The sequence below is a fragment of the Esox lucius genome, chromosome 2 (genome assembly GCF_011004845.1).
Source record: "Esox lucius isolate fEsoLuc1 chromosome 2, fEsoLuc1.pri, whole genome shotgun sequence".
NCBI lineage: Eukaryota > Metazoa > Chordata > Actinopteri > Esociformes > Esocidae > Esox > Esox lucius.
Genome location: NC_047570.1, coordinates 5,780,586 through 5,924,764, shown reverse-complemented (window position 1 = coordinate 5,924,764; position 144,179 = coordinate 5,780,586). Strand labels below are relative to the sequence as shown.

Below are 144,179 nucleotides of genomic sequence, written 5' to 3'. Positions count from 1 at the left end.
ATTTGCACCAATATCCACTATACGATTCTTTCAACTAATAGATGTTGTTTAGACCGTGTCATTGTTATTTTCTGTTATTTGCATTAGTCAGTATTTGGGTCTGAAAGTGACAGTAGTTTGAGAAGAGGGTGTGAACTGATGCAGTCCCTGTCACGTGTTATTACAGACTCATAAAGAAAAGGAACCCGAAGGAAGCTGTGGGTGTCGTGGTATTTTTGTATTGTGTCCTGAGTCCACTGCATATATGTAATCTTAAAAACCGAGGCCCATCCAGACATTCCCAGGCCCACTTATTAATGACGTTCTGTATCCACCACTGTGGGACACAGGAAGGAAAGTTGCTTATAATGGGCCTCTGTAAGCCTATGTAGAAATTCCATTGGAAATCAGCTGTGTCCAGCTACATAAGACATTTAACACCTTAACAATGTCTACAGTACACCGTATTTCTGATCAATTTTATGTTATTTTAATGGACAAAAAAAATTATTTTGATTTCTATGTGACCAAGCTTTTGAATGGTGCATTTTAGCTAGTATTCATTGTGGAGTGAATTGATGCAAATATGTTGACAAATGTTATCTTATCCTGAGGAGTTTTACCCTTATGGAATAAATTAATAGGTAAACTACCCATAGGTTAATTATCCCATCAATTATGAACATGTTAATTAGGTGAATTAAAACAGGAGAAAAATCTTATTCGAAAATTCAAGTAACATGAAAGGTTTACTCTTACATAAATATCTGAAATATCTGAAACTAGTTACAGAGCCAATAACAAAAAATTTAGAGTCAACCATTCTGTCCAACAGTCAGAAAAGTAGAAACTGTCGATGCCTGGGCCTATTTGGGCTATTTCAGATTTTTTTAAGTATCATAGAAGACTGAATATTATTTTGTTGTGTAAACTTGAATAAATCGCCCGCTTGAGACACTCTCAGGCTTTACCTTCTGAGGTAGCATGACTACACTAGATCAAAGGAGCTCCCAAGGTTTTCCCTTGTGAAAATTCAGTTTAACAAGTGCTGCACTTGTCTGAAGCAAGACAATAAACTGATTCCAAAAATAGCTGCTTTAAGCAAGTGAAAATGATGTGAATGTTTTTTTCATAGCATACATTTTTTAAATAGAAGATCATAAGCAGCGTTGTTGATTTCTGAAGCCAAAAATTGGGGAAATTGATTTTTACAGCTACATATCTAGCTTAACTAAAGATTTAAGCTTGGGGATGCTAATGTTATGCAATGCAACGTTTTCTGGCCAAGAGCTTACATCCCACATCAAGCCTGTAGAAGAAGTCTGTGGAAACAAGACAGTTTTATAGGTGTGTTTTGTGCCAATTAATATAATATATCAAAATGTAGCATTAAAAATACAGCTTTTCACTCAAACAAATCTTAAATGCAACTGTGCTGGTATGTAAAGGATAGGCAATAAAGATTTGATGAGCTGAACGGCACACAAGCAAAACGGCACGCATATCTGCGGTGTGTACATAGTATTGCTGAATTCGTATCATGTATTTATTATTTGACTATGTCTGATGAAGGATGAATGGATAGACTACTTTGACTTGGCCTCGCAAAGTGGCCTTGTCTGTTTGCTGTTACAGTGAATTCCGACAATGTTCTCTATACTGTAGCTGATCCTTCAGATTCCAAGTTCCATGCTTATGGACACTCCTCTTCAGCTCATCCTACATGTTTTCTATGGGGATTAGGTCAGGTGAATCGGATGGCTATGGTATATCCTTGATTTTGTTGTCAGTGAACCATTTCTGTGTTGATTTTGAGGTGTTATTTGTATCATTATCCTGCTGGAAGATCCAACTACAGCCCAGGTTAATCTTCCTGAAAGAAGCAGTCAGGTTTTGATTTAATATCTCCTGGTGCTGGATGGAGTCCATGATAACTTTGGAATAAAAACAGCCACACAACATCAAATATCTCACAGTGGAGATGTGGTACTTTTCTGCATGGCTATCTTTCTGTTTATGCCAAATACAGTGCTGGTGTTTGTTTCCAAAAAGCCCTATTTTGGTCTCAACTGACCATAGAACCCGGTCCTTGTGAAAGTTCCAGTAACGTTTGGCAAACTGTAGGTACTTGAGTTTGTTGTTTGATGACAGCAAAGGTTTTTTCATGGCAACCCTCCCAAACAATGTGTGGTTTTGTAGGTGGTGTCTGATTGTTGTTTTGGTGAATTTCTGACCCCAAGACCCAAGTAACGTATGCAATTCTCAAGCTGTGATCCTTGAAGATTCTTTGGCCACTCAAACCATCTTCCTCACATTGGCCCTCATTTATCAAAAGTGCGTACACCAAATTTCCAGCGTGCACCTGGCGTACACCCAAAACCACGGTGACTTTGAGATTTATCAATATGGACGTTTATATGTATTCCTTCAGATGCGAGCCTGTCAGGGTTAGGCCCAGCAGTTGCGCACGGACTGGGTTCAGTAATAAAAGGCTTTTAATGACCAAAATATAATTCAGACTGACAAAATAATAAAAATGACATTCTTCTTCTTTTAAATAATAATAATAGAAATAATAATAATAACGACATTCTTCTTCTAAATAACAATAAACGTCATTAATAATAAAAATCATAAAATAATAAGACGAATATTACAAATTGTCATGCAATTATTAATGTGAATGAATGGTACTCCACATCACATCATCATCATCACTATTGAACACCCCAATACATGTGACGTGATACAAAATGAGATGCTAATTGTTTCAAACGCGTGCTGTAAAATGCATTGTGATAGGTCATTTGCTCATCCAAACAGCTTTATAAGAACAGCTTTATAACGCTCCTCGTTCGGTGTCAGCTGGAGACTTTTTAAATGGCTCCTGGCTCTTCTTTAGTGCCGAGACACGCCTCTTTGTGGCGATCTTTGATTCGGACCACTTTTTTTCCATCTACAATACACAAGAAAACTCATGCTTAACTTGTATTAAGCAATAAAACAGTCTTACCTCTGCTGGAGTGCCCTTCTCAACCCCCACACTATTAACAGCACTCGTAATTTGGGTCCATATTTTGTTTTTGTGGGCGCCTTTTATTCCACTTTTTAAACTGCCAAATAAAACAATTTTATTTATTTCTACCTCCCTGGTGATCGTCTCAATCTCCACGTCAGAGAAGTTTCTCTTTTTTGCCGTCTTCCGTGTGTCCATGGTGTAAAATGAGGGCGTGGGGGAAGCGGAGACTTGAATATATAAGGGCGTGTTATTCTAATGACGATCGTTTTCAGCCGCTGCATTTATCAAGGGCAGGTATTGCGTACGCCTGGATTTTAAAGGTACGCACAGCTTCATAAATCAGGCGGTGAGAGGAGTGTAAGCAAAATCTTACGCCAACATATTTTTCTCGCACATCATTACTGTATTCTCGGGTCTTTCCCATAGTGATGGATGACTATGGGAATTTGGCCCTTGTGTCACCTCATATTTATAAGGGGCATTACCCCAGTGAAACAGGAAGTCATGGCTTACCACTAAATTGTTCCTAAGCACTAAAGTAACTTAAAAACATAAAATATGAATTGAAATACAGGATTCTTTGGATTGGCATTTGTAAGCATGTACATGTTGGAGTTTCAGTCATTTTAATCTTGTCCATCATGTTGTCTACCATATTGTTGTAATGAATGCACTTGGAGAAACAAAGAGGTGGTTGGACCCAAGCGCAGAGCGCAGGATGTTTATTAGAAATCCAACAAAACCAGAGGAGCAGGCTGGCACGTATTCGATGGGCAGGCAGAAGGTCAGTACACGGGAGTCGGATAGACCAAAGCAGAAGTACCAGAAGGATTATCCAAAAAACAATGGTCAGAAACACTAGGAGGGTAGTTTCTATAACAAGGAAACCACAGGCTTGTTAATGATGCACTCAAGACAAACAATACCTCATAAAAGAAATGAAACCACAGACCTGAACTAAATAGGGAACACAGAACAGACACAGGTGATTAGAATTCAGGTAATTGTGACCTAAGGGGAGAGCTACATTCACGAGCACAGAGGTGGGGAGTAACAGATTACAAGTTACTACAAACAAGAAACCAGCCAAGCCTAGTTCAGGCAGCCCGCAATGGAAATTGTTATCTCGGGATTCGAACCCTGGTCACCCTCATGAAAGACTGTGTTATTAACCACTATACTATAGAACTGTACTGTACTCAGTATTGTCTATACTGAGACCAGGCATCTGCATATCCTGAACAAATCCTCTTTTGCCACTGGCCGTTTTAATAGTTAATTTGACATTTGTGAATGACATTGATACAATTAAACTGACTAACTGTTTCTTACTAAGTTTACCTCCACCACAAATAGCGTCTATGTAAATTCAACACTACTGTTGTTTGCTCCTTTGGGTTTAAGGCCAGGTGTTTTGTAAAAGCACTTTGTGACATCTGCTGATGTAAAAAGGGATTTATAAATACATTTGATTGATTGATTGATGTATGCCGTTTGCCACTAGACGTTTTAACAGCGTATTAGCCAGTAAAAAGCTTTACCGGTATCTACTGACTTACTGGAATAGTCATAAGAATTGAGCAACTGCTAGCGAGTCTGCCAAAGCTATTTCATGTCATAAAAACGTATTTCTTTCTTTCATGGCAAAACAACATACTTTTTTCTTTCATTCGTGAATGACATTTATACAGTAACTATCAATAAAGGCGACGATAACTACGTTTTTCCTCAAGTGAAAAGACGAGAGAATCTTGGAATCTACCAGAAATAAATAATAAATGTTGTTGCTCTCAATAGATTCGAAAGGGACTTCCACATGAGAGGGACTCTCTTTAACCACTACGCCACGGCATTACACATTTCAGCAGTCACTAGACTCCATTGAGGATTGTGTTAAACTGACTAACGTTTCTTATATGCGTCTATGAACTGTATTGCTTTTGCCACTGGCCGTTTTAACAGCTTATTAGCCAGTAATAGGCTTACTCGTATCTACTAATGTCCTAGGAATAATCATAAGAATTGAGCAATTGCTAGCGTGACTAAAGATGAACATTTCCATGCCAGAAACAGTTGCAATATAACCGTATACAGTTTCAGTTAAGGCATACTATTACATAACTACTGTATGTTAAGCCAGCAAATGTGTTTGTCTATCCTGACCCAAAACGCATGCATTGATGCTTACGCGGTCCGGCAAAAAACTAACTGTAATCCGTTACGTTACCAACTAAAATATGGTAATTGGATTACAGATACTTTTGAAAGAAATTGTGATTACTTCTTGGATTACTTCAACTCCCATACGGAAAATACATGTATTTTAAATATTTTTGAATACATTTGGAAAATATATTTCCCGAACATATCTGGAAAATATATTCCTGAATACATTTGGTTGTTTGAAATTGGCCGGTTAAATATATTAAGATTAGGCAACTATTTGTTAGATAGCTTTAACATGGCGCTGCCTTCAAGATAGAACATTATATGGAATTGATCACCACCCACAGGAGGGACCATAAGGGGTCGGTGCAGAGAGGATCGGGCGGCAGTCGAAGGCGGGGGCCTAGACAACCCGATCCCTGGACACGGAAACTAGCTCTAGGGACGTGGAACGTCACCTTGCTGGCGGGGAAGGAGCCTGAGATCCAGCGTGAGGTTGAGAGGTTCCGACTAGAGGTAGTCGGGATCACCTCTATGCACGGCTTGGGCTCTGGAACCACACTCCTTGAGAGAGGATGGACTCTTCACCACTCTGGAGTTGCCCATGGTGAGAGGCGGCGGGCTGGTGTGGGACTGGGGACTCTATCGTTCTACTGGGGGACTTCAACGCCCACGTGGGCAACGACAGTGACACCTGGAGGGGTGTGATTGGGAGGAACGGCCCCCCTGATCTGAACCCGAGCGGTGTTCAGTTATTGGACTTCTTTGCTAGTCACAGTTTGTCCATAACGAACACCATGTTCAAGCATAAGGGTGTCCATCAGTTCACATGGCACCAGGACACCCTAGGCCGCAGGTCAATGATTGACTTTGTTGTCGTTTCATCTGACCTGCAGCCGAATGTCTTGGACACTTGGGTGAAGAGAGGGGCGGAGCTGTCAACTGATCACCGGTGGAGAGTGCTTGCCTAAAGTGGAGGAGTATCTAGGGGTCTTGTTCACGAGTGAGGGAAGGATGGAACGGGAGATTGACAGCTTCTGCAGTAATGCGGTCGATGTATCGGTCTGTCGTGGTGAAGAAAGAGCTGAGCCTCAAGGCGAAGCTCTCGATTTACCGGTCAATCTACGTTCCTACTCTCACCTATGGTCATGAGCTTTGGGTCATGACCGAAAGGACAAGATCCCGGATACAGGTGGCCGAAATGAGCTTTCTCCGCAGGGTGGCTGGGCGATCCCTTAGAGATAGGGTGAGAAGCTCGGTCACCCGGGAGGAGCTTGGAGTAGAGCCGCTGCTCCTCCACATCGAGAGGGGTCAGCTGACGTGGCTTGGGCATCTGTTTCGGATGCCTCTGGAACGCCTTCCTGGGAAGGTGTTCCGGTCCCGTCCTACCGGGAGGAGACCCCGGGGAAGACCTAGGACACGCTGGAGGGACTATGTCTCCCGGCTGGCCTGGTAACGCCTCGGTGTCCCCCGGAAGAGCTGGAGGAAGTGTCTGGGGAGAGGGAAGTCTGGGCATCTCTGCTTAGACTGCTGCCCCCGCGAACCGGCCCCGGATGAAGCGGAAGAAGATGAATGAATGGATCACGATATATGAGGAGAAAAGGTGTTGGAAAGTAGTGATGGCCATTCAACGCTTCATTACCGTTCTTCTAGCAGCAGGATATTATGCTAGCAGTGCTAACTCATATTTTATTTTTCAAAAAGCCATAATTGAAATATATAAGGTAATATAGTTAACAATCTAGTCTGTACGTTTTATTTTTAATCTCTGTTCCAATTTTATTCTTGTCTGTTCTTTTTCACAGACTAGACTGTTTACTATATTGCCTTACATTTCAATGATGGGTTTTATTGTGATAAAGAAAATCTGAGTGCTGCCAGCATAATATTCTGCTGCTAAAATAATACTAATGAAGTGTCGAATGGCCATCACTATTGGAAAGCATTCTGCCAAAGGATGATGATTTGCATTTGATGCAGCCACCTCCGTCCATACAGGTAGGCAGAGGCGCCGCTAGGATCACTATACATTCGGGGCTTAGCCAATATTTGACAGACCTTTAGTGTTTAATGTAGAGATGTAGCCCAATCATATTAAAGTAAAAAAGATATGGTTCAGAAATCCTTTCCAAAGGCACTGTATATAACCCATAAGTTAAAACGCAAATTCCGTTTTTGGCAAGCTATGTAAACTCTTAACACTGACTGATCCTGCAAAGGGTGTTGAACTGGTTATAGGCTATTCCCATTTGTTTTCTAATGCCTCCCAATATGAAAGTAATCTAAAGGAAATTCAGTAATCAGATTATGTTACTGATTTTGAGTAATCTAAAAGTTACGTTACTGATTACAAATGTGGACAGGTAACTTGTAACTGTAACAGATTACATTTAAAAAGTAACCTACCCAACCCTGCACGGGCACCCTGGCATTGTCCATGTGATTGCGACCTGAGGGATTGAGTTGCATTCACCAGCATCATGGCGTTGTCTAGAGCCAGAATCGGAGAATGACCTCACAGTTGTTAATAACATTTATGGTAAAGTAAAGTCCTCTCTAGCCCGATCCAAATCGAGATCTATATCAATTTCAAACTAAGATAATGGGTAATTTAAGTAATTACCTATTTCACTTTGTCATCCAAAGCTTAAAAACAAATCACAACATTCAAAATTTGGGGAATTAAGAACTAAAGTATAAAATGATGATGTTATGGTAAGCCATCTTTTGGGGTTTTGTTTCACCTAAAAATATGGCAAGATAGGTTGTTTATGTCAATCAGGTTTGTCAGTGGTAAGTCCACATTTGAATCAGGTGTGTGAGTGCTAGGACAAACACAAAAACATGTGTTATTAAGCTTTTTGTAGTGACTTATAGTTTTTATAGGCTGCCTAATGTAGTTTTTTGTTTTGGATCTTTTTCTTTATGAGTCTGTAATAACACGTGACAGGGACTGCATCAGTTCACACCCTCTTCTCAAACTACTGTCACTTTCAGACCCAAATACTGACTAATGCATATAACAGAAAATAACAATGACACGGTCTAAATAACATCTATTAGTTGAAAGAATCGGATATTGGTGCTAATTTTTTAACAACGATTTCTGTAATATACAATATGTGACAGGGATTGCATCCCCTCTTCTCAGAAGGGATACACAAAATGAAACAACCATGCTCTGCCTCACATGTCTAATCCATTACAGTTAACCAAGGTGACTATATATATGCACACACACAACAGTATTAATACATCTTCCACATTTTATACAAATCCCACAGTAAAACTACATTTACCATAATGTATCAGTGCACAAAGCGCCTCCGAGATAGAGGCAGCACTTCAAAAAAACAGTTGACAACAGTACGATGCTAAACCTCACAATAGCATTTAAACATAATGGTACAGACTCCGACTTTACACATAACAACTGTCTTACATCGATCTTTCACAACATACTGTAGTCATGCTATGTGCATTAAACATTAGAACTATGTTTAGAAGAGGAACACTTCGTAAAATACTTATCTCTCTCAGATCCATATGACTGAGAGACACACCTGTCAGATGAATAATTCCACACATAAAATAAGAAATAGGCAAATAACATCTAACACTGCATAACTCTTGTTATAAGAGTAGAGCTAGACTCAAACTGAACATTATAATAAAAATAAATGTATTCATATTCAGAGCAACATTTCAGAAAAAACAATTCTTGCAGGCCAGCATGAAAAACACCTCTTCTTACCCGAGCTGCTACACAAGGCGGAGTCTCCTGGGCTTTGAGGTTGAACACGTTGATAATGTCATCATAATCCGAACTGTCAATAAGTTCTCTTTCAAAAGACAAAAGTGTCAAATTGTTCAGGCGTCCAGTCAGCATGGATGATCTCAAAACGTTTCCAGTTCCTGTAGCCATCCCTCACAAAAGTAAATTCTCTGTGCATCTCTGGAAAATGTGGTCAAGCCTTGCAAAACACTGCATCCCGTTCTTTACGGTATTCAATCCATTTGAATTTCTCATACCTGTTTCTGTTGAATGAGCAGGATTTTCCACTTATGAAGACAGTAGCTGGACACTTTTCTAGCTTTGGTTGAGTGGCGGGTTCCTCCATGGCCGATAGATCCAAAGGTGTCCCCGGTGTCTCTTTGGATACCGATGGCGGTCTGTGGCGGTGGAGTGCAGCCTGCATGCTAACGTTAGAGAGAGTGGATGAAGATGTGGCCGCTTCTCCCGCATTCCCAGAGCCACCAAACGTCTCACAATCATCCTGCTGCTGCGAACAGTGCAGAATTTCCCTAGGCACGGCCTGGTCCAAAAGTAGTTCATTGTCTATACGTGTTTTTTTTAAAGTGTGTCAAAGACAACTGTTTAGCCATAGCCAGTTCAGTTGGGCTGCTAGCTAATGGAGCAGCTAAATAATGGTGCAAAAGAACAATTAAAACCTTGTGGACTGTTATGTTCTGAATGTTCTCAAGGATAGACAATTGGACATTAAAAATAAATAATTTATTCATGGATTCATATTTTTTTTCATGAATCTGATTGGGAGGGCCATCTTTCAATCTGGATGGGCCTGTGCCCATCCAGGCCCATCTATAAATCCGCGCCTGGTGTGTGTGTGTGTGTATGTGTGTGTTTATTCTTTCTGTCACTCAGAAGTTACATTCGCCAGTCTAGGCACCTGTTGAACAGGATTTATACTTTGCTGCCCTTAAATTTAATTTAAAAGTAAATTGTTGTCCTACAAATCTATACATCCTGCTCCACATTAAACGATAAAGCAAATGTATAGAACTTTTGCCAAATACTCAAACAAAATAAAAATATGTTTTTTTTGTGTATCACTGAATTTCCCAGATGAATACATGGTTTATTCACATAAAAAAACTTTTGGCAAGCATTACAGATATAAATAATTTTGAATAAGATTTGGGAAACATACAAGGGTCAGACAATAATGGAAACACCACATAGAAAAGGACTGTTACTTTGAAGCAACTAAATCACAATCACAAACACAGCTGCAGAGATCACATTAGCCTGATTGCCAATTAGCAATACATATACACTGATGAGCCAAAATATTATGACCAGTCACAGGTGAAGCGATTCATGTTGATCATCTCCTAACGAGGACACGTCAAGGTCTGGGTATATTAGATCTTAAGCAAACAATCAGTTCTCATAGTCAGTTTTGCATGCAGAAATGTGGATGCATGATAAATGGGCAGGAGTAATGACCTGAGTGACATTGACCAGGGCCAAATTATGGCCAGACGATGGTTTAAAGTATCTCTGAAACGACAAGGCATGTTGGGTGCTCCCGGTCAGCAGTGGTGAGTACCTATCAACATTAGAGAGGAGGGACAAACCACAAACTGGTAACAGGGTGTTGGGCACCCACGGCTCATTGATGCACAAGGGTAACGAAGGCTATCCCGTCTGGTCCAAACCGACAGAAGATCTACTGTGGCACAAGTGACATGAAATTATAATGAAGGTTATGGGAGAAATGTGTCGCAACACACTGTTGCGTAAGGGTTCCCACAATGACCCCTGTCTACTGTCGAAAAAATATCTGTAACGAAAGTGTCCGAACTGGACCTTGGAGCAGTTGAAAATATCGCCTGGTCTGATGAGCTGTGTTTTCTTTTCAATCACGTGGACGGCCGTGTACATGTGCACCATTTAACTGGGGAAGTGATGGCACCAGCATGCACTGTGGGAAGATGACAAGCCAATGGAGGGACTGTGATGCTCTGGGCAATATTCTGCTGGGAAACTCTTGTTCCGGACATTCAACTAGACATCAATTTCACACATGCCATATACCTAAACATTGTTGCAGACCAGGTACACCCATATTTGTGCAACTGGTGCAGACCAGGTACACCCATAAACTCTGCTGGCAATACTCAGGCCCCATTTCAGGATGATTGTGGTTGTCACTTGACTCCCCAGCCTCAGCCCTAAGTTTTTACGCTGCTGTATTATTGTACTGGAGGAGTATGATCAGTTTTCCTTCTCCACTATAAATCCTTGTAAATCGAAGGAATGCACTCTCGAATTTTCCTTGTCTCCTCCTCCTCCTTTAAACTTAGGCGGTTACGAGGTCTTGGCCCAAACCTCCAGAGTACCAGGCTTGAACGACCCGTTGCTGTCCCTGTCCAAAGTCCTCTTGGTTGCGTTGCAGATCAAGATGATTCCTGATGATTCCAGCTGCCACTCTGCTGACCATTCCCCCCCCAGGGTTGTCCCTGGCCTTGTCCATCTGGTCATGCTTCTGACCTGGACACAGCCCCCATGCATTTATTAATTATTACATCTTGCACCCTTAAAATGTTTCCGGCACAGCCAGAAGAGGACTGGTCACCCCTCTGAGTCTGGTTTCTCTCTAGGTTTCTTCCTAAATTTCATAACCATTTAGGGAGTTTTTCCTAGCCACTGTGCTTCAACACTGTTGTTCCTTGCTCCTTGGGGTTCAGGCTAAGTGTTTTTCTAAAAGCACTTTGTGACATCTGCTAATGTGAAAAGGGCTTTATAAATACATTTGATTGATATTCCCTGATGGAAAGGACTTCATACAGCAGGAAAATGCGCCATGCCACATTGCACACATTGTTCGGGAATGGTTTGAGAAACATGATGAGGAGTTCAAGGTGTTACCCTGGCCTCTAAATTGCCCAGATCTCAATCTAATTGAGCATCTGTGGGATTTGCTGGACAAACAAGTCTAATCCACGGTGGATCCACCTCGCAACTCACAGGACAAATAGTCGGTTTGATGAATGGCAGATGCACCAGTCACAAAAACTGCAAAATGATTCAATTTGTCAAGGGGAACAATCTAAAAGATAATGACAGAATATGCCAGATATGGACATATTGTACTGGTGGTCACAAGTCGAAGCTAAACAACTGTGATGGTCTTCTAGAACGTTTCTTGAAGAAAAGTGAAATATCCCACCACACACAGTTCAGGACTTGTATGACAGGATTGGAGTTTGAAGGATTAGAGCTGTCCTGAATGCAAAGTGTGGATCTACTAAAACAAAAAAGTGTTTCAGTTATTTTCTTCATCCCTTTTGTATTTTTAGTTTTAGACAAAATGTTGAACCCAATTACACTAAAGCATCAATGTATTGGTTTGCTTGTTAACGTAAGTAAATCAAATATGACAAGCATGGGTAAAAATCAAAAGGAGAATCCACTTGTCTTCTAAAAAAGATTTCATAGTTTTATTTTTCAGCAAGACAGTTGCAGAATTGTAATGCCATGGATACATCAGAATGGCTTTCTAAGATGTGGTGAATGTTGATTGGTTAAGTGTCAGTCTGGAGTTTCTTTGAAAATGAGACAATGTTTATTGTTGTTTTTCAATGATTCCCAACCAACTGTACTGAGCTTGAGCAATTTCAAACATTTTTTTTATATCATGCCTTAAGTGTTGTAATAAAAAGTCTGCAGAATCATATTTGAAATGATTGACAGCTGTACTAGTTGCCAGAGGTGCTTCCATTAGGCAATAACTGAAGACATACAGTACACAATCAAGACATTATTTTTATGTAGTACAGGTGGTGTAGAGACTACTTGAGAAAGCATATCACATGGAATTTGGTCAGATCTCTAAACATAAAAAAAAGTTCTGCTTAGGTTAGCAGGCCAAAATTCCTCCACGGACGATTACTTTTTCACCCGGGGCATTGGGTGTTACATGCATTTATTTTGTACAGTTTCCCTGTGATCTAAAGCTTTGTTCACACTGCAGGTCTTAATGCTGAAATCTTTTTTTTTTTTTTAATGCTGTTTGGAATACTGATTTCTAATCAATTTCTTTATAGTAGTGCTACTAGCTGATAAGACTGACATGTAGCCATTAGTATGCACATATCCATCTAAAGAAAAAAAAATGCAGATTCAAATAAGAAAAAAACTGGATTCCAGTCACTTCAAATGGTTGGTGTAATCATAGCTTAAGAGCATACTGTCAGAAAGTGTTTGCAGAAACTTCCCCTACTCAGGAAGTCAGGAAGGAAAAAGCCTGCTCTCAAAAAATAATGTAAATACACAGCGGAAGTTTGCCATTCTACCTGTGGGTAAAGATCATGACTATTGGAACAATGTGCCAGACCAGTCAAAAGGGTATCATCAAAGGGAGAGTTTTTTTGCTTATAATACCAGACTTTTGAGAAGTGGAACCCCATATCAACTATTACAGGCTTAGTTCTTGTTCTTTGTATTTCACACAATCAGTGTGCTGATTGGAGACACTGCATTGGTCAGTATTTGTTCCATCTGTGCTCATCAACCTTGTTAGACAGAAAAAGGTTTCCCCTGTTCCGGCTCAGGAAAGATGCTGAAAAAGCAACACCTTTGTTTGTGTCTCATACTTATTGAGATTACATAAGCCTAAAACTTTTGACAATGCTTGTTTTGTGTGCTTTGCTTATAATTCTACTCTGTCCTTTAATTGTTGTTGATTATTATTTTACTTGGGCATTCTCCATGCTGGGCATCTTTTAGGAGACATTTGATAGTTGCGTAATCTTTCAGTGGACTTCCTTAGTGATGCCTTTTATTTTACACCCCACCTGTTTGTTTTTTGGACTTCTTGGTAAGCTCCCTCCTGTTTCAACAAATATATTAGGGGGAAAAATTACTAACAGTGAAGCATGGGGGTGTTAAGGCCTTTATTGTTTGGGGATGCCTCAGGGCTGGGCCAGCTTGACTATTGAGTCAGTCATAAATTCCACATTGTACCAGAGTACATGAGGTGAATGCGAGGCCATTTGTCAAAAATCTGAAATGAAAATTAATCTTGGAATAGGACAATGATTCTAAACACAGGAACAAACTACAATCGAAAGCTGAAAAATAATAATTGGAACATATAAGACTGGTAGAGTCAGTATATTGAGTACGTGTCACACTAGATAATAATCCTATGAAAATGCAATCCAGGGACTTAAAGTGGAAACACATACCTGAAGCCAAACTGCCTAAAGGAGGCAACACCAGCTAGTGACAAATCTCCCTAAAGGAGGCAACACCAGTTAGTGACAAATCTGCCTAAAGGAGGCAACACCAGCTAGTGACAAATCTCCCTAAAGGAGGCAACACCAGTTAGTGACAAATCTGCCTAAAAGAGGCAACACCAGCTAGTGACAAATCTCCCTAAAGGAGGCAACATCAGTTAGTGACAAATCTGCCTAAAGGAGGCAACACCAGCTAGTGACAATAAGGGTGTACTAAATTGTTTTCAGCCAAATAAAATTGCACTTCGTGTATTTTTGTTCAATGAATGATTGCAAAGTTTAATGTTCATGTCATTCATGAATTAAGGTGAACTGGTAAAGTCTAAATGTCGAAAAACACATGGGCTTTACTAGTTTTCTCACAGCCCTGAAAATTAGAGTTTCATAAAATGACATTTCCCCAAACAGAGTTTTTTTTGCGGTTGCTTGTATACACTATACTATACACGTACTGTACATGATACTATACACCATACATATGTGTATTGCCGCCTCAACCCAGACACAAATGACTGATTTTAACAACCACCACTATCACCAACATAACATATGCTATCTTTGTAGAACTTGATTAGCTCTAAATTCTAGGGATTTCTATCCCCAAAGAATGCCCATTATACATGACTACAGCAGAATTTGACAGCACATATCAAAGAATATCCCGAAGTACAGCATGCTAGTGACCATTTACGAATGCACCGACATTTGGAGACAGCAGATGAATAAGCACCGTAAAGTAATGTCAGATGCAAAACATTCCTTATTTTAATTAGACAGTGCTGCCGTTACTTATAACTGTAAATAAAAAGGCAGTGTGGCTTAAAAGGATTGAGACAGTCTTTTAAAAGGATGTGTCCTGTGCCTCGCAGCTTTAAATCCTCTCCTCCACCCCAAAAGCATCCACAAATAAGTTCACACAGGGGAGGGAATACATTCTCTCCTCTATGTAAGCATGTGGCTTAGAAATAATGGTATATGGCTGGTAATGATACATACATTGAAAACATTTGTTAAAAAAGCATTTATAAATGCTCAGCAATGTCTTGTTAGAACACATGTTTACAAAACCATATAACATGTTTGTATTTCAATACAAACATGTTCTGGCTTGGTCAGCCAAGATGTTTTGACAGCAGTTTATATGGTGAAACTTTTCATTAGTATTGACTAACGTATCAGAAATACTTTGGCATTGCAGGGCCCTAGGGTAGCCCAGTGGTCGCCCACCACTCTCTCATCCAAAACTCTTAAACATCTCTACAGACATTTTTAAATGAGGTTGATAAAATTGAGATTTATTTACAGAGTCAGGCACCCTAGTGTAAAGCCTGTCATATTTTAACTAAGGCCTTAATTCCACCAGAAAAGAGAACAATGGCTTGGTTGTTTACATTTGAGTCACTTAGCCAATGCTCTTATCGTTGGAGCAATTAGGGTTAAATGCTCTGCTCAAGGACATAAATGTTTAACCTTGTCGGCTCAGGGATTCAAACCACCAAACATTCAGTTATTGGCCATAAACACAAACCAGTAAGCTAAGTGCCACCAGCGTGTGGTGATTTCCTGCACTATAAATTAACAAATAGACAGCACATCATCCATATCTGATTATATTATGTGAGATGGAGCTAGTTAAGCAGCCTTGAGGACAGTACCTTTTGTCCATGCATTCTTCAACACAAATCCCGCCCTCCATGTTTCTAAGTCCATTTGCTTTCTCTCCGACCCCCTCCTCTCAGCCTCATCTGTCTGTGTAAACCTGCCCTACAGCGTTCCTGTCACAGGCTATGTGGGTGAGTGGTAGTCTGGGAGATACTCTACATCTCCCGGTGGAATTTAGTTTCATGTTTATATCCAGTTAGCCTGGAATCTGAATATTGTAACATCTCTGTTACGTTCACTAACAAAGGATGGGAAGTCCCATTTCAATGCATTTTACATGGATTTATCTTCTGTGCCTGGTCTTTTTCTCTGTTCACAACATTTTATTTTTTTATATTCCTTGATTTAAAAAGAGTGATGTCCCCCAACACTGTCCTTTGCCTGTTCTTTGTAAAATGTCACTAAGTCACTCAGGGAATACAGTGCATGGTTCGTTGTTTGCATATTTGGATCTGCAGATAATGAATAGCTTCAATAACTGGTGTTGCCCTGCTTTAGTCCAAGTAACTTCATTAGTAACCTAATTTTACATGTTATGTGTGACATATATCAGTCTCTTACATAATTTTTGACCATTCTTTCTTAAAGAATTGCTTCAACTGCACGGCCCACTCAGAATACTGTTCATCAGAATCTGTGTACATGTGATTACATGTAATTCAGATTCAAGCCCCCCCCCCCCCCCCCCCAAGCATTTCTCCAGAACTAAGAACTTGGCTTTGCCATTAGTTCCATTAACCTTAATCTCCCCCATTCTGTTCTGGATTTACAACAGTTTTGGATTCATTGTATTATTGCAGAATCCCTTTTTTATTCAACTTATTCTTTTTTGATAGCCGATGCTTCTTACCTCCTGGCCTACCGTGTAAGACACTTTCTGACAATATACTCATGCACTAAAACATCAATTGTGGCAAGAGCTACTGATAAATGCTTAAAAACCCTAAATTTGATTTGACAACCTATTCAACTTAGGTTGCCAATGGCAGAGATTGTCTTTATTTGGAGATTATCTGTCTAAACTGTGGAATGATTTAAAATGCTGGGAAATGACCCTTTAATCCTTCCTAGAATTATTATGTGGTATCACCAACACTTCTTCTCAGAGCCTAGGAGCTTTCTTTTCATCTGGACATAAAGTGTTACCACATAACCAATGCTTAAGACCAAACCAAAATTCAAATCTTTATGTAAGGCTACACATTTCAAGTTACTGTAATGCTTTTCAAACCCAATTAAAATGACTGCCCATTGATTGGATGATAAGCTAGGGGTTATAATAACAGTTTCTGCATTAAGAAAATTGTATTTCATTTGATTTCAAATGAATAAATGATGGTTGGGCACTTGGGCAATCAATAAATGATTGCCCAAGTGCCCAACTTTATCAAAAAGAGGGTATTGTAATCTTTATCAAACACACCTTCATGAGGGAACTCCCCATACTCTACTTCACATCAGTATGCAGCATACTGAACCCCTGTAATTGCTGCTAAGAACATTTATTACTTCAGCACAATATTGTCATATAGCTGAATATTGCAGTCTCATGATTTGTGCTTTGAGTCCTTTTATGTATCATCATTCATACTACAGTAAGATGTAACACGCTAAATCAGAATCACTCTTTGAGGTTCTAGGGAAGATTCACACTAATTTAATTAAGCAGATAAGCTTGAATGCACATGAGGAACAACGAGACGACGGCCCTTCCTCTCAATAGACCGTGAACAATAAATCACAGCAAAACCTGAGTCTTCTGTTCATGCATTGGGAAGATTATATTAATGATGTAGTGGATCATTATGAGATTGCCTGCTCTATTATGTTTTTGTAGCACATAGTCATGAGGACAATGAAAATTAATCAGGAACAGTCCCTGACTACTAGCTCAACCACTTCCCATTTAGTAATAGACTTGAACTACTGCAGCTTTTACAGCATTCATTCTTAGAATTAAGTAAAGTGTGAGTGTATCTGTGTTGGTTTCTAGGGACAACCCCCCCCCCCCCCCCCCATTTAAAAGGCCTAAAGCTATGTTCTGTCATCATATTTACTCTGATAAAAGAACATGCCCTAATTTAACCACAAGGGGAGATTTAGAAGCTGGGACAGGGCTGATGTTTTTTTTTTAAAATGTAGCAAACATTTATTCATATTTTGTATTTAATGAGTTGTTTTAATTGTAAGTGTTTAGGTTCATGGCAATAATGTTCAAAATTGCTACCAATTGACTTTATTTGTTAAGTACATCTACATATACCCCAAATTCTTCTTGATGTAAAGGGGCTGTTGGCGGTAGACCTCATATAGCTATAGAGTACTCGATAACAGATAATACAAAATCTACTTAGCATATTGAACAGAAATGAAGACTTAACTTGTTAGGGATTAGTGATTCATGTACATATTTAGATTTACAGTTCTATCTAGCTAACATCCATTTTGATGTAGGTAGACAGAAAGGGGTTTGGTAGTAGTGTAGCGCAGCTTTTTGGTTTTCAGTTAACAATAAGCTCTCTAGATGTGACTAGCACAGGCCTGTTATTCTTTGTTGGCCAGGTTACTTAGAGCCACTGCATGGGGGAAATAAATTGTTCAGGTCACAGTTTTTGGTCCGGATTGATCCTTACTGCCTGCTTTTCCAAATAGTTTTTTTAACTTTAGGTGACCGGAGTGGGCAGCGATCTTGCCTGCATGCTTTCTTGCCCCAGAATCAATTAGGGTCTTGATGGAAGACAGGTCGAAGGGCCATTACACTGCGTTTCTGTTTACAACTGCAACGGGCAGACACAGACCCAAAACAGTCCAGTATGTACACCAAAACAGCTTCTCTAGTAAGTATACCTGATTCCACATCCTAGGGTTTAACCGTTTTCTTGGGCCATCAAAAGGCATTAAATCAATATAAAATGTTTGACAAAACTGTCCTACTTTCAAGTGGATGTATTAAGGAGTTTCAGCTACCTTGGACTTTGAATGAAATTTGTATTGCGATTAGATGAAAAACCTACCTTAACTGATAGACCTGTGAAACAAACAAACGTCAGTAACTGAACGGCAGACATACGAAGGGGACGAGTTCACAGGGCCAAGCCAGGCCCACTTATGGAGTGGTGGATTGTGGGTGATGGCTTCCTTTTTCCATACCACCTTTGTGGCTGAACATCATCCACCCTGCTCCTCTTTCATGAAAGGGAGGTGCTCTCCTAGAACTACCTCTTACCAAATTGGATTAATTAAAAAGTACTGCTTTGAAGTGACAGGACCTCTAACACTGAAGTGTTAGGCTCTTATGCACCAGAGACTGGGCAAAGGGGGGAGGGGGGCTGGGCATGCAGAACTTCTAATAGGAGTGGAGAGACCATTGGTACAGAGAGAGGATAGAGAGCATATGTTAGAGCGAGTAAGGGAGTGCAAGAACTGGAAGAAACAGCATCAGACAAAGGTGGTCAAAAAATAAGAGATGAGTGTGTATGTGTGTGTGTGTGCGGGGTGTTGGTCTTCTACAAGCCTTACTTTGCGGCAGTACTTCCCCAGGGTATCTGGCACACAATTAAAGACCTCGTCTCTCCGACTGAAGCCTTTCCTCATCAAGCATACGAGGAGCCATTGCAGATGGACCACAGAGTCAAACTCCTGGGAGAAAGTTTTGGGTCTGGATGATGGCGAGTGAAACAAGAGTGGTATGACTTGAGCTCTAGCATCCAATTAGTTCCGCCACCTATCTGACTCCATATTCTGATTGCGCTGGAGAGGATAGTCTGCGTAGGTGCTTAAGAGGGAATATCAATTCACAGAGGAGTGTACTGTAGTTACGTAACTTCTGTTGTTTTGTACATCCTCAACCTTAGCAACCTTTACAGGGGTGAAGGGAGGCTATTCTATGGGCAGTCAGAAGGGCCCTGTACTCAACCACTTGCCCAGCTATGCCAAATTTTATCCTCAGTCACTCCAAGCAGCTCTTTCCTGTGTCATTTAAAAAGTTAAAGTGGAAGTTCAACAATTGTTAAATATGGACTAACTTTACCTCTGTGATTGCAGCTTATCCTGAAAACCATTTAACATTTTGTTTCATTTGAGAAAATGACATTTTACTGACTTGTAATTACTACAATGCATTTGGAAAATGTATCGCTCCACAGTACTCCAAAACAACTCGACAAACCAATTGTGATCGTCTCCAAAACATTTTATCCAATGTGATTTACTGACCCCTACACTGCTGTTGTAGTACAGTGTTTGGAGTTTTTGATGTTTGTGTTTTGCATTGGTAAGTTAATGACTCATAGGTATGTACAGTATTTTCTCCAACAAAATATAAACTACAGCAATCTGATATAAAATATAATGATAAAAAAAAAATCAATCTGCAAGTAAAATTGGGTTACGTGCCCTTTAAGTGCAGTTCTATTTAAATGTAAATGTATTTACACAATTATGTAATATTCTCAGTGGATAGAGGAACTGCTTTGTTTATTTTTCTTCACATTTCCATCTGTCTAATTCTAAATTTCTAGTTTGAACACAGACACACCTTAGCAGTTCAGGTGGGCCAATACTCGATGAAGCTTGACCTCCATAAACCCAAAAGGAATCAATATGTTGGATTTTTGGGGGGTGGTTGTCAGATCGGTTACTGCAGAGCATTGTCTGAAAATAATCCAATGATAGTGATTTTATATCTCCCCTGAGTAGTTTCATCAATAGAATATGAATAATTCAGCAGATTACTAATAGTTATCCAAGTAAAAAAACAAGGATGAAGTGTTATGATGAAAAACTTGACTTCTCCAGTAGCGCATTAAAACCCCCAAGCAGTAACCAATCCTAATATTTTTTTATTTTGATTACTCTTGTTATTTTTGCTCAAGGGCTGGCTTTGCTGGCTAAAAGCACACTTTCTGTGGGAGTGGATATCGGTTGTTTACCAGAAACGCTTGCCATAAATAACCCAAAAGCTCCACAAAGACGTGAGAAAAATAAAGGAAGCAAATAGCCATAGAACGAGAATGATTTCTTTCCAATGTTACTCCAAGACCTTATGCACAATACTCCAAATTGTGAATGTGACTGCAGCCAATGACACTGGACTATTCAAATAATTTAAGAAAAAATGTGCACTGATTATAAACAGCAGGCAGGACTTTGCGGTTCTGTAATTAATTCATCCATTATTATACGATACATTCTCTTAATTCACATACTGTAAAATTGCATGGAAGAGAACTACAATGTTGCAGAACCATTCTCAGTAGAGTGGAAGGAAAACTGTGGGAGGGGGTTTATAAAGAGAATATATAGACTATTGCTTAATACATAACAAATTTTCCCCCTTAACTCCTTGGAGTTAGATTTTTCCCGCTTATCTCCCAATAACAATCCATTTTAAATGTAATTATATATTTTTATTTTTGATAAATGAACATTTCCAAGGATCTTTGGTGTTTATACAGCACTTAATGGCACATTGACTACTGTAATATACTAAATAAGACCTTTGAAAGTAGAAAAAAACCCTTCAAATCAGTATTTGAGAACAAAAAATTATACATTGAAGACTCGTCAAGTTCACATACACCGACCAGATCTTATACCGTTGAATGGGAGGGAGGAGATTGGACACAGTGGCAAGAGAAGACGATACACTTTAGAATCTTCCTGTAAATAATTGTATATGATCTATAACATATTTCAATATATATAGTTAAATAAACTCCTAGCCTAAACCATGAGATCCAAATTATTGATTTATGAAAATGTTTATTTCCGCTACTCAAACATGATTGTATGACTATTATCAGAGGCAAAAACCCATATTATAAGGCGATCAGTTCAATGCATGATAACTGTTGTAATTACATATTCCACTTAATAACTGCACAGAATTTTTTCCTCCTGGAAACCATCCTGGGGGTCCTCAATTATCAAAAGGGCATTCACACAAAAACACTGGTGGGTATTCATCACTGAACTTGACGGGATCATGTGCATATTCAATTTGTGCTGAAGGCCTTGCTTCATTGCAGAGTAAGGAGAGTTGAAAATCGAGACATTTGTCCTCCGGAGCAAATCTAGCCAAGATGTTCTGCTTGTTCAACCAGAAAGTATTTTTCAGCACCTACACGACTGGAGAACCACAATTCAGCTTAAAGGCACACAACCTAATACAAAGCAACCTAGTCCGTCACGAACCCCAGGAGGTGCTAAGCAAGTTTGTATCACTACATGCAACGCAGACAGGCCTGGAGAACTCTTAACCGCAATGACACAGCTGTAGTACTGCAAGGCAGTGACTTACTAAATATTTATTTTAAATTCCAAGGCTAGAGATAGAACAATGTATTGGTGATAATATTGAATGATAATTTGTCTTTAACATAGACAGCATTTACTTAAAAAGGGAGGGGGGGGGTTACAACATTCTGCCCACACCTCTACTGAAAAGTGATCAAACATGCCACAGCACCATCCTTTAGAAACTGTCATGGCCCAGCTCCAACATCATTTGGTGTTTTCTTTTCTTACCATAACGTTACCGAACAGTGGACTTCAACCCAGCTGGAATGAATATATTATGTTGTGCGCAACCTTTTGATAAATTTGTGTCATCCTTCCCCTGCAATGTTGATAAATGATGTACCTGGGAAAGTTACTGGCTGATAAACTGTAGAGAATTTCATGTAGAAGCAATGGAAAGCCAGAACAGTTGACATACAGTTGAAGTTGGAAGTTTACATACACCTTAGCCAAATACATTTTCTGACATTTAATCATAGTAAAAATTCCCAGCACGGCCTTTATATTGTTTGACTTGGGTCAAACGTTTCGAGCAGAATTCCACAAGCTTCCCACAATAAATAGTGTGCATTTTGGCCCGTTCCTCCTGACAGAACTGGTGTAACAGAGTCAGGTTTCTATGCATCCTTGCTTACACACATCTTTTCAGTCCTGCCCACAAAATGTTCAAAAGGATTGAGGTCAGCGCTTTGTGATAGCCACTCCAATGGCTTGACTTTGTTGTCCTTAAGCCATTTTGCCACAACTTTGGAAGTATACCGATTTGAGACCAAGCTTTAACTTCCGAACTGATGTCTTGAGATGTTGCTTCAATATATCCACATAGGTTTCCTTCCTCATGATGCCATCTATTTTGTGAAGTGCACCAGTCCCTCTTGCAACAAAGCACCCCCACAACGTGATGCTGCCACCACCGTGCTTCCGGTTAGGATTGTGTTCTTTGGCTTGCAAGCCTCCCCCTTTTTCTTCCAAACATAACGATGGTCATTATGGTCATCATTTTATTGGAAGTTTTGGAGCAGTGGCTTCTTCCTTACTGAGCGGCCTTTCAAGATATGTCGATACAGGACTCGGTTTACCGTTTACTTTACTTTGATACTTTTATACTGGTTTCCTCCAGCATCTTCACAAGGTCCTTTGTTGTTCTGGGATTGATTTGCACTTTTTTCAAAAAAAAAAAATTAATCTCTGGGAGACAGAATATGTCTCCTTCCTGAGCGGTATGACAGTTGCGTGGTCCCATGGTGTTTATGCTATTGTTTGTACAGATGAACGTGGTACCTTCAGGCATTTGATGAACCATATTTGTAGAGGTCTACAGTTTTTTTTCCTGAGGTCTTGGCTGATTTCTTTCGATTTTCACATGATGTCAAGCAAAGAGGCACTGAGTTTGAAAATAGGCCTTGAAAATCAGCCACAGGTACACCTCCAATTGACATAATTCTTGTCTATTAGCCTATCAGAAACTTCTAAGGCCTTGCAATTTGGGACATTTCCAAGCTGTTTAATGGCACAGTCAACTTAGTATGTAAACTTCTGACCCACTGGAATTGTGATATAGTGAATTATAGGTGAAATAATCTGTCTGTAAACAATTGTTGGTAAAATTACTTGTGTTATGCACAAAGTAGATTGCTAACATTAATCGTTTGTTATCGTTTGTTAACATTAAATCTGCGAGTGGTTGAAAAATGAGTTTGAATGACTTCAACCTAAGTGTATGTCTGACGCCAATTAGGTTTTTCACTCTACCTTAACATGGCAGTGAGTTTAATTTGACCGGTTCCTCACACACATTCAATGAGGATGGGCCTGCACAGGCAATGCCCTGATTCCTACTGCCTTTGCTGCAACAAGTGTCACTCGCTCAGCATTGTCTGTTTTCTGCTCGTCCACCATCACATCAGCATCCTCCTGCTTGACTCTGCTTTTGTTCTGGGTGGTGGTGTTGGTGGTGGGGGGGGGGTGGTAAACAGCATAGATAGCGGGAGAGCGGAAATAGATGAGCTTATCTAACAAAACGCTGTATGGGCACGAAGTTGGGTACCGTAAGTGGTGACTGCTGTTTTACTCACTGTTTTTCACCCACTTGAAACCCAGCAGGACTGCAGCCCACATGGCATCCATATTAAGCCTTACTGTTCCATTTTCCTTCACCCTCTCCATCTCACACAACAGTCATCATGGAGCCACTGTTAAGCGGCTGCCTTCTGTTTAAAACACATAATTTCCATTATTCTACCACTGAACAACAGGGCAACGGATTGCCTCTTCATATAAAGAAACTAACAGCAAATGGGTGAAAAGGGAACAGTCAATTCCAAAAGTTCAGAAAGCCAAAACAATGTGAGAATAAAGAGGGAAACAAAAGAAACTGCGTCAGCTGTCTGCTCCAGTTTTCCAAAGGGGAGGGGATGTTTTCAGGAGCAGTCTGACAGATCTGGGTTAGCCTGAACCATTTTGATGCCTGACGGATCTCTTAGTTTGTCTGTCTCAAACACAAACCAATCCCACCCCATTCTGCTCCCACCAAGTTCATACCCCAACTCAAGAACTAATACAGTACTGAGCCTCCTGTCTTGCTTTTCGAAGGGTCTCTGGGTAGAAGTTGCTGTAAAAATATGTAATTCATTGTTGTATAAAATTACAATTGCATTGTTTGGTACAGACCACACAAATTAAGGCTTATACAACTAGCATATATTCATACAAATACAATTTCCAGACCGGACGGATGATGTGATTTAACATTTAACATTTACCATAACCTTACAAAAGTCATTAAAATCCATAATGTCACTGGTTAATTGAAGACATGTGAATGATCAGTATTACAGTACAAGAAAACACTAGAAAGATAGACATTCCATAGGAGGATAAAATATTTACAATGATATTTTAAAATGAAAACATTTGAATAACCGAGAACAAGGGGCCATACCCGAAAACATTTTAATTCGAGGTTATGTATTATCAGTCATTTAACTGTCAACTTCCCAAACAGTCCTTTTACATACTGTATATTTGCTGGTTTAACATTGTGCTAACGACAGCAGGTGACTGATAATGATTTTGTAACAACCTTCATCCACTGCCTATCAAAGATTTTGTATTTTTCCCACCCAAACCAGCGTCATTATTTAATAGGTCAGGTTTGCCTTTATAAGCGTAGAATAAGACCTCGGGTTGTACCAGTACACGTTTGTAACCCCTACTTCTGGTTGGTTCGCCCACATACCTGTGGGACTTAATACATTTTCAAATACTTTTGAAAATAGCTAGCTATGCTGTGTTGAATGGCTCTTTATACATTTGATTGAGCTAGAAAAAATAATTACGCTATTCTGTTTAAAACTTTTAAAAACTTACTCAGGGAGGAATTTCAAGTTGAGCAGTATTGTGTGATATCAAAGCAGTAGAGACTTTGAAAAAACAATAACAATGTTGCCACTGACAAAAACAGTCTATGTAGCTCCACAAACCTGCAGCAGTGTTAGCACCGGGGGCAGTGTTAGCACCGGGGGGCACCGGGGGCAGTGTGGGCACCGGGGGCATTGTTAGCACCGGGGGTCACCGGGGGCAGTGTGAGCACCGGGGGCACCGGGGGCAGTGTGAGCACCGGGGGCAGTGTGAGCACCGGGGGGCACCGGGGGCAGTGTGAGCACCGGGGGGCACCGGGGGCAGGGTGAGCACCGGGGGCACCGGGGGCAGTGTGAGCACAGGGGGGCACCGGGGGCAGTGTGAGCACCGGGGGGCACCGGGGGCAGTGTGAGCACCGGGGGCACCGTGGGCAGTGTGAGCACCGGGGGCAGTGTGAGTACCGGGGGCAGTGTGAGTACCGGGGGCAGTGTGAGCACCGGGGGCAGTGTGAGTACCGCGGGCACCGGGGGCAGTGTGAGCACCGGGGGCAGCAGGACCACCTTAGGTCACTAAAAGACAAGGTTAAAATGAGTTTCATTTTACACATATTCACATTGACATAATTTAGCAGACACTCTTAAACAGAGTGAATATCAATAGTGAGTGCATGTCTCCTATATCCATGTGCTTTTAGAGAAATCATGTCTAGATAAGAGGTTCTCCAATTAGTTTGTGCTATATAAAATACATCTGTGTTTTTCTGAGAAAAAATCCACATAATATCAGTCACTTTCAATGCAACCAAAAGTCTCCAAGAATGACTGTGTGATTTTGTTGGAGGCAAAGCCAGACCAAGTGCATTGGAGTAGAAATAATTTTGACAGTAGCCTACGAGCAAGTGGTCTTTCCTACAGCAAGTGGATGCACTTTTCAGACAGAGCTCAGATCAGAGCACACAGCCCTGTGCGCACACATTTGTGGATATTCTCATCCAGTCAGCAAGTTATTAGACTAGTTATAAACGATGTATTGATTAGTAAATGGTACTGCTTTCAACAGAAGTAAAACAAAATGGGCCTTCATTTAAATCCACGTAAAAAGCTTAAAGGGGGGTTGTATTTTGAGTCAGGCTTGATTAGCCTACATTGTCTAATTCTTTAAATTATATTTACTTTGCTAGAGCCAAATCCAAATGCCGTTAACATACAGTATAAATATTGACATTTTGGGTAATCAATTCTCAATATTGAGAAAAAATGTATTTAACAAAACTGCAAATTCACAGTTTAAGACTGCCCAAACAGAAATAATTTATGGACTTCACAACTACTACTGCCAGGTGGTATACAGCATTAAGTAGCCATATACAGCGCCAGAAAATGTAACTCTTCTGTTCCTTACTCAAAACTTTCCTTATCAACTTTTTTGGAAAGGAAAGAAAAAGGTGCAGTGGTCTCTTCATTTTTTCCGGAGCTGTATTTCTGGGGTATAGAAATCTGACGAGGGACACTTAAATCCAAAATTGTACAGTGGTTTCTGAGACTCCTATCCCTGAGCATGTGTGCCAAATGTTATCAGTTAATCAAACCGACCCAGAGATTTCATTATGAGCCAGTTAAAATCTGGTTCCAACGTCTGGTGGATTTCAGTGTTCTTATGTTGAGTATTGACAGTGTTTGCAACACAGCAAGACAAATCAAGATTTCAAAATCAGGCAACTGGTATATAAAGATACAATGCGTGACATGGGTACGAATGAACAGATATAGATCCCCAATAACTGTAGTCCTCTCCCCAAAATGACAGATGAAGTGGATGATTTTAAATGCATGAGTGTAGGTTACAGAGCCTAATAAATGCATTGGCATATAATAATGTACATGACTAAACTTAGAACTTAAACATTTCTAATGTTCACAAGTATGACCCCAGTCCACCACATGACTAAGAGGAAGTATGTTTTTGTTCAACTTTTTTTTCAAAGTTTTGTTTTTACCAAGTTGGTATTTCATTTTCTATAACAATTAGCATTTTAAAATATAAATAAATTCAACAGATACACAACCACTGTATTCCTTTGAGACAGACTGTGTCAGGCAACTGGGCCAACTGTGAATTGTTGTCAATGTGGCTGAGAGATAAGTAAATCGGTTGGTAATAAAACAACTTAATTTTCATACCCAAAGATACCAAATAGCAACCGACAAAGCAAGGAGCTGCAATTTCAAATAAAACCCTTTCATTTCAATATCAAAAACCCCAACTTACTATGAACATGTAAAATGGAAATTACTGCTACAACAATTTTAAATAGGAGAGTCTTGACAAAGCTTTTCAAATCACACAAAGTCCATTGAAACCTAAAGAGCACGGCTCATGTGGTGACTCAGAATGCTGTTTGCATCACCCCTGTGCACCTCCAACTGCTTTTCTGTCACAACAACACAATCCCCCAAGGCATTGAAGCGGCTAGTTGGAGGCAAACTGGGCATTTTAAAGACAGCCTTCTGAATGTACAAAGCAACAGCTCTTTTTTAAATTCCATGTAACCTTAGATGACAAGGCTCATCAAACCAAAGTGGGTGTTGAAGGCATCGTACTGTTTAAAGATAATGACCACAAGTCATGGCATGACAACCTGACAGCGTAGAAGAGTAAAAATGCTTCACTTAAAATGCTTTTACAATTGGCACAAACATTTGAGTGTTTCCAAACAAGTTTGGAAGAGGCTGTGCATCTGGGACTTATAAGCTACATGCTGATTTAACATGTGTATTGAACCCTGCCATTACTAAATCAAGCATTTAAAGTATATTAGAAAATGGCTATGGTATTCTCTGGAAAACCTATTGTTGCAACATTTTGTATTTCCATTCTACTCCTCGTATTGCTACACTCACATGCAGTACAAGAGATTTTACATTTTCTTGGTTCCAAAACATTTGCAAACTATTCTAATCAATAATTACCATAACAGAAAATATTACAAGCCAAGGTCCTTTTGTTAATCAAATAGTTTTTCGGTTTGTTGGTAAAATGCAGAACTGTATGAAAAACTGTATGAAAAAGCTACCTACATGTTTCAGTGTTGTATGCACACTGTTGTAGTCCTGCCTGCCTGAATTCTCATAAGGCTTTGTTTTATAATTACAAAGGGTAAAATAGAACCTCTAAAACTGAATAAATTAAAATGCATATACACAAGATAAAACATATCAATATTCCACAATCCAATTTTACCAATGTTTATAAAATGTGCTTCAACTCAGTATAGCGTATCAGCTTCTTGTTGGTACTGAACTAAGGGGCATGGTTTGTAAACGTGCATCAATGAAAGTCGATTGTGGTCACAGGTGCCACTGAGCTTAACCTTGATTGTAAATGAGCAATTCAGGTCCATGCCTCCGACAGAATGGTCAAATGGTAGCATTGGACCTTGCACTCTAATGGGAAAATGACAAGTCCCAGATCAAGGTCAGAGTACAGAAAGGAACTCCACATCAAAGACCGAGACCAACCCTAACCGTAGGGAGAACACGAGGCTCATTCGGTCTACTGTAGAACAGAAAACAGCACAGGCAAGGGATGTGTGGTGTAAGCCTCATTTCATTAATGGGATTGAAGCCTCCAGCATAACCAGAAGCCTATGAAATAAGACTAGAACAAGGAGTCAACTTAGTAGAATCAGACTGATATGGAAAGCACATCTATGGACTGTATGGGTCACCATTATAACCGGCACTGTAGTTGCGGATAGGGGAGGTGACAGGGGAGAGCGTCGGAGAAGTGGAAGCGGAGGATGATGAAGGGGACGAGTGTAGCTCTAGATCTACCCCATCTCCATGTCCTGCACCCTCAAACACATTGTCTGTGTCCATTGGGGTCCCATCAGGCACCGCATCCACCCCTGTGGGCCCCTGAGGGCTGAGATCAGAGGAGATGGTGATGTACTGGGAGGGAAGTGGTGCTATGGTCCGGTCCTGGCCTTCAGAGGCGTCTAACAGGATGGCTGAGCTGCTATTCTCACCCAGCCGCACACTGTGGTTCGTCAGAATACGGGAGCCGGGCTCTGTGAAGGCCAGGCTGCCACGACGGGGAGAGAGGCACGTCCTACCACCAATACGGCTCTGGCCTGCCCCCTGGGTGCAGCTGCCCACGGCCTGAGCTTCTGCTCCTGTCTGGGAGCCGCGGTGGATGCGGTGTCTGACGATGATGTCGTTTCCAAAGCAGCCCATGGAGGCCAAGCTGGTGCTCCGCTCCCTCTGGACCACTGCAGTCATCCCGCCCTCGGTGATCAGTCTGCAAATCCGTGCCAGGGCATCCTCCCCGCTGCCTGGGCAAGAGTGGGACAAGACACAGAGAACGTAGTAGCACAGATTACTAGAACGGTTTTCAGTAGGTACTAGTTGCTGGAGAGATAAGAGCTCACTTAGTTAAGAGCTCAGTTCCTTTCCCATTTCCTCAAAGTATACAGCAAACACGTCGAATGTTAAACTTGCCGAACATTTGCCTGTGTTTAACTATGTACAATATAAGAAGAAAAAAAGCCTCCCTTTGAGAAGCATGTCCTCTGCTCAGCAGTTGAGAAGCTGCCTCCATTATTTTAAGAACACACCAGAAAAACAATTTGAGGTAAGGTTGAAGTGGCAGGTCTTAGAAATGCAACTGGCAAGCATGACATGCTTGGTTGGGCCTTTTTCACTGTGATTCGGCATGGCATGGTGAGATCTGCATTAGCTGTGGCGCTAGCGCTAATGAAGTCTGCATTACCTGACAGTGGGAGAATAGGAAGTCTAATGCCTTCGTGTCCAACTAGCCCTGATAACTCCACTCCCAAAACTGCATTACCAAAGTCTGCTCCACCATCCAGTCATTATTGTAATAACACTTACTTTTATCATATTAGGCAGGCAACTGCTGCTGTCCTGAGTAAAACTTAACCCAATCACCTGCTGAGGGGAAAGAAAAGGCCACAAGCTAGAAAAACACAAGGCCACATCTGGGACAAGGTGTAGCCAAAGAAATCTTTGAAACTCGACAGTCAAGTGTGTGTGCTGTGTGTACTGGAACAAGAGTGGAGAATGAACATAGAAAGACAGTGCCTCTGTGTTAATACCATCTGTTCCGTATTTTGTTTTATTTGGCTTTGTCAAAACATCCATGGCGGTTTATACAGAAATCTATTCTTGATATTCCTTGTCTAGAAAAGGCAACTGTATGAGGATTACAGAGCCAATGTCTGCAGCCTGAATTTGTCTGCAATCATACTTGACTAATGTGATGCAGAGAATGAAAGTGAGAGTCAGTAGGCAGCCTCACTCATGATGCACAGAGAAGCCAGACTGACAGATCCCAGGATTCTGAGTGTTATCTGTCAGTCAGGAACTCTTGTGACTTTAGAAACAAAGTCAGAATGTCATCTGTACTCAAAACAAAGCTACAGTGTGAAGCACACAGTGAACCACAACAAGAGCAATACAATACTGAGGCAACCCTGCAGGTTTAGCATCCAAACCTTCAGGCGTTCCAGATATGGCCTCGGTACAGCACAGTTTATTCTCCACTGCACTCTCCTTCTACAAAAAAACAGACACACCTGCACTGAGGTTAGGCTGGGTACTTCCAGTGTTGGAATACCAAAGGTTTCAATTTGGAAGAGGAAGCGCAGACTGTGTTTTAGTTCTTCATTTGAATTGGGCTCTGAGCAGCTTGTGTGGCTGGCAAATGTGATATCACACCGCCTTCAATATTATGAGATGAAGATGAAACATTCAAGGGAGTGTCCTATGAAATTTGTAATAAGTTAGCCTTCCCAGTTGTCAATGAGCACTGCCCTTCTTTGCAATGCTTTCCATTGCAAGCTCAATGTATACAGTCAACTGTATAAAAACACACTGGTCAAAACATCACATTTTTTCCCTGTTTTTATTGAAATCCACACAGTTTAAAGCCTTAATGTACTCTGAAATTAAAGCATAGAATATAAAATTTGAGACAAAGAAATCATGGAATCGTTTTGTTTAACAAAATGTAAAAGTTACTCCTTAAAGTAGCCACCTTTTGCAGACTTACAGTAACAGCCGAACACACACGTGGCATTCTTTCTACGATGTAAATCAAATATTTTCCGGAAAGTTCTTCCCAACACCTATGCAGAAGTTCCCATGAATGTTTTGCACTTGTTGCTTTGCTTTCACCCTTTTTCCCAGTTCATCCCAAATCAGTTTGATGGGTTTTTTTTTTTTTGACCAACTGATCGATTTACTAGCTGAGGCAAAATCTGCCAACATTTGTTATAAACAGTCCTAAAATTCTTCATTATTTTCTGTTTGCTGGTGACAGAGGAGATTGCATTGCACAAATCCACCCCACAGATTTCAACACCCAAATTACAAACAATAGTGGTCCATAGGATCTTGTGTAGCTCATTTTGTAATAGCATGGGGCATTCAAAGCCAGAGCTGTGGGTTTGATTTCCACAGAGGGCCAGAATGAAAATGTATGCATTTACTGTAAGTTGCTTTGGATAATTAATTCAATGTGAATGTATAGATCATATTCACCAGAGTGTAAAAAATATGCATGTGCATAAACTGGTAAAATGTGATAATCCCAGCTGTAATAAATGCTCTGCTGCACCTACATGGGAAAGGACATTTGTGGAACTAATGAATGGAGGAATATGAGGTAGGGGAGTAAGCATGCCTTCCCCTATTTCCTCCTTCCCAGAGCTGAGAAAATGGTGATAAGCTCCAAACTCATTTATCAAAGCCCAACAGACAACCAGCCTCTCAGACTGACTGGTCTTGCTAATGAAGTGCTGGCAGGATTTGTTTTTTTACCAATTCACCTGGAGCCATTTACGCTGGGATATCACAATGGCATGAGTGCTAGTTGTATTGGAGATACGATTCAACGTTGCGCATCGGACATGCTCGCAAGTCTTTGATGGGGTTACCAGGGTTAACTGCAGCCGGGCTGGCCTCGGCAGTGGCCTCGGTTGACTCTCCATCCTCTGGCAGGGCATGCACTGGCGTCTCAGGTAGGGTCTCTGTGCTGCTGCCTGGAGGAAGATCATGTGGGTGTCCACCAACTGGGTGAGGAGGAAAATAAACAGAGAACATGTTCAAATCTTAGGGGGAAAAGGCACATTTACTTACACTTTAGAAAACATGCATATCATAATGACAACAAAACAAGTTCATGTTTATCACGTAAAAAGAAAATTAAGTCATATCACACACTTTTAGCAAGGTAAACAGTTAAAAACAAAAGCTTTGCAATTACAAAAGGTCAACGAAGTGTACCTGAAATGTATACAAATAGTATACTGATCCTATATAATGTGCTTTGCAGAAATATAGATTAAGTCTGAATGAGTAAATAGAATTTATACAGGAATATGCTTTCTAAATTCAATAGTGCAGTATTTAGACGCTCCATCTGTGAGCTGGAGAGATGAAAGCCTGAATTGAACGGCTGCTGTCTACCACAAGTGTAAATAAAAAGTAACCTCTGCCATTTGTAAAACTGGAATAGGAACAGCTTCTCCTGTATGGGTTCTTTCATGCATCCAAAATGCTGGATATCTGATTGTGACATCAAAAGTGAGAATTGGATGAGTAACCATTTTCGCCCTTAAATCCAATCAAACCGGTGACTGACAAGACTAGGGGATTACTACAACGTGCGTGGCATCAGGAAACAGGATAAGACCTGTCACTGGGTGCCATTCTTCTTGCAGACCGTTTGACAGCACAAGGCCAGAGGCTGCATGAGTAGTACTCCCTGTGTCAGTCACCTGTTAACTGCTGTACCTTTTTAGAGTGGACATTTTCCCCACAGCATGAGAGGTACAAATCCATTTACAGTTTTCCTTGATAAAAGGATGTTTTCAGTGATGGATTACACAGATATGTCTTAGTGGCATGTCCTTGTTAATAAGATGACAGTTAAGAATTGGTTGGTTAGCTGCACAGAAATAAATAATGCACAGTACATTACCAAAACTGTTTGTGGGGATTATGTTGTGTGTTATACCAGAGAGCTACATGCGTAGTGAGAGGGATAATTCCCTCAAGAATCTGTCCACTTAAGCAGTTACTTAATTACTAAATAGGTGAGGAGTTTATGGGTTCAAGGAGAGTGGCAAATTTAGTCAAGATCAAAATTAATTGCTATGTGGCTTATTTGATCTTTGTGAAGTACTGTGATTGTTAGGGTTGGTATGAACGTACAGTCATAAAGCGGGATGCGGGTAACCCCAAATACTTCATATCGGGGTTGTCATTATTTAAATTTTAAACAGTCTGTGCATATGCATCAGGCTCAGTCCATTAAATACAGGGAATATTCATCAAATATATATGCAGTTCCAGTCAAATGTTTGGAAACACCTACCCATTCAAGGGTATTTCTTTTGTTTAACTATTTTCCACATTGTAGATTAATAATTAATACATAAAATATAAAATAACACATATGGAATCATCCAGTAAGCAAAAAAGTGTTAAAAAGATCAACATACATTTCAAATTGTAAATTCTTCTAAGTAGCCACACCTTGATGATAGCTTTGTACAGCATTTGCATTCTCTCAACCAGATTCATGAGGTATAGTTAGGAGGAATTGTCAGGAGGTAGAAACTTTTGACAGGTACTGTATATATATATATATAAAATTGATTCTAATAGTGAGCAGTATTCACCAATCTGAAGACAGGAATAGTCAGGAGGTACATTTTTTCCTCAATGAAGTCTGACATCTGATCTTGACAACCAATTTAGTTAATAACCCAGAACCATTATTTGTGAATATATAGAGAAGAAAGTCAAATAGATTCAGGAAGGAACGAAAAAATAAAGGAAGAACCCCAATACTGCCAAGTTCCAAGTGTGCATGGGGGTGTGCAACTGTTGTTGCTAGAATTCCCCCAGCTTACATATGGAGATTGCATTGTACACATTTCTCTATTTAGTTCACTTAACTAGGTCCTATGCAAGCATGATAAACATTTGCCACTGCACGTTCTGTCCATACAGCAATCATGCAACATTAAAGCTTGTAGGTCAGCTAATGTTTGGTGGTGTGTCATCCAATGTTTCCAGCTAGCTACTGGCTAACATTAGTTCAGCATCAGCTCAGTTGAGGGTTGCGGGAGTTTTGAGCAGAGGATCACATGGGATCAGGACTCCTGTGGTTCCTGTGCAGAAAAATTATGTATATTTCAGAGTAAAAAAGCCTTTTTTCAGGGAACAAGTAATGGGTTAACAATAGGAAGTAGTATAATGCCATCATGATGTTGAGAAAAAGGCAATTGAGGAAGACAGACCATTATAACCCTTAATAGTGTAGGTCTTTCCTTTAGAGAAATAGCAAAGACAGCCATCTAGGTGTCAGTGACTACAGTTTCCTGCACCATCAAAAGGCACTTTAAAACTGGGGGAAACTCTGGCAGGAAGAGGTCTGGCAGACCCAAAATCACAACAAAATCAGAAAACAAGTTTGAGAATCAACATCTTGTGTGATAGGCAGCTCATACAGTTAGTTCTGGAAATAATTGGACACTGACAAGTTTAGTTATTTTGGTTGTTCACCTAAATATATTCAAGTTACAGTTAAATAATGAATATGGGGTTAAACAGTCTCTCAGCTTTAATTTGAGGGTATTCACATCCAAATTGGAAGAAGGGTTTAAGAATTACAGCTCTTTAATATGCAGCCCTTTCATTTTCAAAAAGTAATTGGACAATTGACTCAAAAGCTGTTTCATGGACAGGTGCGGGCTATTCCTTCGTTATTTCTTCATCAATTAAGCAGGTAAAAGGTCTGGAGTTGATTCCAGATGTGGCATTCGCAAGTGGCCAAATCAACAGTTTTTATACATTCTGAGAAAAAAAGAACACACAGGTGAGCTCTGCAACACTAAAAGGCCTGGACGTCCATGGAAAACAACAGTGGTGGTTGATCGTAGGATCCTTTCCATGGTAAAGAAAAACCCCTTCACAACAACCAAGTGAAGAACAGTCTCCAGGAGGTGGGCATAACATTATCCAAGTCGACCATAGAGAAGAGTTCACAAGAGCTAACACAGAGGGTTCACCACAAGGTGCAAACCATTCATAAGCCTCAAGAATAGAAAGGCCAAATGAGATCTAAAAAAGTCAGCCCAGTTCTGGAACAGCATTCTTTGGACAGATGAAACTAAGATCAACCTGTACCAGAATGATTGGAAGAAAAAGGTATGGAGAAGGCTTGGAATGGCTTATGATCCAAAGCATGCCAAATCATCCGTAAAACACGTGGGGGCAGTGTGATGGCATGGGCATGCGTAGCTTCCAATGCCACTGGGTCAGTAGTGTTTATTGATGATGTGACAGAAGACAGAAGCAGCCAGATTAATTCTGAAGTGTATAGGGATATATTGTCTGCTCAGATTCAGCAAAGCCAATTCGGCGCTTCCCTATACAGATGGACAATGACCCAAAACATACTGCGAAAGCAACCTAGGAGTTTAACTGAGTCTACCACCTGATCAAGCATGCATTTGACTTGCTGAAGACAAAACTTAAGGCAGAAAGACCCACGAACAAACTACAACTGAAGACAGCTGCATTAAAGGCCTGGCAAAGCATCACATAGGAGGAAATCCAGCATTTGTAGATGTCCATGCGCTCCAGACTTCAAGCAGTCATTGCCTGCAAAGCATTCTCAACAAAGTATTAAAAATGTATAACATTTGATTTATGATTGTGCTAATTTGTCCAATTAAATTTGAGCCCCTAACATAAGGGGACTGTGTATGAAAAATGGTTGCAATATCTTTAACGTTTCATACAATATTTTTGTCCAACCGCTGAAAATCTGCAATTCAATTGCATTACGGTTGTTTCATTTCAAATCCATTGTGGTGGGGTACAGAGTCAAAATTATTCAAGTACAGCTTAACACTGGTCGGAGTAACCAGTTCTCAGTTTCCACTATAAAGACTTTGAGCTGCAGGTTTCACAAGTCGAGTGTCAGTTCAAAAGCCATTGCTAAGATGGCAAAAGAGAGGCTTGCCTGGGCCATGAACCATCGCCAGTGGACTACTGAAGACTCAAAGGTCTGACGGACTAATTTCTGGGAACTTCTGCAAGTGTTGGGAAGAACTTTCCAAACAATATGATTTCCATTGTAGAAAGTATGTAAGAGTGTGTTCAGGTGTAATGTCTGCAAAAAGTGGTTACTTTGATGAGTAAAAAATTTAGATTACATTTTGTTAAACAAAACAATTCCAGGATTTATTTTTTGTCTCAAATTGTCTATTTGTTCTACGCTTTAATTTCAGGAGTACAGTAAGACATTTAACTGTGTTCATTCAAATAAAAAAGTAAAAATGTAGCTGTTCTAAAATCTTGGACCTGTAAGGCATATTACATTTGTACAATAAATATATTTTGCCTGATAATAGTTTGTAAGATGGCGATCATCCCACTCAAGCATTTTATACTTTATTTTTAATGGAAAACGTGATTGGTAGATGCAAAGTGCCGAGTTGTAACAGCAGGGTCTTTTCAAAATCAACAGTAACAATATCGGTATTGACTGGTCAGGAACATAACCATCTGGATCGGTATCATACCACTGAAACTAAGATAATGGTTCACCCAAGAGAGTTTAAACAACCTTAAAGGACCTAAAAGTCACAGCATGTAAAAGTTTTGGATGCAGATATTTACCAAAATCTTCATTGATCAGGAAACCAAAAGTAGCTTGAATCAACAAGCAATAGAGCAAGCACTGTCACTTTGAAAGTCAGTTAAAACCTTATTTTTCACAGGTTGTTGCTGTAAATAATTGTGTTCGCTGTCAATAGTCAAATATGCAGGTTTTACGCTTCCTATTGTATGCATATAAATAAATAAATCCAGTATCTTTCCCCTAGGCATTTCAATTGTTTTGGTTGAGTTCCAATGATATCTTTTCTGCATCAATGGTCCTGGATATCCTCTATTGCTTTTGCAAAGTATAATATCTTGCCAATTCTCCATATCCCCATTGAATAGCGTGAGGCACTTTTTAAATCATTATCATGTGGAGTAATATGGTGTCTGCTTTATTGCTCTGCCATGCGTCATCTCCCAAGCGTGGCACATAAATACAGGTGTTGAGGAAAAGTTCAGTAGGCACTCATCTTCTATGGGCAAATCAGAGGACTAGAGCTAAATCTTCTCCATAGTCTCCCTGACTCACTCTCAAGGGAGAAATTATCATTTGGCTTAATAATGCGGCAATGGCACTCCAGCTTCATCACTGTCCAGCCAAATTGACGGGGACTGATTCACGTGACCCCAGTGGAACATTAAGGCTCTCAGAAGTGTCACTACCTTAATGACAGCAGGTGGGAAGTGTCACCTTGTGTTTAATACTCTCCTGTACACACAAAACACTGTGAGATTGGCTGGTTGGCAGGGACTCCATAAACTGGAGCTTGGCAAAAGCCATTTTGACAGCGGGGTTGGTGTAATGGTGCTTGTTTGCTTTTTTCAGGGGATCCTTCAATTTAGAGGGCTTTAAGGAACATGATGAATCAGAACTACTTGAACAAAAATTACACATTTACAGCATGAATCAGCAGTTCAAACATTAATGAAACCCTGTCCCAGTTTATGGAAAAAGGTAGGGATGTGGCAGGAGAAATAAGAACTATGGAATTCATAGACAGAACTAATAAAATGGCCTGAAACATGTTTTGAGGCAGTAGAGAAAAAAAAGCTGATATATTTGGGTCCTGACAATAACTTAAGAATGCCTCATGAGCATAGTCTAACTGTTGTAACCATGCTCATGAGGCATTTGTATGTTACTGCCTTCAAGACACAAAGAATAAATACCATAAATGCATACGTCCAAAAAACGTATGTAGCAACATAAGATTGCCCTTTTAAGCTGTAGAAAAGTGACAGTGAGTTACTTGGCAGGGGTCATGAAGTATTCTTTGAGCAAGGTGGTCCTTCATCCACAATGGCTGAACAGCCAATGCATGGATAGTGTACAGTAGACGTGCAATCATTCTATAATTGTAAAATGTATTCATCTTCTCACAACAGTGCTGCGAATCTGTTTCAAATGAACACATGTCGAGTAATGTTTGAATACAACTGGCTGAACAAGAGGATGGCCCGGGGATTGGAGGCGCGTTGCCAATGCCTTCACTCTCCATCGGCAACACTCCCATCAGCCATGCACTGGAGAGGGCGGCTGAAGAGTCACTTACGGCATCACAGCGGTCGAGAGGCTGATTAGTCAAACCAGCCTGCCCACAGTACGTGGCTAGATGACTCAGATCCAAATGATACGTAAATAGAACTTCCTGTTGAACCAGGCCCATTGCATAACAGTGCAAAGGCAGATCACAAACGCAACAGCAACGTTTTCTATACATTGGATCGTTAAGCAACTATTTGACCTGCAGTCAATTACCAGCCACACAAATAATGGTAAATGAATTAATGTTTTAATGATTAAAAACCTTTCGTATAATGTTTTTTTTTTAATAGTATTACTAGACATCCTGATATTGGTCCGAGGTCTGGTTAGTGACAGATTAAACAGCGATAATGTCATCTTATTGCCAAGTTGAAGTAAATGAAATCAGTCCATAAATTAGTAAAAACATATATACTACCGTTCAAAAGTTCGGGGTCACTTGTGTTTGTTCACTAATCCAAGTTCATCATTTTAAAAAGCTATGTAATCATTAGAAAACCCTTTGGCAATTATGTTAGGCTGAAAACAGTTGAAGAAATAGATTGAAGAAGCAATAAAACTGACCTTCTTTAGACAAGATGAGTATCTGGAGACACATCAGTTCAATTACAGACTCAAAATGGTCAGAAACAAAGAACTTTCTTCTGAAAGTCATCAGTCTATTCTGGTCTTGAGAAATGAAGGCTAGTCCATGCAAGAAATGGCCAAGAAACTGAAGATTGAGTAAGCTAAGAAAGAACTCAATGTGAGTAAGCTAAGCTAAAGCTATATCTCAGACTGGCCAATAAAAAGAAAAGATTATGATGGACAAAGAACACAGACAATGTACAGAGGAAGATAGGAAAACCAGAAAAGGAACCAGGCAAGCCTAGTTCAGCCAGCCTGCAATTAGAAAGGATGAATGTTGATGTCCCTGGCTGGTTTGGATCCGCGGTTTTCTATGTGGCAGACTGTGTCTTTAACAATTTTAACAGCGGGAATGCAACTTTTACATTAGCCATTATATTTTTGCTGAAATAGCGAGGACAACAGAACGTTTATTAACCGGGACTAGTGTACTCTTGAACAAAGATAACTGTAGATGGCTTCCTAATAGGAAAAAAATGACTCCAATCACTCCATGGCTGGTTCATTTCTTTAGAAAACTATAAAACAAAAAAAAATATATAAACGTGTCACGTAATACAATTACTCTTTTAAATATGAGATTCATGGCATTACAGAGCGTATGTATATTGTTCTGTTGTGTGATGGCTGAAAAGCACCAAGTGGATAAATATTTCTGGGAGACAAAAATTTAATGTGTTGAAAGGGAATCGAACCCAGGTCAAAATATTGAAGGGCAGGTAATGCCACAAGACCACAGAGGTTCTTGGTAGTCAGTCCACTGACATGGGTAACAGGCTGTTTATTAATGGAACTAAAGTGTACTTTTGTACAAAGATTACTGTAGATGGTTGTCCATACAATAACAGTTTAATAGCTAACCACTACACTAGGTGAACTACGAGGAAATCGAAAGCATTGGCTGAATCACAAATCGCATTCTACATACTATGTACTACAAGTACGTACTTTGTGGATGATGGTGAAGTACGTACTGGTTTGTATGTAGTGAGCTAGTATGCCAGTATTGGGACCTATTGGGACATACTACGAAAATTGCATCTTGACATTAGATCATTTTGTCACGCATTAATATCACACCAAGTTTGAATATTCAGCTAGACACCATTAAGCATTGTGTTAAACTGACTAACGTTCCTTATTACGTTTACTTCCACCACAAATAGCATCTATGAACTGTATGGCTTTTATTAGCCAGTAATAGGACTACTAGTACCTACTTACTACTAAGAATAGTCATAAGAATTGAGCAATTGCTAGTGAGACTGAAGATGAATGTCACGTCCTGGCTATGCCCCTAGCCATCTCTGCACTGGTCTGGGGCCATCGTCAGGACAGGACAGAGGGTGGTGCCTTTAGCCACCTCTAATCCTTTTGGTCTCCCAATTGGAGGCAGGTGTAGATCGTTGCCTCCAACTGGGGACCCTATTTATGTTGTGTGTGTGGCCACACCCGGTGTGGTTCATTTTGTGTGGATGCCCTACATCACTGGTTGCTGCTGCTGTTTTGTTTCTGTTTCATTAAAACCATGGATTGCTTTTACCATTTTGACTCCGCATCTGTGTCCTACCACAACCGTGACAGAATGAACCACCAACAAGAGACACCGCAGAGATGGACGGTAGGGAAACTTCTTGGTTGGCCAGACAGCGAAACTGGAGGAGGAGAACCCCTACCGTCCCCCGCTGCACACCTGGCCAGCCCAGCACCGACCCCGGAGGAGACGCCGATGGAGGCGATGGAACCAATCCACCGTGAGTCAGCCCCAATCACTTTTGGGGGGGTGCTATGGGGGCAGGCGGAGGATCCCGAGGATGACGAGCCCTTGCCGCTGCTGCTCACATAGGGGGTGTTAGAGGTGCCCCAGGTAGGCCCGGTGCCAGCTCCAAGATGTTGGGCAATGCCTCATGCAGGGCCTGAAAAGGCCCTCCTGGCCGTCGGAAGGTGCGAGGACTGGCCCTGTTTCCACGACCCACCGTACCAGTTCTCACCGAGAACTTGGGGAATAACATCTACCCAGGTCCCTGAGGCACCAGTGGCAGCCAGCACAGAGGCAAAGCAGCCAGCCAGCCTCCTCCTCGCCCTGTGCCAGCACCAAGGAGAATGCAGAGACAAAAGGTTTGCTTGTTATTGCCTAGCTCGCTTGCTTCTTGAGATAACACCACTCTGTCTTATATGATGGCCCCAGAACAGATCGGAATGTGTCCTTAATTGATAGCGGGTCTATTCTTTAGGACTAGTTTTGTTATCCTTAGGTCAGTAAACCAACCCCCATGCCTTTAGTTTTAGGATATAACCCAGAGCTGGGTTCAGGGAAGCGCTCCTGCATTTTCCTCTCTTCTGCTTGCATCTTTGCTCTCCAGAGAACTTTTATCTTTGATACTTTAATTGTAATACTCTTTATATATTAATTTCTCTTAATTTTAACACTTCTGTTCCTCACTTAAAACCTTCCTTTTTGACTTTTTTGGAAAGGAATGCAGTGGTCTCTTAATTTTTTCTGGAGCTATAGATGAAGATAACTATTTCGTCAAGTGAAAAGTCCTGGAAACCCGTCCTCTTTCACTGTGCAAGGGGTTGTGAACTATTGGCTATTACCCCAAAAAGCATCCACGGATGCGTATACCGAAAATCCACCAGAAATATTCAGTCATTTGGTAAGAAACATTTGCTCTTGGCCAGCTCTGCATACATGGTCCGGCAACAGTGTTATGGACAGACAAACCTACGTTTAAGGTATACCTTGTAAACAGTGCTTGATTGGGTCCAATTTCCTCAAATAAAAGGACAATAACCCACAGCTCCAAACTATATAAGAAGTCCCCATCAAGCCAATCCAACTTGTGGGAGGTTCTTCAGGAAGCATGGGGTGAAATATCTTCAGATTATCTCAACAAACTGACAAGTAGAATGTCAAAGATCTGTAAAGCTGTAATTGCTGCAAATGGAGAATTCTTTGATGAAAGCAAAGTTATTATTTCTAGCCTTGACTGTATTTCCTTCAAACTCATTTAATGTATGTTGCCATGGAAAACAAGGACATTTCTAAATGACCCCACATTTTTGAATAGTAGTGTCAATTTAACAAAACACAAATCAGGGTTTAAGTCAGTTATTTTGTGAACGGATATCAGCTTCTTTTATATTCAAACTAGTTGAACAAAAGGGAAGTTCAAACAAACGTACGCCCAACCCACTTTAGCGAGTTCTTGCTTGCAGTTGCAGCTTTTTAGCAGTGTGCTTTTTTCAGTCTTTTGTGTGCTCTGAGTATTGAGATATAAAAACGCTTTATAATTGTGCAACATTTCAAAATCCAGTTGCAGGAAAAACACTGTCTTGAAATCATCCACTGCAAATGCTGAAGATAGCATGTAGAAAACATTATTTTGGAAAGTGTTGTGAAGGATTGCTGACGATAACATCAACATGTGTTAGGACTGACATTTTTACATGAGTCATTTAGCAGACACTTTTATTCAGAGCGACTTACAGGAGCAATTAGGGTTGGCTGTGTTGCTTGAAGACAGACCAAAATATTTTTCACCTTCCTTGCTTAAAGATTCGATATAGAAACCATTTGTTTACTGATCAGATTGTCTGTTCTATAAGCACTCAGAAAACAAACCTGTATTAATATGCATTCACTAAACAATAGCTTAAATGTAGGCTAATGTGGATTGAGGGAGCAATGAGGTGATTGTCAGTCTTTCGCCCCCCAAGGAGCACATTGTACATTGTTTTGGTTGAGTTTGATTGATCTTGTTACTGTGTACTGATCTATGGATATAAAAAAGAATAATCTGGAAACCTATTTTCACAGTAGACAGTCATAACAACTGCCTAAATGTCAAACAAAATACTTGAAAGGACAGGACATAGTTGTCTCGGTAGTATAATTGTCTGTTAATGTTCTTTATTATGTTGTGTTGTATGTTTTGAGTGTCCTAAGACCTTGGGAAAGCAATGGATTTTAATGTTATATTTAAATGTAGTTTTCCCTTTGTACTGTACATGTTCTTCTGAGATTAAAACACCTTTGATGTTTTGTGCGGACCCAAGGAAAAGAAGCTGCTGATTTCATAGTTTATGGTAATAAATATTAATCCTAGTATGAGGTTTAGGCAACACATAAATGTACCCAAAACCATCCAGTTGTCATGTTATAGCTAGATTAAACAATGTATTAAATAATTCCATTTAATCATTCACACTCCACTGACTGTTCAATGTCAATAATTTGGCTACAAATTTTTTTTGCAACAATATTTTGGAGGGGCTGGTTCAATCTACTGAAACATGAGCTAGAGCCATTTACTGAAACATGGGGCAATGCCATTTGGTAAAAAATGGGCCGATGCAGTCTACTGAAACAGGGCTGGTGCCATCGGAGTTCAGAATAACTGCAGTATGTTGCAATTTGTGTCTAAAATATCACAGTTGACTGCAATTACAGCAGTTTTACAACAGTTCCAAAACTGTTCTATTTTGTAAGGGGTGATCAGTTACATTGCTCATGTAGATTTTTACTGACTACATGTTTTCAAATAACCCAGTCAACACCTGATTGGGGTTTGGTACCTCCAAACTTTTAGGGGAAACGTAACAAATACGGAATTTGCAAACATCAAATCCATGTCCCGCTGAGAAAATTGCTCGCATTAGATATAGATAATATCAAAACTGAACTACAGATATGAGTACGGTAATAGAGGTAAAATACTCAAGTGTTTTTTGTAGGGACAACAACCCCTACTTAGAAGAAAAATCGGCACGTTCAGCATTAAGTAGCAGTCAACTACTGAAGAGGCGGCGGTGAGTATGAGCAATCAGCATATCTGGGTGCCTGACTGCGGGACACCTGTCCGGAGAGTACTCTCCCAGCTCAACCTGGATAAGAACCACAGCAGACGGAAAATATGCAAGTGAGATAAGAACCACTTGGTTCCGTAGAGTTAGCACACATGCATACAGTGGCTTTGTATTCCCATGCTAGGCTATAATCATTATACCAGTCATCAGTGCACTAACCACAATAACAGCAGCAACAGAGCAGAAGCCCAGACAAACGTGGAGTCTCCCATACGATTGGAGGAGAGGTGAAAGGGCTTTGATTGCAAAGGCCTGGAATGAACAGCTTGTTTATTTGTATTCCTTTTTTTCACCGGGAGCTTATTGTTTCAATCATTCATTTGTGATGTGTATAATGGACGTGCGCTAATGGACTCCTGCACCCTGCGTGTGGTTATTGACTGTGGTGAAATGGAGTCGAAACCCCACGCAACTATAGTACTCCCATCCGTGGTGGTGGGGGGCACCACTGGTCAACATGGAAAAAATTATACCCTCTTATTGTATCAGTGCCCCATTAGATTGCCGTTTTTAATGAGTGTATGAGATACAATACCACAGAATCTGTTGCTGTGATTTGTTACATAGACAAAATATGCTAAAATCGGGGGGCACTCATAGATAACCCCTGGAGACTACACACAAATAATGATCCACCTGACCAAGGTCTGAGTTTCAACTAAACAAGTAATTGCTTCCTGTTGCCAAGTCCTGTAAGCCTTCAGGGGGTGCCTTCGGTCTTCTCTGTATGGAAATAGATCACGGATGTGAAGAACGATTGCAATTAGGTTAGGTCCTAATCGCCAACTTGGTCAAATGAAAAGGATTCAATAAAAAGCCAGTTAACGTTTCTAATTTCCCAGTTTTGAATTCCTGACAACAGTGAGCAGCAAATCCTCAGCTGTGACAGATGGGAAGTGAATCAGAACAGTGGGAATTGTCTTGTGAAGTAACTTAATCTCAATCTAGTCTTGAATACAGCCATGGAGTGACTTTAGGAACAAATCTTCGTTAGTAAAATCACCTCTGCAGTCACTGATTATTTGAGAGGGTCGCAGGTTGACATGATTAACAAGAGGATCAGAGGGATGCTACTTGCTCAACTAATGACCGTCGCTGAAAATGACTCATTTGAATAAGTGCTTACTAGACGCCCGAGGAGAGCCTAGGGCTCGCTGCGCTTCTGCGTTTAGCATATCAAACCAAACCGGGGAATACGTTTGACAGTAATTCAGCTAAACCTTAGAAGACATGACGTTAAATAGCACAGTAGAACAGGCTAAAAGGGTAAATGGCTGGAGGGATTGGGGAGAGAAGACCTGTACATATCAACATACACTGCTGGACATACCCTCAGTTGATTGGGTGCCCCGGGAGGTGCTGACAACCGGTGGGTCCCGGTTTGTTTGTGTCCCGGCATTCAACAGCTGTAGGACGGGGGTCTGAGTGCCTTGTGATGTCACCGAGGGGGCGGGGTGATGGAGCCGGAGACGAATGGGGTTCATGAGGCCAGTGTCCCTCTCTGACCTCAAGGGGGCGCTGCTGCTGCTGCAAAACACAGCAGTGTAGCCGATGATGATGGGGGCCGTACAGAGGCGCACCCAGAGACTCAACGCTGGGAAAAAGATGCTAGGTGTGTTCAGTGTCTGGATGTGTGTGTTGAAGTGTGTATCGTTGTTGCTCATGCCTGCAACTGTGTCTGGGGGAGTGTCGCGGTAGCGAGCCTGTGGCACGGTATGTTGGGAGATGATAAGGCTGGGTTAAGATTGAGTTCAAAGCTGACCAGCGTTTCTGTGTTAACATCACAACGCTGTTTGTGTGGATAACGCTGTTGTCGATATTGCATTTTGTTGAGTCCAATGTCAAAACAGAAGGAGCACTGCCTTGAATTTGAACTGAAATGTACACTTTAAAGGTACAAGGCGTTCGTATCATTGCTGGAGGAAAGAAATATGCCAACATGCACACTTTTCTGAAAAGCACACCTAGCTCACACAGCTAACTAGCTCTATAAGAAAATGTCCTCAAAGACTCGCCCCTGCCAATTCTCACCCTGGTTGCTCTATGTTGCGGTTCCCAGCGGTTCTGCCACCTCCACTGTTGTTGACAACAAATATAGGTTCACTGTGCTCAGATGGGATGTCTCCGTCTGACTGGGCATCTCTGGAGGGGTGTGACGAAGGAGTGACACAGAAAGGGAAAGAAAACAAAAAAAAGAACAAAGAGAGGGAGAGTGACTCATTACTGTTCTGTTGTCATTAATGTTGGATTATTTGGCCCTATTTCAATAATCACTAGATTTTCAGTGCCCATGTGCCCACAGACACGTTTGGCACTAAACAATAGAAAGGTCTAAATACCCTATGTAATTTTCTTGGGGTACTGTTACTTTTTTGTGGTGATAAATGGAGAATATTTTTTGCTGAATCAACAGTAGGTTTGATTTGAACCCACACTGCAAGTGTGCTCGACAGGTGGATTACCCAAGGCCATATCGTACACCAGTTTTAGCTCTGACACAGGACTTTTGACTAACCATGTAAACATTATACAGAATTGTGCACTAATGCTTTCAGTACTTTAATGTTTCCCACTTCCATCAATAAAAGGGTTAAGGGTTAGGGTGTGAATCCTGTGCAGTACATCCTCATGTAATATGTATAGAGGAAGGAGGTTGTACAATTCCAAAAGGCAGATCCTCACACTGGTCCCCAGCTTCAGATTTGTTTTTGCAGCACTGCTTTATTGAATCACAACTCAAGAAGACAGACTTTTCAGGGTTGCTAGTCAGACACGGATTCCTCCATGTTTGTGATTTCCTTTGATAAAGCTATTATGTGCATGTGCTTCAGCTGTATAAATATAAAAAATCTATAAAAAAGGAACCTTGCACTGAATGTGAAAATGTCTGTTCAATTGGTGTTTACTATAACCATAAAATGTCTTGAACCGCTAAATGAGAGAAAGAAATACAAATTCATATCAAAAACGTTCCTGTCCAGTAGGTACAAAATCAATTTGGAGTCAGGATTAGATTACATCTTGAAAGAGACAGAACGGCCATTTGAAATGGATTAAAATCACATCCAAATATTATTGTGGGCAGAGCACAGGGAGAATACAAGCTACTCAATGAAGCGTGTTTAAATGGGATAAGTGGAGCTGGGCTGAAGGGTTGGTTTCTGTGGAGATGGCACTATTAAGACTTGCCTATCGGTGACATCTTATTAGAAGGAAACGAGCAAAAGTTTCCACATTCCATTAATCCTTAGCATCAGTGGACAGGCAGACGACTCAGCGAATCAGCAGGCCGGGAAAAACACTGTGATAAACTGTGTACTTAACAACCCTACAGCGATACAGGAAAATGGTGGATAATGAAATATTTGATAAAAGACCCACTTTTTGGGGTAGTTAACGTGGATAAACTGCTGGCAGGCATTAAACGCGCGCAGATATCTTACCCACACATGGACTGGTTCTCACACAGGGGAGTGGTTCCCTGCTCACACGAGGGAGTGGATAAGATTGTGTATATATTTTGCAAAGACCACACTTGTGTAAGCCAGGCCTGTCAATGGACTGGTGTGCAGAAAGAAAAATGGATCAGTGAGTGAGAGAAGGGGGGAGAGGAGGGGGGATCCTTACTTCTCACTCCCCCTCAGGCAAAAAGAACATGTCTGAGAGACAAATTGAGTGTGTGACACTTAAATCGCTGGAACGGCTGCCCCTGACATTCCTCTGCTTTCTTATCCTGTCAGAGTGGTTGCTTTACCTTACCTACACACAGTAAGCAGACAAGGCAGGAGGAGGGACCAGTTTTAATCCCCCAAAACAAGACAAAGTCATCTCACATTTGCATGAACCTGACACTTCTGTGTGCCAGTTAAAAGCCAAGAACTGATAGCCCAGCTCCCACCTGGTGTTCTGTACCTAGGTACACTGCCAACAGCTTCAAAACATGTCGCATGTTGAAATGTCAGACATCCTATGAACCTGACGTGTTGCAAGTTCTGTAATGTAGGTAACAGAGATCTGCAAATATGTCCAACGTACAGTTCATTAGATGCATGCTAAAAAGACAAGCTTGGACAGAGCCAAGACAAACCTGCATCCAAGGTGGTTAATTGGGCACTGCTTGCTTATTCATGAATGAAATGTAGCCGTCGGATCAGGTTCATTAGCAAATACCATCACGTCCAGCTGAAGCGAGTGCAAGCGTCCGAAGTTTTACTGGAAACTCTAAACCATTCTGAATAGGAACCAAAACCATTTGGACAGTTGTGTTTGGGGTTACAACATGTGTGTTTGTGAGGACACAGTACCTGTATGACAACACTATGACATGCACAGTATCTGGATATCATGTCGGTGAATCTTTCTTCCATTTTCTGCTTCAAACTGTTTGAGAAAGGCCACTGTGTAAAGTGACAAGCTAAGGCGGGATAAGCTAAGGTAGGTGTACAACCATGGTTCTTGTTTTGGATAACCTTATAAAGTCTGCAGTAACTGATGAACTGTAGACCCTGTTCTAATTAGTGAAGAATTTCATCATGTACTATTATTAGCCCATAAAGAGCTTATAATTCAATAAAATAACATTCTATACCTGCGGCACACAAGCTGCAAAGTACAGCTAAAAGAACAGGAATATGGTCCAACTTTCAGATTGAAAGATAAAGAAATAATTTATAGAGGTTTAGGAACAAGACAGGAAATGTTATTTCATGAGACCATTTCCCAAAAAAGGACACTATCTCTCCGTACCCTGATCTAATTTCAGTTTCATCAGCAACAACACTTCTCTGCTGCAAGCAAAGCTGCTTAGAGCACAGCATATTTGATTAAAAAAGGTTACATTGCATTATTTTTCATGCCTTTTTTTATTTTCTTCAGATGGTAAAATGGGAAGGTTAGAAGAGCCAGGCATGGACAATCGAATCATGGGCCAGAAAAATCTGTCCCACATTAGAAAATGACCACTCCCACCTGTCAGAAAAACTGGGATTTATCTGAATTCTAACCAAATCCTTTTAAGTTAGGACAACGGAAGGTAATATATTTGGTTTGGGAGTGATGACCAATAAACTAAAAGATCTGACTGCCAGAGACATCTGTGTTAAAGCTGAGGTTGACAAACTGCAAGATGCAGAACATCTGTTAGATTAGGCTTTGCAGGTGGGTTGGCATCAACCTGAAAGGTCCAGCTGCCTTCTGTTGTAATAGAGTTCATTTTTACTAGACAATGACCCACAGAAATCTGCTGCTCCACTAAACTGTACTCCAATTGTGGGTCAAGCAACTGCTTTTTCAGTCAGTTGGCATGTGGTCAAGGTAAAAAAGGGGTCTAATAAATTTATTATCATGTGGCCCATGACAAACTCATGTGTAGTAATACTATTTATGCTACGTATTCCAGCCCATTGGATTCAATGGGTATGATGATAAAGGGAATTAATGACATTTCAAAAATATATTGAAGTTCATTAATGGCTTGAAGTAACTCTATGAATGTCTCCATACGCAGCCAACTCTCTCACTCAGGGAGAGCAGGGTCGAGCGAATGGGACTGCAGTGTCAGAGGGTTAACATTTCTCTCCCCCACTAAAGTGATTGGATAGAACACTGAAATACTGAACATCTACATGGAAAACAGGTTCTGCCACAAAAACGAATGGTCTGTCACAGCGAACACACAAAATTGGGGAACGCCAATCCTTTTTGGGATATACCGTATACATTTAATGTGAAAAATCAGTCAGGGGTTTTGAATTTGACATTTTCTAATGTCTCCTCCAAAGATGGCTCATTGGCTTGTGCAGTAATGATCTGTTGACTGTTGTTAGGGTTTTTCTTAGGGTTATTCTTTACAACTGAAAGTATGTTTTGGTCATCCTGGTCTTGGTCTTCGGAGTCTACCAGCTTGTTACAAATGCTTAATCTTCAATGGTGACTTCTTATTGATAGCTCTTGCGCATGCACTCACCATGCAAAAAGCTGCAAAAGCAATTTTCTATATTATTTTAGTATGCTAAAATAGATGAACATAACATGCTGTAATTTCAAAATCATACAATATAGATAAAAACACTTTCAAATTAAAGAGATTACTACTGTGTTTACCACCATAGTCAAGGATTACTACTGTGTTTAACACCATAGTCAAGGTTTACTACTGTGTTTAACGCCATAGTCAAGGAGTACTACTGCACTTTAACGGCATATTCAAGGATTACTACTGTGTTTAACACCATAGTCAAGGTTTACTACTGTGTTTAACACCACAGTCAAGGATTACTACTGTGTTTAACACCATAGTCAAGGATTACTACTGTGTTTAACGCCATAGTCAAGGAGTACTACTGCACTTTAACGGCATATTCAAGGATTACTACTGTGTTTAACAACATAGTCAAGGATTACTACTGTGTTTAACACCATAGTCAATGTTTACTACTGTGTTTAACGCCATAGTCAAGGATTACTACTGTGTTTAACAACATATTCAAGGATTACTACTGTGTTTAACGCCATAGTCGAGGTTTACTACTGTGTTTAACAACATAGTCAAGGATTACTACTGTGTTTAACACCAAAGTCAAGGTTAAATCCAAGTGCTGGTATACAGAGCTAAAAAGTGTCACAGTCCAAATAATTTTGGAGTTCACTGTAGTTACAAGATCGACTATGCATTCATATCATAGTTATAACAGAATAGATTGAAAAATCAATACCCTTATTACATTTTGAGCAACAGTTTATCACTGAAATGGCTGACTGTATGCTTTGAAGTCATACTGAATGCAGAGCGCCAACATTGAACAATCGAGTGATTTCGCTACAAGAAAACTCACAATATAAAGTGGATGTATTAAAAAAAGTCAAATGAGCAGCCTTAAAATCATTTTTCATCCAAGCAAAAAATTCAATCTCATGGGTGGTAGGAAAACAAAAATAATTGATTGAAGATGATTTCAGGGTTCCTGACAATACGTACAGCATGAGGCGACTGCCTCTTCATCTGAAAAACCTGCCGGTGGGCAAATCAGAAAACATTTTTCTCAAGCAAATTCACACTGCCAACACATGTGAGAGATGCCAGATGCAAACAAATGCAGCTTCCTCAGCCTCGGAGAATAAGACATCTCTGCTAGTTATTCTGGATAGGGCACATTTTTTCATACATTTTTATTTGAGCTTTATTTAACCAGGCAAGTCAATTAAAAACAAATTCTTGTTTACAATGACGGGCTGGCAAGTGTGAAAAGGTTTTCTGGTAGGACTTGCTAAGATTCAAAATAAAAATGTAGGACAAACAAACAGCACAGGCACATGGCAACACCACAATAAATACAAAAGCATAAGAAACACATCAGGAAAAGTCAGACACCACAAAACCACATGAAGACCTAACAACACAACATGGTAGCACCGCAGCATGAAAACAAAAAAGCATGGCAGCATCATGGTAGCAACATAGCATGACAAACCCTAAACACGGCAGGAACACAACATGGTAGCAACATAGTATGACAAACCCTAAACACGGCAGGAACACAACATGGTAGCAACATAGTATGACAAACCCTAAACACGGCAGGAACACAACATGGTAGCAACATAGTATGACAAACCCTAAACACGGCAGGAACACAACATGGTAGCAACATAGTATGACAAACCCTAAACACGGCAGGAACACAACATGGTAGCAACATAGTGTGACAAACCCTAAACACAGCAAGAACACAACATGGTAGCAACATTGTATAACAACCTCTGAACACGGCAAAAACAACATGGTAGCAACATTGTATAACAACCCCTGAACACAGCAAAAACAACATGGTAGCAACATAGTATGACAACCTCAGAACACGTCAGCAACAAAACATGGCAGGAACATTTCATTAACAACATTTTGTCAATATCTTGAGGACTGCTCACTAACAGCGAGCTAATCAAATCTGTGCAAAAACAATGAACAGAACTACGCCTTTTGTGTGTATAAAATAATTCAGGGATCTAGTATTGCAGTTCTGGAAGCACAGAACAAACACTTAACATGTTGAATTCATATTTTTGCTCAGTATAGCATGACATCAACACAACATGGCAGCAATAGAACACTGACCAACATAGTTCAGCACAAACAGTAGGAAGAACAAGACAGCAGAGGGAAAAGCACATCCCATGAAACTTGCAGTAAAATTCCTTCTCACTACAGAGTGAGTCTAGGGAGGTCTTGCTATAGCCATGCGATAAACCCCTCAGACATGTACGAACGTGTCATATCCACAACACAGACAATTAGTAGACCAGACAGAACACGAGAACATCCGGACTTGGGGTTCTGATCTTGATTAGACTCAATAATGAAAAAAAAACATATATAATAATTCCCAGCTCAACAGTGTAACAGGAGATAAGCCATTGACTGCAGCTGAACTGTGCCAACCATACAAAACACACAGGCGCACAGGGTTATAACAGGCTTCCCCCAATGGAGACGTGGGGCCGACGTTGCAATGGTTTACTGTTTACTGTGCGCCTGTGAGTGAGGCAGTGTCTCCATGGGGAGTACTGGGAATGCTCTTCATCTTGTGATGACTGTTAGGTTATTATGCACCTGTGGTGCTCTGCAAGCTTAGGAATGCCATCACGGTATGTTACAGACCGCTTCACGATCTAGATGGGGCGGAGGAATGGATTTATTGCATGGTATCACAGGTTTTGATGTGGTTTTAAGCCTCACGAGTGTACAGTCACATTCCCTGGGTTAGGGAAAATGGTGGTTGGATAGGAAAGTTATCGGTGTAGTAAATGAAAATAACATTGGGCTGCTAATGATTTGCATCATCTTTAGGAACACTTTAGATAATGCCTCCTCAAATTATGATTTTTTTTGGCTAGACAGCTAATTGCATTTGGCAAACTTTGGGTTTCTGAGAAGTCTCCACTTTGTACGTATAAACTTGATTGGTCATATAATGCCCATTTTACTGGTGGTGGATTAGATCCAACATATAAGCCAAGTTTTCCTTCATCAAAATAACAATGCAGGCCTGTGGGTCAGGAACAACTGCTAATCCTTCTCTAAACACACATTTATTTCAGAATCCTAAGGGCTTAGGGGAGAAATAAACATAACTGAGATTATATTTTTTTTTGATGTGACTGACCGAGTGAGAACAAGCTCTGGACTAGACTTAGTGGAAAACCACTGGCTAAATAAGTCAGTGGGCGCTCCATCGATCAACTCTGCCTGCCCTGCCGGCCTGCCTGCTTGCATGCTGTGGGTGGGAGCTGTAAACGCCTGCATCCCTTCCAGGATGCCAAAGGCTTTAAAGCCATGAGAACTGGGACTCTCTAAAGGGGTGTTACGTAACTATACAAATGAGGGGATTCTTGTCCTCAATAGCAACAAATGTATCTAAAGCGGGAAGAGAAGATACACAAATTGGCTATTATTTCTTCTGTTCCCGTACAGATGTAAAACATTGAGTCACGTAGAGAAAGGTGCTTGGGGTGGGAATCTAATCTAGTCCTGGTTTAAAACCACTGTGTTAGTTGTCGAAAATGTATTGAGAGCACAAACCTAGTTCTCTAACCCAGGGCAGACGGCACTGGGAGAGAGACTGCAACAAAGAGAAAAAGAAAAAAAGAATAAAGAATAGAAAGTGAAACCTTACACAGGTCTGCATATGACAAGGTCTCCCTTGTTGGTACCATAGGCAAGCCCCTGGCCAGGCTCCGGGAGCCATCGGGCTGAGTTGATGCTGACATGTCTCCGCTGGTCAGCGGCCATGGGATACACCACATCAAACATTCTCTGTAGGGAAAAGGGAAACAGGGAAAGAAAGTCAATACCAGCCTCAACAAACAGTATGACAAGATGACAAGCAAATGTATTAGTACCACTTTCCCACCACCTTCCCACATTAGCTTTGCCTGTTTTCATTTAATTTAGTGTTATGATAGTGGTTACGAAAAAACCTGCCTCAGAACCTGAGACAGTATCCATTACAAGTGTGGGAATAACAAGACAACAGCATTAGGACAAAATTCTGTTGATGAGCCGATTAGCGCTACTGCACCATGTTACAAAGTAGAGAGCTGTTCCCAGTTTTAACGGTTGGCTGTCTGCTTAATGAATGTAGTGAAGGGGAGACGTGTCGGGATGCTCATTTAAGTGCTGTCACCTGGGCTTGTCACACCACTTCTGAGTTTGACTAGACAACACGGCTGTGACAACCACATCAGGTGACGGACACAGGTTCTATACATCCGGGCTCTCCTTGTACGCTCGGTACCCCGAGAGGCGAAGATGAATGACCACATACCCGTCGTTCTCAGCTCAAATTCATTTTAAACGACTCTGCCAGAGAGATCCCCGCCCCCCAAAGAACAAAGGAGAGTGTGGTGAGAAACGGTTTCATTCATCTCCAAAAGTGGGAGCAAGACAGCAGAATTGGGGATCTGTGTGAGAGCTGTCAGCGCTGGCAGTTCAGAGAGCCTCTTCGGGCTGTGTATACACAGACATAACTTTGGCGGTTTGTCAGCTGTGCTAGCAAAAAATTCAACAAATTCGAAAAAAACATCTAAGACAATTTTCCTAGATATGATACATATTCTGAATTTCCATTTTAAAAGAAACAATAAGTCATCATTGTGAGACACATTATTGAGCAAGACACCTCTTCGACCTAATTGATGTAGGATTCACAGTATGTTGCCTACAAAAAAAATTCTGCAATGTTGTTTTTATCACCTTTCAAAAAGCAATATATTGTATTGCTTTGTTGGCAATTGCCTTTTTTCTGGCATATTAAAATTTGACCCTTCCATTTGTCTCGTTAACAGGATCTGGTGGCAAATCTACAAAATGGGGAAAAATATTTGTTATATATATATATATATATATATTTGCTGCTATACTGAGAAAAAAAGAAATCCTGACTTACCCACGCTTCCATATAGAGCCTGTGAAATGATCACCTTTGCATGGTATTCAGTGTGGAACTGTATAGGGGAAATATTTATCCCAGAGGTGTTCAACCCTCTCCACAGGCACCCCCAGCCATTCCATGTATTTGATGCATTCCAGAGCAAGCACACCTGATTACACTTGTCAGCTAATCATCAAGCCCTTACTTAGTGAATCAGACGTGCCAGATCAGGGCTACAAAAAAAAAGTGAAATGTGGGTCCCTGAGGAGAGGATTGAATACATCTGTTTTAACCATGTTGTCCAGCATACAATAGTCAGTTTGAACTTAATCACTACTTACATACAGTAAATGTAAGGGATATACAACAACGTTCTCTACAGTAACTTTGGAAATAACATCCAGAGCAATGGTACGATGTGTAGCAGCGTTTCTTTGCAACGTTTCTTTTTGCAATGTAATGTTCAGAACAGAGTGGTTCTCCCGCTTATGCCATGGTCGTTAAGTCTGTCTGTTGAAAGGATCTATATACAGTGCATATTCAGACTCCATGTTTTCCATATTTTGTTACATTACAGCCATATTCTAAAATGGACTCAAGAGATATTTTACATATAAAACGACACACAGTACCAAACAATGACCAAGCAAAAACAAGTTTTTAGAAATGCTTGCAAATTAATAAATAAACTCCCCTGAAATTATTAGAGATTATTAAATTGAACTAAGAATTCACTTGACACACTGTTGAAGTACCATTGGCAGCAATTACAGCCTTGGGTCTTCTTGAGTATGCCTTTGCAAGTTTGGCACAACTCTATTTAGGGGCTAAAGAGTTTGGTTTCACCAGACCAGAGAATCTTGTTTCTCAAGGTCAAAGAGTCCTTCAGCTGCCTTTTGTCAGACTCCATACAGGCTGTCATGCACCTTTTACTGAGTAGTGGTTTCCCTATAGCCACTCTACTATAAAGGCCTGAATGATGTCCTTCTGGATTGGTAGAGCACGTTTTCCCATCTCCACACAAGAACTCTGGATCTTGGTCAGAATGAACATTGGGTTCTTGTTCACCTCCCTGATCAAGGCCATTCTCCTCTGATTGCTGAATTTGTCCAGGCAGTCAGCTCTAGAAAGTGTTTTGGTGATTCCAAGCCTCTCAACATTTAAGAATGATGGATGCCACTGTGTTCTTGAAGACCTGGTGGTGCAGAAATATTCTGGTACCCGAACTATTTTGGTTTCAGAACTCTACGGGCAATTCCTTCAACCTCATGGCTTGGTTTTTGCTCAGACATGCAATGTCTACTGTGGGACCTTATATAGACAAGTCTGTGCCATTTGAAATAATGTCCAATCAAGTGAATTTGCCACTGGTGGACACCAATCAAGTTGTAGAAACATTTCAAGGATGAAACATGTTAACAGGATGCATTGGAGCTCAATGTCGAGAGTCAAAGCAAAGGGCCTGAATACTTAAGTAAATAAGATGCTGTTTTTTTTTAACATACATTTGCAAACATTTCTTTAAAAAATTATAATAATATTGGTCATTGTGGGGTACTTTCTGTAGATAGATGAGGATATTTTAAATCCATTTCAAAACTTGAATGGGTCTGAAGACTTTCTAATTACACTGTAAATATAGAATTATTAAAATAAACAACTGGGTAGAGTTTGTACCAAACTAAACCTAATAAACATGAATTCAATGATAAAAGATGTAAGTACACTTAATTCCTACTAGTGAATTATTGCTTCGGTGTGACAAGCCTAGCTTAATATTCTGTGCACAAACCACTGGCACTCACTCACATAGCTAACTTTAGTGGCACCATGAAGAGAGGCAAGAGGAAAAATAATGTAGCTGACAACCATCTAGAGCAACTTATACATGTTTTGGTAAATATTCATCATTACACAGGGTGTAGTTTGGTTTATTAGGTTCTGAAATCTTTTGAGGCATTCTAGTGATGGAAAAGTTGACATTCAACTAATACAGATTGTTTTGTACTTTTGTAAAAATAAAGACACTTGACTCTGTTGATTGTAGTCAATAACATCCAGTTCATCCAGGCAGGACCTGTACTTGTGAACGGAAAAACTTAAAACATCAAATAATCATGATTCTACATCTCATTCAGCATAGGGAGCTTTTTGTTGTAATTTGTGACAAGACTTGTAAAAATGTGCTTTACTCAAGGTATATTTCTGACTACTAGTCATATTTATCTAAATGATTAGTTCTCAGGTTTTCTGGAAAGAAGCAGTGTACTGTATGTTTTGGTTCTATAAAGATGTGTCTATCATAATACTCCATAATCAACCAATTTCTTACATGTTCCGGCAGGCATGCAATCATCAGTTCTAAAACTGTCTTTCTTAGAAAACACTGCCTGCAGCTTGACCAATCTTTCTCAGTGCACGTGAAACAAACAGGTGTTGTTCAGAGAAATTAGTTGTAAGACCGCATATGAATCCTGGCAGGACCTACTTAAGGACACACCTTTCAAACAAACTTAATTTGAACAAATCATTATTGTTTTCAATTGTTACCAAAGGCTTTCTGTATGTTTTGGTTCCATAAAGCTGCGTCTAAAAGAAAATTAAATAATCAATAAATGTTTGCACCAATTATGCATCCAATTACCAGTTCTAAACATATTTAATATATCCTTTAATGTTACCTGCAGTTTGACCTTCTCTGGGCATGGGATACGAACAGTTGTTGGTGGGAGAACTCATTGAACCAGAGAACTGTGTATACATTTTGCCAGATTCTGTTATAAATCTGCCAGCCATTCAAACTGAATGATTTACTCAAAGTTTTTCTTTAGTCAGTAAAAACAGTGGGTCAAAAAGAATAAAAAATCTCATCACAAATGCATTGTTATAATTTATTCCCATTCATAACAACAGCTTGTAAGCATCTAGCCTTTCTTGAAAATACAATCATTATATTTTCCTGTAATGGAAAATAAAAATGTGTCTACAGTTAAAGCAAACATTTTGTCAGATGACCCCAATCCTCCCTAAATTAGTTGAGATTAATTAGAGTCCAGCACTTGTTGCCAGCAATTCCTTTCAGGAATAAGAACTTCGCAAAAAGTTGGTGTGTTTTTTATTTTGGACGTTTGATAGGGTTATTCCTTTTAAACAAATCAAGAATTGGCTTTAATAAATAATGAAACAATATTTCAAATAAACACAAACTGCCTGATTGGTTGAATTAAGTGTATTGCTATTCATTGCTCTCTTTAAACTATATATCTGGTCAGAAAAGGTCTGTCACACAAACTTCACCACTGGCAATGTGAGGAGTTCGGAGTTAGAGTTACTGGTGCTGGCACCCGACAATTTCCTCTCAATTATCGAATAGCCTAGTTGCCATGGCTACATGGCATCTTCAAAACGGGTGAGGGACGGAGAACATCATAGACAGCGAGCGGCAGAGGGAGACAGACAGAAAAAAAAATCAAAGTGGCACCCTGGTGCTGTTTACTCAGCCGAGTCATTAGAGGATGCCCAGGGAGTGGGCCCGGCTTCCTGCTTTCATCAGGGCCTCTGGGAGCTGCCGGCTCTGGGGTGGCCATGTGACACTAGGGCTGTTCTGGGTCATTGGGGTGTCACAGATGGACCCCCAGCCCTGCATAATGCACAATATAACCCTCATTCTTTACATGACACCTCCCAAAACCCCTGCTGCATTCTGAAACACAGAGCTAAAACAGTGCCTCTGTGCTGTCGTATACTCAGCCACCAGGCAGACAGCTTTCAAATACTTTTCCTTTTAATTTATATGTGGGACACAATAACCATGGCAATCATTATAAAAAACTGCCTTCTCCAAAAACAAAGAGAAGGGGAAATGGTTCATAGGGTGGTCGTTCCTGTTCATATTCCACAGTACTAGTTGCACTGGTAGTGTGTTTCCAGTCATTTCGCAGTCGCTAATTCAACTCTAGTTTGCAGCAATGCCAACCATTCATATGTGAATGTGGGGGAAGCAAATTCCACAGAGCGGAAAGGGAACGAAATCTACAAAGGGAGATCTAGATCTCGTTGAGTTAATGAAAGAGTAGGGACAGGAGGTCTAGCATCCTGTGCAAAATGTGTTACTTAATTACAATTGCTCACTACCGGTATATAAAAACCAGTGCCGGCAGCTGAAGGCTTGTGAAAGTACACACAACGATTTCAAGTAGATTTTTTATTTCCTGGTAAAAAAAAAAAAAAACTTAAGCAGATCAATAAAGATGGATGCACTCTGTTTGGTCCCTTCCGAATCCAGTTAAAGAGTTAATGCAGACAGTGCCAGCATCTGTTTGCTTGTTTGGGGTTGTTAATCTGGCTCGCTGTTGTGAAATAGGGCTGGAGCCACAAGGGCTTTATTGAAGTACTGCGCTGTATTGATTTGTATGTCGGTGTCTCACAATCTTCCTCAGTTGGTTTCGGGATAATGAGGGGAAAGCTATTGTTCATCCAAAAACAATAATGGAGATGGAGTAGCTATTTATAGCTCAGGGTCTACCCAAATCGCATAGACAACAATATACAATTGGATGACTCTTTACCAGCCGAAGGAAGCTCAATACGTACATATCCTTTAGCCCCAGAGGTTTCCTATCATTACTGTCACTATGAGGACGCTTACAGATAATACCGATTCTCACCGGCATTCTTGTGTTGAATGCAAATAAAGCAGGATCGACAAGCAATGACAAAAGCACAAATCAATGGCATAGTACTAGATTTGTTCCCGAGCACGGGTCCGCCCCGGCCCAACTCACCCTCATGGAAGTCTCTCCGCCGTGGGGCCGTTGCAGGCGGAACACTTGTGCGACCATGTGGTCTGTTGTGTGGTGGAGTAGGATCCTGCGGGAGGCCAGACCCACCATCACGTAGCGGCTCATTGGGGACAGGCTGACCGAGATGGCATTAGGACCTGGACGAAAGAGGAACACTGTTACTTTACCTCACGTTGAATGTGGCTAGTGTCATCGTCCACATTGACCACTTTGTCAAGCTTATAAAGTCCAACCAAACAGCCAGTGGCTCGTTAGATCATTTGGATTGTGTTCTGAATGTCTCTAGACCGAGCAGTTGTAAATAACAGACAACAGGAACCATGCAATTGCACCGCTGTGCCGCCTTTGATGCCTTCGCCTGATGTACGCTACCGTAAGCAGGCTAATGCAAGTCGGTTTCATTTTACAAACCAGAAAGGGCTTGATGTTTTTTTGACAACTGCTAGATGCTGGTTTATCATCAGAAACAAACAGTAAAAAAAGGTTGTCATTAAAGGCAAGAGTTTAAAATACTATAATACAAATAAGGAGTCTATCCAAAGTGACGAGTCCCTCTGCACCCACCTGCTAAAGATAACAAGGTCCCTTTGTGTACATGGTGAAGGTATTTTCCAGGCTCAAGTATTGGAAAGTGTTTGTAGCTACTCAAAAGTAGCTGACAACTGTAAATATATTACTGTATGCATTGCCACTGTGGGCATAGACTTTCTCTAAATAATTAGTTTTGTATTTATGGCTAAGTTAATTGAGTAGGCCTCCCACATTCCCACATCTACTGAGCACCGAAAAAGCCTTGCCTAAATGAATGCTTTAATTGGCCTTTATCTAGCTTCATGCTTAATACTCCTTAATTAATAAAGTAAAACTTACACAATACAGCTAAAAAGGGTCTAAAGATGCAATCAGCAAGACTGATAGGACACAATTACATGTCAGCTCAGAACATCGTTAAGCAGTCCCCCTAGCGGCCTGCCTTGTCACTGAGAAAGAAGAGGACTAACCAAATCTTTTGGAGTAGAGCATCTCTCCCAGGTTGTGTGGTGCCAGGGAGTACACGGCCAGGATGCCCTCGTCAGGGAAGCCCCGCTGGCCTGGTACGAACACAGCCAGGAGCTGCCCGTCAGCAGAGATGTCACAGCTGGCGTCGTTGTAGATCTTGCAGCTCTGCACTAGCACATTGACCGAGGCTGCAGCGCCAGGACAAGAGGGAAAACCAGAAACAGGTGTGAGCATTCAGTTTCACCCATCTATTGAGTAGAAAGCATTTGCTCATGATGGAGTCATGTGCTCAGACTGTGGGGATAATGTTTAACACTCCCACTCTTAAGAATGTCTTGAGATGCTCACACTGAAGAAAGTCCTAAACTACAGCAGCATGAAATTAACATATCAAATGTATGATTTGCATGTATAGCAGTCGCAACTGTTTGCTTTGTTTTGGGGAGAAAAAGAGGGTGATAAACGTCCAGACTTTCTCTTGCTGGTGTGATGAGAAAACAAATGCAAATTCACCCTTTTACCAAAATTTAAAAAGTAAGGAATAACTATTACTTGAATATCAACTTTGGCATTGATCTTAATGTGACATTCCAACACTCAGCACAATCACTTGCCGCCTCCCTAGAGGAGAGAACAATCCAGTACTCCAAACATGATTAAGTCATTTCTCATTGAAGGCTGAGAGAGCAATACTGGTTACGACGACCTTACTGACAACATGATGTATTGATGGAAATGCATTCCAGTTTTAGGTTCAAACAATGCCAACTCTACCTTGCTCTGCATATAGAGCCTCTTGACCGCTGGGTGAGCTCCGAACTCAGTCCGGTTCTAAACTAACAGCTGACAGTCAATTAAGCTACAATCTACAAAGGTTTTAAAATATGGTAGTGCATCACGAGTTACAGCGGAAATGAAACAATCCACAAGAGCATTGGTAAAGGCATGAGATCGATACTTAATTTATGCATTCAACTAAATAAACCCCTTTGCTGAAAGCTAATGGTCCCATAGGAGTATAAGTCAAAAGTCGAGTAAAACACTCCTTGCCTCGATTTTTCCACAAAGAAAGGATATTTCTTAATAAACAGCCCATTAGCTGACGCCATGGTTGGCTGCGTCTAGTGTTTTTGGGGTCCTTTTATTGCAAATGTAAAACCATGACCAAATACATTTGGGGAGGGGGGTGGGGGTGTTTAAATTCAAAGATCGTATACTTGCAAATACCAAAATACTACGTCATGTCTCAAAACATATAAGTTTTACCTCTATATCACCAGCAAGAGCCTGGAGCTGCCCAGCTTAGCTGACTCAAATGAATCAGGTATTTAGTACTTTAGTATTTCAGTACATGATAAAGGGCTAATATTTCATTGCCATCAGGAATGTAGCCGTAGTCGCCCCTCAGGTGAAATTCATTTGATTGCAATTAAAGATTAAGAGGAAGGTGTTTGCCAATGGAGCAGCAAGGGGACCTGCGCCATCTAACAGTCAATGCTCAAACCCTACATCCCACCTAAACTCTGTCATGCAACCTCTGGTCTTTATGCCTTCCCATCCCAACAGGAGTGAAAGCAACTTACTAAAGAACTTTTGAGCGTCTTCCAAATAAAATGTTAGGCTGGACAAACGCACCTAAACCAACTTCTCTTATAAACATCAGGCGAATAAGGTGTGTTTGTCCGGATCTACAACTAAAATGTGTGCTTCTGTGGGTACTCATGGATCTGAATTGGAAACACTGCTCCAGCTGGTCATCGCCTGGCCACACCACTGTTGAGGAAGCTCTCCTTTTAATAACCCAAACCAAGGATGTCTCTCTGTCATAGTAAAAATACCGCTGGGCCTACTGGGTTGCAATGCGGACTGTGGTGGTGGCTGGTGACGGATGGGGTTCTTTCCGGGTGGAGTCGGTACACACTGTGCAGGGCTCTACCAGGGGTGAATGCAGCTGGTTGCAGGCAAGATTTAAGCCAGCCCGTTTAATTAAGTAAAGCTGTGATGTAGTAGCGGCGTGGGGCCGGGGCAGACCCAGTGTTTTACTCTGTGACAGCATTATGAGTGCAATCCGTCTAGCCTGGCGAAAAAGACTAATGTGGGCAGACCACGCACGCCTGGGGGGACAAGCGGCCAGTGGCTGTCCATTTGGGCTTCCACAAACAAACACACATTACTTTTGTAGGTATGCAGTATAAAACGCAGAAGCAACTAAGTGCGCTGTGTTCTGCAAAGAAATCCATCAGCCTCCACACACCTTTGGTCTACACTCAGCTTCAGTTATTTCCAGTAATTTTTTATGTTTAAATGGACTACTTTTTTTTTTTAAGTAGATTATATGTACAGCTTCAAAAACAACACGTACAACTTGATGAAATTCTGCCAAAAAGCAATACAATTCCCATATCTTAGGGATAACCCAAGGGTGAACAAGTTTTGGGTACAGAAGCATAGAGTTTTGTGTCGGGCCATTGACAAAAAGACCTCTGGTTTGAATTCCAAAATCTACAAGCTGAGAATCTGTCATTGTGCCTGTGAGCAGGGTGCTGAACCCTAATTGGTCCAGTCACTCTGGAGTCTGCTAAATTACCAAAAATGGAAACGTTTTAAGAAAAATAACAACAAAAGCAAAATACATTAATGCAAATGGAGTAATCATATAACTGTGGTAAGAAACCACTATTCAGTTTTCCCTCACTACGAAGTAGGCTAATTTAAATTAATGGTTGGTCTTTCTTACAAACAATGGAAATGGTGTGTGTTGTGTAAGACGTAAATGCATTTATGTCATACACTGGAAACATGGGATGAATGGATAATTGTTAAAATGAAAATGGATACTTTTTAATGTCATGCAATACGCCTTCACATTCAAATGGCAAACAAACATATTAATTTACTGGCAAATTAAACCTCATAGCCCCTCAGCAATAAAATTGGTCTAGCTTCCTGCTAACATTCACAGGACAGATAGCTTTGTCATGTTTGAGAAAATGTTTAGTCCTTATAATTGGCCGAATACCCCCCAAAAGCATTTTTTTGGAATGGATGAGGCCTAAATTCAAACTTTCTTGGAGGATTGCCCCTCCTGTAAGAGCTTTTTCTTGCTCTCCCAGCCTCTTTCCAAAAATGATCTGGCAGGGTGTGTCATACTACAAATGAGCTTTCCCCTTTCAGACACTCTCAGGAGGGATGTTCTGCCAGTAAGGGCGCAAAGCTCTGACTAAGTAGGGATGAGAGGAGAGACACTTTTGTGGCCCCACTCGTATGTTTCCTAATCTAGGACAGGTCTGGGAGGAGAAGATGGGAGCTTCCTGGCTATTCGATCATGTTTTTCTTGGCGATGTTGGCTTACGATCCCAGGCATACTGGGTGGATTTGCCAAAGACAGAGGATTTTGTATCACAGACCCAAAATGGAGTCAGGGCAAGCAAGGTCAAAAAGTACCAGAAGGATTTAAACTAAAAAAAAAACTTGGGTATCACAGTAAGGCATGAAGAGCTTTGATTCAGACTGGTTCATAACATGAAGGAATGCAATATGGAACTTGTGCTCTAACAGTGGAGAGATGAGACACCTCTTCCGTCCCAAATGTAATTAATAAGGGGAGAGTCAATTAGAGAATGTGCGTACAATGTAATCCTTGCCGTGGGAGGTTACTATCGCACTTCCTCCATCACCCCACAGCTCCACCAGACATCTGAGGACACAACATTGTTTTTTATTACACTTTCTTAAAGAAAATGACGTGCTTTCCGTTAGGGCAAGAGCCTTGATGTTAATGTGCTTTTCCAACAACCAATTAATTTGGCGCGGGAAGAGAGTGCCTTTGAGCATATTCAGGCAGGCTACAAACGGATTAGGAAAACCAGGCACTGCTCTCTCAGGGGAACAGGGAAAAATTACTCCTTTCACATTACCTGCTTCATTGGCAGGAAGGTGTGTGTGTGCGGCAAAATAAGGCATACTGCTGTTAGTTAATGTATGCTTTTCCCAGTAGTATCAACCAGATGCTGTAGTTGGGCCAAGTATTTGGCCATGTTTAAGAGAGACTACCATCCTTCTGGTTTTCGTGTTCTCCTAAGAGAGACCATATGGTTCTGCACACAGATATATGCAATCGTCTCGCAACCACCAATTACTCTCCGAGGGTCAACTTCTTTCGGCATGTAAAGCTCCTTTGAACATACTTCAATCAGTCCTGGTTGTGCAAACATGCGCACACTTGTCCATCAAACACTGAAGACCCCTGCTGTTGCAGTTGTAGACAGAGTCAGGCGGTCAAAATGTCAGAGAAACAGAAACAAATCAAAAAAATTTAGATATTCTGTGAGACGTCCCTGCATATTTGGTAAATAATGAAGTTTCTTCAAAAAGACTTAGTTGAGTATGCATTGTTTAAACACTGTACCAACAGCCCTTCCAAAGTGTTTCTAGAAGCAACCCATTGTCTGTCCAATATGATATAAATTCTGGGTAAGATAATGACTCCATAATGCAGCCAAGCACATGCGGCGGTTCAGCTTGGAGTTCAACACTAACTAACTAATATCAAGGTATTCCAATTATACCATCCAACTTGGTTGGTAATTGCAAAACTTTTTTTAGCAATATGTCTCACCACGTATATTAGCATATCAGTCAGTAATCTGCATTTGAACTTCCAGGTCAATCGAGGAAGAGTCATTTGCATTGAAGCCGACAGCGTTTCAGAATCTAGAATCTCTGGTTCTAATCATGGCTGAGACGTTTCACGGATGCACAAACACACAAGGCATTCGTACATTTATCCCAAACAGCTGTTAAAGTTCATAGTTAAAAGGCAAAACCCAGATCAATTATATGAGCAGTATGCCGGAGAGGGGCCAAATCCTAGGCTATCTTTGGAGCTTAGTTAAGAGACATACAGAAAACATCCAGTGTAATCTCAAAGAAAGGAGCAACTGGGAACATCACCATAGCTTTGATTTAAAACTAAGTTCTGCAGGAGAAAAAAGCTATTATTGTTTTTAGATTTATTTGAGCTTAAATTATTTACCTCATCTGTTTTCCACAGGTTTGACCTTTGGCTTGAAATACAATGCCTTGCAAAAGTATTCCCTGGACCAACTCTCTCCTATTGGAAGTATTTTTTAGTAAGTATATACTGTAGCATCTTTGCACACAGTCTCATTCTTCTTGGCAGTTTTGATTCAGGTTATTCACTTTAATTGGATGAAACTTGTGTATAGATTTTTCAAATAACGCAACTGAGATTTGGGGACTTCCCTTGTTGTCTTGCAACCTTCCTATACAGGCAGGTTTTATGCAGATCCGCATGCATGCAAGATTGACTGATACACCATTACCCAATTTCTTGCAACTAAAATCCAACTTCTTCAAAGCAGTTAGAGATCTTCAAGGCTTTCCTTTCTTAGCAGAGCCTGCTTCAATTTTATGATTATTGATACAACTGTGCTCACAGGTATCTCCCAACACTTGGATATTATTCTGGACCCTTCTCTGAATCTATGCATTTCAATTTAACTAACTGTACAGCAGTGTTCATTTTGTCAAGACAGTTGCAGTTGACAAGACGATAACTGACTAAACAGAAAAAACTAAAAGTTTAAGAAAAATACTTTTTCATTTTGGTTGACTCATTAAAATGCAAATCAATTTATAAAATGTTCTGGATTTTTTTTTTATTATTCTCTCTCTAACTGTTCAAATAAAGCTACCATTAAAATGATAAACTGATCATTTCTTCGTCAGTGGGCAAACGTACAAAATAAGCAGGGGATAACTACCATAGCTGAATGGGAGGATTTTGGAAAGTGAGGTTCTCAGTATTTTTTTGTCATTGAAATACATTGGAAAGTGCATCAACCCAATATATACGTATAGGGGACGACAGTGATGTGGCGCCAGGAGAAGTGGGTATACTTATCGAAACATTGTTAACTATCTAAATGTTTTTGAAATATCTGATCTCCCCAAATGTTTTCCTATTTCAAACAGATATTTCCATTCATGCCATTGAAATTGCTCAAACGATAACACGTGTGCAGTACTAACTAGCAGAAATCATTATTCATATTATGTGAACCAAAAAAAGATATTTCAGTCAAAATTACTAAGACTATACTAAATCAAAATAGGGTTCCAAAATTGACACTACGGTAGAATGCTCTTGGGTATTCAATTTCTTTCAGATTCACAGACTGACTAATGATTCTTCTACAGTGAGAATTTTATCCAGAACATTTTACTTGGTGTGGTGAGTGGGTGAGTGACATGTGTTTACAAATGATTGGTCTTCTGAGCAGAAACTTGAACGTCCGGGACACAAAATTACAGTGGACACTGAGGCTATGTCCACTTTAAGTTATGGTTTCAGACAGTAGCCTTTAAGAGTGCCCTCTAAACAAACAAGGGAGCACATCTTATTGCATTTTTCTAAACTGTATTAATAGCTTTCAAGTGGCGTTCAGTGTTTTTACATTAGAGCTTGACATTCATGATTTTACACTTGGTCTGTAACACATTGATCCATCACTTTATGAAATTAACCACTAAAAAGCATTATACTAATCAAACCGGTCTTTAAAATACATCACTCCCTCTGAATTGGAACACCATTTTAAGACCTTTACAGATCTAAAGGGAAGAGAAAAAAAATGCACCATATATAGCAATATCTAAATATTAACTTTGTAAGGTTTTTATTACATGAGCAAAGTAATCTTGGCTGAACAAATTGATGCCATTCAAGAAATGTAATATAGTTTGATTGGTAGTTTGATTAATAGGTATCAGGTTGTAAATGACATTGTTTGCTGCCTCCAGCTATTAGGGATTATGCACAATTTCTGTTAAAATGTGTTAAAAAGCTATGCAGGATGTTGAATCATTTCTACTATCTAGTTCCTTTATACTGAACTTATTTAATGTCAATCATAGTTAACATAGCTTGTACCAATCAAATTAATTCACATCAATTAAACACCAGAGCCAAACAGGCAAGTTCCTATTATTGCATAGCAACAAAGTTTGCTGTGAGAGAAATTTAACAACCAGGTTGAGATGAAAAGCTGCGTAAAATGCAAATAAAAACAAATAACGCCAATTAATTAAACCCAATATTTTATTGACAATAGTGCAAAGACATATCAAATGTTGATCCAGAGAAATGTTTTTGGAAAAATGCACTGCTCAAAATAAACACTTAAATCATACATTGGGTCTTGATGAATTAAATGTATTACAGATGAAAATCTTTATTGTACACTGTGTAATTCGATGAGAACAAAATGACATAACAATGGTCAATGGAAACCAAAATCATCAACTGGGCTAGATTCAAACTCACACCAAAAATGTAACAATTGAAATCATAGGCTGTTCCAACTTGCGTGAATTTCATCACATCAACTCATAATGTGACTCAGTAGTGTGTATGGCCCCCACGTGCCTGTATGCACTCCTGACAACATCAGACCATATTCCTGATGAGACAGCCGATAGTGTCCTGGAGGATCTCCTCCCAAACCTGGATTAGGGCATCCTTGAGCTCCTGGACAGTCTGTGGTGCTACTTGGCTGCGTCTGATACACCAATACATAACATCCTAGAGGTTCTCAGTTGGATTCAGGTCTGGGGAACACGAGGGCCAATCAATGCTCTCATCAGTGAGGAGAAGGGGGTGCCAATGGCGGACCTGCCAATTCTGGTGTTTTCTGGCAAAAGCCAATTGAGCTGCACAGTGCTGAGCTGTGAGCACAGGTCCCACTAGAGGACATTGGGCCCTCATGGATTCTGTTTTTGACAGTTTGGTCAGAAACATGCACACCAGTAGCCAGCTTGAGATCATTTTATAGGGCTCTGGTAGTGCTCCTCCTGTTCCCAAAGGAGCTGATACCGGTCCTGCTGCTGGTTTGATGCCCTTCTACGGCCCTGTCCAGCTCTTGTGTAACAACCTGTCTCCTGGTATGTCATCCGTGCTCTTGAGACTACTGGGACACACAGCAAACATTCTTGCAACGGCACGTATGGATGTGCCATCCTGGAAGAGCTGGACTGCCTGTGCAACCTGAACGGGCTGCAGGTACCGCCTCATGCTACCTGTAGTGACAAAGACACTAGCAAAACGCAAAACGAAGGATAAGGAGAGCAAATTTCTGTGGCCACCCACTGCAAAACCACTCTTTTTCGGGGTTGTCTTGCTGTTGCCTCTCCAGTGCATCTGTTGTCACTTTCATTTGCACCAAAACAGGTGACACTGATTCACAATTGCTTATGCTTCCGACCTGGACAAATTGATATCCCTGAAGTTTAAATTACTTGGTGTTATACTGGGATGATTACATGTTCTCTTAATTTTTTGAGCATTGTATATGCCCATTTTAAATGCCAGCAACATGTTTAAAAAAGGTTTACCACTGTTTTGCATCACCAGTTCTTTTAAGAACACTGTAAGCGTTTGGGAACTGAAGAGACCAATTGCTGTGATTTTGAAAGTGAAATGTTTTCCCATTCTTGTTTGATTTAGGATTTCAGCTGCTCAACAGTTCAGGGTCTCCTTTATCATGTCTTTCGTTTCATAATGCTCCAAATGTTTTCAGTCAGGGACAGGTCTGGACTACAGACAGGCCAGTTTAGGACCCATACTCTTTTACTCTAGAACCATGCTGTTGTAATACTTGCAGAATGTGGTTTGGCATTGTGTTAATGAAATAAAGAAGGCCATGGTGTTTGCAAGTGTCTTACTGAAAGAAACATGGTGTTTGCAAGTGATCCTGAGCTCATGCAGTGATATCCACTACAGAATAATGCAGTGAGGGCTGAAGATCGTGGCCATCCAATATTGGTTTTTTCGGCCTTGTCCTTTGCGTTCAAAGATTTCCCTGGATTCTCAGAATCTTTTAATTATATTATGTACCGTAGATTATGAAATCCCCAAACTCTTTGCAATTTTACATTGAGAAACGTTATTCTTAAATTGTTGCACTAATTGCCGGCGCAGATTTTCACAGAGTGGTGAATCCTTCCCAGCTTCTGAAATGCTCATCCTCTCTGGGATGCTCTTCATATACCCAATCATGTTACTGACCAGTTGCCAATTCACTTAATTTGTAGTGAGAGGTTCCACCAGGTTAATTTTTAGTATTAAACGTTTCCAGTCTTTTGTCGCCCCTGTCCCAGCTTGCTGGCATTATATTCAAAGTGGGCATATTCAAGGAACCATAAAATGTTTCAGTTTTAACATTTCATATGTTGTTTTTGTACTATTTTCTATTGAATATAGATGATTTGCACATCTTTGCATTCTGTTTTTATTTACATTTTAAACAGCGTCCCAACATTTTTGTAAACGGGGATGGTAAATGAGTTCCTTGGATTCTTTGATTTATCCCAGGTCAACACATCCTTTGACCAAAGTACATATATAGATTGATTAACAATATTGGTGTAAAGATAATGTCCCTACTATAGCTAATAAGAATGAAGACGCAATGAACAACAACTTTCCTACACAAAAAAATACAATTAAGTATTGCAACCTTAAAAAAATTACTGTCAACCAAACCCCAAATTTAGCAGATTCATGAAATCTGGAGGCAAAGAGACTACCACAGCATGTTTACAAGAAATAACCCAAAAATAATTGTTTGGTTGTCCCTTGAATGCATTAAGCCAGAGTTACTTGGTGGGTGGCATGTTTCGAGGTGCGGCTTGAACCAGCGGGGCTCTGCTCTCCATCCGGTGACCTGACGTCTGGAATATCCTGGCCTGAAGCAGAGTAATAACCAGACCAGGACACAATGTGAGCTTGATGGTAAACAGAGCAACTGAGCTCCCCCATACCCGTACATCAGGCTTGGGACAAAAGTAAAATGCACTCAGCGTGGTCCTGCAGGGAGACACTGTGAAATGAACCGGACCATTAATCCCTTACACTCATGGGAATTGGCCTACATGGCTAGGGCTAAAGTGGGAATATTTATTCTACAAGAAAAGTAAAATGCATAATATGGTTGGAAATGAAAGGGAATTGTTTGGAGTTAATGTCTTAAGACCAACGGTGAGGATGCAACTGTTCAATTGACAAACTTTATATTGTTGGTTTAAAAGGGCAATATGCATGATTTTTACAGTACTAATAGCATATAAACAAGCAAAAATGACCAGTAGACATCTGCAGTCAAAATTTCAATTATTTTTATACAAAATTAATCAGAGTGACTGAAATATTCCCCATTTGAACTTTTTTGCCAGTCAGTCTATCAGTTTACATTGACTTCTAATCTCCATAATGTACACTCCATTTTGACACTTGCAGTACTATCCCTCCCACCCTAAAGTAAGGGAAGAGAAGGAGGAGAAAAGTTGTGTTCTTGTTTATAGGCAGAATTCTACACAGTGCCCCTTTGAAGACCATTTCCAATTTCCAAATTTTTGACATTTTCATTGATAACCAGGTCTGGGAATACTCTGCATACATTCACTACCATGTTAAAAATATTCCTGGAAAATGTGTTAGATCTTTTATATAAACTAAATACTCAACCCTGATCATGTGTACCAAATGTAATCACACTTAACATCGGTCATTTGAGTTAGAGAAGTAGTGTTTGATGCATTTTCTACTTCACTAACAAATTGCAAAAAAAACATTGTGGCCCGACTTAATGGATCCCAATTGCAAATATGTTCATTTGGTTGTTTCGTGATTGTAAACAAACCTACAAAGTTTAATTATATTATTATTTCAGGGATAGGAGTTGGGCCCTGCACATGTTTGTTGGTCAACAGCGGCCAGGTTTTTTTCACAAATTGATTTAATTAGTATAAATGTAAAGATTTTCATACATACAGGCAAAATGTGAAGTGAACATACAGTATGTACAAAGTAAAAATATAATCCGATTACGCGGGCAGGAATTCTGTGCCAATATGCACAAAACCAAACCTCTATTTAAGTTCATAGGTCCATAGCGGACATGTTTTTGTTTTACTGATCTGGTAATATACATTTTAAAGACTGTCATTAAATGACAAATATTAAGTAAAGTGACAATCATTCATTTGGTGCCATTGGAGTAGTGTTTTAATGGTGTTTCACAAATTGAAAATGGCCAAAAAATTTGAAAAGTTAATGGATCCCAATTGCAAATATGCTCCCTTTAAGGTGACAGACTTAACTATACCTGTTCAGGACTGTAACTCAAATGAGGTGTGCGGTGAGCTGGCAAATGTAAAAATCCCAACATCACCACTGTGTGGATTGAAAATTGCTCGCACTTGTTTTTATTGTCTCATGGTTCTTAACATATGCACCAATTAGAATTATAATACCATTATGCCTGCAGAAGTTTTGTGCATATTTATGCAAAACCACACCCATGCCCAAGTTTATTGTTCAATAGCGGCCATGTTTTTTGACATACTGGCCTGCTTTATATAGATTTTAAAGACCTTCACCCATAGATGCCAAATCGGGCATTTGGTGCCATAGGAGTAGCGTTTTTTGTCTTTTCCACATATTCAAAATGGCAAAAAAAACATTAAGGAAAAGTTAATGGATCCCAATTGTAAATATGTTCCATGAGATGAACATATCGATCTCTTTTCAAGGCACTAACTAAAACGAGGTGACAGTGGGGAGCTAGCATATGTGGAAAAACTCAATAGCACCACCGTATGGTTGATTAAAAAAATTGCTGTAATTTTTGTCCAATCATCTTTGACAACATACGGACCAAGTAGAATTACCGTTGTGCTCATAAGTTTGCATACCCTGGCAGACACTGTGAAATTTTGGCCTTCATTTTTTATATATGACTGATCATGCAAAAAAACTTCATTTAAGGATAGTGATCATATGAAGCCATTCATTATCACACAGTTGTTTGTCTCTTTTTTAAATCATAATGATAACAGAAATCACCCAAATGGTCTTGATCAAAAGTTTAAATACCCTTGAATGTTTGGCCTTGTTACAGACACAGAAAGTGACACACACAGGTGAAAATGGCAATTTAAGGTAAATTTCCCCCACCTGTGGCTTTTTAAATTGCAGTTAATGCCTGCGTATAGTCAATGAGTTCGTTAGCTCTCACGTGGATGCACTGAGTAGGCTAGATAATGAGCAATGGGGAGCAGAAAATAACTGTATTAAGACCTGTGTAACAAGGTAATGGAACTTTATAAAGTTGGAAAAGGATATAAGAAGATATCCAAATTAGTGTTGCACAATATTGGAAATAACTGACATTGAGATGTTTTATTTTTCTGCGATATATATCACGATATGAAAAAATACAGGATGTCTTCATCAGCTCACTTGAAAAGCTCTATTTGAGAATAAATAATTATTCTAGAATGATTGGGGTGATTTTGTAGGGAACTGCATCTTCATGGAAAATAAAATAAACATTTAACTGAAAATGACTTTTTACCTTTTGACTTTTTTGGGTAGTTTTATTTATTTATTAATTAATACACTGTTTAATTTACCATGGTTCTATAGTATTCATGTAATATCCTTCTATCAATTCAGGCTAAAGTCAATGATCTATGTTATGATATTAATAATGCATGTTGCTTACCCTCAAATAAAGGGGCTCATTTGTGAATGAAGAGGTGTGGTGTCTATAAGGGATCCAGGAGATTACAGGAGGCTTTATCTCAGTACTCCAACCAGGTTAAAACAGAGGTTTCTCTACAGAGTAAGTTTCATTATCACAATTGGGAATTAATGTGAATGACAAAATCTAATCAAAAAAAGTCATTTAACATTTTATTACATTACAAATTAAATTATAAACCTTTTTGAAAATGGAAACATATCTTAATTTAAACCATTTGAAAAATGAAAAAGAGCAGCTATACACCAATCCTGAGTGGTTTACAAAAACAAAATAGTGTTTATAAAACTAATAATTTGTAATAATAAAACCTAACTAATAAATACCAATGAACTTAACATGAATAACAAATAAAACAGAACCATTGTATTTCACAAACTTTTGTTTTTAAAATAAACTTTGCAATAAAATGCTAATTATTTACTTAAAAATCATACAATGTGATTTTCTGGATTTTCGTTTTAGATTCCGTCACTCAAAGTTGAAGAGTACCTATGATACAGACTTCTACATGCTTTGTAAGTGGGAAAACCTGCAAAATCTGTAGTTTATCAACTACTTGTTCTCCCCTCTTTATCTCATGAGTTTAGCACTATTTTACTTAATGATAACCCAAAATATAAGGGCATTTAATTCCATTGTTTGTTATTGTACACAAATGCAACATTTAAACAAAAAATATTGCAGATATATAGATATGAAACATTAATTCCATAGGATATCAACCCTGGCATTCAGAGCTTTGGCTATCAATCTGACAGTCTGTATCCTTCATTCTTCCCCAGCCACATCCTCTACAATAATATATGAAACTTATGACGTTTTATATTTCAGAACAGGTTGCTAGGTAATAATATGTAACAGTAATAGTACAGCAATAGCAACAGTAGTAAAATAGAATGCGCAATTGGGCATAACAAGATGCAGTCTTTGGCCAAATCACTGCAATCTGGTCCACTTGTTCAGATGCAGCCTTCACCATGTTCGTATTTACTGTTGTAACAGACTAGAAGACTCTCATCTAGGCCACAATCAGCTAAAGCTTCTCTCATCCCTGTTGCGATGTTCTCACTTGTATGATCCTCTGGGGAAAATGCAGTTTGCAAACAGCGTCTCGACAAAGTACCTGTTTTTGGGCAACATCATCCTGTCTGTAGCTGAAATATTTCCATATAATTGACAATGCATTTCTTTTTGCAACCAAATTCTCCATTTCGGTCTTTTTTGCCTGTTCCTCGCTCATCATTTCGTCACGCGCAAGCAGAGCCTGCATGTCAACCACGTGCTGCAACGAACTCTGTGTTTAAAATAATACTAATAATAAACTGTGTATCCAATAACCCATAAAGGATATATCATGCAGCCCTGACCCAAGGCCTTACAAATGCCAGTCAATACTGTTCAATCACTTATTAAGAAGTGGAAAATTCGGGGATCTCTTGAGCCACGGACAGGTAGACAAAGAAAGATTTCAGATAAACTGCCAGAAGAATTGTTCGAGATACAAAGAAAAACCCACAGGTAACCTCAGGAGAAATACAGGCTGCTCTGGAAAAAGACTGTGTTTTTTTTTCAAGGACCCCAATACGATGACTTGAACAAAAATGAGCTGCATGGTCGAGTTGCCAGAAAGAAGCCTTTACTGTGCCAATGCCACAAAAAGGCCCAGTTACAATATGCCCAACAACACCTTGACACACCTCACAGCTTCTGGCACACTGTAATTTGGAGTGACAAGACCAAAATAGAGCTTTATGATCACAACCATAAGCGCTATGTTTGGAGAGGGGTCAACAAGGCCTATAGTGAACAGAATACCTTCCCCACTGTGAAGCATGGTGGCTCACTGATGTTTTGGGTGTGTGTGATTGATTGCAAGATGAATGCAGCATGTTATCAGAAAATACTGGCAGACAATTTGCATTCTTCTGCACGAAAGCTGCGCATGGGACTTTCCAGCACGACAATGACCCATAGCACGAGGCCAAGTTGACCCACCAGTTACAGCAGAAAAAGATGAAGGTTCTGGAGTGGTCTCCTGACCTTAATATCATCAAGCCACTCTGGGGAGATCTTAAACGTGCGGTTGATGCTAGACGACCAAAGACTTTGCATGACACGGAGGCATTATACCAAGACGAATGGGCAGCAAGAATTAGGGGCCTCATAGACAACAATTATAAAAGACGGCATGCTTTCATTGATGCTAAAGGGGGAAATACACAGTATTAAGAACTAAGGGTATGCAAACGTTTGAACAGGGGTTAGTTAATTTTTTTCTTTGTTGCCATGTTTTGTTTTATGATTGTGCCATTCTGTTATGACCTACAGTTGAATGTGAATCCCATAAGAAACAAAAAACGTGCTTTACTGCTCACTCATTTTTTCTTTACAAATGGTACATATATTACCAATTCTCCAAGGGTATGCAAAACCTTTGAGCACAACTGTATAATTTCATTATCCTTGAAGTAGTTGTGTGCATATGCGCAAAACCACACCCCTGCACAAGTCTAATGGTGAATATCAGTTTTGTTTCTTACCTACTGGCCTGACTCATTAGGCGTTTGAAGGCCTTAGTTCCTTGAAAGATGCCAAATATTAAATTACGTCTATATCGGTCATTTGGTGCCATAGGAGTAGGGTTTTTAGTCTTTTCCACAAATTGTCAATGGCCGAAAAAACATAACAGAAAAGTGTAATGGATCCCAATTGCAAATATATACCATGACACTGGATGGACTAAGTGATCTCTTTTCAAAGCTCTAACTGAAACAAGGAGAGCTAGCATATGTGGAAAATCTCACCAGCGCCACCGTGAGGGTCGCATTGGCAAAAAATAACTCCTAGTGAGGAGTTAAACCCATCAATTTCAAAAAATTAAATCAACATACACCCCCAATAACATAAAAAGGAAATGATAGAGAGAAGTTAAAATAAACGTTTTAGAATTGGCGATTTTAATTAAAATTGATTCATGAATCAGTGAAAAGCCTTCATCTATAGGGTGAATATTTTGCCCTTCTTGCTGTGCTGTTAAATAACTAGAGCAAGGACACTGTTGTTTTGTTTGGTACACAGCACTGCCTCCCGCCATCACACAATTACTGTTGTTGATGCAATCCAAAAACAGAGCTTTATAAATCACAATCTGGGTCAGGTGGGTGTCATTTGAAAGCTTGTTCTATTGCCAAGATGAATAGCTAGGTTATAAAATACAGTGTAACAGAATTAGGCACCAGGTCACCTCGTTACTGTATCAAACATAGCGATCATACATTTTGACACTGTATTTTACATTAGTTAGAAATATGAACTTGTCATTTGGACTCAATGCTGTATTTATTGTAAAACACATGTCCTCTTAATTTACAGCATTAACATACAGACAAAATGTTTTTAAAAGTCTGCACAGTATTGCGTAGCTGCAGCAATATAATTTAGTGTCCAAATCTATATTTGTATATAGGTATGAGCAAAAAGAGGAGTAGATCACAATCCCACCAACTGACAACTTCAATGTTGACCACTCACAGTTGCTGATTTCAGGGAGGTCAAACTTGGTGAAGTCCCACCACTGAAGGCGGTAAGTGGTGTTGGCAATGTTGCTGGCAACTGCTGACTGACCTTCTCCAATAACTGCACCTAAAAGATAAAAACAGAAATGTAGTTTTATCTCTTTGAGCTAAAACTGTCAAAAATGAAGTGGAATTATATTACATTCATTGTTCTGGATAAACAACTTTTGGTTTAAATAATACCAATTATGCCAATTACATCTATTAATATAGACATCGTCAGTAAACATATAACAACTTTACAGTTTGGAGAGCATAAACATGAAACAAAGTTCATTTGATCTCCCCACCTTGCATGCTTAAAGAGATACTGTTAGAGGATTTAAGACAAAATCATGATAATTAAAGAAATTAAAAAAGGTGTACTAAGTATATTGGGCCCTAACATGTAGAGGGGCCCTCGAAAATTTTTGAATCTTGAATAAAGTGTCCATACACATGTAGGAATCTTAAGTCAGATTGTCTAAATATATGAAAGTGGATTTGGTCTGTTTTAGCTTTTAATCGTTCAGGAGGGACCCTTTTACAGTAAATCAATGCTAATTATAAAAATTATACATTTAAGAATCTTAAACTGGCATTGCCTAAACATATGAAAAAAGTGGTTTGGTCTTTCTAGTTTGGATGGTTCAAGAGATACTGTTTTAGCCAAAATCAAAGCAAATTACTAATTATAGTCAATAATTACTAATTCGTTTGACTTCTAAGTTGGGATAGCCTAATCATGTGAATCAAAGTTGGTTTAGTCTCTCTACCTTGAACATTTTGAAAGATGCAGTTTTACATTTAATTAAACCATATTATATCGAAATACTGTGATCTTTAAATCTCCACACAATGGGCTTCAAGTACGGGCTTATGTGTACATGAGATATATTTACATGAGATTTCAGTTTTTGATTTTCCATGACATATTAAAGCAAAAGGGTAAAAGGGATTGTGGTATATGGCAATTGGCCGTTACCGCTTGGGGTAGCCATGGCATCTTGGCCACATATCGCATATCTCGGAGGTGCTTCATTTCCACAATAACATTACAAGCAAAGAATACTTTCCAAAGCATTTGAGAGTTGGTTTCCTGGTAGCTCTTAGCATTTAGGCTCTAGAGTGAAATGAATCAAATTATAAGACTATGAAAGAAATCTCCTTAAAGGCAGGCACACCTAATAAGACTAAAGGAAAAGTTAGTCGTGCGTTGCCTTTGGCAAGCAGACCTAATTAACACAATGTTAGCCATTTAATTGGATTTAGGTTGAATGTTGTGGTGAAAGAAAAAACACAAATTCCTTAAGGTTGACGACTTTTTGCTAATCCAGCCAGTGTTCCACATAGAGATACATTTCAAGGTTGTTGAAAATACTGATTTAAATAATTGTATTCATTTAACACATTCAGGTTAAGGACAAATCAAACCTTTGTAAAGTAAGTCATACAATATAGGGGGAGCAGACTAAGTGTGGTCCCACAGCAGGCCACAGCCTGTCAGGCCAGACATTCTCATACTGAAGACCAGAAGTGAAAATGTATATATTTTTTTAAAAGCGCATTATGCTGATGCTCGTTGATGATCCAACCACAGTTTTTGACTTCCTAGAGTAGAATGACAGCAGGATGTACATTAACCTGGGGGATGATAATGGAATCCTGAACAGGTGCACTTAGTACGTCATTGCAGGACTCATGGCAAATCAAATGGGCATTGCAGGAAAAACTATAGGACACCAAGGTAATTCAATTCCAAATCAAAAGTGGGTGCTTCATTTGTACCAGAAATTACATATATTGATCACAAAGTCAAAAGTCAAGTAATGGCTGTATAATATCCACTTCACTTTCACATATATACAACTTATAATAATAATAATACTGAAGTATTGACAATTTGAAGGGAAGAATAAATATAAAACGTACAGTCGTAATAATCAAAAAATGATTATGCTGGTTCTGTTTCTCAGAAGAAAGTTCCATCAGTGCATTGTAAATGTCTACAGTAACTGCCCCAGATGCAGCCACCTTAAAAGTCCACTTCTGCTTAAGCAAATGCCCCAGTCAGTTTCTGTCACATTATCTAGCAGCCCCAGAGGCAGCTCCTATGACACACTTTCTATCAATTACATTGAATTTGCATGTCACTCCCCAAATCTAAGAGTCTAGGACACTTACAAAAAGAAACAATCTGCAACCTCAACCTTTTTTTCCCCGTAGTTCATTTAAAACTGAGATAAAGGCCTAAGGCTCGCGAGACAAAACAAGTTGTACTGACTTGACTGCAGAATTAAGCACAGGAACACTAAAGACAACTGAGACAATGGCTGTTTGTACGAAGTGTTTCATCTACTTCGAACATGTTTAAAAAGCAAAACAGATTAAAAACAGATTGAGTTGGCCATAATTAGCTACGCTTACATGACACAATTTTATCAAAAAATTACAAAAACTGCAGTGTGAGGGATTAAGTGCTTAATTTTTTTTATCTGCTGCACCATGGTAATGGGCTAAACCTCTTTCAGGGCTGCACTTTTCCTTCTTACAGGAATACATCAAGTTTGCTGAAAAACTGCACCATTCTCAAGAAAGTCAGAAAAGGTGGCCATCTGTATAATGTGACAAACTTCGATTGGTTTGCTAATATGCTGCATTTGAAAAAGTTTGCAAATGTACTATTGAGGTTTGTGGTCAACAACACAGGCACACAGAACTAAAATGGACCTCACAGAATGTATCATACACTGTCCTTTTTTTTTTAGGTCATCAACTGACCGAACATTTAAAAAAATCTGTTGAATGGAGTGTTGGAGTAGTACTGTAAAAAGACACATTTGAACAGAATTGCATCAGTTTGACAGATCCTTCATGACTTATGTCTTGTGGGGCCTTCTCAAACCTCATTGGATGAGTCATAAGTCACTGTCCTTTGACTTACTCCATTTGGTTTTAAGATGAGGAGAGAGGAATGAGTCAAGGAAATCCCATCACACAAGCTGCATACTAAGCGATCTCCTGTCTCCACACTAACGCAGACCAAGTACAGTTACATGCAGGAAGAAAAAAAAAGTCTGCAATGAATATCAATTACTTTCAAATGAAAAAAAGCATCCATGAAAAAAAGGCCCATTGCAAATTAAATTGAAACAGGTTAAATCTGTGAGATGATCTTTCCATGGTGCTCTATTCACCAGATTTTATTGTGTATGAAAAACGAATTAGCCATCATCTTACAGAATGTCCTAGCATCATTGTCTGAAATGCCAGAATGATCTTATCCATGAAGGATGATTGGTAGATTGTGCAAAATAGAGATAATTACTTTTACTTAGAGGAAGTTATTGCTAAAGATACCATCTGTATTGCATTGCCTGTACTTGACACAGTGAAAGGGCGGTCGATTGTTTCATTATGGATTTCACATTAACTATACACCAAAAATATGTTGCATTATCTAACATCCCCTACACTTTTCATGAGAAAAGTGACATTTGAAAGGAGAAATCTCTAAATAAATGAGCCGTTCTTTAAACTTTCAGTTTCATAATTTTGGTTTGATGATTCATTTTTGGGAAAGCACACTTCTCATTATAGAAGGTGGCAAAAACTGAGACTACTGTATGTAGATCAGCAAGTCGGTTTTTAACCAAAAGAAGCCAAGCGTGTTACTCCAAACATTCTACCATTTTCATTTTGTGCTAGTATGTGATGCATATTAATCCCCAGCTGCATCCTTCTCTACTCCCCCTGGTCTAACAGTCCAGACTGAAAACTAGTGACACGTTTACACAGTTCACCCTCACAAAATGTAGAAGTCGGGTTGAGAGGTCACATTCTGAGTAGTCATCTAATGGTCATAACCGCTTGGGAGTACAACCTGACATGGAACCGTGGATGGCAGAAGACAGTAATTGTCTCCCTTGGGAACTCGGTTCATAATAATATGACATGGTGGATTCATACTCCGAACATTGAAGCACCATAAGCCAATTAAAACGGTCAAAGTATTTTAACATTACAGAACTTTGGTGTTGTGATAACTTGGCACAGCAAATTCATATGCTCTATGCACATTTGTTTGCTGGAACGCACGTGAGATTCACAGAATCAGCAAAGCGTGTGAAAAAAAATGATTCAGTACAGCAACAGCAGCAGATCATTCGGTGCAAGTGTACTAGGCAGTCCAATAAAGATGAATTCTGTTTAAACAACTCTTTTTACGGACTCAAGAATCCTCATTACCAGGCTCAATTATTCACAACCAAACTTCTGATACAGTTCTCTAGCTTAGCACAGGGTAGGATGGTCAGAGATGCCTTGTTGCACTCTAGCAACTCCTGGTGACAGGTTGGGCATGTGCAAGCTCAATCATGGTTATCATACCAAGGAGGTAATGGTTCTCATCCAAGAACATTGGTCACGGTTGACTGAACAGTGTGATTAGAAGCCCAACAGCTAAGCAGGATGTGCTTCGGGGGTCTCAGTCTTCAATTCTACAGACTGCTGAACTGTTGCAACGAGGCAAGGCCATGCCCGTGAACTAGATTACGTCAATTGGAAGAATATGAAAGTTATTTGTGGTATAATAACTCAAAACGTCTGGATGAGCAAAATATTTGTTTCTGGTCAAACAAAAAGACTCATTAGGCAAAGTCTTTGGTAACTTCAATGTTATGACAGCATATTGTAGTCAGACGACTTTAGCTATCCCATGAGTGTTTGCGAGTTGTCAGACCGATCAGTGCAGACAGCCACCTACTTCTGATGATACACAATGAGGAGTGACTATATCACAATTAGCATAGTCACACACTAAACACACTCAAAGGGGTAGACTGATACAGATCTGTAACAAACTAAGTCCCCTTTCAGATTCTGAAATTTTACATAATCGTCATTGAATGATTTCAAATCTTTGTTCAACACCCAATATTTAAAAAAAACTTTATTTTTCTCCCAACCATTTAGAGGCTGATATAGGATTGCAATTAATTATAAGGAAAAACAGAAATCTACCAGACATTAGTAAGGTACAATTTAAAGTCCCAAGAAAACAAATAATGTATCATTTATTTAATACAGTTATGAACCCAGTAAAACAGTAAATCCCCCACATGAAGTGCCAAAACATCTACAGTGGGGAAAACAAGTATTTGATAACCTGCAAAATCGTCAGTGTTTCCTACTTACAAAGCATGTAGAGGTCTGTAATTTTTATCATAGGTACACTTTAACTGTGAGAGACGAAATCGAAAACAAAAATCCAGAAAATCACATTGTATGATTTTTTTGGATCTCATTTGGGAATTGAAATAATATTATGACCATGGGGTTAAATGACACTGTCATATTTAATTTTAGACTATTTTCATCCATATCAGATGAACCATTTAGAAATAACAGCACATTCTGTACAAATGACCTGGTAGACCAAGGAAGACCTCTACAGGTCTTTTTCAACATAATGAGGAAAAAAACTAAAAGAACTGTCTGACAGATCTGTAACACTCGCCAGGAGGTAGGCATCAATGTGTCAGCCAATATCATTTGCAGAAGACTTCACACACCAAATTACAGAGGGTGAATTGCAAGGTGCCAAAATCACTAGATTAGATGGGCCCCAAAACAGGATTGGTGAATACAAAAAGGGCCAGCTGAGTTCTGGAGAAAAGGCATTGTGGACAGATGAATATTAATATGGAATAAATCTAGCATTTGGTGGTGTCAGTGGGTAATAGACTTCAACCAGTCATCAAATGCAAATGATTTGCAACAAACTAAATATGAATTTTTACCTTTATTTATACGGGGAAATCAAGACCTAGATTGAGACAGTTGAGCCCTGTATTACAGCAATAAAAACAAACTGCCTTACAGGTGCCAGATTTTCTTACTTAAGGTGACTCTGCTAAACATTCCCAAGATGATGGGCTACTAGGCAAAACTAGGTTTCCCTAGCGCTCAATAAGCTTGTGGTAGATCTAGAAATAGCCATTCCTCCGTGCATGTTTTGGAACTGCTGTTTGTCCACTCAGTGTTTGAGGTGAGATAGTTTGGAGGACAACTTAATATACAACATCAACCCTCTTCATGTCAGGGAATCCCAGCCATCCAAAGTGTACAAAAGACACTGATGTGTGTAAATGGTTGCACCAGTAATAATATGCAAAGCTGCATGACAGACTGAATCTAGAGGTTTCAATACTCTATATGCAACAATAGCAATTTCATCAGTAATAGTTGGAGGAGTTACTGTTCTGTTCTTTAAAGAAAAAATCAAAAATTAATTTCTCACTCAAATTATTTTCTATGAAACAGGCCTGTCAGCAATGGAAGTGAAAACACTAGTGAAATACGATGTTAATTTGTACCCTACAATAGGTTGGACCATGTACTGTATAATGGCTGTAATTTCTTCACTGTTCACAGTATAGTCATGTAAATACCCTCAAATTAAAGCTGACTGCACCTTAACCTAACCAATCTCTCATTTCAAATCCAGAGTCAGAGCAACACAACTTGTACAGTATGTCTGCCATAACAAATTGAATATTGAGTGGTGAGTTCACTCAGGTTTGTTTCCTTTATTAAGAAAACATATGAAGAAAACATCTGGAAACATTTGATGCACACCTCAAAGTAGTGACTGCATGTTAAAGCATGGGTGGTTTAACATGCAGTCACACAGTACATCATGCAGTCACACAGTACATCATGCAGTCACACAGTACATCATGCAGTCACACAGTACATCATGCAGTTACACAGTACATCATGCAGTCACACAGTACATCATGCAGTCACACAGTACATCATGCAGTCACACAGTACATCATGCAGTCACACAGTACATCATGCAGTCACACAGTACATCATGCAGTCACACAGTACATCATGCAGTCACACAGTACATCATGCAGTCACACAGTACATCATGCAGTCACACAGTACATCATGCAGTCACACAGTACATCATGCAGTCACACAGTACAGCGATTAGGAGTAGCTATATTAGCATAACATTTCCCTGATCAAATTGTGTAATGCAAACCCTATTACATAAGCATTCTAGAATTCTGAGAAATATTAGTACAACAATAACAATAAAAAAACCCACAAATGGTTTATTCCACACCATTAGCACAGTAAGATCAAATAAGTAAGTAAGTCAAAATAAAGACAGGCGTTTTCCCACATCAGTCAAACATTTGTCTGCTGGTGTTGTTTGCAGAGGGAGGCGTTCAGAGAAATCCCCAAAGGGATTTTCATTCCCAGCTGGGGACTGAATGGCTGCTACTGCCGAGATTTGGTTGACATTGTCAGGTCTACAAGATCTGAAATGTCCTGTTCCTGGCATCTAATGTCCCAGAGGGTTAAACCCAGTAAAACCGCTTCTTATTGCACATTTTGTTCCGCATGTGAAAATGCTACTTTCTACTGCAAGTTTGCCTGCTAGATTCCTATTTATTTTTCAGGATAAAGCTAGTGTGTTTACTGCCAAGTTACAAAATGATCAGTAGGTACTATAAGCTATCGAGTGCAAGGGCAACTGTTTAGTACAAGGAAAGAAAATAGGCCTTAAAATTCATGTAAAATAAACACAAGGGGTCCATCACCATGTGAAAAACATCATGCAGAGCTGCAGCAGTACAGATGCATGGAAAGCGGTGCCATGTACTTCGAGGCGTGACAACTGCCCACTGGATGAGTAGGCAGTAATCACCATCTTATCAAAGTCACATGTAATTACATTGGATTTGGCTGCTGTGGGTACGTCAGCGGTGCACTGAGGCGTGCCTGATGTAATGTGGCGAGAGGAAAGAAAATAGACAAGAAAGTGGTAATGCTCAAGATGACTGGTTAAAAATACTTTGCATAATGTTTAGGACTGATAACCGGATTCAAATAAACACTCCAAGTGAAACAAGGGAATAGTCATGCCAGGCCTGATACAAGAGCGCAGCTAAGCTCATTTGCCACACTAACAAATAACGTAAGGAAAACAACATGAGGGGGCATTAAAGAAACAAAATCAGACTGACAATTAGTCTGTGAGTGTGTTTTTGAGTAAGGGTGTCGATGAGTCAAAAAGAATAGCCTAATTACAAAAAAAATCTGGTCTATACCCTGTTTTCATGCTCTGTGAAGTACATAGAGGCTATAACAGACCTTTAAATGGATGAGGCACAGCAGCTTGCAAAGACAAGCTTCTGAGCATGCCCAAGTATACAATTTGAGGATACCCTAAACAGAAGAAAGATTAATGAATTATGCAGTTGCCATAAAAACTGAACAGGGAACAACTGGCAGATGAGCTGTCCAACCAGAACTAGTGTTAAAACCGTTGGACCCCGGCCACCGTTGGACTGAGTCAGGATTACTTTGTTTTGCCTATCAACCAACCATTAATCTGAGAGGAAAATTATCATCTGTCACCCACCTAATTGCCAGTGTGCTTTTCTACCAAGTGGAAGTGTGCCTAAAGCAAAGCAGAGTAATGATCAACGTTGTTCCCAAAAGGTTCATCTATAGAGGGATTTCTGAGGAACTGTTTACCTTTTGAAGGAGTAGGGTAGCATGTGCAACTGAAATGCTGGGATAGCAGCAATGAGGTTCCCGAGGTAGACGTGTATGGAACAATTGAAAATGCATGCACAGAGGCAGTTCTAAATGTGTAATGAAGGACATTTTAACCCTCTGAGTACTACGCTTAAAATTTTTGGGTGTCTCTACTTTTATATTTTGGCTTATAAACAATATGTAATGTGAATCGATCATTGTGTATTTGGCATCAAATTATTCCAAATTACCTCAGCTAATATAAGCTTGCATGTTAATGTTCTTATAAGGTAGTGTTTTAGGGAAAAATGCACAATTAAGTAAATAATTTCATAAGCAAAATCAGATTTTTTATATATATCATTGAATTCTGACCATAACACACCCATATGGAGTGATACTCCCAATACAAATGTTCTGTGCAAACACAATGCACATTTGTGTAAGAAAAGGCTTCACAATGAATGTGAACAGAAAAATGAAATAATTTGCCTTTTGTCCAACATGTTTTTGACACAATTTTTCATTGAAATCAACCACCCCGGTACCTCAACCCAAAAACATTCCAAAAACACTTTTCAAACCCTTTTTTTTACACAAATATGCATTGTATCACAATAAAAGTGAACAGAACAATTAAATAATAATTCACCTTATGTGCATACAGGACAATATGATTATGACACCCATAATTATTTTCTATATGATTGAATTCAGACCACACACAGCCACACAGATCTCCCATTCCAAAGACGCAAAGCAGACTATCTATAATGATCACATTTGTATTACATTATTTCATGATAAATAGGTTATTAGATGTTACTTACCAGATTGTACTTGCGTTAGCATTAGCCTGTTGTTAGCATTCGTCCTTTGTTGTCTGGTAACTCAGCTATCCAATGTTTGATAACCATAACGGACTATGGCTACATTTAGTAAAAGTGTTTTTACGTTTTGCCATTTTATACTAATAATAATACTTATAAAACTGTTGAAAACACAAATCCTTTCTTTGTCTTTTCAACAAGTTAGCGTTACGCAAGGACACAATGCTAAAACGTTCGCTAATGCTAAGTTAGCATGCTAGCTAAGCTGACATACTGCTACAACCTCTTCTACAGTCAGAATGAGCAAATGAAGAAAACAAAACTTATGTCCCACCCAGCAACCTTATGATTGGATCAAATACGCAACAGATACATTCCCCAGATTGGGTAAAATAAACTATTCTGCATGGCAACAGCCTTCCATTGGATGCTGTCACTCAACAGCCCATCCATTGGTCAGGTGCACAAGGTTTTGGTTTCATTTGGACAGGATGACAACAACAAGGAAATATGCCAAGTAAACACAAAGCGCATCTGCGTTTTCATCGGACTCTCGTTGAAACAGTAAAGTAAACAGAATCTCTCTATTACAAACCGTTTTGAAAATATGTAATACTATGTAATTGTTATGCAAATACGCCCCGGGCGTGGGCGCTACCGCCTAATCCGTCCTCAGAGGGTTAAGGTGCAAGTCGGCATGTGCAAATGAAATACAGGAATAGCAGCAATGACACATACCTGTAGATAACTGAAACTTCCTTATCAAACTTTGTAGGCAGTGCCAGAGTCTAGTAGTACAAACGGTGGATATGGTTAGTGATAAGTCACAGAGTTCAGCAGGGTTACAGTAGATGGAAAGAAACTGTTCCTGAGCCTGCTGTTGCGAGAACCGAGAGACCTGTACTGCCTGCCTGATGGGAGGAGGGCAAACAGTTTCTGGCATGGATGTGAAGGGTCCCTGGTGATGCCTGGCGCAGACATCACTTGCGCTGGAGGTCTACGATGGCTGGAAGCTGGGCAAGAGTGATGTGCTGGGGCCTTCCGGTCAGCTACGGAGCAACCACCAAACCACTCTGTGGCGCAGTCAGTCAGAATGCTCTCGATTGTGCTAAGAACGCTCTCGATTGTGCTAAGAACGCTCTCGATTGTGCTAAGAACGCTCTCGATTGTGCTAAGAACGCTCTCGATTGTGCTAAGAACGCTCTCGATTGTGCTAAGAACGCTCTCGATTGTGCTAAGAACGCTCTCGATTGTGCTAAGAACGCTCTTGATTGTGCTAAGAACGCTCTCGATTTTGCTTAGAACGCTCTCGATTGTGCTAAGAACGCTCTCGATTGTGCTAAGAACGCTCTCGATTGTGCTAGGAACGCTCTCGATTGTGCTAGGAACGCTCTCGATTGTGCTAGGAACGCTCTCGATTGTGCATATAAGAACATACAGCCATCTGCCAGTACCTAAATTTCATCAAGAATCTGTGGAATGGCTTGAAAAGTGCAGTCCATAAGATTTCACTATGCAATTTTACAATTCTGCAAGAAAGAATGAGCAAATATTGCACAGTCCAGGTGTGCAAAGTTACTGTAGTTGAGATGGCTGTAACTGAAGCCAGTATCAACTCAGGGGGGTGTTCACTTATCCAAATAGGGTATTTGACGGTTTACATTTTTTTCCCACTTGAGACATTTTGGGTTACTGTGTATAAATAAAGGAAAAACTCAGGCTTGTGTGTTTTCATTGCATTCCGTAAGCAAACAAAAGTGAACATTTTAAAAGTAGGTGGTTACTTGACTATAGCCACTGTGCATTCATCCCCGCGGTCATCAAACCTGCATTGCAAGAGCCATGAACTTTGTAACTGGACTTCAAAGCATGGTTTTTATTCAAAGTAATGTCACAGCACCTGCTGTAGAGTTGCTAAAGACAACTCGTGAATTGGAGAGTAGAAAAATTATCAAAAAAGTATCAGTGTGATCAAAGACTTAGGAAATTCGTTGCAGTCAATCTGATTAACTATAGCTCTAAAAATAGTTCTGAAAGATTTATGAACAGATTTTTTTTTACATCTTTGAGGAATCCTACAATTAACTATTGTCAAATTCTTATGGAAAACTTGAGTTAAGCAGTACTCAGCTGGCGGTAATCCACTAACCATAAACTGGGATGTTGTGTGTTTACATTACTCTATACTGCTGAAAGGCATCTACCAAAATTACATTTAGGCCTAGTCCACACAGTGGCAGACTGAAGGGCAGGAGCAACTTTTTTTTTTAGAGGGCAACACCTCCATGTGGTGGGGCACCAGTGTGCAGACATTTGTGATGCATTCATGATGAACCAATTCCAAACCCTGGTTAAGATTAAAATTGTTTCAATATGTGACTCCGATATTTCACACATGCATGCACGCACACACATGCACAATGTCACTGAGAATGAGCAGTACAGTTGAAGCCTACATACTCTTAGGCTGTGTATGTAGGCTAAGTCAGTGAATAAACATTTCTCGACCACTCCACAGATTTCATGTTAAACTATAGTTTGGCAAGTCAGTTTGGACATCTAATTTGTGCATGACACAAGTAATATTTCCAACAATTGTTTAAAGATATCACAATTCCAGTGGGTCAGAAGTTTACATACACTATGTTGACTGTGCCATAGTCTAACTGACATAATTTGAGTCAATTGGAGTCAATTGTACCTGTGGATGTAGGGCTCCTACAAAGGGCTCCTTTGCTTGACATCATGAGAAAATCAAAATAAATCAGCCAAGACCTTAGAAACTTAATGGCAGACCTCCATAAGGCTGGTTCATCCTTGGGAGCAATTTCCAAATGCCTGAAGGTATCACGTTCATCTGTACAAACAATAGTACGCAAGTATTAAAAACATGGGACCACGCCGCCGTCATAAGGAAGGAGATGCGTTCTGTCTCCTAGAGACGTATTTTGGTGCGAAAAGTACAAATCAATCCCAGAAGAACAGCAAAGGATTTTGTGAAGATGCTGGAGGAAACAGGTACAAAAGTATCTATATCCACAGTAAAACAAGTCCTGTATCGAAATAACATGAAAGGCCGCTCAGCAAGGAAGAAGAGACTGCTCCAAAACCGCCAGAAAAAAGGCAGACTATGGATTGCAACTGCACATGGGGACAAAGATTGTACTTTTTGGAGAAATGTCCTCTGGTTTGATGTAAGAAAAATTTAACTGTTTGTCCATAACGACCATCATTATGTTTGATGGAAAAAGGGGGAGGCTTGCAGGCCTAAGATCACCATCCCAACCGTGAAGCACAGGGTGGCAGCATCATGCTCTGGGGGTGCTTTGCCGCAGGAGGGACTAATGCACTTCACAAAATAGATGGCATCATAAATAAGGAAAATTATGTGGATATAATGAAGCAACATATCAAGAAATCAGTCAGGAAGTTAAAGCTTGGTCACAAATTGGTCTTTCAAATGGACAATGACCCCAAGCATACTTCCAAAGGAAAACAAAGTATTGGAGTGGCCAGCACAAAGCCCAGACCAGTATCTTTTCAAACTGAAAAAGCATGTGCGAGCAAGGAGGCCTAGAAACCTGACTAGCCTATATTACCCCAAAAGGCATGCACAGATGCGTTCTTTGAAAATCCACCAGAAATAGCAATATAAAACCATAAACAGTTTTAGTTTAGGCTTACCAGGGCTCAACGTAAAATATTTTGGAAACTTACTGGACCGAAAAACATTAACTGCTGACTCAAAAGTTGTCATTCATCAGTGTTACAAGATAGAACTAAATATTTTTGTTACTTAACATGATTAATCATTTAGGAAATATATTCTGGATATATAAAATATTTGTATATTTCTTTCATAACATTTCTAATTATAAAAATAAAAGACCTGACTCGGTTACACCAGTTGTCAGGAGGAATAGGCCAAAAATCACCCAATTTATTGTGGGAAGCTTGCAGAAGGCTACCCAAGAGGTTTGACCCAAGTTAAACCATTTAAAGGCAATGCTACCAAATACTAATTGAGTTTATGTAGACTTCTGACCCACTGGGAATGGGATGAAATAAAATAAGCTGAAATAAATCACTATTATTATTCTGACATTTCTCAATCTTAAAATAGTAATCCTAACTGAGCTAAGAAAGGGAATTTTTACTAGGATTAAATGTCAGGAGAAAAACTGAGTTTAAATGTATTTGGCTAAGGTATATATAAACTCCCGACTTCAACTGTGTATTGAGGAGCATAGTCAGAGAAGAGAGATAGTCAGGGTGATGGAGTAGATAAAAGTTAGATATTACTACACGTTCTGTTTGATCTGAGTTGGATCAAGTCCACCAGTTAGCATAGAAATGGCTAAGAAAGCTACCTAGCAAGGCATCCTCTACCATAGTATAACATGGTACTGTATCCAGCTTAAAAACCTAAAACCAAGCAGTCTACACACATTAGTAATGCATCTTAAGTAAGCTGCAATCTTTCCGTTGGTTTAAATGGAACACGTATTGCTATGTAACCAACCTTACACACTGTAGTGGGATGTGAAGGTTACAGCTCAGACTGCACTAAACCCACTCACACCTGAATATTCTAAAGCGGGCGTGGCTGTGTGTGTGTGAGGATGGTACCAAAATATAACGGGGTACTCCAATCAAGAGATAATTCCACCACATTTCCACTCTCTTTTGGAACCGATAAACTCATCCAGACATTTTGTACAGTTTTCTTCTAAATATACGTTTAACTTCTCCACGCTAACATTTTAACTTCTACATGCTAATGATTAAAAACATATTTTTATTGGCTCCAAACAGAAATTAAATTGAGGGAGAATCATGCTGCCACTAAACTTTTTTAAAAGGATATATAAAAACAGGGGGCACCACATTTGTGGGGCACAGGGGGCATCATAAATCGCTTTGATTATGACATGATTCGAACACAGGACCTGTTGTTTGGCAGTCTGCATCTCTAACCACTAAGCTATTTAACAAGTGGCATTCTGATAGTCAGTCACTCAGTAGGAGACGTTCGCTCTGCATACACGATCCAGCAAAAAATCACAGGGATGATTACAGGCCTAGGTTTAAAATTACTTTTTTCATTGATCTTTAAACTATTTCTGTTTTAAAATATACTGTTTCTGTTTTTAATCCAGCAAGGAGGTATAAAAGCGTTTTGCTCGTTTTCTGATTATTTGGTTATCTACATGGTGTCAAATATGACCATGTCTTTTAAAATTGAGATTTTATTTAGGAAAAAGAACATACATTGGAGATTATTCATAAAAAAAAAAAAGATTAACCGATTGATTGGTTGTTTTCAATGCCGACCGTCGATTATGGAAAAGCCTTAACATTTGCGACACTAGTATGGATAGCACCAGACCAGGTCTCTTGTCTCTATTTATCAGTGTCCCTCCCCAGCTCCTTCCAAAAGATCCTTCCTTAAGATAGTTCATTTGGTACCCAATTATTGACCCAACGGATTCTACTTACCTACTTTATTTTTAATCCTTTCAACAAGGGGTTCATTTATTTATTTCTGTTAAAAAAAATCTACTAAGTGCATGATTTCCTCTAAATCAACATGTGGAATCAGTAAATATAAACCTGTATATAAACCAGTAAATATAAAAGACTTGTTCTAATAAAGATTTCATGGTGAACGCTAGAACAATCAATAATTGCACAAGGATTGTAGTTTTACCTGGATGGTTAGTTTGCTGGCTAAAATGACAGTAATACATGTATAACCTGATCGTTTACTCTCAATTGACTATTGTAGTAAATGAGGGCTATTATTTTAGATCATGTTATGTTACACATGGTTAAATAAAATAGTACCTACTCATTAACATAATGGACAGGCATCTCTCTACACCAAACATGATGCCACTAACCCTTAGTCCAGTGTCTCCCAACCTTTTTCAGTTACTGTACCCCCAAAATGTTTTTGCACTGCTTTCAGTACCCCTGAAGTACCCCCTCATGTTAATTTCACTAGTAAGTCTATGGTGTCATGAGTGTTTTCAAGTACCCCCTGTGGAGAGGCCAAGTACCCCCAGGGGTCCTAGTACCCCTGGTTGGGAACCGCTTAGTCCAATACTATTTCATGAGAGAAGTAGGAAGGAGTTATTTTTCAGTAATAGGAAAGCTGCCATCAGCTGTCTGCCACTTCTCAAAGGAAAGTATTACAAAATCCAAATGCGTATCCCCTGACAATTTTCCAAGACAGGTATTTAAGTACTGCCTATGGCCATAACGGTGGGGGAAGCACTGGTGTTTTCCTAACAAAGACAGTGACACATCTCATCCTGAATTATCGTAATACATTTACCTCTCCCCTAAGACCTAACTGCAGGAGAAAGGTCTACAAGTAATGGCCATTGGCTATTATCCCTAGCAACCATAACATTTAAAAAATATTACATTATACCCCCATCTGTATAATACACCATAGCCTTTAAACTCAGGCTTTATTGAATTCTGATGAAAATGCGAGAATACAGTACATTATTATACAGTCCAAAGATTTCCCAGGTATTTGAAGGTTATTTTTTAGGGCAAAAGTTATTCCTTAAGATTTGTGATTATGTGTGAACTGTTATAATGCAGGCGGTCTGCAGATTTCATTCAAATAGGTACACCTCTTGGGATGATACAGCACAGCAAAAAATATGTTGCCCGTCAGGCGATGTAGAAATTAGCCAAAAAAGCTGAAAACTGCCTGAATTAAATCCCAATGTATTGAGCTTAAACGCTGACAGCTGGAAACTGCCACTTTCCTGTGGCGACTGCACAGAACAGCCATTCAGTGGTGACAGAGAACCTGGCAGCAGACGGTGGTGCCGTCAGCATCAGCTCAGCCTTTAGGCTAGCAACAGCCCGATCTGTTGTCTCATCCGAGAAAAGAAAATTGAGATATTCTAACAGTGCTATTGTTCCGTTACATAATCCTCCCCGATTGTGGTCGGAACATCATTATCACACTAACCGTCGCGAAAACTTCAAATGTGTACAACCGGCCCGACAGAAAGAGTCAGCAGAACCCAAGAGCATTAACACCAGCACAATGCAAATGTTAATGCAAAAAAAAGGAAGGCATTAAGCATGCAAAAGGCATCCATAGAAAAGTTACCCAAATGGGAATAGGAAAAAATAGCCTGAGAGTGCGTGTGAGCGTGTTGGGGGGGTTACAATCAGCTATGCTGGAGATCTTTGCTCAACACTATGGCAATCCAATCCACTTTTATGAGAGGGGGCTCAAGAGTTAAGCTACACCTATTAATACAGGCATGGAGCAAGCAGGCTCTCCCCCACTAAAACCACTATATTTGTCTGTCTGAGAGAATGAAACGCCTCTGTGAGAGATCCCACTGCCAGAAATAAAAGGTCACCACCCTTCCATCTACAAAGACACACTACTGCATTAGGATATCCCCCATTATATATTGTAATGCAGGCACTCATGCACACAGGAACCAATGCTTTGAGCCATTTATAGCGACAAGCCTTTGTTTATTACATTAGCCATTGTCAGCGCACCTAAATATGAAATGGACGCAATTCACAAAAGGTACATTAGGTATGAAAATTTTAAAAGGTTTGGCTTGCTCTCGGCTGAGGCAAACTTAGATCTGAGCCTGTTTGGCTTTGGGGGAATACGCTGTGCATACACTCACACATTTCTGGAAGGCTAACACAGCGGGCATTGCATATTCAACAGCTCTCCCAAAAAACAAAATACATGGAGACGACTGGCAGGCCTTGCTTGGGTTTGACAGAGCCTGAGCCAACTGGGTGACAGTGTGTTTAGAGGGTTGCCGTAAAGGTGAGGGGGACAACCAAAAAAATAAGCTATCCAATTTCACAGCAAAAGAAAATAACTTAAGCAGAAAACCTATTAAAGCGGTGAACAGGAACAGATGATAGAAATTAGGAGAAGGTAAACAACAGTACACAGTTGTCTGTTTGGGGCTTGTGGTGTTCTAGTGATTGTTTCAAGTCGACAAAGGACTTCAAACACATTCCCGTAACTTCCCTTGTAAAGTAAAAACCCGATTCCACATAAGTTGGGACACTGTACAATTGTGAATAAAAACAGAATGCAATGATGTGGAAGTTTCAAATTTCAATATTTTATTCAGAATACAATATCAAATATGACATATCAAATGTTTAAACTGAGAAAATGTATCACTAAGGGAAAAATAAGTTGACTTTAAATTTCATGGCATCAACACATCTCAAAAAAGTTGGGACAAGGCCATGTTTACCACTGTGTGGCATCCCCTCTTCTTTTTATAACAGACTGCAAACGTCTGGGGACTGAGGAGATAAGTTGCTCATGTTCATGAATAGGAATGTCATCCCATTCTTGTCTAAAACAGGCTTCTAGTTGCTCCACTGTCTTAGGTCTTCTTTGTCGCACATTCCTCTTTATGATGCGCCAAATGTTTTCTATGGGTGAAAGATCTGGAGTGCAGGCTGGCCATTTCAGTATCTGGATCCTTCTTCTATGCAGCCATGACATTGTAATTGATGCAGTATGTGGTCTGGCATTGTCATGTTGGAAAATGCAAGGTCTTCCCTGAAAGAGAGGACGTCTGGATGGGAGCATATGTTGTTCTAGAACTTGGATATAACTGTCAGCATTGATGGTGCCTTTCCAGATGTGTAGGCTGCCCATGCCACACGCACTCATACAACCCCATACCATCAGAGATGCAGGCTTCTGAACTGAGCGCTGATAACAACTTGGGTTGTCCTTGTCCTCTTTAGTCCGGATGACATGGCGTCCCAGTTTTCCAAAATGAACTTCAAATTTTGATTTGTCTGACCACAGAACACTTTTCCACTTTGCCACTGTCCATTTTAAATGATCTTTGGCCCAGAGGAAACGCCTGCGCTTCTGGATCCTGTTTAGATACGGCTTCTTTTTTGACCTATAGTGTTTTAGCCGGCAACGGCGAATGGCACAGTGGATTGTGTCCACCGACAATGTTTTCTGGAAGTATTCCTGAGCCCATGTTGTGATTTCCATTACAGTATCATTCCTGTATGTGATGCAGTGCCGTCTGAGGGCCAGAAGATCACGGGCATCCAGTATGGTTTCCCGGCCTTGACCCTTACGCACAGAGATTGTTCCAGATTCTCTCAATCTTTGGATTATATTATGCACTGTAGATGATAACTTCAAACTCTTTGCAATTTTTCTCTGAGAAACTCCTTTCTGATATTGCTCCACAATTTTTCGCCGCAGCATTGGGGGAATTGGTGATCCTCTGCCCATCTTGACTTCTGAGAGACACTGCTACTCTGAGAGGCTTTTTATACCCAATCATGTTGCCATTTGACATAATAAGTTGCAAATTGGTTCTCCAGCTGTTCCTTATCTGTACATTTAACTTTTCCCGGCCTCTTATTGCTACCTGTCCCAACTTTTATGGAATGTGTAGCTCTCATGAAATCCAAAATGAGCGAATATTTGGCATGACATTACAAAATGTCTCACTTTCAACATTCGATATGTTATCTATATTCTATTGTGAATTAAATATAAGTTTGAGATTTGTAAATTATTCCATTCCTTATTAACTCACAATTTGTAGTGTCCCAACTTTTTTGGAATTGTGTTTGTAAATAGAACGAAAAGAACATGCTGTATTTAGCAGAGGTGGGGGACTCGAGTCACATGACTTGACTCGAGTCTGACTCGAGTCACAATTTTCAGGACTTGTGACTTGCTTGATTAAAGTATGAAAATGACTTGACTTGACTTTGACTTGAGAACAAGTTACTTGAGACTTGACTTGACTTGAAGTGGAAGACTCGACAATGACTTGAACTTATAATAAACAAACAGCAATAAAATGATTTTATATGTTGTGACATCAGCACCACTAATCAGCGTATGTGCCTTCAACGCTGCACAATTCAAACCGCGCCAAACATGGTAGACAGTAACGTTAGTCGAGCTCCACAAATAGTATCGTTTGGATACAAGGACTTTGAACTGGACCGTGTAAATATTTTTTATTTTTTTGCCAGATGCAAAATATGCAACAACGTCAAATTTCATTCGTTATTTTAACCACAAGGAAAGGTAAGAAAGTAATCTCTTTATATTCAGTTTCGCTAAGATCTATAATTAATCTTTTGTTTGTGATCATTTGGCCTTGGTTGCATATTATATATATATTTTTTCTTGTTAGAAATGTGACCATTATCATTACTGAATACGTCTGGTAAATAGATGTAAGGGAATTTGACTATAAACGTGGCATAGCCTGTATTGTTGATGGGCATCTTAAAATGAGCGGGCATGTATATTATTACACGTAGGCTATAATGTCTGTATTAAATGTGGGCATTTTCAAGTGTTTGTGGACTGCGTGTGGAAACTAAAAAGCATTGTGCTTACACCATAACAGTTAACTTTACTGCATGAAAGGCTAACATGGAGGCGGCGATGTGATTACTAGCACCTAAACATTTCGAAGTGTTTTTTTTTAAAGAATAATTACAGCGTAATTACATATTAGGCAGTTTTTCAGTCACAATAATTAGTTTATAAGGTTGTTATTATTAGCCCTTATTACATGGATTGGCTGAATTCCAGTGCAGAATGCGTGTTATTTCTTGATAACAGACCGTTGCCATGAAAAACATGGACGCAGCAGGATTCTAACCAGAGACGGAACGGACTATTTTCTTTAGAGGAAGCAATACAATCAATAAATTCCTTTTGAAATCAATATTTTGTGTCAAATTATAGATTTATTAGGTAGGTAGCCATGTAATAAGCGGGATAAGGTATAGCGAGGCGGTTGTTATAGCGAATACAACCCCTTCAGGCTGATTCAAGATCCCTCCGCATCGTCCACCCAAAAAAATGTACCGCGGAGGAGAAAAATATTTGATTTTGAAATCGAGCTTCGCACCGAGCGCACGTCAGAAACAGAGGACAGTGTGTGTGTGTGTGTGTGTTCATCTCATTAGTACTGTGACTTGACTTGAAACTTATAAGGACTCGACTTGACTTGCTTAGGGTGAACCCTTGACTTGACTTGACTTGCTTGATTTATCTGAACTGTGACTTGAGACTTGACTCGAGACTTGATGGTTAAGACTTGAGACTTGCTTGGACTTGACCATGTGTGACTTGTCCCCATCTCTGGTATTTAGTTTCCGTGTAGCTCATTTTGTAAGAGCGCGTCACTTGCAATGCAAGAGTTGTGGGTTCGATTCCCAAGGGGTCCAGAACAAATGTATGCACTCACTACTATGAGTTGCTCTGCATAATGACTTAAATGATAATGAGTTAGAAGTGTACAACGCAGATGTCAAACCTCAAGTACCTGTTGTCAGTATTGGAACTGCTTCTGCAAATTCCAATGTACACTGATCAGCCATAACATTATGACGACTGACAGGTGAAGTGAATAACACTGATAATCTCGTTATGATGGCACGTGTCAGTGGGTGGGATATATTAGGCAGCAAGTGAACATTCTGTACACAAAGTTGATGTGTTAGAAGCAGGAAAAATGGGCAAGTGTAAGGATCTGAGTGACATTGACAAGGGCCAAATTGTGATGGCTTGATGACTTGGTCAGAGCATCTCCAAAACTGGTGCCCTTGTGTGGTGTTCTGGTCTGTAGTTGTCAGTAAATATCAAAAGATGTCCAAGGAAGGAAAAGCGATGAACCGGCGACAGGGTCTTGGGCGGACAAGACTGACCCGTTTGGTCCCATCCTACAGACAAGCTACTGTAGCACAATTTTCTAAAAACGTGAATGCTGGTACTGATAGAAAAGTGTCAGAACACAGTGCTGCGTCTACAATGGGCACGTGAGCATCAGAACTGGACCACAAAGCAATGTAAGAAGGTGGCCAGGTCTGATGAATCACATTTTCATTAACATCACGTGGATGGCTGGGTGTATGTGCGTCGCTAACCTAGAGAACATATGCCACCAGGATGCACTATAGGAAGAAGGCAAGCCGGCGGAGGCAGTGTAATGCTTTGGGCAATGTTCGGCTGGGATTCCTTGGGTCCTGCCATTTATGTGGATGTTACTTTGACACGTACCACCTACCTGAGCATTGTTGCAGACCATGTGCACCGTTATTTGGCAACGGTATTCCCTGATGGTATCGGCCTCTTTCAGCAGGATAATGTGCCCTGCTACAAAGCAAAAATGGTTCATGAATGGTTTGAGGAACACAATAAGTTCAAGGTGTTGACTTGGCCTCCAAATTCCCAAGATGTGTTGGACAAACAAGTCCAATCCATGGAGGCCCCACCTCGCAACTTAGCATAGCATAGCATAGCATAGCATCATCTTCCGCTTATCCGGGGCCGTGTCGCGGGGGCAGCAGTCTAAGCAGGGATGCCCAGACTTCCCTCTCCCCAGACACTTCCCCCAGCTCTTCCGGGGGGACACCGAGGCGTTCCCAGGCCAGCCGGGAGACATAGTCCCTCCAGCGTGTCCTAGGTCTTCCCCGGGGTCTCTTCCCAGGAAGGCGTTCCGGAGGCATCCGAAACAGATGCCCAAGCCACCTCAGCTGACCCCTCTCGATGTGGAGGAGCAGCGGCTCTACTCTGAGCTCCTCCCGGGTGACCGAGCTTCTCACCCTATCTCTAAGGGATCGCCCAGCCACCCTGCGGAGAAAGCTCATTTCGGCCGCCTGTATCCGGGATCTTGTCCTTTCGGTCATGACCCAAAGCTCATGACCATAGGTGAGAGTAGGAACGTAGATTGACCGGTAAATCGAGAGCTTCGCCTTGCGGCTCAGCTCTTTCTTCACCACGACAGACCGATACATCGACCGCATTACTGCAGAAGCTGCACCGATCCGTCTGTCAATCTCCCGTTCCATCCTTCCCTCACTCGTGAACAGGACCTCTAGATACTTAAACTCCTCCACTTGAGGCAGGCACTCTCCACCAACCTGAAGTGGGCAAGCCACCCTTTTCCGACTGAGGACCATGGCCTCGGATTTGGAGGTACTGATTTTCATCCCCACCGCTTCACACTCGGCTGCAAACCGTCCAAGTGCATGCTGAAGGTCCTGGCTTGAAGGGGCCAACACGACAACATCATCCGCAAAGAGCAGAGACGAAATCGTGTGGTCCCCAAACCTGACACCCTCCGGCCCCTGGCTGCGCCTAGAAATTCTGTCCATAAAAATTACGAACAGAACCGGTGACAAAGGGCAGCCCTGCCGGAGTCCAACATGCACAGGGAACAAGTCTGACTTACTGCCGGCAATGCGGACCAAGCTCCTGCTTCGGTCGTACAGGGACCTGACAGCCCTTAGCAAAGGACCCAGGACCCCATATTCCCGAAGCACTCTCCACAGGATGCCGCGTGGGACACAGTCGAATGCCTTCTCCAAATCCACAAAACACATGTGGACTGGTTGGGCAAACTCCCATGAACCCTCCATCACCCTGTAGAGGGTATAGAGCTGGTCCAGTGTTCCACGGCCTGGACGAAAACCACACTGTTCCTCCTGAATCCGAGGTTCTACTATCGGCCGTATTCTCCTCTCCAGAACCCTGGCATAGACTTTCCCGGGGAGGCTGAGAAGTGTGATCCCCCTATAGTTGGAACACACCCTCTGGTCCCCCTTCTTAAAAAGAGGGACCACCACCCCGGTCTGCCATCCCAGAGGCACTGTCCCCGACTGCCACGCGATGTTGCACAGGCGTGTCAACCAAGACAGCCCCATAACATCCAGAGACTTGAGGTACTCAGGGCGGATCTCATCCACCCCCGGTGCCTTGCCACCGAGGAGTTTCTTAACCACCTCGGTGACTTCAGCCCGGGTGATGGACGAGTCCACCTCTGAGCCCTCATCCTCTGCTTCCCCAATGGAAGACGTGACGGCGGGATTGAGGAGATCCTCGAAGTACTCCTTCCACCGCCCGACGACATCCCCAGTTGAGGTCAACAGCTGCCCACCTCTACTGTAAACAGCGTTGGTAGGGCACTGTTTCCCTCTCCTGAGGCGCCGGATGGTTTGCCAGAATCTCTTCGAGGCCAGCCGATAGTCCTTCTCCATGGCCTCACCGAACTCCTCCCAGGCCCGAGTTTTTGCCTCCACAACCACCCGGGCTGCAGTCCGCTTGGCCTGCCGGTACCCGTCAGCTGCCTCTGGAGTCCCACAAGCCAACCAGGCCTGATAGGACTCCTTCTTCAGCTTGACAGCATCCCTTACTTCCGGTGTCCACCACCGGGTTCGGGGATTGCCGCCTCGACAGGCACCGGAGACCTTACGGCCACAGCTCTGAGTGGCCGCTTCGACAATGGCGGTGGAGAACATGGTCCACTCGGACTCAATATCTCCAGCCTCCCTCGGGATCCAGTCAAAGCTCTGCCGGAGGTGGGAGTTAAAGATCTCTCTGACAGGAGACTCGGCCAGACGTTCCCAGTAGACCCTTACAGTACGCTTGGGCCTGCCGAGTCTGTCCAGCTTCCTCCCCCGCCATCGGATCCAACTCACAACCAGGTGGTGATCAGTTGACAGCTCCGCCCCTCTCTTCACCCGAGTGTCCAAGACATGTGGCCGCAGGTCAGATGAAACGACAACAAAGTCGATCATCGACCTGCGGCCTAGGGTGTCCTGGTGCCACGTGCACTGATGGACACCCTTATGCTTGAACATGGTGTTCGTAATGGACAAACTGTGACTAGCACAGAAGTCCAATAACTGAACACCGCTCGGGTTCAGATCAGGGGGGCCGTTCCTCCCAATCACGCCCCTCCAGGTGTCACTGTCGTTGCCCACGTGGGCGTTGAAGTCCCCCAGTAGAACGATAGAGTCCCCAGTCGGAGCACTTTCCAGCACCCCTCCCAGAGACTCCAAGAAGGTCGGGTACTCTGCACTGCCGTTCGGCCCGTAGGCACAAACAACAGTGAGAGACCTATCCCCGACCCGTAGGCGCAGGGAAACGACCCTCTCGTTCACCGGGGTAAACTCCAACACATGGCGGCAGAGCTGGGGAGCTATAAGCAAACCCACACCAGCCCGCCGCCTCTCACCATGGGCAACTCCAGAGTGGTGAAGAGTCCATCCTCTCTCAAGGAGTGTGGTTCCAGAGCCCAAGCCGTGCGTAGAGGTGATCCAGACTACCTCTAGTCGGAACCTCTCAACCTCACGCACTAACTCAGGCTCCTTCCCCGCCAGCGAGGCGGCCCCATGTCGCTTGTTCGGGCTGGACCCGGCCGGGCCCCATGGGGAAAGGCCCGGCCACCAGGCGCTCGCGAACGAGCCCCAACCCCGGGCCTGGCTCCATTAAAATCACATCAAATTGAACAGAAATGCAGTGTAGACATTGTTAAAGTTGAAATTGCTATTGTAGCTGGAAACAGTAGATTTTTTTATGGAATATCTAAATAGGACCATTATAAGCCACCATCAGTCCTGTGCTCCAATGACACGTTGTATTTGCTAATCAAAGTTGATATATTTAAAATAATTTAAATATAATTCTCTGCACGCTGTCATTAATGCTAAAGGGGGCAATACACAGTATTAAGAACTATGGGAATGCAGACATTTGAACAGGTGTCAGTTCATTTTTTTCTTTGTTACCATGTTTTGTTTTCTGATTGTGCCATTCTGTTATGATATACAGTTGAATGTGAATCCCATAACAAATAAAAGATGTGTTTAGCCTGCTCACTTTGTTTTCTATACAAATGGTACATACAGCTCCGGATATTTTTTTAGAGACCACTGCAAAATGATCAGTTCCTCTGGTTTTACTATTCATAGGTATGCGTTAGAGTAAAATTAATAGTTTTGTTTTATTCTATAAACGACTGACAACATTACTCAAATTCCAAATAAAAATAGTCTCTTAAGATTATTTATTTGTAGAAAATAACTGCTCAAATAATGCAAAGAAAACAAATTCATATTCATTTTTCAACAACAAAATACTAATGTGTTTTTACTTAGTAGGAGTTCAGAAATGAATATTTGGTGGAATAACCCTGATTTTTTATCACAGCTTTAATGCGTCTTGACATGCTTTCCACCTTTCTGTCACATAGCTCATGGGTGACAAAAATTCAAGTAGCTCGGCTTTGTTTGATGGCTTGTGACCATCCATCTTCCTCTTGATCAAATTCCAGAGGTTTTCAATGGGGTTTAGGTCTGGAGATTGGGCTGGCCATGATAGGGTCTAGATCTGGTGGTCCTCCATCCACACCTTGATTGATCCCCAGATCCTCACTGATCCTCCACCAAATTATACAGTGGGTGAGAGACACTGTGATTTGTAGGCCTCTCCAGGTCTCCGTCTAACCATTAGACGACCAGATGTTGGGCAAAGCTGAACATTTTACTCATCAGAGAAGATGACCTTACTTCATTCGTCTACAGTCCAATCCTTATGGTCTTCTTCAAACTTCTGTGTGGCTCTTCTTTGCTTCTTCAGCCCTGCCCCTAGGAGCCTGTTTCGAACCGGCCTCGCCTTGCACTTCACCACAGAGCTGCTGTTTGCCATTCTTTTTGTAGGTCACTTGATGTCATCCTACAGTTTTTGAGTGACATTCGAATGAGTTGATGGTCATCTCGGTCAGTGGACAGTCGTTTTCGCCCTCTGCCAGTCTGTAGCTTTGTTGTCCCCAATATCTGTTGCTTGACCTTGTTCTTACGAACCGCCGTATTTGAAATTTTCAGGATGGAAGCAACCTGATGCTCACTGTATCCCTCTGCCAGTAAAGCCAGAATTGAACCCTTCTTTTCCTCACTCAAGGCTTTTATTTTCAACTCTTTTGTCATGCTGAATAGTTATTTTTGTATTCAAATTACCTTTGAGGTACTACTTGAAAAAAATTTGCCTTCCAGCTGGTCCTATTGCAAGAGGATAGTAATGACCACAGAAGTGATTTTTATACTTTTCCTTGTTAAATTAGATTTGGTTCAGGTAATCACCTAATCAGAACGTCATTAAGTAAAATGTGGTTTGCCTGTGTTGGAATTAAACAGACACTGGAATGGAATGGCTGCCATACATGTAGAGATGCTGATTTAAGAAAAATTAGGAGTGGTCTCTTAATTTTTCCCAGAGCTGTATATTACCAATTCTCCAAGGGTATGCAAACTTATGAGCACAACTGTATCTATGTGTCCCCAAACTTTTGAACGGTAGGGTAGATTAGAAAAGATTAACCAGAGGGTGAACCTTAAATGGGAGGAATAGTTATTTTCTAAACATCAGCAAAGTATGAACCACATTAATTAAAATTTCGAAGATAGAATCTTTGAAGAGCAGTGGATTAAAGAAGAGAAAAGAGTGAGGGGGGAGGGGGTTAAACAAAGTGAGCGAAAGTGACTCTTAGCAGAGTGAAGCTGAATGAGAGGGGGCTGAAGCGGGCAAAGTGACAAGACCCTCTTTCCGCATTGTGTCAAAGAGAGCTGGAGCGTCCTATAATACAATACATGTTTCATATCCTATCCACCCGGCTGCACATGTGAGATTCTCCATCAGGTTTTTCATATTTTTTTGTTCAGCAGCAGCCTAAAGACAAAATCAAAGCTGGGGGAAGAGGAACATTGAGCACCTTGGTTTTTTTACTTCCGGGAATTGATTTTTACCAAGCCATAGAGAGCTGTGTTAAAGAACCAAGTCTTGCTAACACAATGTGCATCCAGAGAGGCTGAACCTGCACATTCGGACACTTGCACTAAATAACTCAATAATAATGGTATGGATTAAAGCAAAAATGTTTCCTTATTACGGAGTTACACAAATGAATATGGCTGGACTTCTGGTTAATTCAGTGCACATTATATTATGATTAGAAAACAAGCTCAGAGATAAATCCACTGAACTGCCCCCATTGCTGACGTGGTAGTTTTTAAATTTCATAAAACAGACGAGCAGCCAATTGCCTGCAACCATAATCTTGGTAGCAAACACAGCCAGCTACAATAAAAGTAAAACTCACATTATCACAGGACTATAACCCAAAACAGGACTATAACCCAAAACACTTATTCCCGTAGAGCATGATTTTAGAACAGCCCAGAGCAAACGATACCCTTTAATATCAAACCATGAGAACTGTAAATGGTTCGTGCCCAGCAAACAGGGTATGTCCTAAAGACATTCAGGGGACAATAACAAAGCCTTTTGATGGTCCAGGGACATCCTAATGAAATTTCTTTGTTAGCCGAGTACACAGTAAAGTCTTGATTGTGGCAATAGGCTTAATGAGCTGCTAATTAATAAATGAAAGCCAACAAAATACAAAGTATCTGAACAATGGGATCTAGCGCTGGAACAACCAATCCAGAAAGTTTTAGCTTTGAAAGTAGAATGGTGACAAAGTGATTTAAAAACAGTATGTATACCTTCATCAATGTCTTTTAGACGCTCCATTCATGTTCAATTCAGTTTTGACTTGAATTTCTAGTTTGTAATGGATTCATCAAACATTAACATAAAGGGATCCAGAAAAATAGAAGCATAATTCTGACAATATCGTAATATTATTTTGGAGCTAGTTTGTTGCGCATGCACCAAAATAGCTTGTTATCCATTTTCTATTAAAATAGAGAGCCAGTTTCAGCACCTTTCTTTCCATGACTGATCTAAACTTATTTTCTCGTTACTCCCTTGTCCCTCTGGTAAGCCATACGTTTGGCACCTCCAATAACAGCATCAAATCACAACACAGATAGCACTGAAGAATCACAATCCATGTTGCATGAGTACCTAAGAATTCCACATTGTGAGGTCCCTGGCGATCCTCAGCCCCACTGAAAAACAAACTGGCACTAAAATAGAAGGGTAGAAATGTGAACTACCGAGTGTTTAGCATAAAAGAAAAAGGCAAAATATCTATGTTGATGTCCTCCAGTTGGCCTCAGGTACAGAAAAAAAATACACACAAGTTCAAGGGGTCATATCAAGTTCACTGATGCCCCCACCAAGATGACAACACAGAGAGGGGTGAAAGGCTGTCACGTCTCCCACCAAAAGCAGAATGCCCCAGAGGGGGACAAGAGAAAGAGGAGCGCTTAAAAGCAACTTGTTTCTACGGTCATCCATCCCTATTTAATACAGCTCATTGTGTGCGCTTGGGAAATATTCGGCACGTCTCCAGCATCTAAAAAAAGTTTGGCAAAGATAGGAGTTAATGTCCTTGGATAGAAATATGGATTAATGATGTATGATATATTCTAACCAACCGTATCAGATCACTTCCATTTTGTGGGTCATTACAGTCCTTCTCCACTGTGATTGGTACTTGCAGTGGGTTCATGGTTCACAGACTGAGCAGATATCATCACATCGCACGTCCCTGACTTCCCTTGCATTGGTGGGAACGCATGGGCAGTGTGAGGTCAGAATCATTCCCAAATTCACATCTTGAGTTGGACAGGAGATGAGGGTACACACACACACACACACACGGCTTAGCCCCTCAACACTGAATGCCTTGATGTAATGCTGTTTTGATGCAAATTCAAATGGACTGTATTGTATCAAGAAAACCACCAAGTGAACCCCTAAAACACAAAACCCTTTACATCGGAAAAAAAACTACCCGTTACGTAACTGTGCACGGGCATTATTTATTTTTGGAATAATTCAACATTTGCATTTCTATCTCTTACATAAAAGGTACAAGTGTAGTCATTGCTGTCCTCTGCTGGTGAAAACAGAATATGTTTCTATACATAAAAGGTAAACGTCAACACATCCAATCCATTTACACAGCATTCACAACAGTAAAGGTCTAGGCCATCTACGAACAAACTGTGCTGATTGGTTGTGAAAGGTCCTTTAATAATAAAACTCTCGGTGCGCTGCTGTTGAGTTCCAAGAGCTGCATTACAAACCATTAACGCACAAGGGACAGTCATCAGCGTAGGAAGCAAATGATGGCCTGGGCAGATAAACATCTCTCTTGACTAAAGAGCCTTATAAACTGATGTCACTTCTTTATTCTTTAAAAAACATGTACTCTGCACACACGCACCTATAAAACAGAGGCACAAGTATGAGAACTAAATTAAAGAAGGAAACACCAGCTAAAATGTTTTACATCAAATCTTTTGGCATTGGTTTTACATTTCAGTAATATAGCAGACACTTATTGACAGCGTCTAATAGGAACAAATTAGGTTCAGGGTACAATGACAGTTTTACCCTGTCGGCTCATGGATTCAAGCCAACAACCTTTCAGTTACCATCCCAACACTCTTGACCAAAAGGCTATCTGCTGCTCGTCTTAGCTGAGGGCCTGACTCACTCAATGATTCAATAGGAAAAGAACCATCAATGTACAGCTAAAAGCAGCCACACTCACAGTTTCTATTGTCAGAATACGAAAGCTGTGAAAATGTCACTATTTGGCTTGTCTTGGCATTAAGATGAAGTGAATGTGTTTTCTATCACCTTTGCATATCTGGAGTCAGAAACAACGTAAAAGCATTCTTGGGACAGAGCTTCACAGATCTTTTTCCCCCCACATACAAGAACTAATGTCCAGGGGGTAAAAGAGAAAATAAAATAGGTAGGTTGGCTCTTCCGGGCTGATGTGGGTGTACCAGCATTTTTGCGAGTGTGTGTGTGGGCAGGGGAAAGAGGCGCTCCAGCACTCTCGTCCACAAATTCATTATCTGTAACATCCACGTAGACACAGCTGGAGCATGAGCATTGCGTTGGGGGGAAACGTGTGGGTGGAGAGCACAGGCTGGCTGTTGCTCAGGGGCCCTCTTGGCAAACACTTACCTTCGCCGCAGCACTAATACTGGGCAGATCACGAGTGGCTTAACTGCTCATCCATCCGAAAATGGTACTGTGTGTGGGCAACCGGGTCCTAACGCTCCGAGGTGATCAGATGTATTACAGGAACGCCAGCACTGCTAGCAGTCTGGTTCTCAACAGAGAACCAAGTGAAGGAAAACACAGAGCGGCCTTACTTGCTAGGACCCTGTTGACGGAGGAATGCGTAGCCAGGCCAGGCTGGCCCCTCTCATGATGAAAGATCCCCGCATATGGAAGGTACTCGGGCAAAAGGAACCTCCTTTAGAAAAAAAAGAGGGAGAGAAGCGTTGGGTTGTACAGAATCATGGCTGAGAGGGTTTCCTCATCTTGTCATTGGGCAGACAACGTTGACACAACTGGTGGAGGGTCTACGTGGGGTACAAGGGAGGAGCGCAGGCTTAGTGTGGTTCTAACAGCTGGGGCTGACTCACTGCACACATGTATAACCATCACTGCTCATGCAAAAGAGAAGGTTGAAAACAGAAGAGAAGACGGCCATTTATTAAAAGGTGAAGAGCAAATGGGGGCCACTCACCGGGGAAGGAACCGGCCGAGTGACGGGGCAGACATGCGAGCGTTGCGTGGAGCTCTGGGTCCGGCTCGTTCACTGGTATCCCTGTGGAAACACACGCAGGCAGATAGGCAGATAGGCAGATAGGCAGATGGACAGAGACAGCCCAACAGACAAAAAGAAAAGTTTAAAATTAAAAGCCAAACAGAGAGACCTGAGGCGGGGGAACTAGATTGTGTATGGTCACTGAAACGTTGAAAAGTTAACTTATTGCTCTGAGGTTGAGACCCACTGTAGAATTCCAAGCAAGGCCCTCTGCCCCATGCAAATGCAAAGTCCCCGCCATGGTCATGTGATGCTGAACTCTGAAACTTTGGCACACATTTCTGACTTTGGCCCACCCTCCTGAAAAATCAGTTCATGTTCCACTTGTTTCATTTTAGAGGAAATAAACCTCAGTCACAATTATCTGATGTCGAGAGTGCGAAATCTAGACATCAGAAAAACAAACACACGTGTCATACAAATCTATCGATTTTTGGGATGAAATTGCACAAGCTCACAAATTCATGTGGTGCCTTAAAGCATTCCACTTTGCTCATGGAAGCTGCAGTGTTACAAACTGGCTGGAAGGGTCCACTGCAGGTTCTAATAAGCCACTACGCCCTGGAATATTTTCACTCAGTCAGCTCTGGGACACTTGTACAAATGGGGGTGGCGAATGTCAACGCACGACTGGAGGGCCATTGCTAGAAGGAAAAGGGACGGGGTCCATTCATGACAGTGTGACCGCCCAGATCAATAAAACATGGGACCTTACATGACTTAGGGCTAAGAAGCATCCAAGTAGGACCATCGCTGACACTTCCTAACCTCAATTTGAATATTTCCTATTCTGGCCAAGAATATGCAGCCATAAGTCGTAACATAAAAGGTTTCAGAATACACTACAACAAATACAAGTATAATCAATACAACCATAAGACAATTACACCATTATTCTGCAGATGTTGACAGAACATAATAAAAACATTGACAAGTAAGGGAATCAGATTCCAAGTCCATCATCAATGATTTAAAAATGCTAAGAAAGACAAGATCTTGTAGTTTAAAAGTGTTCCAAGCTGATGGAGCAGAGTACATGAAGGCACGTTTCCCAAAATGCATTCTGACTGTTGGCACAGTAAGTAAAATATTCTGTGAAAGGAGACAGTATTCACCACATTTTCTATGGATAAATGAACATAAATATAAGGGCAATAAACCCAATATGGGTTTGTAAACAAAGGTATACCAGTGGCTAAGTCTACAGGATGCTAGGGAAGACCATCCAACTCCAGCAAATAAGGTGCAATGGTGTTTAAGTGCCTGACAGTTTAAGATAAATCTCAATGCTCCATGATGAAGGTTGTCAACAGACCTCAAATACTGAGCCGAGGCATTCATATAGAAAATATCACCATAGTCCAGTATAGGCATAAAGGTTCCTAAAATATGTTTTTTTGCAAGTAGAAGTACATGCAATTTGAAGGACAAGTCATCATCAATTAAAATTCCAAGATATTTATATGAAGTTACTGTCTCAATCACATTACCCTAGAGTAATGATGGACTGTAGTTAAGTTAAGCGTGCAAACAGCAATCAAGGCAAAGTGTAGCTTCTTTGAAGAACCTACAATATGAAATGAATTCTAATCTGTTTAAGACTTTGTAAAAATGTCATAGCTTTGATGTCTTTGCCATGATTCTATTATGTGTAAAATAATAAAACTAAAGAAGTACCCTTGAATGAGTCAACATTTTTGACTGGTATTGTATATTCAGAATACACAGCTTGAACACACACACACACATTCTGATGACCGTGGAGCCTCTGAAAGTATTCTAAAATGAGAACACAGGCAGAAACAGAGATGCATTTATAACCATACATTTCCATAACTGACGAAGTATGGCCACACTAATTTCCCCACAGCAGTGAATATAAAAGGCAGGGAGTCCGGCATAGTCACCCAAAACAGCATTTAATGCCGGTGAAATGTGGTTTGCATTGACTGCAATGACGTTCTGTGTTTTATAACATTGTTCTTTTGCTCAAATCAGAAGTAAACCTCTTTTGCCAAGTTGAATAGGTCAAGCATATAAGGCACCAGCAAACTGGTCTAGGCGGACTAAGAAGTGGACACATGTAAAAGTAATGTATAGTAAATCCAGCCATTCGTAATGGTCTTACAATCCCCAAATCTCATGTGTAAGGAGATGAGAAATGCGAACTAATAAGTGGCCTAGTGATTGCTGCCTTGAGGGAAAATCTTACAAGACAACACCAGTCCCAGTGTCATCTGAGATGGAGGAGTTAATGTGATTATCCCCCTGGTGGCACGAAAGAGAAAGAGAGTTAGTGGCAAGCCAGACAGAGAAAACGGATGACAATGCATTTACATTTTAGTAATTTAGCAGACACTCTTATCCACAATGACTTGCAGGAAGCGATTAGGGTTAAGTGCCTTCTGTATCGACAGATTTTTTACTGTGTTGGATTAGGGATTTGAACCAGCAACCTTCCAGTTACTGTCCCAATGTTCTACCCTGCTTGACAACCATATTTGATATCCCACGTCGAATTTGCCCATTTAAAACACCAAGAACATCACTTCTTGAGGGGATCATAGTGTGGCTGTGTCACAACTCAGCTTACAGGCACTCAGACCGCCGAAAGATGCTCGAGAGTCAAGACAAGGAATTCCCTCCCAAATTCACCCTCTGGAACCTGTATGCACAGTCCTTGAAAACGTCCAATCAGTCCCGGCTGGGACAACATGGGATTAATCAAGGTTTTTCGTGGCGCCATTATGCACTTTGGTGAAGTGGCTTTCCAGCATGGGTAAACTGATAGGTCTTTAATTGAATAATTTCATTGTCATATCCTGATTCATAAGGACACTAGCTAAGGCAGTGCATGGAGGTTTTACCCCAGCGGCCCAAAAGCCACTCAGTCATACCAAAATTGTAGCGCAGTAAATTATTAGAGGAAATCAGGATCTTGCAAAGTCAATTACACTGTGCAAAGGCAGCTGAGATGTTTTCATGAATGTTTTTTCAATAAACACTGCCAAATAGGAGTATGTGATTCAAGTCATTGTGATATGCAAATCATTGATTGTCATTCACTCCCGAGTTGACAATTAGGTCACTGCTGCTCCACTTAAGCGCAATTTCATTTGCCAAGATGATTTTGTGTACTAACTAATAGGTTAATTAATTTAAGGCTTATTCACTAAATTAGGAAATGTAAAGAAAACTCAAAGCACATTTCCTAGATCACTGAATGTAATTATTGCTGCGAGTTATCAATAATAAAAGTAATACTACATTAAATGACTAAAAACGTAGCACTTATCACTTACTAGAAGATGACCGGTATGCAGAGTGCACAAGCCTTACCTTACAGACATTCTACGAACATGGGTGTTTAAAATGGTGCCAATCACCACACAGAAAGCTAAGCCTCCTCTCAAAACTCTGTTTGACAATCAATGCACTTTACTTTGGTCATACCGTTTTACCAAATCATGGCTTTAGATTAAATGGTTGCAGTCTGCTGCCGGGAGGTTATTATATTGACTCTTTCTCTGTGCTCTATCTGTGAATCATGGAGCCATCCATTATGCTGTTAGCTGCACCATCCATTGCAATCACAAATGGCTGCAACGTCAATCATGGACCCCCCCCCCCCCCCCCCCCCACACACACACACACACACACAAACACACACACACAAATGGCAAGGGAAAGCCTAAATCTGGAAAGGGGGGATAAGGGGACGTCATCTTGTTATAATTCCCCAAATCCCACCAGGTTCGATAATGAGAGGGTGGCGGCGGCACACGTCTAATCTTGTCTGAAGAGAACAGACACTTTGTCTAGCGCTGATGCCGAGCTGACGCCACACCATGCAATGACCCAGTTACAACAAGCAACATGGTGTTGTATCGTTAACACACTCCAGGAAATACTGGGCATGGCGGAACTCCAAACCGAAGAACAATAAAAGGCAGATTGAAAATAGTCGATAGAGACTAATGACTTACTTGCGAATTCTGAAAAATAGTTCAGTTCCTTATAAATAATACATTCTTAATTGCTGTAGTGCAAAGGGGTCCTGGCAACTCCTCCCACCTAATTTAGCCAACGGTGCAACAGTACAAACTCTTATAGACGCATGAGCAGACTGATGCCCTGAAATAAGTGCTGGAAGCAAATGAGCATTTCAAACCAATGACCCTAGAGAATCATTACCCGGCAGCCAACACCATCATCCAGGCTCCCTCATCATAGCCAGGCCTGAGGCAATTAACATTTACACATGCAAGTGGAGCAAAAATCCCAAAAAAATGTACTTAAATGAAATACATTGCGACTTTAACCTTTGAGAGCAACACATCCTGCATTTGATATGCCAAAAGCTATTCTGGAAGGAGTGCTTTTCCACTGGTGCTTTGTTTGTCAGTCGTTATGTACTCCAGATCATAGGGAGCGAGTGTTGAGGTATAACACAGGGAATTCATTATCTCACCAATTGGCAGATGTCTCTACCCCTGGTAGTAACTTCACATCCAGATTCACTCACAGAAAACTACTGCCTGCTTTGGAATAGTTTTATCTTCATCAGGGGTTTCCAGCTTCCAAATTTAACATTAGAGCTAATTTGAAATGGAGTGCTTTCCAAAAAGTTTCTTATTGGTGGCGTATTTATACGCATTTAATTTGGTCCGATGCTTATGTAGCATTGCCATTCCCAATAAAATTAGGATACAGCTCTGGAGAGAACTAAAAAAAAAATCACATTCAAATAAAGAACGAATATGCAGGCTGATATGGACAAAAAAAAAGCTATTGGCCATATTTCTCCTCTATAGTTAAGCAATACATTCAAGTAGCATGCAAGCTACCAAGCTAATAAGACACACATTTCTGTCCTGCACCAATAGGCTAGAGCCAGTATACAGAATGCCAAGCTGCATAGTTATTATGTAGTTAGCTCCTAAAGCAAAAGCTAGAGAGCAATCTCTCTGTCCTGCACCACTAGCTTAGGACAGGTATAAAATATATGTTTGTTCGCTCAGGTAGTTATTTCACACTCAACATAGACTATTAAAATGGCTATTCCAAACCACACATTGCATAATGTTAGCAAGATTGCCAAGCGATAGGGCTGTGAGAAAATATTTTCACCATGTCTGATATTTATCACTTGAAATGTACACCTTCCATACTGCCCACCCCTAGTGTGTGTGTGTGTATATAATTACTAAAACCTACAAAAAGATCTGACCACATTTAAAGTGAAGAATCTAAACGGGGAAATGCCATAAATAAGAAACTTTTTTATGGCATTGTCGCTAGTGGGCTAGTTAGCTGCTAATGTTATCCAGAGTCATAAATACTATATAAAGGTGGAGACAGTTATGAGACAATTGTTTTTGTTTTACCAAATTAGTTGTTGACTCATTTACCACAAAATTCTTTAGCATGCTTGCTCAGGGATTTTTATGGGTCAGATACTCCAACTGCTGGGATTCCTGCCGCCTTGGTGGGAAACAACTCTGGATGTCCTTTCAGAATCGTTTAGCGAGCTACTAACAAGTGGACTGAAAGCTGCTGGTAGGCTGACACCTACTCTGTAACTATTTTTGTTGTTTTGCAATGCTTTTATTGGACGGTAGATATCAGAAGGAGACAGGTTAAGTGGGGACAAAGGTGAAGGGTAGTCAGGAATTTAACTTGTGGTGGGTAGCCACAAAGATGAACAGGAAAGATAACAGACCACAGACCCGCACAGGGAGCAAATCCTCAAGCTATCTACCAACAATTCTCAATCATCAATAACTGCTATGGTCTACATTCACAATATTCAAGGGAAACCACAAATATTATGCAATGGGTGTTGTAGGTAGGGGACGACTTACTCAAACTCCTCAAAGTCCACCTGGCTGATGACATTCGAAGGGGATGGGTTGCTTCCAGGGCTGTCTGAGGAGAGCGGCCGCAGCCGGCTCTGGTAGCGCAGCGATCGCTGGCGAATGCTGTCCCGCCGAGATAAGTACTGAATCATCCGCTGGGCGTAATAAGCAGCGGGGGATAGCCTGTGAACACAGCAAGTTCCCAACGCTAAATCAATGGAGACCCTATAACCCAGGAACCACGGACCAAGGTGAAAATAGTCAGTCTTTGTGTTATGCATGTACGACTGAAGATATGAATTTCCACTATCAGACAAAATCCAATATAATAATACCTAAAACCATGCATTGCCAGTGTTTTCCGGATGGTAAATGTAGACAGGTTTCTGTAAAAAGACAAAGGAAAAATCCATCTCTCCCATGCTTCAACACACCCAGCCGTGGTTACAATGTGGTGTAATTACAGACTGATCCGAGTGAATAAGCCCTCAGCTGCTCTCAGGCACTATAGTGCTTAACCTATACGGAGAGGGCAGCTCGCAGGCTTGCTGAAAACAGAGCTCCCTTGAAGACAGAGCTCAGAGTGAAGAGGCAGCTTCGATCCAGGGAAGAGCGCCATGTCAAGAAGGCTGGGCAGGTATTTTAAGAGCGTGAGGCTTGTGTCTGCACTTTTAAAGCTCATGAAGCTAGGTCAACAATTCCGTAAGTACAATTGATGAGCACAAATCGTGTTCATCGAGCTATAGGTTTGAAACGAAAGCTGGGAACAGATCAATACAAATGTATTTTTTGACCCGATGGTCATCGGTACGTTAGGATATATTTTTGAACAAATTGGGCCTTATATAGCTTGGTACTCATATAATATCCACCCGGCACAGGCAGAAGTGGACTGGCTGACACAGGAGATAGGCTCCACTCTAGGTTTCTTTCGAGGTTCCTCCCTTACTATGGAGTTTTTCCTAGCTACTTTAGACTAGGTATACAGTGGGGAGAACAAGTATTTGATACACTGCCGATTTTGCAGGTTTTCCCACTTACAAAGCATGTAGAAGTCTGCCATTTTTATCATAGGTACACTTCACTTCAACAGAATCTAAAACAAAATTCCAGAAAATCACATTGTGAAATACAACATATGTATTTGATCACCTACCAACCAGTAAGAATTATGGCTCTCACAGACCTGTTCGTTTTTCTGTAAGAAGCCCTCCTGTTCTCCACTCATTACCTGCACCTGTTTGAACTCGTTACCTGTACAAAAGACTCCTGTCCACACAATCAAACAGACTCCAACCTCTCCATAATGGCCAAGACCAGGGAGCTGTGTAAGGACATCAGATACAATTGTAGACCTGCACAAGGCTGGGATGGGCTACAGGACAATAGGCAAACAGCTTGGTGAGGAGGCAACAACTGTTTTGCTGACACCTTTTTTTGCTGAAGATGGGTCGTGGCTGGGTCTTCCAGCATGACAACAACCCGAAACACACAGCCAGGGCAACTAAGGAGTGGCTGCGTAAGAAGAATCACAAGGTCCTGGAGTGGCCTAGCTAGTCTCCAGACCAGAACCCAAAAGAAAATCTTTGGAGGGAGCTGAAAGTCTGTATTGCCCAGCGACAGCCCCGAAACCTGAAGGATCTGGAGAAGGTCTGTATGGAGGAGTGGGCCAAAATACCTGCTGTTGTGTGTGCAAACCTGGTCAATAACTACAGGAAACTGTAATTGCAAACAAAGGTTTCTGTACCAAATATTAAGTATTTTCTGATGTATGAAATACTTATGTCATGCAATAAAATGCCAATTAATTACTTAAAAATCATACAATGTGATTTTCTGGATTTTTGTTTTAGATTCCATCACTCACAGTTGAAGAGCACCTATGATAAAAATGTTACATGCTTTGTGAGTGGTAAAACCTGCAAAATCGGCAGTGTATCAAACACTTGTTCTCCCCACTGTATGTATGGGCACTTTGTGACAACTGTTGATGATTAAAGGTGTTAATACAATAAATGGGACTGTGCAAAAATTGTTTTATAGTAAATTGTTTTGAAGGGAAATACATTTGCAGCATTATGGGTGATTGTTAATGGGACAGTTAATAGCTACAATAAACAGTAGTAGTACCTTAAAGCTTAATAAAATAAGTGGTGGAAGTTATTGGTAGATATTGGCCTCTGATCAATTCATGCATTTTATCTCAAAATGTTTATTTGTCAATTTTGCGTAGCGCTACCATATTACCTACTTTAATTAAGATGTAATCCAATGAGATCGTTTGAGTAAACAAAGCTAAAAAAAAAACCTGAAGAGGTGAAGAATGACATTGATTGTGAAGGATCCATTTATGATTGTTTGTACAGCAGTGCTCACTTGTAACAGACACCTTGGTCTTGTGGGACTTCACAGGTTAAATGATGAGGTGAGTGTGATGTGTCAGTACTACCCTAGTCACTATTCAGGATTAAAGGCCTTCATCGGTCAGAGGAAATGTGTTGTATTGATCATCAGGTCTCTGCTTTGGGTCACACGTTGATTTCCAATTTGAACCTTGCTTCCAGAGCAGAGCAGCTCTGACCCTGGTTAGCAAGGCTGTGTTAGAAAGTTAAAAAATGCAAAGAGATAGATGGTCTGACAGGGTCACTTCCAGTCACATTCAAGTCCGGACGTACACTGAAATTCCAATTCTCTTTTCAATGTGGTTTGCTTTTCCGAATTGACTGTAAACAGAATTTAATTTAACCCCAGCCCGGCACCACTTCAAAATGTGAGGAAAATAATAATAATAATTTTGAAATTACCATGTCCTTTCTCACCATTTATTGCGGCAATAATGGATGGCAAAAGACTGTGTGCATTAGAATACGTCAATATGGGCTACACCTAACAGGCCGATATTGACAGAAGTGACCGCTGACATAACTTTTTGTAAAAGTCATATGCTTGAGACTATGCTGTCCAGTTAAATGCCATCCCACGTGACAACAACACAGAGACAGCTTGGCGAAATGGTGACAATTAAAATGGGAACATTTGTTTTCCAGCTTGCCTCCACCTGTCAGAGCAGGTGTGTCAAACAAATCTAGGTCTGGAGGGTTGCACTGTCGTGTGCCAAAAATAGGGCTATTTCCATTGGTTTTGGAACTGTCAATGCTCCCCATCATTCCCCCTTATGTTAAACAGAGTAGATAGACTGAATTAATGTAGGACTGATATTTCTGCACAGTTTTGATTTGGTTTTGTCAAAATCATACAATGGATGACCACTACGCACAGGACTCTGGAATGGAACACCTCCATCTGTGATGGGTCGCCCGCAGGTGGTGAAGTTAGGCAACAACACTACACCATGCTAACCCTCAACATGAGGTCCCACAGTGGTGCATACTTAGTCCACTCCTGTTTTTGTTCACCCATGACAGCGTGAACAAGCATGACTCCAAAACCATCTCCACAAAGTTTGCTGATGACTCAGCGGAGGCAGGCCAGATCAAAGATTTCCTCAACATCAGCAAGACCAAAGAGCAGATCCTGTACAACAGGGAATGGAGGGACAAGAATGTCTAACCCATATCGACAGAACAGAACCGGAGCGGGTAGAGAGCATCAAGTTTCTCTGTGTCCAAATCACATATAAACTAACATGGTCACAAACGTCAAGGCATTTGTGAAGGAAGCACATCAGAGCCTTGCCCCCCTTAGGCAACTGAAAACATTTGGCAGGGCCCACAGATCTACAACTGCACTTTTGAAAGCCTCTTGATGGGACCCAACTGAGATTGAAATGGCAACTGCACCGCCTTCAATCGAGAGACGCTTCATAGAGTGGTGCTAACAGCACAGTTCGTCGTCAGGGCACAGCTCGTCGTCAGGGCACAGCTCGTCGTCAGGGCACAGCTCGTCGTCAGGGCACAGATCATCGTCAGGGCACAGCTCGTCGTCAGGGCACAGCTCCATATCATCCAAGAACTCTAATCTCAGGCGCACTCAGAGGAAGGCGCAAAAAATAGACACCCCAAGCCCATACACTGTTCTCTACACTATAGAATGGTCAGCATGGGCAGGAGAATGCATAGCTTCGACCCAAAGCCACACAACTGACACATAATGATAAAATGATTAACCAGCTACTAAGCATACGTTTTCAACAAGAAAAGCAACAAGGCAAGCCTAGTTCAGCAGGCCTGCAATTAGAAGGGCTGAATGTTGTTGCCCTCGCTGGATTCGAACCTGGGTCTCCCATGTGACAGGCTTTGTCTTTAACCACTATACGTGTGCCGAGGATCGGTATAGCGTTTCGACATTGGATCATTTTGTCAAGCATCAACCTCACACCAAGTTTGAATATTTTGCTAGACAACATTAAGCATTGTGTTAAACTGTTAAACATTATTATTAAGTTTACTTCCACCACAAACAGCATCTACGTTTTAACAGCTTATTAGCCAGTAATACAGTAGGCTTACTAGTATCTACGAACTTACTACTTGGAATAGTCATAAGAATTGAGCAACTCCTAGCGAGACTGAAGATGAACTCCTCACTGTCAAAGATCTTTCATTACATGGCACAACAACATTCGTTTTTTTTTTCATTTGTGAATGACATTGATATAATACCTATAAAATATAGGTGACGATAACTGACTTTGTGAAGTGAAAAAATGAGAGAATCGTGAAAACCCCTCCCCTTTTACTGCCCAAGGGGTTGTGATCTAGCATACAAGTCCCCGAAAAAGCATGTACAGATGCGTACTTCAAAAATCCACCAGAGTGGAAGAGTCGCAATATAACTGAAGTGTTTTATTTTAGGCTTAATATAACGTAGCTACGGAAGGTTGTAGCCAGCAAAGCTTTTGGCTATACTGAACAAATCCTATTGCATAATTTGTTTTGACTTGCGTTGAGGCTCGAACACCGTTCACCTGCATGGCAGTCCACATCTCTAACCACTACGCTATTTAACAAGGGGTAGGCAGTCAGTCACTTACTCATTCACTCAGTAAGAGACATTCGCTCTTCTTGGCTGGCTCCGCTTACACGGTCCAGCAAAAATGTCCATTCCACCCATTACAGCAAACCAACACCTGGTGGTTTTCCTTTACATTTCAATTTCCTCCCTGGCACCTTCTGAGTTTGTGCTAATAAAACTCCCTCCAGGGCCCTGAACACTTGACATTACACCTTAAAATAGCTGTAAGTTATTGGTACATATTATTTAGTATGTATTCCATTTAATTAATTGATTGGTATTCATATGACAGAGTATAACCACTCCCACTTTATAAGGTACACCGATCAAGCCCTTTCAGTGTTACCTACTACTCTAGTATGGTTGAAAAATGAAAATATTAATAAAATCAATCAATATTCCTGACTGCTGACAAAGAGACTCACCTGACAGGATCAGGATATATGGGATGGCCTCGAGAGCCAGATTCATCATATCGAGACAGCGACATAAGCGAGGACTCTAAAAGCCTCCTAGGACAGAGAAAAAGAGCAAAAAGGACGGTTAGATACTGTAACGTATCTTGACTTAAGAATTCCTAAGATTTTGCGGAGGTAGTTGTTATTAAAGAATTAGGCCAAACCACTTTCATATTTGACATCACAAACCAAATATTTCATTGCCACCGTCTAATCAGGAAATAATTTAGGAAAGAGACACCAGGTGGGTGCAATTAATGAAGCAGAACAGAAAACCAGCAGGCTTCAGACCTTGTAGGTTAAGAGTTGAGTAACATGGCTCTATATCATTTCAATAGTTAAGTGAATGGATACCTCGTCAATGTAAAACAGAGCAAACATGGGGCACCCGTATGGGTAACATGACTTCAAGCACAAAAAAACACAAGTGATTGGAAGGGTTTAAGGATGTGAGTCAATGGACTTCAACTGAACAGTCCGATCTATGATGGAAGATGGTACCAAAAAAACCTAAGAAAGCACAAAACCTGTAACAATTCCCAGTACTTTCACAGCAGGGATGTTACCAGATGATGCAAGAGCATGAAAAAAGTCTGCATTTAATTAATTTCACATCTCATTTAGAGGTCAGTGCTATTTCTTTCATCTAAACTCAACACTGAAAAAAAGTGATAAGGAAGATTGGCTTTCGGTCATTATTTAGTCCATTCATCTGCAAAGTTCAAAATGGAGTCAGAGTTTGGACAAAATTAAAAATTACAAGTTGTTTTAGGCTCCCATTACAAAGACAAATGTATTTCACAAGGAAAATTAGTGAAAATGTCAAGGTCTCTGTCTTGGACAAGTGGCTAGCATTCATTTATTATAATTTGTCTATTTGTGTAAGTACAAAATTGTTGGATTCTTTTAGAGGAATTCAGGTGACTGAAAAGCCAGAAAAACACACTGTTAATGTTAAAACCAGTCAGAGTAATTTACAGTGGGTCTGACATGTTGATGAGAATGAACATACAATTCCCATCCTCTTGCCATGATCCTTACCTCCAATGCTACATGTTTGACAATGTTCTCATTACTGTGAGTGCTACAATGGCCAGATTACTGTAATAACTCAAAGCTTTCCTTTTCTTGAGACTTACATTTATCTACATTCTTTGCCAGTCAGGTTACTGGAGGGTTGTTTTTTAACCACCATTTTAGTCGTTATAAAGTCTCATTAAATTCCTAAGGAACATTAGTTTGCCCATTATCGACAACACATCAAGCAAGAGAAGTATAGTTATGTGAAATGTCACAGCCCTTTGTAACAACCCATTAAATTGGTCCAGTCTTTTAAAGAGCCAAGACTTGAATGCCATGCCTACATACAGAATGCCAAGGTCACCATAAATCAATGATCTTCATGCTTTAATGGCTTAGAGAAAACTAGTTTGGTAAGCGATTAAAAATATTCCCTGAAAAATGTGATTGTTAAAAAAAAAAAAATCTATACCTCAACTGCTCCGCAGTCATTTGGGCTTAAAAGAAGTAGGACCTTTTTCTATCCTTTCCAAAACAGTTGAATAGGGAATGTTTTGAGTGAGGAACAGAAGGGTTACATTTAAGAGACCACTGCAAAATGAACACTTCGGTTCCTCACTCAAAACTTTTTTGGAAAGGAAAGAAAAAGGTGCAGTGGTCTCTTAATTTTTTCCGGACCAGTACATTAAGGCCTATACATTTTTTAAATTCCTTTTACATTTGAAATATGAATGCTTTGACAATAAGGTGACTTCAGAAAGTAGACAAGAGAAAAACTCCATTGACCCTTTTGAGCACACAGACTGAGGCTCAACACAAGAGCAACATTAGAACTGGATCTGTAGCCAGATCTGTAGCCAGACACTTCAATATGATTGGACAAGATGTGTGCTAGCTGAGGTCCCAACACTTGATAGTTGTATTGCCACTTAAAATAAGAGAAGATTGCTGTTATAAAGAGAGGAATATTATATCCATGCCTTAGAAACAGGAAGTCCAACAGATCTTAGACACATTCAGCAATTCTTGGCCACTTGTGGCATTGTCAAGCTTAAACATCCCCAAATATTTCAGAATGTCACATATTGTGCCAGTGTGCCCCATTTAATCAAAACCACTTGCTTTCAAACTTACATTTTCATGGCTAACTGAGTTATGATTCTATACTGATTCTACTTAGGAATAATACATGCAAAATATATTACACATCCGGCCAAAACTATTTAAAAAAAATAATTGAGGTTTAAAAAAATATGTATATTCACTAAGGTTTGGAAGGCTTTTATTCACAGAAGGAATCAGAGGAAAACAGGTAAAGTGGAGACACAGAGGCAAAAGGCAACAACAGGAATTAAACCCTAGTCTCTAGGAGGGATGTGCATAATTTGCATAGAGCCTATGGGTTAACATTTGACCACGGCTCCACACGCAGACAGCATCTATAATGAAGAACTACACAGATGGCTTCCTGCAAACCTAACTGTGTAATTCAGACTGCAGTCCCTATATTACTATTATTACGTTGTTTTTTTTTTATTGTGATAAACGGTTGTGAAGTGTGTATTCAAAACAATTAATATAAACAGTGATTGCAAAGCAGTACCAAATTTCAATGTCATCTATAAATGAGTGGATGACAATTTTCCAAACACTGACAAAGCCTGGAACCATTCAGTTGTTGTGACAGCTGGTGCAAAAATAATAAGATATTAAAACATACAGTAGAAGGAAGTTTTTTCCGTTCCTTGCATCTGGTGCGACCCACATCCCCACACAGACAAGAGCAGTATAACTTTACAGGAAAGGGAACAGGCTCATGAGAAGGTCCAGTGAGAGCTTGGTGAGGGGACATTAACTGGAGAGTGAGTGAGTGATACTGAGGGTTGTGCAGACTGTTTTAACAATTATGAGCTGAACTGTACATAGTCTGTCAATTATGAGCTGAACTGTACAGTCTGCCAATTATGAGCTGAAATGAACATAGTCTGCCAGGGAGGACAGTAGCCAGTTATCCAACTTTGATGTGTGAATTCTATCTAGGGATGAACAGACCTGCTGTTTTGGGGCAGATACACCGAATGCAGATCGTTTTTCTGCTGGGATGTATTTTTATTTATATTCCTATTACTTTTGGGGGGTAGATAGTTGCCGCTTTGTGACAAAATAGAGCTATTCTTTAGACAAAGAAGAAACAAATCGATTTTGCACTGATTTAAAGGGGAATTTCACTATAGCTCAGCTATATATACACTGATGAGCCAAAACATAATGACTCCCTACTTAATATGCAGTGGGACCTCCACGTGCCGCCAAAACAGTGCCGACCCGTCGAGGCATGGACTCTACAAGACCACTGAAGTTCTCCTGAGGTATCAGGCACCAAGACATAAGCAGCAGATCTGTCAAGTTATGTAATTAGTGAGGTGGCGCAGCCGTGGAACAGACTTGTTGGTCCAGCACATCCCACAGAATTTGGAGGCCAGGGCAACACCTTGAACTCTTCATGTTCCTCAAACAATTCTCGAACAATGTGTGCAGTGTGGCAAGGTGCCTTATCCTGCTGGAAGAGGCCACTGCCATCAGGGAATAGCATTGCAACAAAGGGGTGTACCAGGTCAGCAACAATGTTTAGGTGGCAGACATGTCAATTTACATCCATGTGAATGCCCAGACCCAGGGTTTCCCAGCAGAACATTGCCCAGAGCATCACACTCCCTCCACCGGCTTGTCTTCCCACAGTCCATCCTGGTGCCGTCACTTCCCAATAACAACTAGGCCCTTGTCAAAGCAGCACAGGTCTTTACTCCGGACCATTTCTCCTGCATCCAACATGTTGACTATGAAAATTGATTGTTTGCTTACCATCCAATCTACCCAGACCTTGATATATGCCCTTGTTAGATAATCATAATGTTTTGGCAAAAAGATAAATTCTTTGCCCAATTTTATTTTCCATAATACTGGTTTCTACATTAATAATACTGGTTTCTCCATTTCAGGATCTAACTGACATCTATGCCAATGACACATTGTTACAGTATATGCTAAGGTGCAAAGTTCTCTTTTTACTTGAAGTTGGTGTATCCTGCTCAAATTCGAATGTGTCTCTGCATACAAATACCTTGACAAATGGATAAATGATCTATGATCCTTATCCTAAATAAAGCAGATTGTTCCATTGACTTTTATGACGGTTGTTGATAATGGCAATATTATTTACAGGAATACTTTTAAAAACCTCTTATATAAATAGTTTATCGTAGGGTATGCTTTATTATAGGAGAAATCTTCAGCATACATGATTGTTCACTATATGAAAGAGAAGTTTAGCCCTCTTTGATGTGATGCAGATTCATGCATTACACCATTTCTTTTTTTTATGGGGCACTCCTGCACAAACTACAACTGTACATTACTTCTCTGCTAACAAACAGAAATACAAGCTACAACACAAGGTCCCAGGGACGGTTAACTCTAGAAAACCCTTCATTTTCTACAGAGATAGGTAAATCAGCTTTTAGTATTTCTTCACCTCAAGTGGAATAACTTTTCAATATTCATTTTAGATTAGATAGAATGAATTGGTGCCTCAAGGGCAATTCAAAAGGATGTTAGAGGAATATTATCATGACAAATGTGTTCCTGCCTTGCATGCTCAGTTTATTTTTGCCAGTGTTTACAAGAGTTGCAGTGTAGTACATTTTATAGAAGAACAGTGTGTATGTATTTGATGTGTCGACCCAGGGCTCACACGCAAGAGAGCGTTGATCTCAGCTTGAACCCACTGCTTAAATAAAAGTTAAAGGAAATAATTAGAGTTCCTCAGTGAAAAAAATCTAATGACTCAAAAGTATTTAAAAAGGCACACAACTGTCAATATCTATACTTCACACTGCCTGTTAGAACGGTGGTCACCAAGAACCCAAAGGCCAGTCTGACAGAGCTGCAGAGTGCCTCTGCAGATATGGGAGGAACTGACAGAAGGACAACCATCTCTGCAGGTCTTCCTTCAATTAGGCCTATGTTACTTGCCGCCTGAAGGACTCTGAGAACATCAGGCAGAAAAATCGAGTGTGATGAGATTGAAATAGAACAATTAGACCTGAATGCCAAGCACTACATCAGGCAAAAACAAGGTATTGCTCATCACCTGGTTGATACCATCCCTACAGTGAAGCATGGTGGTGAAGATACTTCATGCTATAAGGACACTTCTCAATGGCAGGGAGACTGGTCAGGATTAATAGAAGAACAAACAGAGTAAAATACAGATTCTGTTGTTCTTGAAGAAATACTGATCCAGAGTGCACAGGAACTCATCTTCCAGAATGTCAGTGACTCGCAGCCAAGACAGCACTCGAGTGGCTTCATGACAAGTCTGTGAAAGCGCTAGACTGGCCCAGCTAAAGCATGTACTTGAACCCGATAAACATCTGTGTGAAGACCTAAAGATAGCAGTTCACTTACTCTTCCCATCCAGTCTGGCAGATCTTGGAAGGACCTGCAAGAACAAATTGAACAGCCCTGGTCCAGGTGTGTAGTAAACGGTAGAGGCACACCCAAGAAGATTTCCAGCTGTGATAAACACCAAAGGTGATTTTAGAAAGTACAGACTAAAGTGTCTGAATACTTATTTACATAAGATATTTGAGTTTTTCCTTCTCAAGAAATGTGTTCTCAGAGTCATTACGTGTTATTGTAAGTAGACTGATGGCCAATAAATTATCATTCAATGTCCTATTAGATATTAATGCTTTCTAAGACCACTTTACAGTGTGCTATTTCTTTTTCCTGTTACTAAAATCATCTAATATTGTGAGGTCAAATGTGTGGTTAGGGCTTCAAAGCAGCAACAATCCAGGAGGTTTGGGAGAGGTGAAGATGTGTGCTCTAATGACACATTTTGCTATCAGTGTTAATTTGTCACCTACTTAGTTTCGAGCTGAATCAGTATAATAAAACTCTGAACAACAGCCCAATTGTAGCTGGACAACAATTTTGGTGTCTGCACATGATGGGAGGTAAGAGGTAGCCTACATATTCTTTATTTATTTAAAAAAGGGAAATTACTGAAAGATACATTTGTCATAATTTCTTTTTATACAACCCCATTTCTGTAGGTATGCAGAGTGTTGGTATAGCGTCTCGACATTAATCATTTAGTCACGCATTAACATCACGCCAAATTTGAACATTTCGCAAGAATTGTGTTAAACTGACTAACGTTTCTTATTAAGTTTACCTCCACCACAAATAGCATCTTTGAACTGCATGGCTTAGCCATTTTAACAGCGTAGTAACAGGCTTACTAGTATCTACTAATTTACTACTTGGAATTGAGTGATTGCTAGCAATATTTTACACTGCCAAAGCTATTTCATGGCACAACAACGTTTGTTTTTCTTTCATTCGTGAATGACATTAATAAAATCAATATAGGTGACGATAACTGACTATCGTCAACTGAAAGAAGACAGAATCGTAGAAACCCCACCTCTGTTACTCTGCGCAAGGGGTTTTGTGCTAGCCTATATTACCTCAAAAAACATGCACAGATGCACTTAGAAAATCGACCAGAAACAGGTCACAATACAAACATAAACAATTTTATTTAGCCAGCAAAGTTTTTGTCTATCTGCAAAAAATCCAAAGGCATTCATTTGTTTTAACTGTGGGTGGCTTAAACACTTGTCCCCTCCCTACATGGCAGCCTGCGTCTCTAACCACTACGCTATGGGTGGTCAGCCAGCCAGTCAGTCAGTCGATCACACTGTAAGAGACATTTGCTCTTCTTTGCTGGCTTCTTTGCTGGCTCTGGGAAAAAAAAACAGAATGCAAATAATTTAAACCCTAGAAAAATTGTACCAGTACAAATGTCGAAACTGAGAAATGTTATTGTTTCTTGGAAAATACATGCTCACAATGAATTTGAAGCAAGCAACACATTTCAAAAACACTGGGAGAGGTACCAAAAGACTGGAAATGTTGCAAAATGTTAAAAACTAAACCTGGTGTAATATCTCACAACTAATTTGGTCAGTTGCCAACAGGTCAGTAACATTATTGGGTATTAAAAGATCATTCCAGAGAGGATGGGCCTGTCAGAATGGGGAAGAGGTTCAACACTCTGTGAAAGACTGCACGGGCAAATAGTGCCACAACTCAAAAATAACTTATCACAATGTAAAATTGCAAAGAGTTGTGGGACCTCAACATCTACAGTACACAAAATCATTTAAAGTCAAAGTGCAAGATTATTTTCGGGAATCACGGACATCATGTTCTCTGGGCTAAAGAGGAGAGGGACCATCCAGCTTGTTATCAGTGCACAGTGCAAAAGCCAGCATTTGTGATGGTATGAGGGTGCATTAGTGCACATGGCATGGGTGACTTGCACTTCTGTGAAGGCACCATAAATATAGGAACAATATATATATAGGTTTGGAGCAACATATGCTGCCATTAAGACAATATCTTTTTCAGGGAAGGCCTTGCTTATTTCAGCAGGACAATGCCAAACCACATTCTGCACGTATCACAAGAACATAGCTCTGTAGTAAAAGAGTCCAGGTGCTAAAATGACCTGCCTGCAGTCCAGATCTGTACTCTATTGAAAACATTTGGCACATTATGAAATTACAAATACAGCAATGGAGACCCCGAACTGTTGAGCAGCTACAATCCTATATCAAGCAAGAATGAGACAACATCCCACTTTCAAAACTAACACTTGTTGATAAAGGATCACAGATCACAGATCACAAACACATTTTGATAAATGAGGTGATGCAACATGCCCCTGTCCCACCATTTTTGAAAGGGGTTGCTGGCATCAAATTCAAATTGGGCATGATTCTTTCAAAAACAACAACATTTCTCAATTTCAACATTTGATATGTTGTCTTTGTACTACTTTCAATTTAATATAGGGATACATGATTTGCACATCATTGCATTCTGTTTTTATTAGCATTTTACACAGCAACTATTTTGGAAACAGCATTGTATATACACTCACCTAAAGGATTATTAGGAACACCTGTTCAATTTCTCATTAATGCAATTATCTAATCAACCGATCACATGGCAGTAGTTTCAATGCATTTAGGGGTGTGGTCCTGGTCAAGACAATCTCCTGAACTCCAAACTGAATGTCAGAATGGGAAAGAAAGGTGATTTAAGCAATTTTGAGCGTGGTATGGTTGTTGGTGCCAGACGGGCCGGTCTGAGTATTTCACAATCTGCTCAGTTACTGGGATTTTCACGCACAACCATTTCTAGGGTTTACAAAGAATGGTGTGAAAAGGGAAAAACATCCAGCATACGGCAGTCCGGTGGGCGAAAATGCCTTGTTGATGCTAGAGGTCAGAGGAGAATGGGCCGACTGATTCAAGCTGATAGAAGAGCAACTTTGACTGAAATAACCACTCGTTACAACCGAGGTATGCAGCAAAGCATTTGTGAAGCCACAACACGCACAACCTTGAGGCGGATGGGCTACAACAGCAGAAGACCCCACCTGGTACCACTCATCTCTACTACAAATAGGAAAAAAAGGCTACAATTTGCACGAGCTCACCAAAATTGGACAGTTGAAGACTGGAAGAATGTTGCCTGGTCTGATGAGTCTCGATTTCTGTTGAGTCAGAATTTGGCGTAAACAGAATGAGAACATGGATCCATCATGCCTTGTTACCACTGTGCAGGCTGGTGGTGGTGGTGTAATGGTGTGGGGGATGTTTTCTTGGCACACTTTAGGCCCCTTAGTGCCAATTGGGCATTGCTTAAATGCCACAGCCTACCTGAGCATTGTTTCTGACCATGTCCATCCCTTTATGACCACCATGTACCCACCATGTACCCATCCTCTGATGGCTACTTCCAGCAGGATAATGCACCATGTCACAAAGCTCAAATCATTTCAAATTGGTTTCTTGAACATGACAATGAGTTCACGGTACTGAAATGGCCCCCACAGTCACCAGATCTCAACCCAATTGAGCATCCTTGGGATGTGGTGGAACGGGAGCTTCGTGCCCTGGATGTGCATCCAACAAATCTCCATCAACTGCAAGATGCTATCCTATCAATATGGGCCAACATTTCTAAAGAATGCTTTCAGCACCTTGTTGAATCAATGCCACGTAGAATTAAGGCAGTTCTGAAGGCGAAAGGGGGTCAAACACAGTATTAGTATGGTGTTCCTAATAATCCTTTAGGTGAGTGTAGAATAATGAATAGGCTACCTAATGTCTAACAACATTTGACCCAAAATAAACACTGCCTGCCATGCCATTCTGCTTTTATCATATTGCCTGCTCAACCAGGAAGTATTCATTGGTAGGTACTGGAAGTGTGCATCCCCTGTCCAACACCCACAAAGTGGGCAGGTGCCCAACCTACCGCAAGAGGTCACTAGAGCACAACGAGACAAGGCAGCCCTGTAGAATATTAACCCGCCCACCCTGGACAGTACTGAGCCAATTTGCTCTGGTCTCTGTGTGACCCCCGGACACATGTAATGACAGTCTTTACCATGTCTGTCCTGAATAAAGGCTTTTGATATTCCTAATTTGAAAATGTTAGAAACAAGTGCAGCATATTACACAACTTCAACAAAATATAAACAAATTACACAAAAATGTGAATGTGCCTCAATTAAAAATAAGTTTGGACATTTGCTTTTAGACAGTTCTTGACTGACGATAGATTAAACCGCTTTGGCTGTGCGTCAGACAAATTCTAGAAACTCTCCACACAACAAGCCCCAGCACTGGATAATGAGGACAGTTGGAATCTTCTCACTGATAAATTTCACAACACTGCCCTTGAAACAGAGGCTAATTACAACCATTCAGGACACATGAGATGGATTGGGATTGAGGCAAAAGAGAGAATAACAAATAGAAAAAACAAAGAAATTACTGTGTATGACATCACTGAATTTTATGTAAACACGATGCTATGACATTACTTTTCCTTACCGAATGTACACTAGATTTCAGCCCTCTGCCAATGGTCAATATGTTTCGTGCGGAACACAGCAGTTGGACATCAGTCCTACTTTGATGTATTACAAACAAGGCTTCTTAAAATGTATTTTAACTAGTTTTCACAGACAATACCTATACCACTACATAAATCCAGGCAGCCTGTCTAATGAAGTCATCTCTATAACCTAGCACACTTTCAACAGGAGAGGCATAGGTGGTTTTAAATATGTAGGTCTAGACAGTACCATACTGCCATCAAGTGGAATACTGAGGAGCAACATGAAAACAGTCCTACAACACATTCGAAAAGTATTCAGAAGCCTCATTTCCCACATTTTGTTACCTAACAGATTTATTCTAAAAAGGATTGAAAAAGAAAATCCACACTGATCTACACAACATACTCCATAATGACCCAACAAAATCTGTTTTCTAGACTTTAGAGTTTTTGGCAAATTTATAAAAGATATATTGACCTCAGAAACTTTGCTATGACTACTTGATTGGAGAAACACTTGTGTATATGAGATCACACAGTTGACAGTGTCTGTCAGAGCAGAACCCAGGCCAAACAGGTCAAAGGAATTGTCCCAAGAGCTCAGAGAAAGGATTGTGTCAGGGCACAGATCTAGGAAAGGGTACCACACTATTTCTGCAGCATTGAAGGTCCCCAATATCACAGTAGCCTCTATCATTCTTAAATGGAATAAACTTGGAACAACCATCAAGCTTCCCAGCCAATCTGAGCAAAAGGGGGAGAAGGGGCTTGGGCATGGAGGGGACAACCTTCCAGAAGAACAAACATCTGTAGCACTCTACCAATCAGGCCTTAATGGTAGAGTGGCCACACAGAAACAACTCCTCAGTAAAAAGCAGTCTTGGAGTTTACCAAACGGCACCTGAAGGACTGTTAGACAACAAAGACACAATATTATCTGGTCTGATGAAACCAAGATTGAAATCTCTGGTCTGAATGCCAAGCATCACATAAAGAAAACCAAGGACTGCTCATCACATACCAACCCTACAGCGAACCATGGTGGTGACAGCATAATTGTGTTACCAAGTTATTCAGCAGCAGGGACTGGGAGAATAAACCAGATCAGATGTTTGAAGAAACCCTGCTCCAGAGCACACAGGACCTCAGAGGTAAGCTGGAGGTAAGCTTCACCTTTCAACAGGAAAACGACCCTAAGTACACAGCCAAAACTCAGTAGCAGCTCCAAGTCATTTTAAAACTCTGTAATTTCAGTACTTTAAAAGGTAATCACCACAAAAGTGTTATCATTTACCTTCATTGCTGTTTTGATAAATGTTGCTCCAAGTATTTCCTTCCTTTAAAGTTTCTGGGATTTTCTATGTGGAATCAAACCATGTGCCGGTCTACATAGATTGGCATAATCTTATTGATATTGGCTGTTAATGGGGTTCATATCTTGTGTGTCATTTAAGATGACTAATATATCATGTGAAAATTACTAAGATTTGAAGCTGAGTTCACAGGCACTTTAAGGCATGTGTGGTTATCCAAGCTTATGTAAGCTTAAAGGAGCAATTAAGGTTAATTGTCTTGCTCAAGGGAGCGATGTTAGACTGTTCAAATCATCTTCGATTGCATTTGAACCATTTTGCTTTTGATCTCTCGTCCACTGGTCCAAAAAATAGGCTATCTGCCTTCTCTTTAGCTCCTAGTTATGTTACAAGTCATACATGCATATGTGAAGTGTAAACTTTTATATGTGGCCAAATGTGCCACTCATATCCCCCTCTTTGGTACAAAGCTTTGAGTAAACAAGGCCATAACCTTGTATAAGGTTTGGTGCATGTAAGAAAAAAAGTCATCTCGAAGAGGAGTCCTGAGTTTCTGACTTGGAATACAGTCTGAGCTGGTTCTCAGTTGTCATAAACCTACGGAAGGTTGGAGATTTCGTTACTGGTTTCAAATTCCCAGTTGTCTCGTCTTCCAAAAAAATCCTAATGCTAAAGGCTAATCAGAGAAGCTTCAGGACTTTTTTTTGTTTGTCACAGGTTTCAAACTAATTCCATAGAGGGCTGGGTGTCTGCAGGTTTACTTGTTTTAATTTTTTTCTGTTAAACTGGAATTCAGGTATTTACTAATTAGCTGGACAGTACTTATCGGAGACCCACCAAGCTAATTTGGGATAGACCTGTAGATGTACTGCACATTCGGAAAGTATTCAGACCCCTTTACTTTTTCCACATATTGTTACTTTACAGCCTTATTCTAATATTCATAAATTCGATTTTGTCCTTATCAATATACACACAATACCCCACAATGACCAAGCAAAAAAATTATAAAAATAGTACATGGACAATAGTATTCAGACCCCTTTACTCATTACTTTGTTGAATCACTTTGACAGTGATTACAGCCTTGAGTCAACTTTGGTATGATGTTACCAGCTTGGCACACCTATATTTGGGGTGTAACTCCTATTCTCTGCCAACCCTCTCAAGCTGTCAGACTGAATGGGTAATGTTGGTGCACAGCCATTTTCAGTTCTCTCTGAAGATGTTCAAATGGCTTCAAGTCCGTGCTCTTGCTGGGCATCTCCAGGACATTAACAGTCTTATCTTAGAGCTGCTCCTGATTTGTTTTGGCTGTGTGCAATGAAGGTTAATGATAACACTTCTGTGGTGATTACCTATTAAAGTAATGAAATGATAGGGTTTTAAAATGACTGCAAACTTAAGTAAACCACCCGTTAAAAAAAACGTTTTCTGACACAATCAACTGGCGCAATTTCCAACAAGACAATGTGAACAGTAATGTGGTGGCATTCCAAACTGCCACCACACTCAGCAGGGGAACTCAAACCATGTGATGCTTCTCTGTCAAAAACGTAAACCGCAAAGTCTGTCAAAACATAAAGGATGAACACATTCTAGGGTCACATCTGACAATGCATGTCAGGAAATATCCAATACGATTAGAAACTTTTCTATCGGCCAGCAACAAAAAGCCTGGAGAGTTTAGAGTCCTCCACACTTACAAAGACAGATTGCAAACGACCAATGTCCCCTTTAGTTGCATTGAACTCCACTCTGCCAAACAATCTTAACCAGTCGGACTGCAGACTTGACTCTCTACCCCCTGTATTAATGTGACTAACCAAGGTCACTTTCTCCCTCACTCACTGAACAAACAAAAAACACAGAACTGCAGGAAGGTTGCCAGCCCAGATAGGGTGTCTGCAGCCAGACCTAGACTATGTTGATCAGCATGTGCCTCAACTACAACACCCTTACCTGCATCAATCAATCACATGTATTTATAAAGCCCTTTTTACATCAGCAGTTGTCACAAAGTGCTTTTACAAAACACCCAGCCTTAAACCCTAAGGAACAAACAACAGTAGTGTTGAATTTCAGTGTCTAGGAAAAACTCCCTATGAAGGCCGAAATCTAGGAAGAAACCTAGAGAGGACCCAGGCTAAGAGGGGTGGCCAGTCCTCTTCTGGCTGAGCAGGGTGAACATATTAAGAGTACAAATTGTAATAATTAATAAATGCATGTGGGCTGAGTCCTATTTAAATTTAGTCCAGTCGGAAACATGCCCAGATGGACAAGGACAGGGACAACCCACCAAATAAAGGTAGAATTTGGCTGTGGCGTGTAATGCAGTCACTCTTACTAGCCACTTTTTCGGGTTGCATTCTATACATCTATACACAGGGTTTTTATTGAATTCAAAGCTCAAAGGCAACAGCCTTCCCAAAATCTCGCACCGCCTCTGTGTGTTGGCATGGTAAAACATGATTTTGCGCTCATATACAAAAAACCAGCGAAACACTGCAGCTAAAATGACGGTAGGAGGAACATTTTTCCATATTGAGTGTTGCCAGGTGGGGTATGTTTCCTAAACAATTGGGGTATTTTTCATGGGCTTTTCTGGAGTCTGCAGCAGAATACAGTTTATGGTCAATTAAATCTGGCAACCTTGCATGCAGGACCACACGGTTCCAGACATCGCGGAGATGAGTAATGTCAAAAAACAGGTGGATACTAGTTCTTTTAAACCCAAGCAAGTCAAAATATTCAATTAAAACGTAACCTGAAACTACATCTAATCCGCATAACTTTAAAAAAAAAAAAAAAAAGAGGGGGACATGAGTGGCACATTTGGCCTAAAATTACTGATTTGTTTTTAAAGAGAGATCGTGAGACAAAGATGACTGGTGAAAATACCATCAGATTAGGGTATGTAATATCACCAAAAACATTAGGCTATATATGCAATATAGAGTAAAAAATATATAATTAACATATTTAAATTACTAACAATATAAATATATGAACGTGAAGACGCTGGATCAGTGACAGCCGCAGAGCCTAGTAGAGATCAACAATGTAAAAAGGATGAGGAAAAACTTGACAAGGCTGTAATAAATACAGCTCTGTTTCGTTTTTTGATGCAAGTCTATATTAACAAGAACATAGCATAACAAAAATAGACAACAATACTGACTGCGATTAATTATAAAGCTGATGGGTGATTTCACATTTCTTTTTAAATAACATGCTAATAGTTGTAGGTTATGTTAAGAATAAATATATTGCTTACATATTTTGGTTGATATTATGGAGGACATTTTAGCGTGCATTAGCTGCTCAAGTGGACATGGACAACAGGTCAAATTTAACACTATAATAGTATTTTTTATATAATGTGTGTAGTCACATTATATAAAGTATTTCACAGAGAGGTATCTGGTAGAGTGGGGTACCACCTTTGCCTAATAGTGACTGAACCAGTGAACAAGACAGGCTAAGATGTAGCACACCATAGTCAAATCTTATCAAATTAAACATAATTCCCCAACAACAAAATGGTGGCTAGTGAAAACGCAGAGCGGCTAGTAACTTTGGAAAACAACTAGCCACAGTGTCTGGTTAGCAAAAAAGTTAATTTCAAGTGCTGAATATGAATTGTATGTCATACATCTTCATATTAAAAACGTTCTAAATGTTTCGTATTGTGGAACTTGAACCATTTATACCAATTCAAATATAATAAAAAAAATTCCACCAGTGTAAGGCATTTGTGGAAATTCTACAGCAATAAAGATAGGGAAAGTGAATACATATTGAAATGAATCACAACATCTTATCAAAATTTTGTTAAAATGCTAGAATTCCATGTGATAGCTTGTTGTCATCCAATCTCAACGTGTTCAAAGTGGCACTAAATTAACTTTATGCACATTCAGAGATAGCCTATCTTCTTAATCAACTGAAGATGGAACTCAAAAGTAAAAGCTGTACAGCACTTAAAAGGTAACATTGCTATTTAGCAATTAATCAGAATGTTTTTTTTAGATTAGAAATCGCACCGTTTAAAGTAATGTTTTCTCAATTAGCTTGGTGTTAGTTAATTGGCGTTAGCTAACTCAACTAGCTGTCGTTTGTTATGTGGGGTTAGCTAGTTAGCTTAAGCTTCTCTATCCTCACTCCTTCAAACAATTGATTTGCTAAGTTTGCAATTACCAGTTTTACCAACTCAAAATAGTAGCAAGAAACTCAAACAGAAAAAAGATTTGGGCGATAGATCAGCTTAATCGTGGCAGTTATAAAACATTATAAAACTTTTCTATCATTTCTTATTTAAATTCATATTTGTTTCCTTTCCCTTTTCCATATAAAACAACCCCACAACCAACATTAAACCACCACCATCTCTTATATTCTCCAGGTTTTTTCTAAAACAACCTCTCAAGCCAAACACTGTTCACTGATAATATCAGTAGTTAACTCAATCAATCTCAGGTACAACCCTTCAGCCTGCCTTTCCCAGGATTTTATCATAGCCTAAATCATATCTTCTGATCCCACACCCAAAAAGTAGTCACTCACCACCCCCCCCCCCATGAAATTATTGTTCTTCTGTGCGAGCCAGCTAACTAGCTAAGGTTAAGTCAAACAGGTTTGCAAGTTAAGGAAAAACTTAAATAATTTGCATTGATTTGGGCATTAAAAAGTTTGACATTCAGTTGAGGACACAAAAGCCAAACTAAACTACATGTGAATTGAACTAAGAAACTTGGGACTTGAGATGGAGAAGGTTAAGAAGGGTGTGCAACATTGTGACCTGTTCCCAGCTCTTCTTTTTACTCATGTCAATGACCTCAGCCTCTGAAGGGCTAACCTAAGATAGACCTAAAACTCTCATGTTCTCACCTACATGAGATCTGATGTCACTGCACAGTACAAAAACTAAAATTAACAGGGTAAAATAGGGTTGGTCTGAACATTCCAGAAAATATGGAACCTCACAAAGATGAGCAAATAATTAAATGAAATAACCAACATGTGATTATAAAAGACACCACCAGCCTAAAATGCGAGCCAGGCATGGTAGCTGATGAGACGTGTTGAATGTCACATATTTTGTTTCGCCTTTATCTGGGACTGTGCCTCCAGGTCAAAGAGGATACAACAGCAGAAGAGCAGTCAATTCAACCACTGGTTGTTCATGTTACTTTCAGCATACGGAAAACAAAGCTAAGCATACAGCTCCGGAAAAAATTTAGAGAGCACTGCACCCTTTTATTTCCTTTCCAAAAAAGTTGAAAAGGAAAGTTTTGAGAGAGGAACAGATGTGCCCAATTTGCACTGGTCTCTAAATTTTAACACTTCTGTTCCTCACTCAAAACCTTCATTTTCGAGTGTTTTTGGAAAGGAAAGAAAAGAGTGCAGTGGTCTCTTAATTTCTTCTGGAGCTGTATATTTAGTTTTTCCTCACCAAAACATATTTCACCAAAACATAACACAGAACGTGACAGCTGCTTCTCTAACCTTCTCAGGAAATCGTTGTTGGGGCTTTCGTCAGGCACTTCTTGGTTTAAGGCCTCCTGTGCTACATTCGCCGCTGAACTTGAACTGGCAAACTGTCTGTAGACCCTTTCCCACCGGTCTGTCTCTTGGTTATAAACCAACCCCACCGCCTGTTCCCTCTGTGGAAGTGCGGCCCCCCCGTGAGGGAAAGCCGTGTCCCCTTCATCGGCACTGGGCCTTGGCTGGACCGGCTGTCTGCTGTCTGAGGCCTGGGACTCCTGCAGCGCGGCCGGACTCTGATCCGCAGGGCTGGGGTTAGGTGGCCGCTGTGAGCCGCTTGCTTCCTCTGGTATCAGGGACTGTCCGGTGCGCTCCCAGCGCTGTGTACCGTGGTTAAAAGCGAACAAGTTGTGGCAGACCCTGCAGCGGTTCATATGGCCTCGGGATGGACCAGAGCCTCTATCAACCCCATGTGGAGGGGAAGTTGCTACAGGCCGTTCAAAGTCTACGTTGCTGTTGAGCATCTCCTGACTCCGCTGCTCCTCGTCTCCCTCTCTGCTGGTGCTGCCGGACCACTCTGGGTGTTGCGTGCCATTGTATTCGGTGAAATAGCGATTTAAATTGCACCGCGGCACGTTGCGAATTGAACTGGGGCTGTGGCTCGGTCCCTCTATGAGGGGGTGGTGTCCGCTACCAACGCTTGCTCCATCTGCCGAGGCGTTCCCATCCCCATGGTGGCCGACCGTTGCCCGGGGAAAGCTCGCAACCTCTGTTACAGAGGTGTAGTCAGGCGCCTGAGAGGATCCTTCCTGTGGCCTCAGCGTGGACAGAAGGCTGACATATGAGGCACTGGTCCTGGGTGGAGATATCCTGAGATCCCCAGGACGCTCCGGACGCATGTCAAGCATGCTGCCCGTCCAGTTTGCCCCCGCCAGTCGCCCCGAGTGCTCTCTGCCTTGATGCTGACGGGCTCGGGCCGGAGTAGCGTTGGTTGCCAGGCGTTGGTTGGATGGTTGGATTCCACGCTGGCCAGTGCCCGGAGACGGAATGCGCAGCGGGCGACCTCCGGCACCGCCGTACACACTGCTGAAGGCGGAGGGCCGGTTGGAGGAGCGATGCTCGGATGGTTGCCGGGCCTCAGTGCGAGCAGAGGAGAAGGTGGAGGCGTGGGACCTGGCATTGAGGCTCTCAGGGTCCTCTTCAGTTGGTGAAGGGGCTCGGGTGGAAGAGCACCGACTGCAGAAGCAAACCATACCCAGGTGCTGCACGCAGCCCTGGTCGGGGGGCCGGGAGCGATTACTCAGAGCAGAGAATCGTCCGGAGGGGAAACCAGGCAGGTGAGCGGCCCCATCGGCAGCAGGCGAGGAAGGATCCTGGTCCTCGGACTGCGAGCCGGAGTTTCTCCATGACAGGATGTGCAGGAAGTTGTGGAGGATGGGCGTACGGCGCACCGGTTGAGACTGTGGGAAGGATCGCGGGCGGAAGTGGGGCATCTCTACACTATCCATGGGGACCTCAGAGTCATCATCACTCTGCTGAAAGGCACACAACAGGAACACAACAAAAGCATGTGTTGACATTAAGGGTTGTTCTATTCTCTGGGGTGAGTGAACTCATTTAACAATGACAACCTAAACACAAAGAAATCCAGTACACATCTTCCCTCCACTATTCTCACAGCAGAAAAAAATTGTTTGCTCTTAATGGACTTCCCTGATGAAATGTATCAAATTTAAATAGGTTAAAGAAAGGAAACGTGATACTTGTAATGTAAGCCCTTCTGCATGATTGTTTATTAACCAGAAACATCAGAGAGCAACACCTTACGAGTCACAACAGAGTTGAACCAAACATCTCTTTGCAATAGCCTGTCATTTTCATTTAGTTAGCAACCAAATGGGAAGTGGTAACTTATTTTTAGTCTGTGGTGGATAGAGCTCGAGGGCCCATTAGCAAATCAATGTAAATGAAAGCATCTACCTGCTATTGACAGCTTCACAAAATGGTAATGTTCTCACAGACAGAAATAGAATTAATTAAAATACAATTTGTAACATAGGTTTGCACACTTCGTTAAAAAGCTATTTTTTTTGGTTTCGTTTTTGAGCTAGCTTGCAAAAACACATGCTTTACTGTAGCTCGCCCCCTAGATGAATGTAGTGAACTACTGCAAGCACTTGCACAAGGGCTACTCAATTCAAACTGGTTAGCAGGAAGCTAAACAGGTGAGGCAAGCAGAGTTTTTTATTTATTTTTCTATGGTGGATTTGCTGTCGCAATTAAAGATGAAAGCCAACCTTGAACATTCAAGAACTCCAATATGGCTGGTTATGCCGGAAACGCATGAAAAGGAAGACTCATAGGGCCGGTTAGCCTAGAACAAAAAAACAAGCTCAATTGGGTTTTCTATTGAACTCGATTTTTTTGTCTTAAGCAAGGCTTATCCGTGTCTGTGAACCCAGACCCAAACAGTCTCTTTGTTAAATAATTGATTTCACTAGACTTACAGTATACCTGTCTTAATTGAAATGGTGCTCAGTGCTTTCATTAGCTAGATAGAGTTAGCATGCTAGCTAGTGACAATGACAGCTGAAAGTGACCCATTTGTGAATAATTTTCTGCTCCATGTGGACGTATCACAATATTACGATACATAATTTGTGAAAATGTATTAGCGGCCTACATCACACAGGGGTATCTTAACTAAAATATGTGGTCTGAAAAGAAGGCTATTATCTCAAAAGAGGGGTGGAACTGACTTTGGAGTCAGGCTTTAAATAATGTAAAGACATTCTCTCACCTGTTGGTTAGATGGATTCACTATAGCTGTCAACAGGTAATGACCCAGAGGGTCAAATCTCACCAGTCTGCAACAGAACATTCACTTTTTGATTTAATACAGTCTGAGATAACTGGATTCAAGTTTACCAATGCAAAGTCAACAGAACTAACACAGTGGAAATAATAGTAATATATAGCTACGTTTGAGTCAACTGTCAGACCTGACTCTCTCTGTCTCACTGGCAGTCTTGACTAGGGCAAATGGCTCCCGTCTACTCCAGTCCCAGAAGTGAACCTCGTTGTGTGTAGCAATTAGAAGGAGCTGGGCAGTAGGGTGAAAGGCAAGGGAAGCAATGGCCATGTTGCTCTCTGTGAACCAGCTCTCACTGCCGCCCTGAGAAACAGAGGGACCATAAAATGTATAAAATAAGACAATAACATTACATACATGCACAAAAAACAACAATATCACATTATACAATTACATCTCGAGAGTGCAGCCAAATCAATTGGTAGGGAGGAAATCGTGTGGTAATGAAGAGAGGTTATGGTGATCTACAGAAGTGTAATGTCACACATTCAGTCCCTGTAGTTCCTCTGCATTATAAGATGGCAACCCACTCACATGCAGGTCCCAGATGCGGACCTCTCCATCCAGACATCCTGAAGCCATCAATCCAGGGATGGTAGGGTGAAAGGTCAGACACCAAGGAGTGCGGCGATGGCCCACCAGAGAGTGGACACATGTCCCTGTCTTAACCTCTGTTATGTAAATGTTATGGTTGACATGAGTGGAAGCCATTAGGGTCCTATAGGGAAGAAAAACATTAACCCTCAGCTTACAGATCCTAATATTCAACCTCCTCTCAGTAAACAACATTTAACAGGACTTTACTCACCTGTCTGGGCTGAAAGCCAATAAGAAGGTAGAACGAGGGTTGTCTGGTAAGTCCACTTTCTGAGGATGAAAATGAAGGGCATAAATCCAAAAACGTCTCCAATCATGAGTTACTATACTAGGAAACAGTTTCATGATTGTCATCCATGCCTCACCAAGGCTTTTTCTTACCTGGCTCTGCCATTTCATCCGTCGGGTCTTATCTTCGACAAGTTGCTGCAGGAGGCGATGCGAGTCAAGGCCACGTGCACCACGTTCACGGCAAGACAGTACCCAGACCGAATTCTTTGGACTGACAGTCTTCATCGCACTCCTTCACATTGGTGTTTGTTGGTCTTAGTCGTAACGGTTTAAAGCTAAGGTGTGTCTGTGTCCCGCTTGTAGGCTAGGGAGCAGTACACAATTAGGCTAGTAACGGACGGGGATAGATAAAGAGCATTACATTTAAGACCCCTTCACTTTATAATAATATACTGTAGAGAAAAAAATACTGTGGCCACATGGAAGCGAAAGAAAATGGGTTGTTATGAAACTTGAAAACGCTAGTTAGGCTAGCTGCCGATGTTTTCAAAATGACTTACCAACTACTTCTGAAAAATGCCAAATAAGTACAAAAACAGTCGAGGCCAAAGTGTATGCTACTCAAGCAAGAGGGAGTCTTGAGACAACCCTACATTTGCCCAAACTAGGTAGTTCGCTACCGACCATCAGCGATTATGTTGAAGTATTCGACCATGTTCCTACCTTTTCCCAATGTTTTTGTTGTATGATATCGTGGACTTCAGTTAGCTACAGTAGATGCCCTATACGAGGATCTGAAACATTCTCGTATAATTAGTTGTTACGTTCTAAGACATTTTATTTTGTGTTAAAATACTATGGTTAGCTAGCTAAGTTATTTTCTTCAAAACATTACCCAGCTGGCTGGACCTGCCACAGCTCATCATTTTAGGCATTACCAATGGAACACAGATAAAAATCTTGATGCACTCCAATCATCACTTACAAAGGGCTAATTTTGCTTATCCAAATAAATGTATTGTTAACAAATCCTACATATAAAGCAAAAGTGTTTACAGAATATATATTCAGGTTTTTTTTATGATTAGCATCAAAACTGGGTCATGGCCAGTATCCAAGGATCTTATCCAGAAAACATGTTCATAATGGACTTTTAGTAGTTTTAAATGTGTTAACTATGATTATGGATTAAAAAGAACTAAAATACAACAACTTTTACTAAAAACTTTAGGCGCTGCTCAAACATAAAATGTTCGTGTGTAGCAATGGTGATTGGTCAAGACCCCACGTCCTGTATTTTTTTTAATAGCCTGCGTTGGCGTTATACACAGTAGAGCGTTTATGGGGAGTTGGGAACTTGGAAACTCGTACATTTTCATTTTTCGGCAATATTGCAGTGACATAAGTTGGAAAGCGTTTTTCAGATAAAAGTCCGGTTGAGTAAATACACTTTCACAGGCTTGATGGAAACATCAAACATCAATCGAATTTCATGGACCAAACGTATTTACGTTTGACAGATGTCGATTTTCCATACCTCGTCATATTACCGGAGAGAATTTGGTTTTATGTTTGATATTTAGAGTTTGCTTGTTAATAGCGCTCCCCCAAAACGCCCTACAAAGACGACAGCAATATACAGGTGCTGGTCATAAAATTTGAATATCATCAACATTTATTTCAGTAATTCCATTCAAAAAGGGCAACTTGTATATTATATTCATTCATTGCACACAGATGGATATATTTCAAATGTTTATTTCTTTTAATTGTGATGATTATAACTGACAACTAATGAAAATCCCAAATTCAGTATCTCAGAAAATTAGAATATTACTTAAGACCAATACAAAAAAAATATTTTTAGAAATGTTGGCCAACCGAAAAGTATGAACATGAAAAGTATGAGCATGTACAGCACTCAATACTTAGTTGGGGCTCCTTTTGCCTGAATTACTGCAGCAATGTGGTGTGGCACAGAGTCGATCAGTCTGTGGCACTGCTCAGGTGTTATGAGAGCCCAGGTTGCTCTGATAGTGGCCTTCAGCTCTTCTGCATTGTTGGGTCTGGCGTATAGCATCTTCTTCACAATACCCCATAGATTTTCTATAGGGTTAAGGTCAGGCGAGTTTGCTGGCCAATTAAGAACAGGGATACAATGGTCCTTAAACCAGGTACTGGTAGCTTTGGCACTGTGTGGAAAATGAAATCTGCTTCTCCATAAAGTTGGTCAGCAGCAGAAAGCATGAAGTGCTCTAAAACTTCCTGGTAGACGGCTACCTTGACCTTGGACCTCAGAAAACACAGTGGACCAACACCAGCAGATGACATGGCACCCTAAACCATTACTGACTGTGGAAACTTTGCACTGGACTTTAAGCAATGTGGATTCTGTGCCTCTCCTCTCTTCCTCCAGACTCTGGGGCCTTGATTTCCAAAGGAAATGCAAAATTTTCTTTCATCAGAGAACATAACTCAGCAGCAGTCCAGTCCTTTTTGTCTTTAGCCCAGACGAGAAGCTTCTGACGCTGTGTCTTGTTCAAGAGTGGCTTGACACAAGAAATGCGACAGCTAAAACCCATGTCTTGCATACGTCTGTGCGTGGTGGTTCTTGAAGCACTGACTCCAGCTGCAGTCCACTCTTTGTGAATCTCCCCCACATTTTCGAATGGGTTTTGTTTCACAATCCTCTCCAGGGTGCCGTTATCCTTATTGCTTGTACACTTTTTTCTACCACATTTTTTCCTTCCCTTCGCCTCTCTATTAATGTGCTTGGATACAGAGCTCTGTGAACAGCCAGCCTCTTTAGCTATGACCTTTTGTGTCTTGGCCCCCTTGTGCAAGGTGTCAATGGTCGTCATTTGGACACCTGTCACGTCAGCAGTCTTCCCCATGATTGTGTTGCCTACAGAACTAGACTGAGAGACCATTTAAAGGCTTTTGCAGGTGTTTTGGGTTAATTAGCTGATTAGAGTGTGGCACCAGGTGTCTTCAATATTGAACCTTTTCACAATATTCACATTTTCTGAGATACTGAATTTGGGCTTTTCATTAGTTGTCAGTTATAATCATCAAAATTAAAAGAAATAAACACTTGAAATATATCAGTCTGTGTGGAATGTGGAATACAATTTAGTTGTTATAACTCAATTACCTAATTTACACCAACCTTTTCAATAGCTTCCTATTCAGATGACATGTACCAGAATGTATTCTTCTATACAACCATTTTTTAATCGCTCATTATCCATATGAGCTAGAGATCTACAAACAAAGTGTTGTGAGTTCTTTTCCCTTGTCTCTCAAAGGTACATCTTTAAATTTTTATACAAAGATTTGTGTGATGTTTCTAATTTTTTAATAACTTTTATTAGTTGGTGCATTCAGAATATGCTTGCACTGAAACCAGACATGTATTTAATTTCATCCATTTATTAGCCTAGTTGTGTGTTTAGTTTAGTGTCTCTTATCCTGTGGACTTCCTTGCAATGATTATTTTTCTCCAGTGGTTAATGCTACGTATCGATGGAATTAATAGAACACAATTATGTTAACATTCCTCACCTACAAATAATTTTCCTTTCACAGCTTTTGTTTATATTTCATTATCACATTTGACATAATAGTTATAAATGTGAAACTCTGCTATGGCCTTGTGTTCGAGCCTTGTTCATGCCACTGCCGATTGTGGCCAGGGTGTCCAGCAGGGTGGTACATATTGGGCTGGCTTCGCCTGGGGGGAGGTAGTTGGCATAGGGGATTTCCTTGTGCCACTGCGTTCCAGCAACGTCTCTGGCGGTGGGCGCTTCTAACCTGGCGGGGGTGTAAAGAAGCAGACCGGCTGATCGGACAGGTTTTGGAGGAAGCCTTTGGCGATCTACAATTCTCCTGACTCTGCAGGGACTGTTGTAGAAGTAGCACATGGTCGTACAGTCGAGTTGGGAGAAAAACTGGGTAAAAATAAATATAAAAATGAAAATATGAATAATAATAATATTTGAAATTCAAAACATTCTTATTAGCATATTGTATACTATTTGTTTCTGATACTTTTTAATTTTCTGTCAGTATGCACCTCCACTATTTTGTCTGAGTTTAATTCCAATGTATTTTGACTGCAGTAGGTACAGTGGGGCAAAAAGTATTTAGTCAGCCACCAATTGTGCAAGTTCTCCCACTTAAAAAGATGAGGCCTGTAATTTTCATCATAGGTACACTTCAACTATGAGAGACAAAATGAATTATTTATTTTTTTAAATCCAGAAAAATCACAATGTAGGATTTTTAATGAATTCTTTGGTAAATTATGGTGGAAAATAAGTATTTGGTCAATAACAAAAGTTAATCTCAATACTTTGTTATATACCC

General features: G+C 40.6%; 1 protein-coding gene across 12 annotated transcripts; it reads right to left on the bottom strand.

The window, feature by feature from the left end:
- Positions 1–26,006: 26,006 nt before the first annotated feature.
- ambra1a (autophagy/beclin-1 regulator 1a) lies at positions 26,007–141,088 on the bottom strand. 12 transcript variants are annotated; one of them, XM_013139022.4, is made up of 21 exons: positions 140,707–141,088; positions 140,535–140,605; positions 139,962–140,175; positions 139,792–139,850; positions 139,518–139,701; positions 139,114–139,286; positions 138,912–138,978; positions 136,133–137,646; positions 119,268–119,354; positions 114,204–114,254; positions 113,875–114,051; positions 107,930–108,010; positions 107,550–107,653; positions 77,171–77,281; positions 61,013–61,198; positions 59,994–60,148; positions 53,953–54,092; positions 46,313–46,423; positions 45,612–45,808; positions 32,493–32,627; positions 26,007–29,867 (listed from the first exon to the last, which is right to left on the bottom strand). In XM_013139022.4, exons 3-21 carry the CDS (start codon positions 140,094–140,096, stop codon positions 29,242–29,244), a joined length of 4,293 nt encoding a protein of 1,430 aa, XP_012994476.2. In that variant the 5' UTR covers positions 140,097–140,175; positions 140,535–140,605; positions 140,707–141,088; the 3' UTR covers positions 26,007–29,241. The 12 variants fall into 12 exon arrangements, with proteins under 12 accessions (XP_012994476.2, XP_028980641.2, XP_010897678.2 ...); XM_029124808.2 differs by having other exon boundaries at positions 140,535–141,088; XM_010899376.4 differs by having other exon boundaries at positions 136,133–137,643; positions 140,535–141,088.
- Positions 141,089–144,179: the final 3,091 nt, after the last annotated feature.

What these genes read in the sequence shown, in the direction of transcription:
- ambra1a (XM_029124808.2), bottom strand. Translation starts at nt 140,096, where the DNA reads ATGAAGACTGTCAGTCCAAAGAATTCGGTCTGGGTACTGTCTTGCCGT. An exon ending in CTCGGCCGGTTCCTTCCCCG is followed by an intron (nt 107,654 to 107,929) that starts GTGAGTGGCCCC and finishes TTTTTTCTAAAG; the next exon opens with GAGGTTCCTTTTGCCCGAGT. An exon ending in GGGCACCCAATCAACTGAGG is followed by an intron (nt 32,628 to 45,611) that starts GTATGTCCAGCA and finishes CTCCTCACCCAG; the next exon opens with TTGGTGGACACCCACATGAT.